Source organism: Phocoena phocoena, chromosome 1 (assembly GCF_963924675.1).
Source record: "Phocoena phocoena chromosome 1, mPhoPho1.1, whole genome shotgun sequence".
In the NCBI taxonomy this organism is placed as follows: Eukaryota; Metazoa; Chordata; class Mammalia; order Artiodactyla; family Phocoenidae; genus Phocoena; species Phocoena phocoena.
In genome coordinates, this window is record NC_089219.1 from 30,415,121 (window position 1) to 30,545,236 (window position 130,116).

The 130,116-nt window shown below is 47.1% G+C and overlaps 5 protein-coding genes and 2 non-coding genes across 9 annotated transcripts; 3 read left to right on the forward strand and 4 right to left on the reverse strand.

Moving 5' to 3' along the window:
• Positions 1–17,089: 17,089 nt before the first annotated feature.
• Positions 17,090–22,095, forward strand: MANEAL (mannosidase endo-alpha like). Of its 2 annotated transcripts, XM_065885459.1 has the most exons (4): positions 17,090–17,642; positions 18,844–18,953; positions 20,269–20,345; positions 21,459–22,095. In XM_065885459.1, exons 1-4 carry the CDS (start codon positions 17,090–17,092, stop codon positions 22,093–22,095), a joined length of 1,377 nt encoding a protein of 458 aa, XP_065741531.1. The 2 variants fall into 2 exon arrangements, with proteins under 2 accessions (XP_065741531.1, XP_065741539.1); XM_065885467.1 differs by lacking the exons at positions 17,090–17,642; positions 20,269–20,345 and having other exon boundaries at positions 18,883–18,953.
• A 1,649-nt stretch (positions 22,096–23,744) lies between these two features.
• On the reverse strand, positions 23,745–27,734 carry YRDC (yrdC N6-threonylcarbamoyltransferase domain containing). The gene is made up of 5 exons (XM_065888113.1): positions 27,247–27,734; positions 26,584–26,698; positions 26,342–26,461; positions 24,972–25,114; positions 23,745–24,670 (listed from the first exon to the last, which is right to left on the reverse strand). Exons 1-5 carry the CDS (start codon positions 27,636–27,638, stop codon positions 24,601–24,603), a joined length of 840 nt encoding a protein of 279 aa, XP_065744185.1. The 5' UTR covers positions 27,639–27,734; the 3' UTR covers positions 23,745–24,600.
• A 28-nt stretch (positions 27,735–27,762) lies between these two features.
• On the forward strand, positions 27,763–28,910 carry C1H1orf122 (chromosome 1 C1orf122 homolog). Its single transcript, XM_065894932.1, has 3 exons — positions 27,763–27,898; positions 27,990–28,191; positions 28,441–28,910. Exons 1-3 carry the CDS (start codon positions 27,864–27,866, stop codon positions 28,534–28,536), a joined length of 333 nt encoding a protein of 110 aa, XP_065751004.1. The 5' UTR covers positions 27,763–27,863; the 3' UTR covers positions 28,537–28,910.
• Positions 28,911–33,262: 4,352 nt separating this feature from the next.
• Positions 33,263–72,045, reverse strand: MTF1 (metal regulatory transcription factor 1). Of its 2 annotated transcripts, XM_065883848.1 has the most exons (11): positions 71,978–72,045; positions 69,744–70,202; positions 54,359–54,597; positions 53,420–53,551; positions 50,993–51,066; positions 50,408–50,544; positions 46,878–46,955; positions 41,211–41,310; positions 39,886–40,481; positions 36,189–36,252; positions 33,263–34,819 (listed from the first exon to the last, which is right to left on the reverse strand). In XM_065883848.1, exons 2-11 carry the CDS (start codon positions 70,149–70,151, stop codon positions 34,392–34,394), a joined length of 2,256 nt encoding a protein of 751 aa, XP_065739920.1. In that variant the 5' UTR covers positions 70,152–70,202; positions 71,978–72,045; the 3' UTR covers positions 33,263–34,391. The 2 variants fall into 2 exon arrangements, with proteins under 2 accessions (XP_065739920.1, XP_065739911.1); XM_065883839.1 differs by lacking the exon at positions 71,978–72,045 and having other exon boundaries at positions 34,392–34,819; positions 46,872–46,955; positions 69,744–70,151.
• TRNAE-UUC (transfer RNA glutamic acid (anticodon UUC)) lies at positions 70,417–70,489 on the forward strand. Its single transcript has one exon. It is a non-coding gene; the product is annotated as a tRNA-Glu (tRNA).
• Positions 72,046–74,159: 2,114 nt separating the features above from the next.
• INPP5B (inositol polyphosphate-5-phosphatase B) lies at positions 74,160–120,693 on the reverse strand. The gene is given in 25 exon segments (XM_065879332.1): positions 74,160–74,275; positions 74,524–74,635; positions 75,855–75,982; positions 76,357–76,441; positions 78,211–78,324; positions 80,059–80,294; positions 81,588–81,750; positions 82,657–82,767; positions 84,344–84,479; positions 85,290–85,399; positions 88,112–88,223; positions 89,751–89,938; positions 90,602–90,718; positions 91,072–91,186; positions 91,985–92,086; positions 93,908–94,075; positions 95,684–95,780; positions 113,109–113,205; positions 113,208–113,305; positions 113,308–113,493; positions 117,619–117,729; positions 119,016–119,045; positions 119,180–119,277; positions 120,136–120,230; positions 120,622–120,693. Coding segments are annotated over 25 exon segments (2,997 nt in total).
• TRNAE-UUC (transfer RNA glutamic acid (anticodon UUC)) lies at positions 79,038–79,110 on the reverse strand. The gene has a single exon. It is a non-coding gene; the product is annotated as a tRNA-Glu (tRNA).
• Positions 120,694–130,116: the final 9,423 nt, after the last annotated feature.

Genomic DNA, 130,116 nt, shown 5'->3' on the forward strand with positions numbered 1-130,116 from the left:
TAATTGCTGAGGAAGCCCCAGTTTTGTCTGGATGTTCATGTACTGTAGTCCTTTGCTCAGAGAAGATGGTCCTCTCACCAAATTCAAGGATAAGCAAAGATTGCTACTGGCTAATCATTTTCATCCCATTCCAACGTGTCAGGGTCACCTTAGGCATGGACATGTGATACAACCCAGGTCTTCTGATTGGGGATTCTAGAAAGTGTTTTCCCTCCTAATAAAAAGAGATGCATGAGGCAACATCCCACTTCTTCTCTAAATCATGTCTGCATTTGACATCTGGAGCTGCTGCAACAATCTTGGCATCATGAAGAGAGATATCTCAACACTTTCAGCTAAGAATTTTCAGTTGTATGTAACTGGAAACCCAACTAAAACTGGCTTGAACAAAACTGAGATTTTTTTTTTCATTCATTTAACTGAATGAGGTAGATCTGTGTAGAACAACAAGATTTTGCATTGGGATTGTGGTAGAGTGCTAGGTAATCTCCAAACCTGGATATTCTACAAAGGAATGCAATTGCAATCCTAGGACTGAAAAATACAATAATGTATTTAACACAATAAATGGACCTAACATCAGATTAGACACGGCTCATTTTAGGATTAAGGAGCAGGAAGATAGATCAGTATATAATATCCATACTGAAAGAAAAGAATGAAAAATATAAAGAAGAGAGGGATAGACACATGGGACATGATGAAAATGCCTAAATACAAAAAATTAGAGTCCTAGAAAGATAGGAGAGAGAAAATGGGAAAGAAGTAATATTTGACAATAGAGTAGTTAAAAATTTTCTAAGACTGATGAAAGACATATACTCAATCCCAAGCAGGATAAATGCAAAGAAAATCACATCTAAGCACTTCATGGGAAAACTGATGAAAACGAAAAACAAAGAAAAAGTGTTAAAAGCAATTAGGAAAGAAAGATATATTACCTCCATAAGAGCAACATTAAGACTAACAACAGACTCAACAATATAAATGCTAAAATCCAGAAGATGATGGAATGTTATCTTTAAAGTGTGGAAAGAAAATAACTGTTAATCTAAAATTCTATACCCAGTGAAAATATCATTCAAAAATGAAAGAAAAATACATAAGTTTTCAGACAATCAAAATCTGAAAAAAGTTATTCATCCACAGACCCACACTAAAAGAAATATTAGAGGGAATTTTTCAAGCAGAATGAAAATAAGCTCAAAAGGAAGTATGAATATGAGGAAGGAATGAATAACAATGGAAAGAGTAACTATATAGGTAAAAATAAGTGAACAATAACTATATAAATCAACAGTGTCTAGTGGAGCTTTAGACATATAGAGAATTAAAACACACCACAAAAATGGCACACGGTGTGGGAGCAGATAAATGGAATTAAAATATTTTAAGATTCTTGTATTGTTCAGGAAGTTGTAAAATAATTAATTTATATTAAAATTTAACAAGTCAAGGATTCATGCTGTAATCACCATGACAGGGAAAAACAGTTTAAAAATATATATATATATAATTATATATATATATAATTTAAAACTATTTTTTGTTTATATATATGTAAAATAAGTGAATGCAGAGAAATATGGAATAATAAAAACAATCCAAAAAAGGTTTAAAAGAAGAGAGAAAAAAGGAACACAGAACCTGTGGGAGAAATAGAAAACAAATACTAGCATGATATTTTGAAACTCAAAAGTGTAAGTGCCTCTTTTAAATATAAATGGACTAAATACCTCTATTAAAAAACAAAGATTGTTAGATTGTTTATTTTTATTTATTTATTTTTAAAATAAATTTATTTTTCACTGCATTGGGTCTTCGTTCCTGCGCATGGGCTTTCTCTAGTTGTGGCGAGTGGGGGCTACTCTTTGTTGCAGTGCAGGCTTCTCATTGCAGTGGCTTCTCTTTGTTGCAGAGCACGGGCTCTAGGCTCGCGGGCTCTAGAGCACAGGCTCAGTAGTTGTGGTGCACGGGCTTAGTTGCTCTGTGGCATGTGGGATCTTCCCAGACCAGGGCTCAAACCCATGTCCCCTGCATTGGCAGGTGGATTTTAACCACTGCGCCACCAGAGAAGTCCCAGATTGGTTTGTTTGTTCGTTTGTTTTAATTTATTTATTTCTGGCTGTGTTGGGTCTTCATTGCTGCACACGGGCTCTCTAGTTGTGGCGAGCAGGGGCCACTATCTGTTACAGTGCACAGGCTTCTCATTGCGGTGGCTGCTCCTGTTGCAGAGCACGGGCTCTAGGTGCACAGGTTTCAGTAGTTGTGGCTCACAGGCTTAGTTGCTCCACAGCATGTGGGATCTTCCCAGACCAGGGCTCGAACCCGTGTCCCCTGCATTGGCAGGCAGATTCTTAACCACTGTACCACCAGGGAAGCCCCCCAGATTGGTTTTTAAAAAGCAACTCATTACTGCTTTTAAAAATCTGAAATATAAGGATACAGGTATGTTAAAGGCTGTAAAAGACATACTCTACAAACTAACTAAAAGAAAATTGGTGAAGCTAAACTAATATAATACAAAGTAGACTTTAAGGCAAGATGCATCCCCACATACTGCATAAAGAATGAAATGCCAATAAACTAGGAAGAAAAAATACTAAATTTGTATGTAACTGATAAAATAGCCTCTAAGCATGTAAAAGCACATCATACACACCACACCTCCAGGTCTGCAGTAAAAACGGCGCGAACCAAGAGTCCTGGGAATCAGGGAAAAGAGCATTTGTGCAGAGGAATGAATGTGCAAGACAGAGTACATCCAGGGATATGAACGCAGCCTGAGAGTATCCATGTAATTAGCTGCCGGCTGCTGCAACAAACAAACCTCCAAATGTCAGTGATTTAATTCCACAAATTTATTTCCAGCTTTCATTACATGTCTGGTAAGGTAGGGACCCTATTTATTCACAGTCCTCAAGGAAAGAGGCTGACAGAGGCTTTGACACCTTGACCATCGTGAACATGTGACAGAGAAAGAGGGGCATGGATGAGACACACAAACTCTTAACTACCTCAGCTCTGAAGTAACGCAAGTCATGTCTGCTCACAGATCATTGGCTAGATCCAGTCACAGAGCCCCATTCTAACTGCAAGTGTTACCCAGTCCAAGCTCACACTGCTCGCCACACAAAAGGCCAAGAAATTGTTGGGGCAAGGAATAGCAACTTTATTCAGAAAGCCAGCAGATTGAGAAGATGGGGGACTAGTGCCCCCAAAGAACCATCTTCCCCGAGTTAGAATTCAGGCTTCTTTTCTACTAAAAGGGTAAGGTGTAAAGTCCTGGTTCCGGCCAGACTCCAGAGCGGATGTGGTCATTTCGTCCTTCCTGCAGCCATACACAGGTGGGCCTGGTCAGGATGTTTCCTGTGAGCTAAACAAAGGTATTTTAGCTTAACGCTCATTACCTGGGAGGCAGGGCTCCCAGAGCTGGGCCATTAGGTGTAATTTAAGCTTATAGACAACATCCCTTTTAGTGATTAAGTTGTAGTACTCATTTATCTTATATTTAAAAGTTTGTACTTTTGACTGCCTTCATCCAATTCCCCCATCCCCTGACCTCTGCCTCTGGTAAACACGAATCTGATCTCTTTTTCTATGAGTTTGTCTGTTTGTTTTTGAAGTATAATTGACCTATAACATTCCATTAGTTCCCATTATACAACATGGTGAGTTGATATTTCTGTACATTTCAAAATGATCACCACAGTGATAAGTCTAGCTCTGACATGTCACCATCCAAAGCTATTACATAATTATTGACTCTTCCCCACATGCCTTTCATACCCGTGACTCATTTACTTTGTAACTGGAAGTTTGTACCTCTTAATCTCCCTCACCTATTTCTCTCCTCCCACTGCTCTCTCCTTAAAAAAAAAACAAAAAACTTTTGCTTGCTCTCTTTTCCTCTTTCCTCCTGGGGTCAAATGGTCTTTGTTCCTTCTTATTATAGCATAGTTGCTGCATTTTCCTCTTTTTAGACAGAAGGCTCACCTCAGCCTACTCATAGTATCTGCCCCTTACAATTCTGGTCCGCCCATGACATTGGCTTGCCATAGTGTCTACTGGCTTCTGCTGTGGCCCTGGCTCCACACTGACCTTTCAACTTACCTTCCCAGAGCTAGTTCTGGCAAATTCTTGGGGGAAGAATCTAATTGCCGGGCTTCCCTGGTGGCACAGTGGTTAAGAATCCGCCTGTCAATGCAGGGGACAAGGGTTTGAGCCCTGGTCCGGGAAGATCCCACATGCCGCGGAGCAACTAAGCCCGTGCTCCACAACTACTGAGCCTGCGCTCTAGAGCCCACGAGCCACAACTACTGAGCCCATGCACCACAATTAATGAAGCTCGTGCGCCTAGAGCCCGTGCTCCGCAACAAGAGAAGCCACAGCAGTAAGAAGACCGCGCACCACAACAAAGAGTAGCCCCCACTCACCACCAGCTAGAGAAAGCCTGCGCGCAGCAACGAAGACCCAACACAGCCAAATAATAATAATAAATAAAATAAATAAATTTTTTAAAAAAAGAATCTAATTGCCTAGCTTAGGTCAAATGTCTGTTACTGTGGTCCAAAAAGCTGTGGTCAGGGGAACAGGGTCATTTGGTATAAAGGTGGCCACTTAAGCAGGAGGGTGTGAGTGAGAAGGCACCCCAATTCATGTCTTTCAGTTCATTCCATTGCATCAAACTGGACAGCAGCAAGTGGAGGTGACTATCCTTGCCAGAAGCCTCCACTTGTCCTGGTAGCTGCTCCGGTCATGGCGGCATTATACAGAAACCCCATGAAGGCACGCAGCATTTGCCTTGGTCGTTGTTGTATCTTCAGTAGCTAGAGCTACGCCTGGCACATAGCATGCACTCAACAAATATGTATTGAATGAATGAATGGGACTTTAATAACATGATTCAGTATTGCCTCCAAACTCCCTTTCCTAGAAATTAAATATCGCAGGGAAGACACTTACTTTCCCTCTGAACTACAAAATCTGATTGTAGAGTTCACTGCTCCCTTTTCTCAGGGTTAAGGGTTGGGCTGAAGTGAAAGCATGAAGGGAGGAGGTATGTACGAGTGTGTGTGTGGAGAGGTTGGTGAGGATAATTATTGGGTGGATTGGGTTGAAATAAAAATCTGGAGGAAGGGGTGAGAAGTAGGAACAGAAAGGCCAGGGGAGAATGTACCATTTTTCTGTCTTGGTGGAAACCAGAGTGATCTCTAATTATCATAGCTTGTTCTTATGACGTCTCTCAAGTAAAATGAACCCATCCTGAACCTTGAGCCCAAGTCCTGCTTCATGTTATAATAATAATGCTTGCTGCTGGTTCTTTGCCAAGCATGTATTAAATGCCTTGTTCTGTTTAATCCTTACTACAAATGTATTAGATGGCTCTTGCCGTATATTTCCTTGTTCCCTTCCCATCCAAGATTATAAAAAGGTTATTTACATCTAGTTATCCATTTAATTTGTTTAAATTCACTTTCATTTTTAACCAAAATGATATTGTATGTAGTATTAAATGTCAAATAGTACTATAAGGCTTATTATAAAAATAGAAAGTCCTTGCCTTTCCCCTCGCCCCATCCCTGAGTTTCATCCCCCAGAGCCAACTGCTTTCAACACTTTTGGTTGTATCTCCTGGTATTACCTCACATTCACTGAAGATGGTACTGAGTCTGGCACAAGGTGGGCCCTTTGTACGCGGGGTTCTTTCTTGCTCTCACTCTGCTCTACAAGCCTAGGGGTATGGTCAGTTGGGGCGTGATGAGGTCACTAATATATACAAAGCAGTTCATGAACAACTAGCTAACATTTACTAGCTCAGGAGACAGTATTGCACAACGATTCAGAGCACAGGCAGACATAGGCTCAAATTCTAGCCCACTCTCTTTCTACCTCTCTAAGCCTTTGTTTCTTCACCTGTAAAATGGGGAAAGACAATACTCATGACACAAGATTGATACAAAGACAAGGGTGTGGGTGTGGAAAATCAAGTACCCTAAAACATGGCTTCTGATCCATTCCATCAGACAGAGAAACCATGTCTGGAAAAGGTCTTGAAAGATAGGTGAATTTGAACAAGAAGGAAAAAGAAAGGCTATTACAGAAAAGAGAAGAATTGAAGTGCAGACTTAAAGGCAGAGATGAAGATAGTGTGTTTGAGGAATAGTGAAAGTCGACTGATGTAAGTTGAATGTTGGGCTCTTTTTAGGTGTAAGAGGTCATGTCAGATAGGCAGCTGAGGAAAGCCCTGCCAGGGTAGACCCACAGAGTATTACTGTAGGGTGGGTAGGCAGGAATAAGTCAGCGTGCAAGGAGCACTTGTTGGTGAGCAGCAGGCAAAATGGAGTGGATTCAGGCAAGGGGCAGACTCAGGTATGATGTAACCAAGCTTTGCCTGTTACTCCAGAGACCTGATTGAGAGTTCTCAGAGAAGTAGCTTAATTTGAGCCTCATAAGATAGAGTTATACTAGATGGTCTTTAAGAGCTCTTTCAGTCCTAATGTTCTATAATTTCTATCTCATAGTATTTATAGAGTGACAGTGGAAATATAGAAAAAGAGAAAGAATTTAAGTGTTTTGCAAATAGTATCAATATGACTTCGTCACCATTTGGACACTGAGAATAAAAAAGTGTACCAAGAGTGACTAAAGTTTGAATATGTGTGCTTGAGACATTGGAGTGCCCTTCAGTGGGGAAGTGGGTAGTGGAAGTGACTGTAAAACACGCAAAGGAAAATTCTAGTAGATGTATGAAGAATAGACCAGGCATGTTCCTGTCTCTAGGACTTTGAACTTGATATTACCTCTGCCTGGAACTCTCTTCCTCCAAATGTCTGCATGGTTTCCTTTATGTCTCCCTTCAGGTCACCCTCACAGTGAGGTCTTCCCTGACCAACAAACTAAAAATTACAAACCTTCCCCACCCTGGCACTCCCTCTCCCCTAGCCCTGCTTTGCTTTTCTCTATAGCATTGATCATCACCTGGCCACTCCATTTTATTCATTGACTGCTAGACACCCTAATATGGAAACTCTGTAGAAACAGTATTCAAAGGATATCATTGCGTTGGAGAGTTTAGGGAAAACAAACAATAAAGATACAGAAAACAAATAAAATGGTGAAAAAAAAGGGAGAATTGTTAACTCCCGGAGGAAAGAAAATTGAACAAAAAAGGAAGTGTGATCATGGTTCACACTTGGCCCAATAGTGAAAAATATTATAGAAAATATCGTATCCACTAGGGATTTAACCTAAAATAATAATACTGCCACATGGGAGCATTGAAAGTGGAAACTTGTGAGAGGGGTATAAATCAGGATATCTATCAATTTCAGTCATTCCTAGAGATACCTGTCCTGGGTGTCTTCCTGCTCCTAGCGGGGGCAGACTGCCTGTTGGACTTCCACAGCTGTCATCCTGGGGCTCCCTGGAGCTTTTCTTCTGTTGGATTTCCTTTTTACCAGATCCCAAGTTTCCCCTCACTTTTTTTAGTTACCCCCTCATTATATCCTTTGGTGGCTTCCTCTCTTCTTTCTGATTTTGTTCGCCCTTCTCTGAATGGCCTTGGCAAGGGATTGGCTTAGGCACGAGCCTATGACACAATTTTGGTCAATGAGAAATAATGGGACATTGACTGGGAGCTTCTCAAAGAGTTTCTCTTACTCTTTAAAAGGGTTATAAGACAGCCATTTCCTCCTCTGCATCTGAATATTGTTACGTGGGTATGTGATGCTTGGAGCTGCTTCCATCCTTTTTCAACCATGAGGAGAAAGCCAAAGAAAACACAGACAGATGATCTGATGCCCCAATGTCTTTGAACCACTAGATTAACCATCCCTAAATCTTGCCTACCTAAAGACTCCTCAAGGGATTTCCTGGAAGCCCAGTGGTTAACTGCAGGGAGCTTCCACTGTAGGGCGCACGGGTTCAGTCTCTGGTCGTGGAACCAAGGATCCTGCATGCTGTGTGGCCAAAAAAAAAGTGGAGTAATAAGCCCACTATATTTTATTTTATTTATTTATTTATTTTGTGGTACGCGGGCCTTTCACTGTTGTGGCCTCTCCCGTTGCAGAGCACAGACTCCGGACATGCAGGCTCAGTGGCCATGGCTCACGGGCCTAGCTGCTCTGTGGCATGTGGGATCTTCCCAGACCAGGGCACGAACCCATATCCCCTGCATCGGCAGGCGGACTCTCAACCACTGCGCCACCAGGGAAGCCCAAGCCCACTATATTTCAAATCCCAAAATGTGGTCTGAGACCCTCAGAATCAGCACCACCTGAGATCCTGTTAGAAACGCAGAATCTCGGGCCTCACCCTTGACCCACTGAATCAGCATTTGTATTTTAAGCCTACTGAATCCAGAACCCAGAATCTGGATTGATATGTCCGTTAAAGTTTGTGAAGCACTGCTTTAAGCCATCTTTAGCTATTTCCCTTCTTATTTGCAGCCAAACACATTCTAACTGATAGAGTGGATGAAGCAGACATCTTTCAAGCCATGTGTCACACCTCCTCGGCCCACTTTGACTTCAGCAGGAGCTTCTGTGGTAGGCAGAATTCTAAACATGTCCCCATCCCCACGAACCCTGTCCTCTGGCTGTTCTAACACCAATCTAGTTAGTGCTGTGAAGGGATTTTGAAGATGGGATTAAGGTTACTATGCAGCTAACCTTAAAATAGGGAAATTATCCTGGAATATCCAACTGGGCCTAACGTGTCACTTGAGATCTTAAATTTTTTTAAAATTTTATTTATTTATTTTGGCTGTGTTGGGTCTTCGTTGCTGCGTGTGGGCTTTCTCTAGTTGTGGCGAGCGGGGGCTACTCTTTGTTGCGGTGCGCAGGCTTCTTCTTGCAGTGGCTTCTCTTGTTGCAGAGCATGGGCTCTAGGCACATGGGCTTCAGTAGTTGTTGCACACGGGCTTAGTTGTTCCGCAGCATGTGGGATCTTCCTGGACCAGGGATCGAACCCGTGTCCCCTGCATTGGCAGGCAGATTCTTAACCACTGAGCCACCATGGAAGTCCCTTGAGATCTTAAAAGTAGAAGAGGGAGGGCTTCCCTGGTGGCGCAGTGGTTGAGAGTCCGCCTGCCGATGCAGGGAACGCGGGTTTGTGCCCAGGTCCGGGAAGATCCCACATGCCGCAGAGCGGCTGGGCCCGTGAGCCATGACCGCTGAGCCTGTGCGTCCGGAGCCTGTGTTCCTCAACGGGAGAGGCTACAACAGTGAGAGGCCCGCGTACCGCAAAAAAAAAAAAGGAAAAAAAGTGGAAGAGGGAGGTGGGAGATGAGCCAGAAGAGGAGGTCTGAGAGATTCTAAGTGTGAGAAGGGCTGGACCTGAGATTGCTGGCTTTGAAGTTGGAGGAAGGGGGCCACAAGCCAAGACATGCAGGCAGCCTGTAGGTGAGAAAGATCCCCAACTGTTGGTCAACAAGAAAACAGGAACTTCAGTCCTACTGTTGCATAGAACTTGGATTCTGCCAATGATCTGGGACATGGATTCATTCCCAACGCTTCCACAAAGGAGCATAGTCCTGCCAACACTTTTGTTTTGGTCTTGTGTGACTCTAAGCAGAGAACCAGCTGAGTCACACTTGTGCCCAGAGTTTTGACTTCCAGCAACTGTGTGATAATATATTTCTGTGCTGTTTTAAGCTGCTAAATTTGTGGCAATTTTTTATAACAGCACAGTCAGGGTAGACAGTTCTGTGCAAGCCTAAACTTACTTCTCACTGGCAGCATCCCACTTCAATCATACAATGTGTCTTTCTGTCTTAATGCCTGCCTCAGGACCTCCTCTGATATCAGGGAGCCTACTTGGCACAAAGGAGACCAGAAGTATGAGGAAGTTAACAGCCCTAGAGAAAACACTCACCCAGAAGATCGGGGACCAGTAGATGATTGCCTTAGTCTTGAACCTCTTAATTCTAAATGGTATTTTATTTTGTTTTATTGCTTTCTTTTGGCTGCCCTGCACAGCACATGTGGGATCTTAGTTCCCCAACCAGGGAACGAACCCACGCCCCCTGCAGTGGAAGCACAGAGTCTTAACCACTGAACCACCAGGGAAGTTCCTTGAACCTCTTAATTCTGGGAGGCATTCGTACACTTCTCAGAAGTCCTGGTGAAACAAATGCCCCATTATCCACAGCAGTGATGCCGAAACCTGGTCTCTGTGCGCCAGCACTGAATTGAATCTGGGAGGCAGAGTTTTGGGTGAAGCAGGAAAAAAAAAAATAGCTTTATTGGCGAAGCTTTATTGCTTTGCCAGGCAAAGGGGGCCACAGCGGCCTAATGCCCTCAAAATTGTGCGTCCCGACCTGGAGAGAGTAGTGAGGAGTTTTATTGTGAATGGTTCAAAGAGGGGGGCATGACCAGCTCATGGACATTCTTCTGATTGCTTGGTGGTGAGGTAATTGGGAGTCAGTATCATCAGCCTTCTGGTTCCAACAGATCTGGGGTCTATGTGCTTGTGGGCAGCATACAGGTAACTTCTCCCACCTGATGGGGGCGTTCAGTTTCTGCAAAACAGCTCAAAGATAGTGTTATGCGTATCCCTTGAGGGGGAACCAAGACCCTGCCCCAAGGCTGCACTCTTGTTTTTTAAAAATATTTATCTATTTATCTGGCTGCACCGGGTCTTCGCTGGGGCATGTGGGATCTTCGTTGGGGCCTGTGGGATCTAGTTCCCTGACCAGGGATCGAACCCTGGTCCCCTGCATTGGGAGTGCGGAGTCTTAGCTACTGGGCCACGGGGAAGTCCTGCACTATTGTTTCCTGACTGTTCCTTCCTTGTCTCCGCATCCCCTCCTTTCCCTGATTAGGACCTGTTTGAACCTGCCCTTTGGAACTCAGGGAAGGTCGTGGGGGCTGAATGAAGCCTATTTCCTGCAAACAAGAAATGGGGGACACAGAAAAGCTTTTGTGCCCAGGAGCTCCACAGGGTCCTGCTCGGTTTCAGCAGTAACCCCCATCATGCACCATTAGTTTTTTTTTTTTGCGGTACGCGGGCCTCTCACTGTTGTAGCCTCTCCCGTTGCGGAACACAGGCTCCGGACGCGCAGGCTCAGCGGCCATGGCTCACGGGCCCAGCCGCTCCGCGACACGTGAGATCTTCCCGGACCGGGGCACGAACCCGCATCCCCTGCATCGTCAGACGGACTCTCAACCACTGCACCACCAGGGAAGCCCCGTGCATCATTAGTTTGGCTTTTCTTTCTTTCTTGTCTCATTCTTTTCAGATCCTCACTCTTGCTTCCTAGAATTACCTCTTAAAGGACCTCCCTGCTCCCAAGTCGTTTTCTCAATCTCTGCTTGACATTGACAGGTGTACAAGTTAATAAAGGGAAACCTAAGTAAAATGGAGTCAGAAGACCAGAAGGTGGAGCTCTCCTGCATGTACCACTTTGCATCAGTACAGATCCCAACAGGAAGAGAAGGTACCTTGCTTCTCCAATAGGAAGTGACACTACTTAATTATATTGCCAGCTGGAAGAATACAGATTTTTCTCCTTGCCTGGCAACAACTCAGCCAATAAGAGACTGGCGCAACTCAGCCAATGAAAAGCCACTATACTTCAAACTCACAGTATCCTCCAATAGATTTTTTTGCCCCTCCCAACTTTCCCCTCTCTATAAAGTTTCCTCTCCTTTGTTTTACCAGGACTTGCATGTGGTTCCCCAAATAGTTGTTTGTCCCAAATTGCAATTCTTTGCTGCTCCTGAATAAACCTGTTTTGCTGGTAAAACAACTGGCTGTTTCAGTGTTTTAGGTTAATATGTGCAACCGATAAAGTCTCCTCCGTGAGCTCATCTCACTTAGAATAAAATTGTAATTTACTAGATTATTTCAGGGTTTCACACTGAAACCAGGCCTCGAGGAAACCAAATCAGGAATTCCATACCAATAAGTTTTCCTTCTCTTTTAATGGCATTGCCTTTTGATAGAAAGATTGAATCTATCCTCAGCACCAGAGAGAAAAATCCCAAAGAATGATTGTAATCGAGGACTCTTGGGTCAGTGTCCATGATTGGTACAACGGGAAACAGAGCGCTATTGTCAGTTCACCTTGGGTCAGAGTTCTAGCCCTGGGTCAAACCATTAGGGATGGGTGGTAGTGTCAAGGACTCCAGGCATGGCCAGTGGGGACCACCACTGTGTTGCAGAGCAGTCCCAGAAATAGTGGAATAATTGAGAGCTGGGGAACCTTCCCACTAGTTATCTAAGACCACACTACCCACTCCCAATTCTCTTACTTCCTCTTTAATGATTCTTTCTCAGTTTACTTCACATGTTCTTCCTCTGCTCAACCCATAAATCCTGGTGTTCCTGAAAGTTCCATCCTTATTCTTTTTCTCTTATTCATTCCCAGAGTCGCTCACCACTATACCACCAATGCCTCTTAGGGCTTCTGGGAAAGGGAAATCAGTTTTACCGTTGTCTGTTTGTTGGCAAAAGGAAGCATGCTGCCTGTGGCAGTCATTTTGTGTTTTGAGTGGAGCCAGTTTTGGTGTGAAGTCAATGATGGGGACAGCAGAGCAGTGAGATGGAAGCATCCCAGGTCCCTAATGACATTGTTGAACCAGGGCATCTACCCACTCTGCCCTCCCATTGGATTTCCTGCGCTGTGAGATATGTTTCCACATTGTGTAAGCCAGTTTGAATCAGGTGTTTGCTATTGGAGCTGAAAGCATTCTACTTAATTCACACTTTTTTTTCTTTTTTATTTAAATTTATTTTTTATTGAAGTATGGTTGAATTACAATGTGTTAATTACTGCTGTATGGCAAAGTGATTCAGTTATACATATATATACATTCTTTTTCATATTCTTTTCCATTATGGTTTATCACAGGATATTGAATATAGTTCCCTGTGCTATACAGTAGGGCCTTGTTTATTCATTCTATATATATCAGTTTGTTTCTTCTAATCCCAAACTCCCAATCCAACCCTCTCCCACCCCCCTCCCCCTTGGCAACCACCAGTCTATTCTGTGTCCCTGATTATGTTTCTGTTTCATAGACTGGTTCCTTTGTAACATATTTTAGATTCCACATATAAGTGATATCATATGGTATTTGTCTTTCTCTTTCTGACTTACTTCACTTAGTATGATAATCTCTAGTTGTATCCGTGTTGCTGCAAATGGCATTATTTTGTTCTTATTTATAGCTGAGTAGTATTCCATTGTATATATGTAGCAATCTCCTTTTTAAAATTATTTATTTATTTAATTTTGGCTGTGTTGGGTCTTCGTTTCTGTGCGAGGGCTTTCTCTAGTTGTGGCGAGCGGGGGCCACTCTTCATCGCGGTGTGCGGGCCTCTCACTGTTGTGGCCTCTCTTGTTGCAGAGCACAAGCTCCAGATGCACAGGCTCAGTAGTTGTGGCACATGGGCCTAGTTGCTCCACGACACGTGGGATCTTCGCAGACCAGGGCTCGAACCCATGTCCCCTGCATTGGCAGGCAGATTCTCAACCACTGCACCACCAGGGAAGCCCCTGTAGCACATCTTTTTCATGCATTCATCTGTTGATGTACATTTAGGTGGTTTCTATGTCTTGGCTATTGTAAATAGTGCTGCTATGAACATAGGGGTACATGTATCTTCTTTTTTTAAAAAAAATATTTATTTATTTGGTTTGCGCTGGGTCTTAGTTGCAGCAGGAAGCCTCCTTAGTTGCGGCACACAGGCTCCTTAGTTGTGGCCTGCAAACTCTTAGTTGCGGCATGCCTGTGGGATCTAGTTCCCTAGGCAGGGATGGAACCCGGGCCCCCTGCATTGGGAGCACAGAGTCATAACCACTGTGCCACCAGGGAAGTCCCAGAGGGTACATGTATCTTCTTGAATTACAGTTTTGTCTGGATATATGCCCAGGAATGGGATTGCTGGATCATATGGTAATTCTATTTTTAGTTTTCTGAGGAAACGCCATACTGTTTTCCACAGTGGCTGCACCAACTTTAATTCCCACTAACAGTGTAGGAGGGTTCCCTTTTCTCCACACTCTCTTCAGAATCTGGTATTTGTAGACTTTTTAATGACAGCCATTCTGACTGGTGTGAGATGATACCTCATTGTAGTTTTTTTTTTTTTTTTTTTTTTTTGGTAGTTTTTTTTTTAATTAGGTTATTCTATTTTATTTATTTAAATTTATTTATTTATTTATTTTTGGCTGCATTGGGTCTTTGTTGCTGCACGTCGGCTTTCTCTAGTTGCTGCGAGCGGGGGCTACTCTTCGTTGTGGTGCGTAGGCTTCTCACTGCGGTGGCTTCTCTTGTTGCGGAGCACAGGCTTTAGGCGCACGAGCTCAGTAGTTGTGGCACGTGGGCTTCAGTAGTTGTGGCTCTCGGGCTCTAAAGCACAAGCTCAGTAGTTGTGGCGCATGGGCTTAGTTGCTCCACAGCATGTGGGATCTTCCTGGACCGGGGCACGAACCCTTGTCCCCTGCATTGGCAGGCGGACTCTCAACCACTACGCCACCAGGGAAGCCCCTCTCATTGTAGTTTTGATTTCCATTTCTCCAATATTAATTCACACTTAATGCTGTGAAATAAAATTCATATTTTATGGCAAGACCAGAAAAATTTAAACATAAAAAATTTCATGGATTTCCCTGGTGGCGCAGTGGTTGAGAGTCCGTCTGCCGATGCAGGGGACACGGGTTCGTGCCCCGGTCCAGGAAGATCCCACATGCCGCAGAGCGGCTGGGCCCGTGAGCCATGGCCGCTGAGCCTGCGCGTCTGGAGCCTGTGCTCCGCAACGGGAGAGGCAACAACAGTAAGAGGCTTGCGTACCAAAAAAAAAAAAAAAAAAAATTATGTGCCCTTTGGCCTCCTCTCTCCCCACACTGTGCATTGTATAACTGTTTCATGCATCGACCAAATCTTCCCCATCAGCAGAAATACCTGCTCAACTATAAAGAGCAACATTCTCCTAGCATCAATAAGACAACTCCTTAAAGATAACATTCTTATTTTTAAAAATTCTTTTCCACTATGGTTTATTTCAGGATATTGAATATAGTTCCCTGTGCTATACACTAGGACCTGTTGTTTATCTATTTTATATATAGTAGTTTGTACCTGCTAATCCCAAACTCCTAATTTATCTGCTACTCCCTTTGGTAACCATAAGTTTGTTTTCTATGTCTGTGAGTCTGTTTCTGTTTTGTAAATAAGTTCATTTGTATCATATTTTAGATTCCACATATAAGTGATATCATATGGTATGTGTCTTTCTCTGTCTGACTTACCTCACTTAGTAGGATAATCTCTAGGTCCAACCATGTGGCTGCAAATGGCATTTTTCAATCTCTTTTATGGCTGGGTAGTATTCTGTTTTCTATATACACCACATCTTCTTTATCCATTCATCTGTCAATGGACATTTAGGTTGCTTCCATGTCTTGACTATTGTAAATAATGCTGCTGTGAACATTGGGGTGCACGTGTCTTTTCGAATTAGAGTTTTCTCCAGATATATGCCCAGGAGTGGGATTGTAGGATAATATGGTAGTTCTATTTTCAGTTTTTTTAAGGAACCTCCATACTGTTTTCCATAGTGGCTGCACCAATTTACATTCCCACCAACAGTGCTAGTAGGGTTCTCCTCACTTCCTCCAGCATTTGGATAACATTCCTTCTTGCTAAGGGATCACATGGGGCTTTGATCTGGATTATGTAAACTGTCAGTAATACGTCATTTAATGTACAGCCCTCTGTCTCAAAAAAACTTATATAACTCTGCCTTGACTTTTAATGGGCGGAACAGCTCTCAGAGCTTTCTGAGATGCTCTTCCCAGGTTATAATCCTCAAATATGGCTCGAATAATATTTTCCATTTCTGTCTTAGATCGACTGGTTAATTTTTCGTCGACACTCCCATGAATTCTCCTGAATGTACTTTCCTGGGCTCCAAACCTACCCACATTTCCCACATTGCTCCTCTTCCTGAGTTTCCGACAATTCATTTACTTAAGAAATGAGAATCTGGCGCCTACCAGTGTGCCAAGCCCTGTTTTAGACACTGCAGATATAGTGGCTGATGAAACAGAATTGTTGTCTTCATGGACCAGAGAAGGAGGCAGACGATAAACAAAACTTTTTCTTAATGAGTCAAATAATGAGTAACGCAGAGTAGGAACTTAATCAGTGTTGAGTGAAAAGCTTAACATTGTCCCTAGAATATCACATCAGAGTCTGTTATTCACTCCACAAGCAACCCTGGGCACTGAGTGTCACATCCTGTTCTCCAAGCTCTTGGAATCAAAAAAGGTAAAGGTGACCCAGTGCCGGCTCTCTGGAGCTCAGAGTCCAGAAGGAACTTCGAGCAAGTGTTGAGTGCTAATTTTGTTAGGCCCCGTAAAAACTGCTTCATGGTAGCCATCTTATTTAGTCCTCACTGACTATAGGAGGTTGTCCAAGGACAGAGAGCTTGGGACAACTGGCCCGAGAGCAGGCAGGCTGGACAGTGACAAGAGCTCTGGCGAGGAGACAGTCCTGATCCTTGGACTTAGGCCCAGTCCATGTGACCTTGCGCAAGTCACGGTCTCCCTCATCCTCCCACTCTAGCCAGTGTCTGTAATGTCTGACTCCTAACGGGGAAGGAGGTCGTTGGAGAGAGGGACAGCCACAGACACTGCTTTCTTCCCCACCCTGCCCTATGCTCCCACGCCCTCCAGCGCCACCGCTTGGACCTTCTCCTGGGTTGCGGGAGGAGGGCATTCCCTTTCCCCCAGCGGGCTCCCTCGCCGCTGCCCCAGGCTGAAAGGCGACAGATCCTCCGCGAGCCACGCGCCTTGACTTTGGCCCCTGCTCCTTTGGCCCGGGATCTCGTAGCTCTCCCCGTCCACTCCCCCCGCGGCTCGCGACCAGTTGGTCTGCGCCGCCTGCACTCTCTGTGTGCCGGGCCCGCCCGCACTGCGGGGGAGAGGCAGGGAGCCGCCCACGCCGCGCTCGGCGCTCGGAGTCGCCGTCTCCCTGGGACGCGCGCGGGCTGCGCGACGCGCGGGAGCCGGGCGGGCAGCCATGGCGCGGCGCGCCGGGAGGTAGCCGGGCGGGACGCGGAGAGCGCGGGGGCCGCCATGGCCCGGCGGCGGCGCCGCGCCTGCATCGCGCTGTTCTTGGTGCTGCTCTTCGCTTTCGGCACTCTCATGGGCCTGCGCACGCTCAAGGCTCCGGACGGACTCCCGGCCCTGGGCCCCGGCCTGGAGCTGGCGCCCTTTGAGCGACGCCCCGAAGGGGGCCCCGCGCCGGCCGCCCGGGCCCCGGCCGCCCCCGCCGCGCCGCCGCCGCCGCCGCCGCCTCCGCCCCGCACCACGGGCCCGGGCAGCTCCCCGGGCCCGGCCCCAGCGGAGGCCGAGCCCGCCCCCGGGCAGAGTCTGCGCGTCTACTCGGACCTGCACGCCTTCTACTACTCGTGGTACGGGAGCCCGCGGCGCGAGGGCCACTACATTCACTGGGACCACGTCATGGTGCCGCACTGGGACCCCAAGATCTCGGCCAGCTACCCCCGCGGCCGCCACAGCCCCCCCGAAGACTTGGGCTCCAGCTTCTACCCGGAGCTGGGGCCCTACAGCTCCCGGGACCCCGACGTGCTGCGGGAGCACATGAACCAGCTGAAGGAAGCCGCCATCGGTGAGCTCCCCCTTCCCCGTCGCTGGGCCCCCAGCCTCGCCTTTCTTCGTTCCCACACCCCAACTTCCACTGCTCCTATCACGGGGCCGTTGGTCCCACTCAGCCTGGCTTCTACCTCTTCTCTTCTAGAACTCTCATCCCATGCTCACCAGGAGGCCCCGCCCCCATCTCCTAGTTTTCAGACTCCTCCACCTCTGCCTTCTGACCCCCTACCATTCCAGGGCCCTTTCCTAGAGCAGAGCTGCTGGGAGGGCCAGTGGAAGGCGTTTGCACCAGGGCTGTCCCAGGTAGGGAGAGCGAGTAGAGGAGGGCAGTCTATTGGGCTTCTCGGTTTGGGTTAAGTGAGGCCTGGGTGCCCTGGCCCCGCAGGAGTGTGGGGTTCAGAGCAGTAGTGCCTGGGATGGCCTCTGCTTTCACACTAGGCACAGGGTAGGGCAGCAGCCTTTCCTGAGTTTGCTGGTTGCAGAAAGGAAAGTTTGCCCACGTTGTATGATGGACCCTGCTCTATTTGCTGTAAGGGGCCTGGGAGCTTTTCAAGTACTCTGCTTGAAAAGAAGCCAGCCCCCCTGTAGGCAGGCTGGGGTGGGGAAGCTGACTTATTTCAGATTTTGTCACTGAATTCTGCTGGATTTTACAGTACATTTCAATTTCTCTGGAAATGGTTAATGTGTGGTGGGAAAATCGAATGCCAGAGACAGTGGTGGGAAGTATTCACAGATAAATAGCACAGAGGCCATCCCTCAAGATTCTACCATCTAGAGGGGCAGACAGTTGAGACAAATGTTATTTCCCACGGGAAGGGTAAAATGACCTCTGCTCAGGGCTCCTCTCCCTGAGGGACCTCAGAGGTGCTCCTCTCCCCCAGAGACAGGACTGTGCCTTCCAGGTGGGTGTGTCATTGTCCACCCGTTTCCCTTTGTTTAACTACTTGCTAATGCAGGCCAGAGGCTGCCGAGGCTCCCGGCTCCTTCCTGGCCTGGCACGTTAGGGTTCCTGCAGTCACTGAGCTTCAGCACCGAGAGCGTGGACAGCTCCAGGACTCACAGCTCAGGGATCTGATCTGCAAGAAGAGAACCTGGCAGGAGTCTCCCTCAAGGTTTCATTCAGAAACCATTCTGCAGTTGGAGATGGTTTGTGAGGAAGGAATTCTCTGTTGTGGGGTACTGTGTGTCTCTGAAGTAGCCTCTGTGTTGTGTCTCAGGCGTCCTGGTCCTGTCCTGGTACCCACCTGGCATGGCTGATGATAATGGGGAACCCTCAGATGACCTGGTGCCCGCCATTCTGGACACTGCCCATCAGTACAACATCCAGGTGAGTCTCCAAGAAGATGTCAAATGCTCTCTGGCTGATTCTGGAGATGTCCCCTCCTCCGCCCACAGGGATAGTGCCTCTACCAAAGTTCTTGGCGTTAGCCCAGGTATACAAATACGTAGCAAGTGTGGTGTTGGGGGTAGGGGTCTAATAAATAATGCCTATGTCACTTTTTTTTTTGAATTTTATTTTATTTTTTATAGAGCAGGTTCTTCTTAGTTATCTTTTTTTTTTTTTTTGTGGTACGCGGGCCTCTCACTGTTGTGGCCTCTCCCGTCGCGGAGCACAGGCTCCAGACGCGCAGGCTCGGCGGCCATGGCTCACGGGCCCAGCTGCTCCACGGCATGTGGGGATCTTCCCGGACCGGGGCACGAACCCGTGTCCCCTGCATCGGCAGGCGGACTCTCAACCACTGCGCCACCAGGGAAGCCCAGTTATCCATTTGATACATATTAGTGTATATATGTCAATCCCAATCTCCCAATTCATCCCACCACCACCACCCCGCCACTTTCCCCCCTTGGTGTCCATACGTTTGTTCTCTACATCTGTGTCTCTATTTCTGCCCTGCAAACCGGTTCATCTGTACCATTTCTCTAGGTGCCTATGTCACTCTTATTTTTTGAGTTCTGAAAAAAATTTTTGGGAAAAATATAGGATAAATGGGAGACTAAATTAATATCACGGTGATAAGAGGTTAGGTTGGAGACCCTGATCCTGGAGAGAGGGCAGGCAAGGGCCAAATAGGCCCACAGACTGAACTCCAGCCTCAACTCCCTAGGGGGAGGCAGTGCTGGGCCTCAAGGAGTAAAGCACAACACGTGCTCTCATCAGGCAGGCTCTTTCAAGAGGAAGGATGGAGCTGGCCAGTTACTTTTACCAATCAAGTAAGTCACTGCCCTTACCTGTGTGTGGCAAAAGAAGAAAAACGATGAAAACGAGCCCCACTGCTGTTCCTGAGCCCATCACTGGCACATTAAACAGATCATGGCACGTTTTCCTATGGACACGTCTTCCCACAGTTTCAGGCAGCTAGTGCCAACCACTGGGAGCTGGCCCATAAGTTGAAACCTATTGGCCAGCCTGCAACAGCCCATCAGAATGATTCCCAGAGGCCCTGCTGTGGGAGGTGGGAAAACTCACCCCTGTTTTTCGGGCCCTGAGGGCAGTGGTTGCTTTTATTTACACTGTGCCCGTGACTGCCAGGCCTCTCCTGAACTCAGCCTCTTCTCCAACCCGTAGTTGAAGCACGAGCCTTATGGCTTGTGGCCTCTGGACAGATACTCACCTGACCAATATCTCCTGTTTGTGGCAGGTGGCCTTCCACATCCAACCCTACAAGGGCCGAGATGACATCACTCTGCATGACAACATCAAGTATATCATTGACACGTAAGGCTGCTCTGGGACCTGGATTTTGGTGGGGATCTAAATGGGGGTAGGGCTAGAAGGCTTGGAGGCGCAGGTCAAGAGACAAAAGGGCAGAATGCCCGTGTCCCCAGCATCTAAAAAGAGTAAAAGAGTACTGGGCTTGGAGACGGCAACCTGGGTTTGAATCCTGGTTCTGCGGCCTCCATTCTGTGATCAGAGACTGGCAGTCCTCTTAACCTTTGAGTCTTGTGAGAGTTAACATGAGCTAATATATGTGGAAAGTGGCTTGCAAATGGCTTGCATATATCATTCATTCAAAAAATATTTATTGAGTGCCTTCAGGTGTCGAGGCACCGTCTGTCCTACGTCCCAGTTGTACAGCAGTGGGTAGGGCTACCAAAGTTTACATCCTCGGGCGGGTGTGCAGTGAGCAGATAGTGGTTATAGATGACAGATCAAATGGCGATCCATACTATGAAGAAGTAATAAGAGAATAAAGCAGGGTGTTAAGAGTGTGCCCAAGAAACAACTTCAGAATGGGTGGTCCGGTGAGCTTCTCTGAGGTGACATGTAAGCCAGCGCCTAAAGGAAGAGTCAGCTCTGCAGAGATCTGGGGCAGGCAGAAAACTCCAGGCAGAGGGCTGTCAGATCCAAAGGCCGTCTGATGGGACAAGCTTGACGGAAGCCAGTGTAGCCGGAGTGAAGCGACAGACGGGGTAATAGCAGGAATGGCGGTGGGCAGGGCCAGATCAAGTAGGTGGGGCCTTGCTGGTCTCAGTAAGGAGCAGTCAGATCTGATTTATGCTTTAAAAAGAGACTGGGTTATAGGGAGGTGGAAGTGGGAGCCTGGAGACCAGTTAGGTGGCTGTCGGTGCAGTCCAGATAGAAGATGGTGGTGGCTCGGCCTGGGGCAGGGAAGTGAGGCTTAAACAGAGGAATGACAAGGCTCGGGGAAGGGTGGGAGGGAACTGGGTTCTTGCTTAGAGGCATGATGAGTCCAACTGTGGAGTCCAACTGGATTCAAAATCGTGCTTGGACATCAGGAAAGATCTCACTCGTGGCCAGCCCTCCGGCTGTGCTGGCTTCTTTTCTCTTAGGCTGCTGGCTCAGCCTTTTCTTCCTCCTGCTCCTCAGGTATGGCTCCCATGGTGCATTTTACCGCTATAAGAACAGCATGGGTAAGAGCCTCCCACTCTTTTATATCTATGACTCCTACCTGACATCCCCTGAGGCCTGGGCCCACCTCCTGACACCGAACGGGCCCCACTCAATCCGCAACACCCCCTACGATGGGGTCTTCATAGCGCTGCTGGTGGAGGAGGGCCACACCCATGACATCCTGGCCGCCGGATTTGATGGCATGTACACCTACTTTGCCTCCAATGGTTTCTCCTTCGGCTCCTCCCATCAGAACTGGAAAGCTGTGAAGAACTTTTGCGATGCCAACAACCTCATGTTCATTCCCAGCGTGGGGCCCGGCTACATTGACACCAGCATCCGGCCCTGGAACAACCACAGTACGCGGAACAGGGTCAACGGCAAGTACTATGAGACGGCCCTGCAGGCAGCCCTGACCGTGAGGCCCGAGATCGTCTCCATCACCTCCTTCAACGAGTGGCACGAGGGCACCCAGATTGAGAAGGCCATTCCCAAGAAGACGCCGACTCGGCTGTATCTGGACTACCTGCCTCACCAGCCCAGCCTGTACCTAGAGCTGACGCGCCGCTGGGCGGAGCACTTCATCAAAGAGAAGGAGCAGTGGCTGATGTGAGGGGCCTGCAGGCAGGGGCGGGAGGTGCTGACGTCCCAGCCTCACTGGAAGATGTCACCACGTGGGGCTCGGCTGAGGTTGTGGGCACTCGCTCCCAAGTCAGCGGCTGAGTGCTTCTGAGGCAGGTGGGTGCCAGAGTGCCCTGCAGGAACAGGAAACTAGGTGGTGTTCCAGAGAGGGAACCCCAGGGGCTGGCCGGTGGCTGGGCTTAGCCCAAGGCAGCTCCACATCCTCAGTCAGAACACTTTAAGACAAGCCCTTCTAGCTTGGAACTCAGCTGGTTCGTGTTCTGGAGTCACCAAGTCACTGGTCTTAGAAGGGTGTCAGGGCTCTGGGCTAGCATGCACCCTGCTCTCTGCCAACCTGCGTCCTCTCCAGGCCTCCTTCCCACGTCATCTGTCTTCCCCAAGTTAGGGAACCACATTTAAGACTTTCTAAAAGGGAACATTCTCAGTTTAAGCTCTTCCCAGTAGATTCCCGAACCCAGTTATCAGGAAATAATCCTGAGCATTCACACGTTCATTCAACACGTACTCTGCGAGCACCTTACCGCGTGCCAGGTGCTGGGGGAAAACTTGACCAGGAATGGCTCCTGTCTTCCGAAGCGTACAGGAGCCTGTTTTCCTAATTTGGTGTGGCCTTGTAGCTAGTGCCTAAGCACAGCTATAAGTTTTTCCTTTTTGCTGTTTTGCCCAGTGCTGGGAGTTCAGTTCTTTTTCCTCGAAAATACCTCTGCGCTCCAGAGCCTCCGTTTTCCTAGGTAAACATTTAGCTCCAGGGGGAGGACTAGGACACCCCCCTCCCTTTAGCTGCCTGAACTGAATGAGGCCCACTCACTAGAGCCATTTTCAGTGCGACTGTGATTTGTATTAAAAATGACTTGTTGTTCCTATTCTCAAATCAGCTTTCCTTTTGATCCCTTCAGGACCACAAACTCTTAACTCCTCAGATTCTGTGACAAATTGACACATGGGATGGGCTGGCTACAGTGTTAGCACAACGAAGAGTCGAGTTTGCTTAAGAAATGAGTTTCAACAAGATTTCTAGAGGGAATATTTAACAAACCAGTGCTTATTTACAAATAAACAAATATGCTAATTGCAGGGACCCTCAAAGCAGGCCCTGGGATACCCTCTTGGCAAAATTCTTAGGATCTACTTGAAAATATGTGCATTGGAAACGACAGTATTAAGAAGTTTATGGGCTCAGACTGAATCCTAGTTCTGAGAACTGGGGTGTGAGGGGAGAGGGGAGGACGTGAGCCCTACTGGTCACAAGGACTCCCAGCTCTAGTTAGGTTAACAGGTACTAAATCCCACCAACGGATGGGGCAGGCCTGGTCCCCTTGCTGTGACGCAGTTGAGGAAACCAAGGCAGGCAGGGACAGGTGAAAAGGGCTAAATGATGACCTGGAATAATTTACAAGGGAGTGACACTGAGGCTTCAGTTCACATATGCGTATTTTTAAAAGTAGTAAAAGTATGGCCAGACCCGGGGGGCAGGGGCAGTAATTCTCACACACTGCTGATGGCAATGCAACTTGATTCAGTTCTTTTGAAGGCTAACCTCTATCTAGAGCCAAGAAAATGGCCATACACTTGGACCCAGTAATCCTACCCCAAGGAAATAATTCAAAAGAAGGAAAATAAAACCTTCACAAAGATGTTTAACAGCATTTTTTCTATTAAAGAAAAAACAAAGTTCAAATGCCCAACAGTAAGTATGTTTTTAACACTTGTATACGTATGAATAAAGATAAAGGCTGCTGAGTAGACACTGCATTTAAATAAAGGTGTTGCAGGTATAATTCATTCTAATTTGTATTACGAATAAATAAGAAAAAAGTGGCTGGACAGGACAGTAGAGATTTATTTTCCAATATTCCTTAATTTGGACCCCACCCCCAACCCCTATGCCAGCTGAGCTTACTTCCCACCATTAGACCAAAATGGTGACTCTCCGCCAGGCAATTACAGCAAAGAACCAGCCCCCTGGTTCAGAGGAAGCAGTGTTTGGTCGATGGCTCTACAGTTTTTATTTTTATCCCAAACTGGTTCCAGCTTCAGCAGCATAAAACTCATGCACTTGGTCACTTGAGACTTTTGAAAAGCACCAACCAATGTGTTAGTTGATTTGGACCTTAAGTGCCACTACCCACCAGAGAAGCTCTCACTAGATTCCAAATCTGTTATTTATTTTTCAAAGATCAAAAAAAGAAAAAACTTATCAGAACAAGGCCATCCTCGGAATACTCTTAAAACCTCTATTCAGCTTTTGGCTCATATATGAAATTATAAATAAATATAACCTCCCCAACCAGGTGTGAGGCTTAGCCAGCAGCTTCTGAGGCCTGGTCTGTAGTGTTCAGAAAGAAACTTTGCCTTAAAAGGTCAGACTAGTAACACTGTAGCCCCAGCGGCCTCTGCCAATGAGGCCTTGCCAGCCACCAGCAGTCGGACACATAGTGTCCAGCACCAGTCCTTGGGCCCTCCCTCCTCCGGAGTTTCACAAGCAGGATCCACGTAAGGGGAGCAGCCCATACTTCTGGAGGATGGCCGAAGTACTTTCTAGGGCACTGGGGAGGAAATGGAGGACAGTTAGGGTTTGACTTCTCAAAGCCCCGAGCCCACCAGATTCTGGAGATCAGGGACCTCTAAACTCTTCGATCATACTATGCTCTGTTCATCAAACCCTTGATGAATCCTTTTGAATCCTGAAAAAGCCAGCAAACACTAGCAAACTGAGTTCCACTCCACCCACCACATCGCCAAACCTGCCCGCTCCCCTCAGGGCAAGACAGGAGTGACCACCTTTTTTTGTTTGCATCTCCCAACCTCCCTCAAATCCTATCCCTGTGCCACAGCAAAGAGACTCACCAACCCGGACGAATGATGCCAAACTCTCCAGGCACAGACAAGTCAACCACAGTTGAGCCTAGTCGACACTCAGGGCTCTGGTCGTCCCCAATTGGTCCCCCATCAATGACCAAGGACAAGCGAGGCCAGAGGTCCTGAAATTCCTGAGAAGAGGGAGAGGAAGAGCATGGACACCACCTCTGGCATCTGCAATGATGTCATACCGCACACAGGGCACCTAAGACAGAGATCACACAGCTCTAAACCAGCAGGCATCTTCCTCTAAGCAGGGTAAGGAACCTCATTTAAACTCTGGATCAGGGCAGGAGAGATGGGGGGGACTCTGCAACTGCACGCCATTGGCACTCAATCCTTGGGCTATGGAAAGGAGTTCCCCCTCAGAACTGTGGCCTGAATTGTTACCTGAGCCAGAGCACCACTCTCCACCCTCACCCCACATGAAGGCACTGCAGTGGCAGTTAGGCCTGGGAATTTGCGATGGGGGATCATAAACACCAGTTACTGTGCTGGATAGGTAAGCTGCTTGCCAAAAAGGTAAGAATCCCCATCACCAATGCCTAGGATATAGCCACCAGGATCAAGTAAAGCCTGAGAATAAGAAGGGGTGCTGGGATCTCACTTTCCAAAGCCCCTGAACCCACTCTCTACGTCTGGGCATGGAAACACTTTACTATGAAAGTAAAATCACTTTGCTATGGTCTGCATTTAAGACCAGAAAGGAGAAAAGAAGTATGCTCAGTCAGATTTCCTTGTGTCCTCATTTGTTCTAAGCTACTCAGCCGAGACAGGATTAGGACGATCCTTCCTGTCTTTTTTTTTTTTTTTTTGGCCACACTGTGCGGCTTCCAGGATCTTAGTTCCCCGACTAGGGATTGAACCTGGGCCCTCGGCAATGAAAGCGCGGAATCCTAACCACTGGATGGCCAGGGAATTCCCGTGGGTGATCCCTTCTTTGACCTGGCTTGTGACAGAGGTAAGAGAACAGGACCAGGAGTCCCTGGGATAAGTGATTTAACTTTTCAGAGTCTTAACTTTCTTTACAGTAAGTTGTAAAGATTTATCACCCAACTGTATTCTCCAACGACTGCTATCCCAACAGAATGAGAAAAACATGTACTTATGATGTCTCTTACTGTTAAAAAGACAGCAGGAAAACAACACCAATTCTCCCCCTCGCCTCTCAAACTTTAAAATAAACCTTTTCCGAGATCATTCTGTATTCCCCCACCCCGGCCACCTAGGCAGACTTCCCACCGTCAGACCAAAAGGGCAGCTCCCCTGCCAGGCAATTCCAGTGAACCATCAGCCCCTCTGGTTCAGAGGAAACTGTGGCCTGGTGACATTTCCGGGGGGAGGACTGGGTAACTCACCTCAACATTCAGAGAGCTGGTCTGGGAGCTGAGGTTGGCGCTGGTGAGCGCAAGCGGTCCCCCGAACACCTGGGCCAAGTCCTGAATGAAGGCGTGGTCAGGAATCCGGATGCCTACAAGCTATGAGGCAAAGAGAAAGGGGATCATCAGGAAGGTTGAAGGGGTGGGAGATGGCTCTGGCCTGGATCCTAGCGAAAGCCAAACGGCGGAAGTCTGGGGACACAAGAGAAAATCTGACTCACAGGAGTGAAGGGGTTCAGGTCCTTGTTGAGCTCCTCCGAGCGTTCCATCACCAGGGTCACTGGTCCTGGCAGCAAGTCGTTCAGGAGCCCCTCAGGTACTCTCACACGGCAGTACCTGGGAAACAGAGGGGACACAAATCCAACCAAATGAAAGGCACCGCTGGTCCTATTCCAGACTCTAGGCAGACTTAGGAAAGGTGACCCGAGGGACTACAATGGGATCCGCCTGTCTTCCCTGTTCACCCCCAAGAGCTTGAGCAGAAAGCAGGGCTCCAGAGGACCGCCCCAGGCTTGGACCCGCAGGCTACAACAGCTGCACCGCTTTCACGCTCCACGTTTTACTTTCTTCAAAGCACTCCCTACTAACTTAAGCTACCGTGGTCCCCCCCCTTTTCTCTTAAACCGTGGGCGTGCCCACCCCCCGCCCATTATCACAAAAACGCCAGAAGAATAGGGACCCCGCCTGCCTCGTTCATCGCTGCGCCCCCCATCTCGTTCAAGGCCTGGCTGACGCTAAGCGCTCCATACACGTTTCCAGTTCCGGATTCCCGGGTGAGCCTGGACAAGCCCCTCCCGCTCTCCGCGCCTCAGTCTCCCAAGCCTGTCACCGGAAACCCCTCCCGCGGTGCCGCCCCCAACAGGGCCGGGTCGGGGCGTCCTCACCTGTAGACGTCGGCCACGCGGCCCAGGCACACGGCCAGCGGCTTGGTCTCGCTGCGGCCCTTGACGCGGTACACGACGCCCAGTGCCTCCGAGCAGCTCGCCGAGCAGGCCAGGCCGTACAACGTATCGGTGGGGACGGCCACCACGGCGCCGGCGCGCAGCTCGGCCACGGCGGCCCGCAGCGCCTCGGTCCAGCCGGCGCGCTCCGGGTTTGCGGCCCGCACGGCCCCGCTCCCCGGGAGCCGGAACAGCCGGGCCCCCGGCGCCGCCGGAGCGGGGCTCGGCGGACGGAGAAGGCGTCCGCTCCGGGCGGAGCCCGCCGGCCCCTCGCTCAACCCTATGCTGGCAGCCACCGCGGCCCTCAGCCCCGTGCACGGACCCGCCGGAGACATCCGCCCAGGCCTGCTTCCGGGAGGAAGTGACGCGCCCAGTCATCTTCCGGTCTGGGAGGCTCCGCCCCACCACCGTGCTGGGCAACTTAAAGGGACCGCGACCCCCAGGAGGATTGAAGGAGACCGGTGGGGACGGGGCGGGGCGCAGCTTTGCGGAGCCTTAGCGCAGGGCTGGGGAGGGGGGGCGGCCGAAAGGGGGGCGGTGGTCGGGCCGCGCAGGCGGAGATGGAATGGGGCCCGGGCTCAGACTGGTCACGGGGGTGAGAGGGGGCCCGTTGGGGCGGGGGGAAAGGGGCTCTGACCCCGCGCAAGCGCCGGCCCTGACCGTCTGTCTCGCTCTCTCCCGGGCAGGGAGGCTGCCGGCGTGGACCGTGGGAAGGCGGGGCTGGGGCTCGGCGGGAGGCCACCCCCGCAGCCGCCCCGGGATGAGCGCGCCCAGCAGCTGCTGGATGCGGTGGAGCAGCGGCAGCGGCAGCTCCTGGACACCATCGCCGCCTGCGAGGAGATGCTGCGGCAGCTGGGCCGCCGGCGCCCGGAGCCGGCTGGTGGCGGGGTCAGTGCCCACCCCGGGCTGGGCCTGGGAGGTGGGGACTGCCCACTGGCCGCACTTGCTAAGTTCTGGCTTCCCCTGGAGGGTGGAAGAGTGTCCCCACCGCTTTATCCCCCACTGCCTTTCAGTTGGGCGAGAGGCTTTGAAAAAGTTAAGTGCTATCCAGATGCCAAGTGGCCATCTCTTGCAGGGCCTAATCGAAGGCCTTTCCTCCCAGCCTCACTTTTTTTTTCTTTCTTCTGTTCCAATCAGAACGTCTCAGCCAAACCTGGAGCACCCTCCCAGACAGCTGTCTCCGCCAGAGGTGGCTTTCCAAAGGATGCCGGCGATGGAGCTATGGAGCCCTGACCATCCCCGAGCCGGGCGCCCTGACTTCTCTCCCTCCCCAGGGCTGGTAGCTGGACTGTGAACAACTCCCTTTCAATAAAGGGGCCAGTCTTCACTGGCAGTGGCTGGTACTTGGCTCTCAGCCGGGGTGGCAGCTCTGCTAGCAGCTGGGTTCACTCCCACTTCATCCTGGCTGAAGGCAGTGCTGAGCTCTGAAATGTAGCCAACGAATACCGTCTGATTACCCAGATTTGGGCAGACCAGCAGTGCTCGCCAGAGTGGTTTGGCCTGCTTTGGGGGATCCAGGTCGTGTTACATGTCCATTTCATGCTTTGGGGGCTCCTAGCCCCACAGAACACTTTTAGCAGAGCCTTGATTAAAAGGAAACCTGCAGACTCTCCTGGTGACCGACCTTTCCTTTCTGTCCCCTCTCTAAAACTCTGATGGCTGGGGAGGGGTGAAGTGGTTGAAAATTGTCAACCATGGGTAGGGTTGGGAAGAAATGCCACAGATACTACCAGATTTAAATAAGCATTTAATTAGGATTTCATTAGTATTTAATATTGCTTTTTCAATTCCAAAAAGTTAAATTTTCACTTCTTAGCAGATATTTTAAAGTACAATATTAAGTTTATACAAAATGAGCAATTAAGCAAACACCATTATTTCACATTCTTCAAAAATACAAATTCATATTTATTCTTTTTTGGGTTTGGAGGTTTCTTCCTTTGGAAGTACTGAACCTGTAACGTTTTCATATCGCTCAGTGGAAGTCTGTTGTTCCCATGTTTCACACTTAAATAAATTTGATAGGCTTTTACATAATCCAAATAAAACTATTTGGGATTTAACCAAGACCTCTGGCCAATGACTAGTGTGTGTCAAAAAAAAGAAGGCTCTCGTGGGTCTTGCTTCTCCTGGCCAGAAGATCTGAGCCAGAGAGTCAGCAAAAACCTGTTTCCAGCCACCTTCCCCAAACAGGGACTAGGAGTTTACGGGGAAAGAGAACAGCTACCTTGAACTCTGACCCCTCCCCACCCGCACATTCTCCAAAACACAACAAAGGATGTAGACTGTTGAGTCAAAGAGCGCCCTGGGGAGGCCTGAGGACACGGGGGAAAAGGGCAAGAGAGGCCTCTCTGACTTGGCACCAGTATAAGGATAATAAGAATATTGCAGAAAACACCCCTGGGTTTTGGTAAAAAAAAAAAAAAAAAAGGTTTTATGAAAAATTTCCCCGTAAGAAAAAGTAGAACCTGCATTGAGCTGAGAAAGTGACACGACATCATCACCCAATTTGGGGCCCAGCAGGCACACCACCAAAAGGGCAGTGTGTGGTTTTAAACTTTGCTTCCAGTAAAAAAAGCTTTTACTATGTACACACAGACATAAAGATCCAGTTTAATTTGCATTTCTCAGTGCAGACTGAGAAGCCCTCTCTTGAACAGGAGTAACAATGAGAAATGCCCAAACAGTGATCATCAGCTTCCCCAAAGGGTGTGAGAAGAGACAGGGGACCCTTTCTCTAGCCTCGCCCCCAACGTATGCCAGAGGAAACGGGCTAAACTGACTACCAATCAGAAATACGCATGATTCAGTTTTGTTGCCTCTCCCTCCCCAATATTTAGGAATGGTCAATTTCGGATCTATGTCACAGCAGAACCATTTGCATATTGGATCTATGGAAATCTTTCTGCTTTGGCTGAAGTATATTTTAAAACTCAGTTCTTCAGTAGCCTGAGAATTGGAGATAAAATGGGGAGGGGGAGAGGGGAGTGAGGGTCAAGGAAGAAAGTTGATAAAGCAGATTATTAACAGCTTATTGTTAATTGTTTACTGGATTCAATGAGGGCTGGAGGCTTTTGCTTAAAGAGCCAACAGGGGCGGTAGGGGGAGCAGTATGGAAATGGCTCATGTTGTCCCCGCCCCCCTCCGGCCCCACCCACGACTGCCACAACCTTCCCCAAACATATTTCTGATTGGTGGTATAGGAAAATTGTAAACTCGTTAGCAATACTGCTGCAGTTCCACAAATCAATGGTTTCAGTGACTCTGGAGAAGTCTTTAGGATTAAGGACAATGAACGTGATTACAAATATAAAAGTCTAGAAGGTGCCAGGTGTCTACCTAGGAACAACCAGTTTCTTCCTTTCAGGCATCACTTTGTAATGGTGAAGAAGGGGGAAAAGATGGCAAGGGACCAAGAAGAAGTGATGAAAAAGGGCCTCAACAGCAGAAAACAGGACCCGCAGCAGTTCTTCAGAGAGCCTGAGGGGGCGCCCTTGGGCACACAGGGAAGGCTTGCATAGATTGAGCAGTTGCTGAGAATGCATAATAGTGTTTCCCTATGGACAGCCTCACGGCACAGGGCTGATGGAGTGGAAAAACGCAGCCAGGCCAGGGCCACATGGGACAACAACCATCAAGCTACACATATTGCACCAAGGTAAGTGCTTTTCTTTTCACACCTCAATTTAACTTTTTTTCTGAGCAAAAAATAAAACTTTGTGGAAAGTATGTGTGTGTGTGTGTGTGTGTGTGTGTGTGTGTGTGTGTATACACACACACACGAAAGAAATTGCAGCAATTGGGTTAAAGATAAAATAACGTAAAGTGCTTTTTTATTATTTCTTTAATATACCAATATGAGGTTCTGCAAACTTGTCCCTCTGGACACATTCAGCACGTTATACGAAGTCTCTCAGGAAAACCCACCCACCCGTTATCCCCATCAGTCCGCTGCCTTGACCCTGAAAGTAAACTCTCCAATCTACTGACTCTCCCAGAGGTGGTGAAGAGAAGTCCCTTGCTTCTGCCCAGAGAAGCCTTCACACCTTAAGCCCCTCCTGGACTTTGTACCACGATCTCCTTCTGCGAGGGCGGAGGGGTAGGGGTGGAATTCAATGAATGACACCAATTCCTGTCATCAAACTAGTGATACCCCCACGAAGTTGGCCATACTGCCAGGAAAGGCAGGGCCACTTTCCCTCAATGCCTCACCCACCTGCCTGGGAAGGACCAAATTCCCTAAGGCAGTTTGGCGGTGCCAGCCAAAGTTTCCTGCCACCTGCCAGGCCCGTGAACTCCACAATTCCCTAGGCTGACTAGCATTCTGTAAAGGGGCAGTATAACTGGAGATGCTAGTGGGAGCTGGAAGTCTCAATCTACAGGGTGAAAATGATTAAGGTTACCATGGGAAGAAAAAAGGCGTGATTTTACCTGAAGTCTGCACACCTTCCCTAGCCTCACCCTAGGTTCATTCGTGGGTTTGAAAACCACTCTCCGTGAAGGCTCTTTGTGGCTCCACTTTAGCCAGCGCCCTCTCTTCTCCAAGATCCTTGACACTAGGGGCCAGGCTGATAGAAGGGACAGGGGCGGGGAAGAGTGCTAGAAGAAGAAGGAAAGGAGAGACTGCCTATCCTGTGGAGTAAACGTACTCTTCACAACCACTCACTAGCATTTTAAGCACATTCTTGATGTTTTCAAAAGCTGATTGGATCTGATGGTCCCCCTTGTAATCTCTAGTACCCTCAAAAGGCAGATACTTCAACTAGGAAAATCTGTCAGCCCAAACACAGTTTCTTCATCACCCCTGATCTTTGGAGCAGAAAAGCCACTGACCTGGGTGGACCCCCAACACAAGCACAGCCCGGGCTGGCCGGAGGGAAGCAATATTTCAACCACGGCACTTCCGACGGCCTTCCCTAGGCTCCTGCTTTCCACCTCAGCTCCCAGGGAACCGAATCTCAAGTGAGCCTAGGACGGGCACGTGGGGAGGTCATTTGGGACCCACATGCTGCTCTCTATCTCGGAAGGTGTGGAGAAAACAGCCAGGGTCCTACCGCAAACCTTCCTATGGGTGCAAGGCCCGGAGACGGCCAAGAACAACCCATGCTCAGCAGCTGGTTTTCCAGGAAGATGAACCACTGTGGTAACAGAAGGTTCCTCCTGCCTTATCAACTTCTGCTGAGGCCAGTGGCCGCCAGAACCCACCAGCCTTTTGGACAGGAGAGTGCAGAGGGTCAAAAAAACCCCGATTCTCGTGACTAGACTCCTGCAATGAGAAACCACCAGCTGCCTGCAGATAAGCCCATTTCTCCTCATGGCAGTAACATTTACCACCACTGCCCTCTTCTCCAAATCTGCCCCTGAACATCCTGTTAAAGGCAGGGCCTCTGGCTCCCAGGTAGATGATCTGCTCTGGATACTGTCTTGGCTGGCCCTGAGTAATGGCGCAGAGAACAGGAGAGTGACAGATCTCTCCACCTTAGGGACTGCAAAAGGAAGGCAAGTTACGGCTGCTTTCTGCCCGACATCGTTGACTCAGAAGGGCAGCCCTGTTTGTGGCACCCTGCCCCTCGCTCAAGGCAGGGAAGGGGCCCTTGGGAGGCAGAGGCCCAGTCTTGACATTGGGCCATGCCTAGTTTCTGAGCTCAGTGAGTGGGGGGAGCACTCATGACTACACTGACATAGGCAGTTAAGAGAAACTTTCCATTTTAGTATGGATTGTATTTTATGTTTTATTTTAAGAGGCAATGACTGACTCAGAGCCAAAGGCAGAGAAATGGATATAATTCTATACACAAATCAAAAAAAATTTTTTTCCTATAATACAACTTAATGCAACATTCCAAATGAGATAACTTATTGCAACATTTCAGGCTTTTTGGTGGAAGGGGAATTTTTTTGTTTTACCCTGAGTAGAAGATCATCGCTTTGTGTTTTTTTTTTTTCTTTTTTTGTTTTTTGTTTAGAAATCATATGACTAAGCTGAGCAAGTCACATCCTTCTTTGCACTGTACTAGGCTGTATGCAAAATCCAGAGGGGTGAGAGGCGGAGATGGGAGGGGCAACCAAAGGCCTGGCTGGAACCCGGAACCAGGACACCCGGCCTGCCGATGACACGCCACCTGAACAGAACTCCTGTAAAGCTGCACCTTCTGATCGGCAAAATGCAGCTCTTCTGCTCTGAGGAAGAAGATGCCCTTCAAGGAAGGCAGACCACCAGCCAGCGACTGGCCATAAACCACATGTCCACTCTAGGACAACGCAGGGATGTTCCCCGAGAAAAGTTCACTGTGATCTGCAAGCCCTGGCAACCAACGGAGAAAGAGAGAACCCGAAGGCAAAGACTGTGATCACATCACTAGAGCCTGTTCTGCACATGTGTCATGGACAGAGAGCAGTCAACAACTTGCCTGGGGTCCCTGCGGAAGCGGACCGTCCCCGCGGCCTCGGGCCAGGCTTTCAGCTGCCCCTTTGGGCTGCAGGATGACACCTGCCATAGTCACCCTGAGCTCCACCAACACCAAGCGCAGACAATGAAACCGTCTCACGTGATCCCTGTGAAGCTCACGGCTGTCTGACCTGCCTTTGCCACTTCCCTCTCTGATGGAGTGAGGGTCTGGCCTTCCAAGCAAGGTTCAGCCTCAGACTCAAAAGACACAGGAGCGGCAACACCCGACACACTGAACGCTACTGCCCGGACTACAAAGACCCCAGTGCAAGTGATGGGCAGCATCAGATTGATGGAAACCACACCCTTTCGTTCAGAATCTTTATGCATACGAGTAACCTTAATTTCCAAGTTCACATGACAATAAGCGAAAGTGACATACAGTGCAGCCAACAGTTCATTTATAACTTAGCTTTTTTTTTTTGTTTTGTTCCGTTTTTGTCTGTTTTTCTCCAAAGATCAGTTCCTTAAAAATGGATGCTCCTGGGATATGAATAAAGAAAATATGTCTGAAAGGTGAGGATTTCAAACAGTAGATTTCTTCCTCCTTCACACTGCTGACCCCACGATGGTAGGCATCGCACCTTCTGCCTCCTGTTCGGCCTCTGTTCCCGGAGGTGAGCACATCCGGCCGGGCCTTTCACTTAGAGAAGCTGCTGGTCAGGCCCATCTCCTCCTCCTCCTGCAGTAGTGCTTCAATGGGAATCAGATTAGACGGCGTGTCCAGGTTCTGGAGGGACAGAAACTCTGACATATCCATGGCACGTAACGTTTCTGTCTGAGGGTCTGAAGGAGTCACTGCTTGTCTGCTTCGCTCACAGGAAGAGGAGGCGGCGGAGGACGACAGGGGGATCGGGGGCGGGGAAAAAGTCTGCGGTGGTAGCTTCAGGCTGGGCTCATCAGGAGGCTGGGCGCTCAGCGCTGGAGCGGGAGGGGAAGGACAGCCCTTCCTCCTGCCGGCCGCCCGCTCCTTGGCGGAGTCCCGGCACGCACACTGACACTGACAGGCCTCCTCTTGTTTGATGATGATCACAGGGACGCTGAGGCCAATCTGCTGTACTGCGCTCCCTGCGAGAGGGCGAGAAAGACTGCTCTTCAAGTAGCCGCAGGGCAAGGGCAAGAAGGACAGAAGGGTGTAGGACTAGCTCAGCACCACGGAGGCGGGAACGACGGAAAGGGTGGATGCCGTGCCATGCTCCAGGGTTGGTTCTGCTTTAAACTGGACCACGTTCCTCCTCAAGTTAAGAAGGCTCTGACACTCCCCATCCCCTCCAAGACAGAAAAGCCACACACCATCTAGATGCACCCTGTATTTCCAGCTTCATTTCCGGCCCCTCTCGCAGGCACCCTCCACGCCAGCCACGGTGGATGCCTCCCTTTTCCTGCACGTTCTTCATAGCTCTGGGCTCAGGGGCTCTTCTTCCTCCCTAAACTCTTCTGGAGAACTTACTCTTACTTCTGAGCACCCAGCTCACCGCCCTCCTCTCCTAGCGTCTCCAGGCAGTGTTTGCGCACGTTTGTGCCTCAGGGCTGGCCCAAGGGGAGCTGCTGTGTGCAGAGCTATTCCACACTGTACCGGGCCATTTGGTCCCGCCTGCCCCAGAGGCTCCGACCTCCTTTGGGACACCCTGCGCGCCTTCGCAGCCCCGCCTCAGACACACGGCCAGCCTTGCGCACGCGCATCCCTTCTCTTTTGCGTGTGTGTGCTGTACAGATGCACACTCTGAATTCACACAGGCTTTGTGTGTCTCAGAAGAGCTAGAGACCAAGGGGCTAAGAGAACAGAATAGGAGGGAGTCAGGAGGCCCAAGAACCAGTGCTTTGGCTTTGCCACAAACTCACTTATGAATTTGGGGGACTCATTTAACCTTTCAGGGCCTGAGTTTCTTAATCTATAAAACAAAGAGCTTGAGAGAAAGGACCCTTTAGCCCTATAAGAGTCTCTGACCCAGATGCTGTTTCTTCATTACTGTAATTAGAAGAGTCCAGTGAATTAACAGCTGCTCTCTTTAGCATTAACTATGATGCACACTTTTTTCCGGCTACATTAAAGCCTATATCTGTTTTTTTTTATTATTTTATTTTTTTGGCCGTGCAGTGTGGCTTGCAGGATCTTAGATCCCCGGCCAGCGATGGATCCCAGGCCCCCTGCAGTGGAAGCACAGAGTCCTAACCACTGGACCACCAGGGAATTCCCTAAAGGCTATCTCTGAAAGGGAAAGAACCATTACTAGTTAAAGAATGTTAAATGTGGTATTTATGCTATAAGTCCAGTAACTTTCAATAGTTGTAAGAATATTAAATACTCTAATAATACAAATGTGATCAATTTAATTTAAAAAATGTCTGAATCCCGGGCAAAGCAACAATTAACTAACTGTGCCTCAAGGGGCCCAGAGAGTTGCCATCCTTTTAAAGCTAACACAGAATCTCATACCTGTGCTACTGGCTACTGGTACTGCCGTGGTAAAGTACACCTTCTCAACTTTAGATGCTTGCTGCTGGAAAAAAAAAAAAAAAAAATCACATTTATGGCTACTCAGATATGGCAGATCTCCAAGGGCCTAAAGCCTCCCCAGTTGTAATGGTCATCCAAGAGGACAGAAACCCCTCCGTGTTCAGGGATTTTTGTACTGAGCGATGTTTTTGTTTGTGCTCTGACATGAGGTCACTGCACTGTTTGACATTCAGTGCTGAAAATGTAGCCGGCTTTGTCCTCTCCCTACTCCTTGGCTGTCTCCCAGCTGCCTAATCCAGTAGGTTCTGTGCACCCAAAGGCTCCTCCAAGGTTGCTTTTCTCACGTGGATGGTCTTCTCAGACGGAGCCCCAGGGCTAGCTTCCCCTCTAAGCCCTCCACTCCCTGCCAGCCCCCAATACTTCCATGAGACTGGAAAGTTCTTTTTTCCCCTCAAGGACTAAGCTGCATGCTAAGAACAGGCTAAGACTCCCTCTCACAGGCAGAAGACCTCCTGTGAAGGCCCTGGGCAGTGTGCTGTAAGCTGCATGGGTCACGTGCTCAGGGTAGGCCCTGGACTCAGTCACACATGGATTCAAGTCCAAGCTCGGCCACTTAGTTGTTGAGGTCACGCAAGTAATTTAACCTCTTAGAGTCGCAGTTTCCTCATCTGTAAAAACAGGGACGCCAACCAAAGACTCTCCCAAAGGCCCCCAAAAGGATGAAATGAGATGATGTGTGTGGAGCCCGGGGCACACCGTGAGCATTCAGCAAACACTAGCTATTTATATGATTACCAAGTAGGACTATCGGGTCATGCCCAGAAATCACCCCTCACTTTATTACACTTCCGATTCAACTGGCTATAGGGTTTCTGCTTTCTTCAAGTCTTATATTAAGAAGGGCTTTATCTTTCATCCTTTCAAGGAACAAAAAGTGCCTCTAAGATGAGTCTAGGAGGAACGTGAAAGCCTCTGGCTAAGTTATAGGAGAGGACACTATAAAATAATGATGGAGAAATGAGACCCATGCTTAAATACATGAAAATGAATTGGGTGGAAAAGGAATGAGCTGTTCCATGCAGTTCCCCAGGGCAGACCCAGGAAAAGAAGATTAGAAACTACATGGAGGCATGTGGTTGCCAGAGGGGAGGAGGGAAACAGGTGAAGCGGAGTAAGAAGTGCAAAAACCCAGTTGCAAAATAAATGAGTCATGGGTAGGAAATGTACAGCGCGGGGAATACAGTCAATAAGTATGTAGATCTTAGGAGGGTGACATATCGTAACTAGACTTAACGTGGTGATCATTTTGAAATGTACAGAAATATCACTATGTCGTGTAGCAGGAACTAACAGAGGTAGGTCAATCATACTTCAAAACAAACAAACAAATTCATTGAAAAAGAGATCAGATATGTGGTTAGCAGAGGCAGGGGTAGGGTGGGGAGAGGGGGAATTGGATGAGGGCAGTCGAAAGATCCAAATTTCCAGTTATAAGATAAAGAAATACTAGGGATGTAATGAGCAATGTGATAAACATGATTAACACTGCTGTAGGTTAATATGAAAGTTGTTAGAAGAGTAAATCCTAAAAGTTCTCATCACACACACACATTTTTTTCTATTTCTTTAATTCTGTGTCTGTATGAGATGATGGATGCTCACAAAACTTGTGTCATTGTGCTGTACACCTTAAACTTATACACTGCTGTATGTCAATTATATCTCAATAAAACTGGAAGAAAAAAGAAAAAAATACCACTATCATAAATGAGAAAGTACGATCACTTTCTGTACATAGCCATCAGCAAATATATGAACAATAAAAATAATGAAAATAATTTTCTTTCGTTTTTTTTTTGGCCTCGCCGCACAGCATGCGGGATCTTAGCTCCCCGACCAGGGACTGAACCCGCGCCCCCTGCAGCGGAAGCACGGAGTCTTCACCACTGGACCGCCGGGGAAGTCCCTGAAAATAATTTTGAATAATGAAAACAACAGTACCAACCAGAAAACCCAAATACATGGAGGCAGATTGATTGGGTCATAATGCCGAAAAGACCCTTCCAGTGACTCTGGCCACCTGAGACTGGAACTAGGCTGCCTGCAGAGGTGGTTGGCACCCACCCCATTTATGGAATTTGAGTACTCACTATTTAGCTCTAACCTACCTTTCCAGTTTGTTTGATTGCATCATACATCCACCCAGACTTTCTCCCACTTAGTATATCCTTTTATCCATCTAAATCCTACTCATACTTCAAGGCTCACCTGACCTGTATGCCCAACTAACAAGCCTTTAGTCTCTAAACCCCTCATCTGGCAGCACGATGTAGCAGTCAAGAGCATGGGCTCTGGGAATGGTCTGTCTGTAAGCTGTGCCACTTGTAAGCTGTGTGACCTTGGGCTAGTCAATTAACTTCTCTGGGCCTCAGCTCTGCACTGGTAAAATCATTACCTACTTCCTAGGCCTGTGGTGATTAAATCATTAAAAAGTACTTAGCATGGTGAGTGACATCTAGAGATACAGACATATAGAGACAATAAAAAGATCAGTGGCTGCTCAGGGAGAGGGGGAGAGGGAGATGGGATGAAGAAGTGAAGCAGAGGAGATTTTTAGGGTGGTGAAGCTATTCTGGATACTGTAATGGTAGATATATGACATCATGCATTTGTCAAAACCCACAGAACCATACTATACCAAGAGTGAACCCTAAGGTAAGCTATGAGCTTTAGTTAATAGTAATGCATCGATATTAATTCACCAATTATAACAAATGTACCACACTGATGCAAGATGTTAGTAAAAGGGAAAACTAGGCTGGCGGGGGCAGGGAGCAGGAAGTGTATGGAAATTCTCTGTCCTACCTGTTCAATAAAACCTAAAAGAACCATAATCTAAAAATAAGGTACCTAAGGTAATGACTGGCACGTTAGACCCTCGATTTTAAAAAGTGCTTAGTTAGCACACTAAGCCTATACACATTAGTAAGGGCCCAATAAATTACAGCTATTGTTATTTTTTATTACCATTATTTTTATTTGACACTTTACCTACTGGTAGTGTTAACTTTCTTTTAGGCATTTTAGCCTTTTTAACAAGAATATAGGTTTTTATGAAAAAGAGATCGTGGTTTTTTCACTTTTCCATATCCCCAAGAGTATCCTGTGTGGTATCTGATAAATAGCAGGCCCTCAAAATATATTCAATTGAACGACCAAGTCATTTCCTTAGTCATCAAGACCAACACTTTGGTAGAAAATGGCACTACGGTTTGCTCCGGGAGCACAGATCACTTCTCTGACTTGGCTACTGCTGTCTGCTTCCATCTGATGGGGTCACATCAGTCCCTCATCCCAGTCTGGACTCTGCCTTGGATAAAAACCCGCTTTCCTGAAATGTTCTCAGGCTCCCCTGTCCTAGCTGACAGGATTAGACCACAGCTGAAATATCCAGGTAAACTTGAAGGCTGTTTCTCTGCCCCGACCCCTCCACTGCAGGTACTGACTGCAGCATTCCTGGGTTTATACTTGATTATGGGGAAATGACTAAGTGTTAGAATGACATGTTTCAGGGTGGATGTGACAGCCATTTTCCTTTTTGAAGTCAAAGCCTCTGAACATGTCACCCATGGAAATACACTTCACCCCACGGGATCCATTTCCACATAATACTTACAATTTGTTCTTGGGTGTGTGGTGAGCTGGTGGCACCATTCAGTATCCACTGTAAGTTCTGTTCTCCCATGACGAGGCTGGGCTGCAGGAGAGCCGTGCTGGGAGTCGGGGTGATGGTTATAGTGGGATTACTAGTCAGGACGGAGTTGGCATCCAGGGGCAGAGTCTGGACCATGGCCGGCAGGGGCTCAGTAGTACTCTGTGGTTGAGGCGGTGCTGCCATGGCTGACGCCACTGCCGCTGCTGACGCCAAAGCCCCAGCGACAACAGAAAGTCCCGGCACGATGGGCTGCGGTGCCTGGGGGTGCGGAAGAAACTCTTGATGATTAGCAGCGAACTGTGTGCTGTGGGGAACAGGCACTTCTGGAGGTTGTAAGAGAGCAGGGGGGTTGCCAAATGCAGCTTGCTGGGAACCAGTTCCTAGGGAGGGAGCAGGCAGAGGAGCAGACGGTGCTGAGGCTGGTAGTAGAGGCTGGGGTGGCTCGGAGATGCCAGGCTGCAGTATAAGTGGAAGAGATAAAGATGCTGAATGTCTTGTGGATGGCGGAACATCACTGACTGACTCTGCATCACCATTAAAGTTTTCAATCAAGGCAGCTGGCAAGAAAAAGAAATAGAAATATATATACATATTCCAAGACTTATATGAGCCACAAAAACACAGTCATTATGGGCTACACCAAAGACAGCTGAAGTCTGTTACAGTTGATTCCTCCAAGGCTGGCAGGCTGGCTTTCTGCTTTTCATTTAACAACCCCTCTGCTCAAAGCACCAGGCTTCACGATCAACCTCACTTTCTAAACGTGAAGACCTAGTATGGGTCTAACCGTAAAAAAATGTGTCCTACAGCTTTTCTGGAAAAGAGCTTAGACATCCTTTTCTTGGCATATGATCAGTGAACACACTTTCTGACTACTGAAAGTGAAGCTTCACGGACAGATTTTCATTCAAACACAATCTGATCTACACATCTGAAGTTTGGTTTGTGGATCCTGCCCACTCATGAACGGAGGTGTCACATCAGGAGAAAGAGCTCACAACTCCTCTCACTTTTTAAAGCCAACAAGAGCTTTTGGAAAAGGGGACCCTCTTCTTTTGAGGGTCCAGGAAAAGTAGATCCTCAAGTAGACCCTTGATGAGGGAAGTAGGGGAAAAAAAGATGGAATTGAACTGAAAAGCCCATCCTTTTCTGACCCCTCACTGAAAGTACACTTCATTAAAGGAACTGAAATATTTCACTGTGCTTGACATCTACACTGTGTCAACAGTGTGAATTCCCATTCCCAGTGCAGAGATTTGGGCAGGAAGAGAGTCTGTATCACAAACCTGTCTGTTGAGGATCTTCCTGAATTGCTGGATCATCTGACTTCTGGAACATTGGTTCAAAGATGATTGCTGGTGAAAGTGTGCTGAAAGTGTTCTGGCCCTGTGTCAGAGACAGAGACAAAGGTGTAAGGCTCGCCATCCGAAAGCAGGTCTTCACCACGAGAGCACACAGAGCAGCAGAACTAGAATAATCTCTGGGGCTTCCCTGGTGGCGCAGTGGTTAAGAATCCGACTGCCAATGCAGGGGACATGGGTTCGAGCCCTGGTCCAGGAAGATCCCACATGCCGCGGAGCAACTAAGCCTGTGCGCCACAACTACTGAGCCTGCGCTCTAGAACCCGTGCGCCACAACTACTGAGACTGTGTGCCACAACTACTGAAGCTTGCGCACCTATAGTCCGTGCTCTGCAAGGAGAAGCCACCGCAATGAGAAGCCCGCGCACCGCAACGAAGAGTAGCCCCCGCTTGCCGCAACTAGAGAAAGCCTGCGCGCAGCAACAAAGACCCAACACAGCCAAAAATAAATAAATAAAAAAATCTATTTAAAAAAAAAACTAAATTACGAGAATGATCTCTGGATATGCTTCTTGTTTCTAACTTCTTTCCCAAGGTGACATTTATTTCCCTAAGCCTCAGATGCTGAAGATCTGGGTCCTCAAACACTCTAAAGCAGGAGTCGGCAAACTGACTTGCTGGCTGAACGTCTGTTTCTGTAAATAAAGTTGTATTGGAACAGGTACTTTCTGTTCCTTTCTGGATTGTCTAGGTTGCTTTTGCACTGCAGTGGCAGATTTGAGGAGTTGTGACAGGGGATGTATGGGCCACAAAGCCGAAAATATCTGGCGCTTTACAAAAATTTTGTTGACCCCTGCTCTAAAAGACCAAATTCTACATAAAAATGGGGTTGTATAACATTTATTACTTGGAACTTGCTTTTCTCATGTAATAACATAATAATAACACAATAATAACATATTGTGAATATCTTCCAAGGATACTACACAATGTCTATGCTATTCTAATATGTACACATGGTAGTGAATCAAACAATATAAGGAAACTTACAATGACAGACAATAGCATGGCCTTAGACTCACTACTGTTTGTCATTGCAAGTTTCTTTGTAACTTACAACTAAGAAAAGGTCAGAGGCATTTATGAAAAAGTAAGACATGAGAAAACAAAAGAGAGCACCTAGTGACCCGAGGGCCTGACTGCTGACAGGCACCACCTCCAGGCTTACCTTCAGCTAAGGGAAGGGGGAAAACAGCAATTCTTTTCTCTGCAGCCCACCACCACTTCGCATTTTGTGCCGCAAGGGTGGCAAAGGCGACTACGTTCAAGAGCCCAGGGAGCAACAGAAAGAAGTGAAGCAGAGGGCAGGGGCTGTGGCAAAGCCTCGGCCGCACTTGCGGGCTCAGCTGAGGGCGGCCACGGGCCACACACACGGGGCCACCAGAGCTCGCGGCCAGTTCAAAACCTGGACTTTTACATGAAACCTACTGATTTATAATTGAAAACAAGCAACGGAAACAATTTCAAAGCACGGTACAGACCGCACAAAACCTGTCTTCAGGCTAGACTCTGACGTGGTGCCAGCCTGAGCTTTAAGGGCATTTTGCATCAGCTTTGCTTCTGGGAGGGGGAAGGATCTCTTTGGGGCTGGGCAGAAGCACGGCGAGTGGAGCTGTCCACCAATCTAGAGGGCCTCTGAGATGAACTGCCCACTTGAGCCAAGAGGCTCCACCATGACTCCACAACCGGCAGAATGAGAGGGGTAGTTCAGTGAAGCTGATGGCCAGCATGGTAGAAGCTGAAGGCAGAAACCTATGTAAGGCTTCCAGCTTCTAGTCCAGAGGGAGTTAAGAATCACAGGCCAAAACAGTGCCTTCAAACTTTTCATCATGACACAAAGTAGGAAATATATTTTATATATATATATATATATATTTCATGTTACATACATATCTGTATGTACGACTGAAACAAAACCCTGTGAAACAGAACCTATCCTTACTACGTGCAATGTCTTCTGATATTTTCTATTCTACTGATGTCCTTAAAGTGTTGATTATAAGCCACTATTTTATAACCCAATAAAGATGTGCCACCCACTTTGAAAAATGGTGAGCTAATGACTACCACTAAGCTATAATTACAGCTTTGCAACTCCTTTACGGTTGTTTTTTTTGTTCTACCTGTTTACGAATCATTATCAGGAACAACACTGTTAAAAAAAGGAATGAGTCCGTGTGACTTCAAAAGATTATGCGCAAGAATGTTTACAGCAGCACTCTCAGTGGCTCCAAACTAGAAACTATCCAAATGCCCAAGGGCAGTCGACCAAACGAACTCTATTATATTCATTTAGTGTAATACTGTTCAACAATGAGAATGAATGATCTATTACTAAACGCAACAACGTGGATTAATTTCTCAAACAAAACGTTGCAAGAAAGAAGCCAGCACCAACGAGTATATACCACATGACTCCGATTATACAAATCACAAAAACAGAGCAAACTCATCTTAGGTTGTGAGAGGTATGACAGTCGTTATCCTTAGGGAGAGGTAATGGCTGTTAGGGGGACTGAGGGGGGTCTTCTGGGGTGCTGGGAATGTTCTGTTTCTTGATTTGGGTGCTGGTTACCTGGATATGATGAACTGTGATGATTCATCAAGGTGTACCTGATAGGTGTACTTTTCAGCATGTATATTATACCTCAATAAAAAGTTTTTCTTACTTAAAGGAAAAAAGGAAGGTGCTGAGGGGACTGTGACTCAGCCACTACCAGGCTTTAGGGCAACAACCCTGGGGGCAGAGTGGGAACTGCCCCCCAAAGTAGAGGAGACAGAACAGGCTAAGCCTCTGGGGCCTGGAGCAAAGAGACACAAGAACACTGAGCCGTCTGCGAACAGGATGGGCCGCTCCCCAGCACTTCAGCCCAAGTTCACTCCTAGGACACAAGCACGTGGCTGCCCAGGAAGCTGTAAAATGATGATCTCATAAAAATATATCATTTGATTTTAACAATTCATCATCTTTTTTTTTTTTTTAAGCAAGCAGAGCAAAATTAATCCTATTACTTCAAGGAACTGTGGTCTTAGTTGAAAGACTAAAAATGAGCCTATTTCCAATTCTGGGATAAATGCTGGGTGACAAGGAGACAACATATAATTTGATTCCAAGGAAGAAGAGCAGGCCTCTCTCTTGCTGCTGTAAATTATGGCAGAAAAAGCTTTCCTTTTTTTTTTTTTTTTTTAACAAGTACTCAATGTCCCCTCATATGATTCCTCACCTGGTGACCCCAGCGCTTCAGAAAGCTCCTCAGTCATATGTCACAGCCCCAGCCAGGGAGTGGATGCCTAAACCATTTCATATGATCTCTTGAAATTAAGGAGATATTATACCCAGAAATTTTAGGTTGTGTGGCTTAGAGGGCAATCCTGGCCACACAGTGCATCAGTTTCATTTAGAGCATTAGCTCTGAAATGTGAATATGTCAAACAATCATATGAAGTGCTCCTTTAACGTTTTTCTTTGTTCTTCAGATTGGCTAATTTCTACTGATCTCTCTTCCAACTTAACTGATTCTTTCTTCTGTCATTTCCAACCTGCTGTTGAGTCCATCCGGTGAATTTTAAAATTTCAATATATTTTCAGTTCCAGAATTTCCATTTGGAACATATTTTTTTTTATAGTTTCTATTTCTCTGCTGAGATTTCCTATTTATTAAATCATTACAGGCATATTCCTTTATGTGCTTGAGTGTTTAAGAGCTACTTAGAAATGTCTGCCCACTAATTCTAATTTCTAGCTCATCTTGGGGTCAGTCTCCATAGATTACCTTTTCTCTTGAGTGGGGGTAATGTTTTCCCATGTCTTTTTTTTTTTTTTTTTTTTAGTATTTATTTATTTATTTGGCTGCACCAGGTCTTAGTTGCAGCACGTGGGATCTTCGCTGTGGCATGTGGGATTTAGTTCCCTGACCAGGGATCGAACCTGGGCCCCCTGCACTGGGAGGGTGGAGTCTTAGCCACTGGACCACCAGGGAAGTCCCTTCCCGTGTCTTCTTATGTTCACAAATTTTGCATAACCCTGGACACTGCAAATGATATGTTGTAGAGACTAAGGATTCTGTTATACTTCTTGGAAGAGTATTTGGTGTTTGCTTTAACATTCCGGTGACTTGGCTATGCTCCAACTCCAAGCTCTGTCTTCCCTGCAGTGGATGGCAGCTGTAATCTTTGTCCAGCTCTTTAGCCTCAGCTGGGCTGCTTAAGTGTCTGCCCCACACACCCACAGTTCAGGGGTCAACTAGAGATTTGGACACAGCTTATACACAGAACTCAGGACGCCCCCCGTTGTGGCTCTCTCCTTTCCAGGCCAACCCCCCGACTTTCCAGGTGCTGTGGTAGCCCTGAACTCTGTCCTCTGGTTAGTCAAGCCAGTAAGAGGGAGTGTTTACTGAGCCTGGGCCATCTTGCTTGGTATCAACCAGGACTTGCCCTGAGATGGATAAACCATAAAGCCTGAAGACCCATCCAGTGCCTTTGCTGTCTTCCCAGTGGCCCCTTCTTCCAAGCGTTACCTCTGCCTGTTTGGGTTGCTCTCTGGTGCCTTCAAGTAGTTGTTTTTATATTTTGTCCAGCATGTACAGTTGTTTTCTGTGGGAGGGCAGGTCTGATAAGAGCAGTTCTGCCATTACCGGGAGAACCCAGGCCTTGGTGTGCTAATATAAAATTGCAGTGTCGGGTGCCCCTTCCAGAGGATACTCAGTTGGTTTGGGAGAGGCCCAAGAACCTACGTCGCAGAAGAGGCGCAGAGGACTCCATCATTCACAATTTGAGAAATACTTTTTCACAGCATTCCTGAGTCACTCAGTCTCTGTTCAAATCCTTCCTATCACATGGATTCCTCCTTATTTATTGTGCATATACTCACAGAAAATCTGACCTAAGCTATATTTACTTACCAGAGAGAAACAACAAAAAATGCACACTTAACCACCAGTGTCGGTGACCCAGTAAAGCTCACAGATCCTCTTGAAGGAGCATAAGCTCAGGACTGATGCGGCAGTTTGCAAGATACATCGTGGAGTCACGGCAATGGCAGAGGGAACCAAAGCAGGCAGATCAAGAAACACTGGTGTGGTCCCCTAGCAGAGGGCCTGTAGAGGAGGTCCTCCGCAGAACCCCCGTGCAGTGAGCTCAAAGAAAGGAAAAAACTGACTTCGGTCAGACTGGCAGGGCTTGAGAAAAGTCTGGAAACGGAATCCTGGCTCCCCCTTACAGTGGATGAATTTTAAGCTCCTCAAGGACAGACCACAGCTACTTCACCACCACCACAAGCTCAGCACCAGCACTCTGCCCGACGGAGTGGCCACTCAAGAAATATTTGCTAGATGAATAAAGACAGACATTTTCTGGGGCAGGAGGTTATCAAGTGAGTGATCTAGGTCAAAAGGCACTACACGTCAGAGAGAACAACCTCTCCAATGAGAGCTCCTACCAGGAAACAAGAGCAAAACACCCTGAACGGTTAGTAACTGAACACAACTCAATCTGAAGGACTTCAAAGACTGGCCCTCCTCAATTTTCCCACCAAAGGGAGGGCTCAATTCTTGCACTTATTTTAATGGCACCCATAATCACAGGTACACTTACTGTATTGGAATTTTCTTGAAATTCGGAATCTGTGGACAGAAGGCTTAAATTCCTCAGACAAAGTGAGTGATTTGTATCCTGTGAAAGAAAAAAAAAAATCTAATTAAGTAACAAAAAAAATCAGGATTTATAGTAGCCTATCAGGTAATAAAACACTTGATTAGAGTGTCCCTAAGGTTCCAAATGTCTAGAGAGTAAAAAACCATTCAAAGCAAGGGCTGTGTGAATTATTTCCATTTTTAAAATCCTGATATTCTTAAGAAGAAATCTCTTACACTCTTAAAGATAGTTAATAGAGTTTAAGAATTATCTCATGACTCAGGCTCCAGAGTAACAAAAGCTATAATAACATGAAATGGATAGTATTTGTATAATTGGTCCTACCACTGATAGAGCAACTTCACATGACCTCATTTACTATTCATATAAACCTTCGAAGTATTACTTCACATTCCCATTTTAAGTATGAGAAAATTAATGCTAAGACTAGCAGTGAACTGTCCAAAATCACACAGCTAATTAGCATAACACAAACCCAGTGCTTCTGACTGAAAGTCCATCTTCCTTCCATTACATCACTGTGTCCCCAACATGGGCATCTCGGGGACCCTTACTCAGAGTGGTACTGAGGGGTTATTATTCATATATGGCTGTCTGGGCTAACTCTGAATTCTGGATTCCTAGACAGTTGGAATTCACATACTTCATGTGGTAACCCTGCTTTACCTCATGGATCAGCTGTTCCCATCCACGCGTGCATTCAACAAATACTCACTGAGCATCTACTATGTATTAGGCACTGTTCCAGGCCCAGGGATACAATAATAAAGAAAACAAAGTCCCCGCCACCAGAGAGCTTACATTCTAGTGTGGGGAGGGGGTACAGACAAAAAAACCAAATACATATACAGTACACAAGATGATGATACGTGCTACGGAGGGTAAGCGGAGTAGGGAAGGCCAGGGTTAAGAGCTGCCCTTTTATTAGATTAGGGAAGGCCTCATAGATAAGGTGGCCTCTGATCAGATACTGAAGGAAAGAGGGCATGGGCCATGCACATACGTGGGAGAAGTGTTTCACACAGAGTATAGCAAGTACAAAGGCTTGGAGGCAAGAGTGGGCTTCCCTTGTTCAAGGAACCACAAGGTGGACGGTACGGCTAAAGTGAAAGGAAGTGATGTAAATGAGGTGAGAGAAGTGACCAGGACAGAGTGTCTAGGGCCTTCTGGACCACTGTAAAGATTCTTTTACTTTAAGTGATACAAGAAGCTACTGAAGGGTTACGAGCAGAGGACAGACATGGACAGAGTAGCAGTGGGGAGAAGAGTGGGAAACGTGCTAAGAAAACCACTTAGCAGGTGACTGCAACAATCAGGCCAAAAAATGACAGTGGTTTGAATGAAGTAATCACATCAGATTCTAGATATATTCTCAAGGTAGGGTTGATAGACTTTGCTGGTGGGTAGGGGGTATGAGGGAAGAAAAGGAGTCAAGAATGACTCTAAGATTTTTGGCCTGCTCCACTAGAAAAACAGAGGTGCCATTTACTAAGATGGGATAGACTGCACCATTTACTAAGATGGGGTAGACTACAGGAGGAAGGCTTGACATGGGACATGTCAAGACTGGGAAATCTAGGTGACAGCTGGGTGGAGACATCAAGTGGAAGGTTAATCTGGGCTAGAGATACAAACTTAGGACTCAAAGGCAATCTCGATGACATTGAAAGACTGAGACTAGAGGAGATTCCCTCCCCTGGGGAGCGAACAGCCATCCAGAGTAGGTGAGGTCTGGGCGATGTGCACTAGGGTCCTCCAATGCATAGAGACTGTGGCAAGAAACTGTCCTCAGATTGTTACAAAAACGAGAAAATTGATCGTGACTTCATAAATGCAGCTTTGTACACAAAGACTCTCAAATCTTAGTATTTTCATCTGGTTTTACAGAGGAAGAGACTGAGGCGCAAAGAAGTCATTTGCCTAAGGTCATGTGACTAGTTGTGGAGCCTGGATGTGAGTTCACACTCTTCACAACCAGTGCTGGGGTTTTTTTTGTTTGTTGGTTTTTTTGTTGTACGCTGGCCTCTCACTGTTGTGGCCTCTCCCATTGCGGAGCACAGGCTCCGGACGCGCAGGCTCAGCGGCCATGGCTCACGGGCCCAGCCGCTCCGCGGCATGTGGAATCTTCCCGGACCGGGGCATGAACCCGTGTCCCCTGCATCGGCAGGCGGACTCTCAACCACTGCACCACCAGGGAAGCCCAACCAGTGCTGTTTTGCCTCTTACGACATAGGGGTCAAGGACCAGGCTCTGGAATCAGCCTGCCTGCCTAAAGGGAACTAATTACAAGCTTTGGATATTTAGACAAGTTATTTAATTTTTCTCCTTGCCTCAGGTTTCTTTATCAGTGATATGGGAATAGTAACAATACTGGCCTCTTGTGAGTGAGATAATTCCCATAAAAACAGCACAGTGCTTGGTATATAGTAAAAATTCAGTAAATATTAGTTATTGTTACTAATAAAACATAGGGGGAGTTATTACTAATAAAACACATTCAAATCACAGTCCTTATAAAGGGATCCTTTGTTCTTTAAATATTAGAAACCACAGAATTAAATTATGCTGCCTTTCCCCAAATCAAAACTGTATTACATACTTTAACTGTATTACATACTTTAACTGTATTACATACTTTAACTGTATTACATACTTTAACTGTATTACATACTTTAACTGTATTACATACTTTAACTGTATTACATACTTTAACTGTATTACATACTTTAAGAACCGCATTATTCAAAAGAGGGTCGGTGTGCTTCTGTTTATCTATGAAATAGCAAAATAATAACAGTTCTCAGTTCCTGGGTTCAAAAGACATAAGGTAAGTTACCCAATACCATATCAGAAGTAATAACAGTAAAGTTATCCCAGGACCTCTCTGGAAAGAAGCTGTAGAGGAGAGGGAAATGTGGTGGAAGGGCTTGGTAAAGAACAGACAAAACCACCTAAAACTCTGCAGAGTCTTGTTCTGTGGTTCAGTGCCTTAAGGCGGTGGCTCTCAAACCTTTCGGTCTGCAGACAATTCAAAAGGGCAGGGGACCCCCCCAGACTCCGCCTGGTTCTCCAATGATGGATTAATGAATGTGTGAAGCAAATCATTAACTCATGTCCCAAACTCAAGTGCAGATGTACCATTTTATAGACATGAATGGGAAAATAACACCCTTTGAGAGCACCTGGCTGACACTTTGGAAGCCATTCGGAGACCTCTGGGTCCAAGACATCTCTTCCACCATACCTGACGGAGGGGAGGTGGAGCTGAATCAGGGGCTGAAGCACAGGGAGCCTGGTGAAATTTCTGGCTTCCACCACCTCATCACAAAGACATAAGATCTCGACACTGATTTCTTCTCTCTCACTAACAGATTTAGAGAGAAGGCATTTTAACCTTTTATTTTGATATGCAAACAACGGTTGCTGTTCTATGGTGCCCAGATCAAAACGAGAGACAAAACACTGCACACCTCGGATCCACTGTGACTTAGAAGTGCACTGTATGAATTTCCTTTGTTGTCGTGACCTTTCATGTGACTTTTGAGACTGTATTGAGTGCTGAATGTTTTCTCACAGCCATTACTGGGGCAGAAAAAGGGTCTTTCACCTGCAAGAATGACAAGAGGTATTAATTTTACCATAAAATCATTTCACTGGATTAAGACATGTACTTTCCCCTAACAGAGGGAAGTAAATATTCTAATAAGGGTTCAAGTAATAAGTTGGATAAATTACAAGTTAATCATTCCAGTCCTAAAATTTAATGTAGAGCAAAGCACTGAGAATGGCCTGCTCCTGGGAAGTTAAAAGAGAAGATTCGTTTTTTTCCCCCCAGATTCTTTTCTGAGAATCTCTGCATTGGTTTTATTTCTTAAGGTTGGACCCCTGAGTCCAATCTTTAGATCCTTTTTAACCTCTGAAAGAAACTCAAACATTATAGGTGAAGGCCAAATGATGAGGCTTGCTCTCTCCACAAAGCTCTACAGGTCTCAATGGAAGTACAGATATTTACTGACTCAATGAAGGTTAAAAAATAAAAATTAGCCTAAACTCACCAGTATGTGTACGGACGTGAGTTTTAAGGTGGTGGCTTGCTGCAAATGCTTTTCCACAGCCATCATGATCACACCTAAGTAAGTTGTTTAAGCAGAGAGGATAGCAGTCATTAGCTAACAGACCTTTACCTTCAATATCTCTTGTAAATACAAACTTACATTAAAACAACTGCTTAGAACACTAAGATCAGCTCAATGAAACTGGTTTTACAGATGGGAATGATGACAGGTCCCTGGAAAAGTAAGGTGACAAATCTCGGATCAGAGGGAGAGGTACGCCCAGGATAAGTATTTCTTGTCCTACAAGTAAGGCACATGTTGAGAGCCCTAACAATACAAGCCTTCTGATGAATTACACAACAGAATTCTATTGACAATGAGAACACATATGGAAAATCTACTGCAAATGGAATATAAGGAACATCAGTGGTGGGTACAGAGGCTCTCACATGGGCATGGGGACTGAAATACAACACTAGAACAAAATCAGTCAGAACATACTGGCTGTAATGTAATTATCTATAATCTTCAGAGAGCTTCTCTCTTTTACTTTCTTGATAACCAAAGCTAGAGGTAATATTTCCCTCCTTAGAACTCCTAGGGCATTTTTCTATATGCTGCTTTTATGGCACCTGTCATTCCCAACCTTACTTTAGCTCTACATGTATACATTTGTTATCTGTTCTCCTAGATTATAATTCTTTTGAGGGAAGGGTCCATGTAGTTCTTTACATCTGCTGTAGTCTTGCACATAGCAGGCATTCAGTAACTATTTACGTGAAAATGAATGCATTTTCTTATAAGCCAACATATTTTATTTCTTTAAATAGAAAGCTTCTCTAAAGCATTTTACCTTTTAAGTACATAAAATCATCGTGTCTAAAGCCCCATCTAGCATTCAAGAAAAATTAGCAGTTTTAATCATGACAAGAATGCGTGTGACTGAACAGAAATCAGAGTCCCCTTGACAGCCCTACGGGGAAAAAAGTAACCCACGCTTCACAGCAGCTGGAGAGTAACCAACTAGAATCTAAATACTCTTGCTTTTAGAGGGGCCATGACTCAGGAATGCATCTGTAATTTTTGAAACACATTTCCATTTAACTGGTGTTTAAGAGTTGACTGTCCCTGAAGACGTTTCAATTTCTAGGTATCCTAATGAGATGAGTGCTTTGAGAACAGAAAGGTAGCATATTTAATGCCATGCACGTAAGAGCAATCCCTCCTGTCAAATCAAAGACACTGTTTATGGGCCATTTTCAGTAACATATCTATATTACATTTAGGGGGAAATCCTTACAAACTGATTACCTTGTTAAAAATGTCATATAATCATCCCAAAGTTGTTCTTCAATCCCTGCTGAATGCCCAGAACCACGCTAAATGCTATGAGCAGAGGAGAAAGTAGATGATACAACTCCTTCCTTCAACCTTACATTTATACATGCATCAATTAAATATACATGTGTGTGTCCATATATATATATATATATAAATTGAAATCTACAGATAAAAATGGATGCTCCTATATGTTTGTATGTACACATGACATATTACAAAGCAACAACCGAACAAGTGATAAAAGAAAAAAATACCTGAACCAGTAGCCTAAGCATCCCTACCCCTCATTTCCCCTCATTTCCCCCTTCCCTCCTCACCTCTTCTTAGGTACGTATCCCTGCCTCTGTGCTCAAAGCTCTTTCAGCATCTCAAGTCTCAGATACTGTCTGGTTACTTGTGATTCTTTTCTCAAAAGGAGAGCTGGTATCTTAGTATTTCTCTAGCACTGATAAAAGTACCCACCACGTAAGTGAGTTTCAACAAACGTTTCTTGAAAATAAAGGGGTGGGGAGGCTCCCCTGGTGGCACAGTGCTTAAGAATCCACCTGCTGATGCAGGGGACATGGGTTCGAGCCCTGGTCCGGGAAGATCCCACATGCTGCGGAGCAACTAAGCCCACGCGCCAAAACTACTGAGCCTGTGCTCTAGGGCCGGCGAGCCACAACTACTGCACCTGCGTGCCACAGTTATTGAAGCCCACGTGCTCTGCAACAAGAGAAGCCACCACGATGAGAAGCCCGCACAGCGCAACTAGAGAAAGCCCGTGTGCAGTAACAAAGACCCAATGCAGCCAAAAATAAAAAGTAAATAAATAAAATAAATACATTTATTTTTTAAAAAAAGGAAGAAAAGAAAGGGAAAGAATGAGGCAGAGAGGCCACCACCCGCAGAGTAGGTAGGGATGCTCCTGGAATCCATCGCCACTCCTCCAGTCTGCAGTAGTTGGTTACAACTATCCTGGGGAAAGCAAACACTGCCCAAAGAACCAGCGAAGGGAATTTCCTTTCCACTTTGACAAATTTTAGAGGACATCAAAACACTCAGCTGAAACCTCGTCAGTGACAAATAGAAAACAGCAAGACCCACCGAAATGGCTTTTCTCCTGTATGGGTTCGAATGTGCTTCCTCAGATCACTGAGCGTGGTGAAGTACTTGCTGCAGCCTTCAGATTCACAGTTAAACGTCTTCCCTGTGTGAAGCCTCTGATGTGCTTTCAGCCTGCAAGGTATCCCAGAGAAATCCCCTTTGTCATAATGTACTACAGAGCCTTCCCACGTCAGCTTAATGTGCATCAGGGTCAAGTGCATAAGAATTCTATAGCCATAATACATTAGTATCCAACATTTTGTGCTCAAAGAGAAATTCAGAGAAGTATATGGCGTAGTGGTGTGAGTGTGACCCTGGAGCCAGGCTGCCTGGGACTCAAATTCTGTTCTCCTCTACCAGAAGGGGGACCTTGAGCCAGTTACAAAACCTCTCCGTGCTTCCATTTCCTGAGCAGTGGCTGTGAGGGCCAGCACTCAGAACACTTCCTAGCACACAATGGGTGCTTTTTAAGTGTCAGCTAGTATTTATCATGTGTGCTATTTTATACGCAATGTTGAACACTAATATAAGTCTCTTGACACAAACGGTGGAAAAGGGAAATGGCTGAGTGGACCACTCCCCATTTCTTGCGGGTAGAAAAAGTTAATCTTTAAGGTGAGGCAGGGAAGGAAGTGAAAGAAACCTTGGTTCCAAGCTCCTGAGCCAACAGGAGATATTATTCTATGCTAAATACTAAAATCCTGAGGCCAGGATGGCATTCCAGGAGATATGAATCTGGACACAAATGGACTCTGATTTTTAACCAACCCAGTATGTGTCAATCTTTAAGTTACAAGTTCCTCTAATGAACTGTCAACAGTTGAGCATTCCTGTCCTCTTTAAAGCCCTGAAAGTGAACGTCTGTACTGTACAGGGAGAGCTCTGCAGTCAGAGCTGGGGTCAGAGGCTGGTGGTGCAGGGAGGGAGGAATGGGCTGACCTGTATAGCGTGTTGAACGCCTTCTCACAGCCCTGCACGTCGCACTCAAACGGCTTCTCCTTCGTGTGCACCCGCACGTGGATCCTGAGACTGTAGGAGGTGAGGAAGGCCTTGCCGCAGCCCTCCTGATTACAGACAAAGGTGTACTCTCCCCGGTGGGTCTTCTGGTGGGTGCGCAGGTTGCCTGCTGTGCTGTAGGTGCGGGGACAGCCCTCAAAGGTGCACTGGTACCGCTTTACCTGGCAGACAGAAGACACCTTGTCAGTGGGACAGAAGAGCTGCTCAGGGCCTAACTCCCCGCAGGGCTTGGCTCTCAGGAGATGCAGATGAAACACACAGGTTTTTATCATCAACACAGAAAACACCCTCTAACAGAAGTGGGGAAAATCTTCCCGTTGACCAAATTATACCCGGACGACAAATGATGCGAGTAATGCCCAAGAGACAAGCTCGTAGGTAGGTAAACACTCTAAAAGAATATAAGAACAGTGTTTTCGGACTTGTAAAAGTCTACTCCCATAGGTGGGCACATACTACTACACTTACCCATATTAAAATACAATTTGACTTTAAGGCTTGATTGAACATCCTGCCCTCTGGCACTATATCTTGACTGGAATTGACCAATGTTAAATTGACTTTAAAACACTCTGAAATTTATATACTCAGTCATAGGTATACTAGCACAGTTTTGTACTAGCATAATTTCCACTGCATTATTTTCAGGTCTACAGAATGAAAAAAATGTACCATGAATTTCTGGGAGTATTTGGTAGTACAACGTTTCTCCAAGCTTCCAGCCTATTGGTCTCCTTCCCACCATCACACCCTTCTGGAAAGGGTGCTATCCACAGGTGCCTCCACCTCCCTCAATGCCCGTGGAACCACTTGGCCAGGTGGGCTTCACCGGACAAAACCATTCTCTTGAGCTTCCCGGTGGTAAAACTCTTTCCTCCTTCCCAATTTTCCTTTAGTATTTGAAAAAAAAATCTCATCAACAATGCCTTCTCCTTCTGAAAACTTGTCTTTCACCACACAGTCATTCTCTGGGGCTCTTTATCGTCTTCCCTGAGCCACTCACTCCTTTTCTTTAACCTCTAAATGTAGGTTTAGCCCAAAACTTCTCTCTCATCTCCCAAACCTTCCCCATCTCGCCACTGGTTCAGAGGAAGCATCGTAGCCTTGGCTGGAGAAGACTGAATTCTGGCACTTAGGTTCAGGACTTTGGGTGGGTCTTTTCACGTCTCTGAACTAAAGATTCTTCATTTCTAAAAGGCAAAACTGAATGCCTGCCCTGCCTGTCTGACGGTGCTTCTGAGCAGAACAAAATGAGATAAAGCATCTGTGGAAAGACTTTGTCATTGATCTGACGCTATACGTATCAGGGTGCTAGTTCTGCCTATTCTTCAGCTTTAGCGAACATCTTCATCCTTTAATCCTCATCTTTCTCTAAAGCTTCAGTCCATAGCTCTCACCACACTATTGGTATTCATTCAACAGTTAATGAACTACTATGTCCCAGGCAACAAGCTAGATACCACAGATAAAAAGGCGACCAAGACATAAAGCTCTGTCTTCAAAGAGTACCATTTTAATGAGGAAGACGCGCACAAATTATCATACACTGTGCTGAGTCGGACAACAGATACACACCCGCGGTGCTGGGGAAGCATGAAGAAGGGAAACCTAACCCCTCTAAGAAAGACTGGAAACGGTGAAGGCTCAGAAGCTGAGGCACTCTCTCTGAACTGAGGGTGTTTTCTGGTTTGCCTATTTGTCCATTTTTTAGGGATTAAACTGAAAAAGTGTTCCTCAGACAAACTGGAAGAGATGGGCATTCCAGAAAGAAGTAACACCTTGAGAACTACACTGGAGAGATAAATGAGTACGCCGGTACAGGGGACCACAAACACACCTGAGTAGGTAAGAGACTGGAAAAAGAATCCAGAAAAATAAGGTGAAGCCTCCTTAGTTAAGCTATGGAGTAGAGGAATAGGACAATGGGAGCCATCAGTAGGTTTTAACCAATATCGCAACACAATCAGATGTGGGGTTTAGAAAAGATCATTCTGGAAGCTATGGAAGACAGACTGGAAGGCTAATAGAAAAAGGGGTAGAGATTAAGAGAAGAGAGACAATAGTCCAAGATAGAGATGAGAAGAATCTGAACTAGGGAAGTGACAGTGGACATCATGAGAGATGAATTGCAGAGAAATTAAAAGGGGAGAAATGAGTGGCTGTAGTGACAACTGGGTGCATGGCAGTGGTCGGGGAGAGGCAAAGTCAAGATCAACTCCCGTGATTGGGGCCTGGACGACCAAAGAGATGGTCACATACCAATTTTGGACTGGATGGGGGCTGGGGAGAGACGATAAGTTGGGTTTGAGGTGCTGCCAGGTAGAAATGTCTAGTAGACAGACATATAGGCTGGAAGCTAAAAAGAAAGTCTACAGCAGGAGCCCCTGGTACACAGATAATAGATGACTTTACTATACACTAAAGCAGGCTGGCTCAAGCCCCAGCTCTGCCACTTACTGTGTAACCTTTGGAAAATTACTTAAGCTGAGTCTCAATTTCCTGTTTATAACAAGGAAACAAAATCGATCTTTTTGGGGTTGTTGTAATAATTAGGAATAATCTGCGTAAAGTATTTCAGTAACACGGACTGACATATAGTAGATGCTCAGTAAAATCTTGGCTACGAGGACAAAGGACGGGCTCCTAAATGTCACCAGTGTTTAAGGAACTGGTCAAAGAAGAGAAGCCATTGATGGATGAGATGGATGAGTGGGAGACAGGGCTGGGGAATTAGGAAGAGAAGCAAAGGAGACGGATGTCACAGAAGCCAGAAGATAAAGAGTCTCAAGGAAAAGAGAATGATCGAAATGTTAAATGTCAGAGAAAACAAGGAAGATAGGACTGGGAAAACTACTGGATCCAGCAGCTAGGAGTTCACCAATGACTCAGCAAGGCTAGTTTTAATGGACTGATGAGGTCAGAAGTCTGGACGAAGGTGAATAAGGAAAGGCAGGGATAGAGACTGGAGATGGAGAGCAGTAGCACAAGTGGACTTCTGAGTTGATAAAGTGTTGTTTGTCTGTTTGAAGTAAGATAGGTCTTGAGCGTTATCTGGAAGGAGAAAGGTCCTGGAAAAAAGAAGCTGAGGATCTGGGAGGAACATAAAGACCACAAGGATATTTAAAAGCCTGGGTGGAGGGAAAAGCCTCAGGTAGGGGGAAGGACATTCAGTTTCAGAGAAGGAGGATCTGAGGTGAGGGTGCGTATGATTCAAGGGCCTTGTGAGCCATGCGGTCTCTCTCACAGCCACTCAACTCTGCTGCTGTATGTGACAGTAACCATAGACAATATATAAATGGACAAGCAAGGCTGTGCACCAAAAAACCTTTATTTATGGGCAATGAAATCTGAATTTCATATCATTTTCATATATCATGAAATAATGTTCTTTTGATTTTAAAAATAATTTAAAAATGTGAAAACCATTCTACAAAAACCGGCGTCTGTATGGACTTGGCCTGTGGACCACAGTTTGCCAAACCCTGAAAACCTGTGGGCGTGGGGAAGGGAGGGGCCCATCTCCCCTCTGGCTCCTTGCCCTTCTCTCAAAAGCCCATCTCCCAGGTGTGGAGAAAAGGGAACCCTCTTGCACAGTTGGTGGGAATGCAAACTGATACAGCCACTATGGAGAACGGTATGGAGGTTCCTTAAAAAACTAAAAATAGAACTACCATACAACCCAGCAATCCCACTACTGGGCATGTACCCTGAGAAAACCATAATTCAAAAAGAGTCCTGTACCACAATGTCCACTGCAGCTCTATTTACAATAGCCAGGCCATGGAAGCAACCTAAGTGTCCATCGACAGATGCATGGATAAAGAAGATGTGGCACATATATACAATGGAATATTACTCAGCCATAAAAAGAAACGAAATTGAGTTATTTGTAGAGAGGTGGATGGACCTCGAGTCTGTCATACAGAGTGAAGTCAGAAAGAGAAAAACAAACACAGTATGCTAACACATATATATGGAATCTTAAAAAAAAAATGGTTATGAAGAACCCAGGGGCAGGAGAGGAATAAAGATGCAGATGTAGAGAATGGACTTGAGGACACGGGAGCGGGAAGGGTAAGCTGGGACGAAGTGAGAGAGTGGCATGGACATGTATACACTACCAAATGTAAAACAGATAGCTAGTGAGAAGCAGCCATATAGCACAGGGAGATCAGCTCGGTGCTTTGTGACCACCTAGAGGGGTGGGATAGGGAGGGTGGGAGGGAGATGCAAGAGGGAGGAGATACGGGATATACGTATGTGTATAGCTGATTCACTTTGTTATAAAGCAGAAACTAACACACCACTGTAAAGCAATTATACTCCAATAAAGATGTTAAAAAAAAAAAAAAAAGCCCATCTAGCCTCTGGCTCCTTGTCCTTCTCTCAAAAGCCCAACCACCGATAGGATCTTGCACATGTCTTTAGGTTCCCCAGGCAAGTGCTCTCTCGCTCATTCATCCCTTTCCCTTCCCCATGCCACACAGGACATGCTCCATAAACATCTGCTGAACTGAACTACTGACCAGGCATTCTCATATCTCAGTGCCTAGCTTTGAAGCCAATCACTGCCAGATTTATTCTAAAACAGTGTCCCACATGTACCACCTCTCTGCTCAAATGATTAAGTCCCAATTCCCTAGCCTTGTACTCAAAGTCCTTCCAGGTCCTCTTCTGTCACCAGGCCAAAAGCAGGCTCTGTTGAGGCCTACAGGGGACGGTAACCCCTTCCCTAACTGCAACACTGAATTCCCACTCGTGTGCCTTTGTTCTCTCTCTTTTCTCTCTACTGGAAATGCCTGGTTCCTTTCTTCTCTGCTTTTCTGTGTCTCTCTCTTCCATTCAAGCCTCACTACCTCTGATGCCCGCCACTATCACTCCATATCTATGTGACAGTGCCCTTCTCTGAATTCTAATAATATTTAACTATGCCACTCAGTGTACATGGTTAATTATCCTCTCACACACATGTCCTGATTTTTCATCAAGACTAAAAACAAACCTCTTTGGTGCTGCAAGATAGAGATTTCAAAATGATCACTGACCAGGAAGGAGAACCGATAAAGAAGTCTGCATGTCTCCATCGTAGAGCTTACGACGACAGTGAATGACAAGAGCAGAATTTCATTCTTAAGACGCTACAGCAATTGATAACTTTGTAAGTAACAAGCACAACTAACTATCCCTCCCTGTCTCCCAGCCCTACCAACCCCTGCTCCCATCTAGGTTTTCTTACTTGGCCAGTTCAAGCTTCCATTAAGTGTTCCTTCCTCAAAGACCTCTTCCCTGACCGATCCCTACCCCCTCCCCAAACTAGAAGAGGTACCCTTATTACAGGTTCTCATAGCATCCTGTATTTCTTTAAAGCACGTAGATAATTTACATGATTATCTATTTGGAATCTAGGCACAGCAGTAGCTGGAAAGCAGGAGGCACTAAGTAGATATTTGTGGAGTTAAATGAATAAACGGCTACTCTCCAGCTGGACTGTAGGCTCCATGAGAGCAAGGACCACATCCGTCTTGTTCACTGCCAACAGCCTCAGGAACTAGCCTTGTGGAGAAGTAACTCAGATTTGTTGAGTGAAGGAATGGATGACTAAACGAACAAACAAAACCAAACCAACAGGACTTAGTGTTGAGGAAAGTAGTGGCAAGGACTATAAGTGACAAAGCAACAGAGTTTCAAGGAGGATGGTCAACCAGGTCAAATGTAGCAGAGGTGACTGAGGGAGCATTTCTTGGACTCAGCCAATTCACAAGGTCAGAACTGCCCCAGCAAGACTAGCTTCACTGGAGGGGTAGAAGCAGAAGCCAGGACGTAACAGGCTGAAAAGTCAGGGAAAAGCGAGGAGCTAGAGACAATGAATGTACCTACTCTTTCACGGAACGGCTGAGGAGAGAGAGGGGAAAGTTAGGAGAGAGGACGAAGAGTGGGGAAGGTATTTATATTTAACGGGGGGACAGATGACCGTCAAAGCAAATGCTCCCCAACAGTATGCTGAATAAACGCACAACCTCACCCCATCTGGAGGAAGGCAGTAAATGGAAGTCTCTATACTGTGTCTTTCAGAATCGTTTCTAAACAGCACCACATTTCACAAAAAGGGAAAACTAAACCTCCTCAAACTGGATCAGAGGAGGAAGTTGCAAAAAACACGTTACACAGAGGAGGTGTTGCAACATTTGGTACATTTAAATACAATTTATTTTTTTTTGAATGCGTACATGCATGATAAACCTTATGTTCCAGGGATTATATTCTCCCAGGTGCTAGGGATAGAGAAAAAAATGGCCCCTGCTCTCAAGGAGCTCAAAGTCAAGAGGCAATTCAAACAGACAAGAACAATATGGTATGAGAAGTTGTATGGATACTAGAATATAGAGAAAAACTTAGGAAAAAAAAACTACAAAAAACTTAAACTTGGGGATGACTAAGAAAAGCTTCTCGAAGGAGGTGATACCCAAGCTAAATTTAAAGAACTTGAGGGAGAGGTGACACATAATAAATTGGCCTATCGAAATTAACTAAAGTATCTGTAATATGAACATAATGTCACCAAAGATTCCATTGGAAAACACGTTTCTCCAAAAGAGTTTGAGCACTGCATCACTTAAATGGCTGTCGATTACAAAGTTAAGGAGCTCAGAGACAGCACAGTTTGGGCTCACTGAGGACGGACCAGGTCTAATGCTAGGAATGGGCAGGAGGCATGAGCTTTCAGAGAACTAATGTTGATTCATAAAGTGTTCTGAGTAGTTCTAGAATAGAGAAGTATTTAACAAGGATGACTGCCCTGTTAACAGGATCAGAGGAGGAAAGATGAATGAGATAGGCAAAAATGAGAAAAACACTGGAACTCTAGGAGACAAAAGCTTTAAAAAATTCAGAAGAGAAGAAAGGCTGGGTTTCTGCTGGAGGAAAAAGAAATGAGTCCGAGAGAACTAGATCCTACACACATTAACAGCGCCATTCTCAATAAGGAAAGGGAGCCTCTGATTGTGAGCACCCAGCATCTGAACATTCTTATAAATAAATGATTGGCTTGGCCGTTACAGCTGTAGGAGCTGCCCTTTCCTTCCCATCACTAGGGACTTCCCATCCCTCTGCCCAGTACCAACTCTGTTTCCACACTGGCAGTGATCTCCTTTCTCCCACTCCATAATGTGCAACCAAAGAGCTCGAAGCAGGAATGGAAGAGCTCTGCAGTGACCTCCACTGCCCATCTCAGAGCTGAATTTACATAGCTGCTCCCACACCTAAATCCTTTACCCTTACAGAACTAATGCCATCCTGTTGCCCCTCATTTCTCAGCCCTTTTCATAGCTAACGGGTTTCAGTGCCTGATTCTCCTCTCTGTCTTCACAAAGGTGGTGTGTATGATAGGAAAGCACAAAGTCCTCAGTTCAAATCTCAACTCTACCACTTGCCAGTTGTATGTCTCTAAGCCTCCGTTTTCTCATCTGTAAAATGAGAGCTAACAGTACCTATTTTATAAGATTGTCATGAAAATAGCAAACGATCAGAGTCCCTAACACAGTGCCTAGTACACAGCAGGCACTCAGCAGGATGCTAACCATCGAATCCTCTTGCCACTGTCACTGCCAGCATAACAGGAATCCTCATTCTTTAGCTGTAAGAGTCCTCAGCTTATGAAGTAAGTCAGTCATGGGAATGTAATGTACAGCATGGTAACTATAGTTAATAATACTGTATTGTATATTTGAAAGTTGCTGAGAGAGTAGATCTTAAAAGTTCTCATCACGAGAAAAAAAAGGGCTTCCCTGGTGGTGCAGTGGTTGGGAGTCCGCCTGCCGATGCAGGGGACACGGGTTCGTGCCCCGGTCTGGGAAGATCCCACATGCCGCGGAGCGGCTGGGCCCGTGAGCCATGGCCGCTAAGCCTGCGCGTCCGGAGCCTGTGCTCCGCAACGGGAGAGGCCACAACAGTGAGGGGCCCGCGTACCGCAAAAAAAAAAAGATTGTAACTATGCGTGGGGATGGATGATAACTAGACTTACAGTGGTGATCATTTGGCAATATATACAATTACTGAATCATTATGTTATATAATGTTATATGTCAATTTTATCTCAATTGTAAAAAATTATGAATAATATTTAAAAAGAGCCCCCAGCTTTGCTTCATGCCCCAACTGCCCACCATGGAAGTAACTTTCGGGAGCCTGCTGCTATGGAAGGCCAAGAAGTCCAAGGGAGCAGAGCATGAGCATGGAAGGTTACCTGTGGCAAGGGCTGCACCTAGAACCCCTCCAGCGGGACTACCAACATGTTCCCCTTGCAAAACACGGTTCTAAGTGGTGGGTCACATTCCATAGCTGTATTAATATGACAGTTCAGCAAATTAGGGGTCACTGGGTTCCAGGGAACCCAAACACAATTTATAACCCAGTTTTAGGAGAAAATGCTTCCCAAAGGGTTTCTAACAAAGACAATTTTAACCTTTTCTTTAACAGAATACCTCCTTCCGTACCTCCTTCAAGAACTATGTGGGCCTACGAGGAAGAGAAAGTAAATGAACATTCACCAAACAACCACCTTGCACCAGACACTATGCTAAATGTTTTATTTACCCCGTTATATATTTATAAATGAATAAATCTCATTTCACCGTCACAAAACGCAACGGGGTATTTTCATTTCAGTTTTACAAAAGAGGAAACAGAGCAGCTTACCCAAGGCCACACAGTATATGCCAGAACAAAGACGGAACCTAGGTCTAAATTATCCCTGTGCACATCACAGAAGAAACAATTTTAAGGCTAAGCTTGATTTAAATAAGAGAAAAACATTAACATTCGGATTCTTTCTCCAATGTCCTACCACAGCAAAATTTTAGCAATACTCAACAGGTACAGCCTATGTAAAATGTAAATCCGAGAACTGTTATTCCTGCAGCATTATGCTGGAAAACTAGAATGAACATAAAACCACCCTTGTCCCTTTTCCAAGCCAGTGGGCCTCAGTGATGGAAATGCTGAATGCTGCACAGAGGTATGTGACACACATGCAGGCATGCAGGGGACAGCGCTCAAATGGCTTCGTCTGCTGGTAAACAGAAAATGCTTCCAGCCCTGGTTTCCTACCAAACCTCGCACATACAGCCTCTAGCAGTCTCCCTTCTAGACTCCCCTAGAGTCCCTCAGGGCAGGGATTATTTCTTTGTTCTTCCTGGTATTTGACAAATGTAGATACTCAATAAGCAAAAGCTTGTGGAAAGAATGAATGGATCCTTAACACTAGCTTTTCAAGCAGAAACAGTCTCTGTCCTAGTTCTGAAGGGCAATTCCGTGGGTATTCAGAAGGGAACCTGTAAAGGAATGTAATCACTGTGTGCAAAGACTAAAAGTGGGTGGGTCCCCTTTGCAGAGTCAGCAACAACCTGGTTTGTCTGAGTGGATCCTTCCACTGCCTGTGGGATTGATAATGAGGAATGAGATTGGAACTGGGTCTCCCAAGGTAAAGGGCATGTTGCAAAAAGGCTCTGAAACACTGGAGTCAAATTTTCCCCCTTATTTTTATACTTAAAATTTGTCACACTGAAAAAACCAGACCCCTTGGAATGTCACTGACCAACGCAGCAAGCAGCCTAATTCATAAAGCATCACTGTAGCTGTGCTTCTTGGTAGAAAAAGCTATTCTCTCCTAGTCAATACACTGGAATACTCTGATGCATCATGAAGAGCATATTTGGTATGTGATTCCTGGGCTTCTTCATGCTTCTTGGCCAACCATGCAGCAGAAAAGTGCAAGATCAGTTGGTGAAGCGGTGGCAGGCGGGGGGGGGGCGGGAATGTTATGTTCACCGATGTGGTTCAGACAGAGGTAGATGAACAGATAACCCAACAGTCCTGGAAAGGTCTCAGGAAGGGCACAGACGCAAGAAAGTTTGGGAAACCATCGACTGCATGAACTGACTAAAGGAAATACAGCTCCTTAGAAATACAGCTGAGTAGAAAGGTTTTAAAAGAGCAACGCTTAAGAATGCTGATCCTGGACTTTCCTGGTGGCACAGTGGTTAAGAATCCTCCTGCCAAGGCAGAGGACATGGGTTCGAGCCCTGGTCCGGGAAGATCCCACATGCCACGGAGCAACTAAGACCACAAGCCACAACTACTGAAGCCCGAGTGCCACAACTACTGAAGCCCACACGCCTAGAGCCTGTGTTGCACAACAAGAAGCTACCGCAGTGAGAAGCCCCTGCACTGCAATGAAGAGTAGCCCCTGCTCGCCGCAACTAGGGAAAGCCCGCGTGCAGCAACCAAGACCCAACGCAGCCATAAATAAATTAATTTTTTAAAAAAAGAATGCTGATCCTCAGCAAAATGACAATGTTTTGGGGTTTTTTTTTGCGGTACGCGGGCCTCTCACTGTTGTGGCCTCTCCCGTTGCGGAGCACAGGCTCACGGGCCCAGCCGCTCCGCGGCATGTGGGATCTTCCCAGACCGGGGCACGAACCCGTGTCCCCTGCATCGGCAGGTGGACTCTCAACCACTGCGCCACCAGGGAAGCCCAAAATGACAATGTTTTGATCTGAGAGTTTTCAAAGCTACCAAATCAACAGGCAGACAGTAGTAAAGTAGCAAGTTCGAGAATAAGACATGTGCAATTTGAATGGGAATGACCAATGGCCCTGCGGAAGGAGAAGACAGCACCTGTAGCAAGGTTCTGGTTGGTTTATTTTTGCACAAGACAAGCACGAGGGGAAAAAAATGAAGTAATAGGTAAGCCAACCACACACTATAGGAAACAATGGAACAATCAAGGGTAAACAGGAAAATCAAGCAAAAATCTGACTCTGAAAATAAGCTGCTTCGGAAGCCAAGAAGACTAACTAGTTATCAAATGATCTGATTTCTCAAGAGTAACACCTGGGTGTAGAGATGGAGAAAAGACCAAGTTTTTTGTTTTTCGGTTTTTTTTAAAGGTGGGGGTGGGGGAATGTAAAGAAATCATGAAGAGTGTTATCAAATAGTCATAAACACTGGCCTCTTCAGGGCAATTAAATGGATTTAAATGCCAAAAAATAAAATAAAATAACACCTCTGTTAAAACAAAAGCTAGGGTTAAGATGGTGCTTCAGGAAGGCGAGTCTCCTGAATGCCTGGTCATTTAGCAAAATTTTCAAAGGCTGAAAGCCACTGCTGCTTCTCCCTCAGTCCCCAACCAACCCTGCAACTAATGATTTCAAAAATAGTTTCTAGAACCTTCCGTGTAGGTCTCATGGATAGAATGGGAAAATGTGGTGAGAGGGAAGTAGAATGAGCTAAATCCACGGCAGACTGAACAAGGTGCTTACAGTGCCCTTGACCTTGTCCTATTACATGATTATCAAGGATCAGAAGACATGAGTGGTAAACCAGGCTTGCAAGTAGGAGGAAGTGGGAAAAGTGACAGCTCATATCACTGACTGCATAATCATTCCTTCTCTACCCTCTCCTCCTTTTCTGCCTAGATCAGCATTTCCCAAAATGTGTTCCACAAAACACTGACTGTGGAAATAAGGCCCGAAACATGGTTTCCCAAGTTCAAAATATTTGGAGAATTCTGCATGTCCTTCCTTCTTAGTTATTATCAAAAGCTCTTGAGAAATCCCACACTAATAAGCAAATCTCTGTCTTGATTTAACTTTATGTTTCCCAAACATCTGCTCTTGAAACACTCTCACATAGTAATCATTAACTGAGGATGGCCCAAAGTTTAGGCCCTAAGCCATGTTCAAATTTTCTCTGCTAAAAAAATGATCCAGTCCCCTTGACTTACTACCGCCTCATCACTCTTCTTCCTCCAACTACCCTATTAGAAAAAGAAAAGAAAAAGCTGATGCTTCCTGCCTCCTGTTTCCTCACCGCCCACTCACTGCTCCATAGCTTGACATCTGCCTTCAGCCTCCAGCGCTCTAGCACAAGTCTTCCCATGAGGTGATCAATTGCACAAGCAGAAGAACTAATGGCTCCTCTTCGGCCCCTCAATCCCTCTGCAGGGTCACTTCTTAAACCTCTCTTCCCTCAGCTTCCACAGCACTGCGTTCCACCCATCCCTGGGACCAAGGGAACTCTGGTTCCTCTTTCTCTTTCCAACCCTTAAATTCTCAGAACAATTCCTACTTCTCCCTTGGGTTGTTTGCCCACAGTTTGAACTACTGCTCCTTCATGGATCCGCAATTCTATTCCCCAGCCACTTCCTCAACTTCAGGTCCACATTTCCAAAGGGCTTCTCAACTTGTTCACTTTGCTTTTCTCCAAGGACTATACATTCATTATACTCCAACCATCTCATCAATTTCCTCACCAAACATTCTCCTCTTCCTGTCTTCTTGATTCCTGTTATGGAATCAACATTCATGGAGGGCAAGGGGGACAGCAGAGTCGGCCGCTTTCTCCTCAGCATACACAGAGCACTCTGAATGAGCCTCAAAGTACCTATCACAGTGGACTCGAACTACTTAACTCACTACTGAGATCTGAAGCTCCATCAGTCACCCATGTGGCCCCTGTGCTAAGAGACAGAAGAAACTCAACACACTTGGAAAAACGGATGAATCCTTTGAGTCAGACTCAATTCATGGCTCATTCTTCAAACTCCAATAATATGCCAAGTTCTCTTATACTTCAACAAAAGCCCTGGATTCTTTCCACACCATCCTTCATCAGACTCAAAGGAAACCCCAAACCTAAACTGCAACTATCTCCTAAGCAGGCAATCAAGCTGCCACAGCGACCAGAGCAACCTTTCTAAAACACCACTCCAACCACGACACTTCCTGGCTCAAACACCTTCAGGGTATTTCCAGGATACAGTCCAGATTCCTCTGCATGCTATCACTGCCTTCCATGTCTGAATCTCTGCTGTACTTCCATCCTTCTCTGCTACGACTCCCTATGTTCTAGACTAAGGGTAGTCAGGGTAGCCTACTATTGGAATTATTGGAATACAGCTAACTGACATTTGGGGCCAGACAATTATTTATGTGTTGTAGGGAGCTGTCCCGTGCACTGTTGATGTTTACAGACCTTTGGGCTCTACCCACTAGATTCCAGTAGCACTTCCCCAGTGCGACAACCGAAAAACGTCTTCAGATATTGCCAAATGTGTCTCCTGGGGGACAAAACTACCCCCAGCTAAGAAACACCATTCTAGAGATTTCCAAGTGCCAGCTAACAGTAGGATGTTGTTGCTAATAAAATACAGACCATATCACAATTGTAGTACAGCGTCCAGATGAAGAGATAAAGAGTCGCACAGTATTCAGTACCAGTTGACTCACACTTGTGAGACTGTGCTCAATTACAAATTTTAAGGACTTTGGAAAACCGGAACTTGTGCAATCAAAGGTGACCAGGCTGATGAGAAACTAGAGGAAAATGTCGTAAGAGGAACATTTAAGTAAATGGAGATGTCGAGCCTGCACAGGAAAAGATGTAGAGAAACCCATGATCTTCAATTACCTGAGGGGTTGTCGGGTGGGAGGAAGATTTAGCTTGCTGCTCAGAAAGGAAGCACTGGAGGCTTCCCTGGTGGCACGGTGGTTAAGAATCTGCCTGCTAATGCAGGGGACACGGGTTCGAGCCCTGGTCCGGGAAGATCCCACATGCCATGGAGCAACTAAGCCCGCGTGCCACAACTGCTGAGCCTGCGCTCTGGAGCCTGTGAGCCACAACTGCTGAGCCTGCGTGCCACAACTACTGAAGCCCACGCACCTAGAGCCCGTGCTCCGCAAAAAGAGAAGCCACTGCAATGAGAAGCCCACGCGCCACAACGAAGAATAACCCCCGCTCGCCACAACTAGAGAAAGCCTGCGCACAACAACGAAGACCCAACACAGTCAAAAATAAAATAAATAAATTTTTTAAAAAAAGAAGAAAGGAAGCACTGGGACCAGCGGGCAGCAGCTGCAGGAAAGCAGATTTTGGCTCCATACGAGCAAAAGCTTTCTAACAATCAGATCTGGCCAACAAACTTTGTATTAGGCTGAACTGTGAAACACTGTGCTCTCGTCATTCTGTAAGTGTTCAAGCAGAGACCAGAGGAATTGGTGTCAGAGATGCTGCAGAGAGATCCCTACATGAGGTGGGAGGTAAGACAAGATGGTCTCACTAGGGTTCCTTCCAGCTCTGAGGTTCTAAGGCTAGCAAAGGAAAACCAAATGCCACGAAAAAAAAAGATTCTCCAGTTTCAAGACCTGAATTACAGCAAAAGAGAAAAATATCCTGCTAAACAATTTACCCAATGGCTGTTTGGTAACATCTTACATTTAGTCCCTGGCATTGCAACTACCAGGGATCGTTTTTTTTCCTAGTTGACCTGCAATTAGTACCCAGATAATGTATATCACTACCTTTAAACCACATCTTTTACTCTGCTAATTATCACCCCTAGTACAATTTGTACAATGCTTTACAGTTTTCGAAGCATTGTAATATGTGTTACCTTCCGCACATTAGCTAAATATGAGACGAAAACTTCTTTTAGATAACCTGCTCTCATTTACTGCCTCCTGCCCGAGTTTCTTACAAAAGAAAGCTAGCCTTGGGCTTCCCTGGTAGCACAGTGGTTAAGAATCCGTCTGCCAGTGCAGGGGACACGTTCGAGCCCTGGTCTGGGAAGATCCCACATGCCGCGGAGCAACTAAGCCCGTGAGCCACAACTTCTGAGCCTGCGCTCTACAGCCCGCAAGCCACAACTACTGAAACCGCGTGCCACAACTACTGAAGCCTGTGTGCCTAGAGCCCGTGCTCCACAATAAGAGAAGCCACCGCAATGAGAAGCCCGTGCACCGCAACGAAGAGTAGCCCCCGCTCGCCACAACTAGAGAAAGCAGGCGCGCAGCCCACACGCAGCAACAAAGACCCAACTCAGCCAAAAATAAAAATAAATTAATCAATTAAAAAAAAAGAAAGCTAGCCTTTATTATCCATTAAACTTTCACTAATATAGTCCAGCAAATACTTATCTCTCCAAAACAAGTCATTTTTACACAACTCAGAGATAAGCCAAATCCAGTTATTTCCACATTAGAGACACGGATTTACCTCAGTGAAATGTCTATTTTATTTATGATCTGGGGAAGATATTTGCAATTTAGTTTTCCCAGATTTCAATGCAGCCATACACACCAAAAGTTCCAGAAAGCAGTCACAACAAAAAACATGAAGCATATACAGTAAGGAAAGCCATTGTAGGTCCTAATTCCAGGGGCTCCTATACTCCCTGGCTGAAACTGCTGATAAGAGTTGTGTAAGGACTTCCCCAAAGCCAAACTGGGCCCTCACCCACTGCTTTACTTACTTCTTTACGTTTCGTTTCTGGACATTCCGACTGCAGTGTGAGGGTTGCACCTTCGATATTTCTTGGCATGGGCGTGGAACCAGGGTTTATTGTTAAATGAATCTGATCTGGTGAGATAATGTGTTGCACATAACCCTGGGACATTGCTTCATGATCTATTAGATGAAAGCCCTCTTCACCCCCTACTAGAAAAGGCAAGTGTTCTCCACACTGTCCATCGTCATCGTCATCTTCCAAAGTGCCAGGATCCTGCTCGATAAGAACAGTTGTCCTATCATAAACAGTTCCAGATGAGGAAGGCACCAGTCCATTCTTATCCACAAACCTGAGCATCTTGTCATCGGGGGTCAGCTCATCTTCCTCTACCTCAAAGTAGCTGATGCTGTCGTCTGGACTGTGTTCCCCCATGGTTCAGTCGTGCTCAGCCCAATTGTGAGAAATGGAAAGGTAGTGACCTGTCTGCAACAGAACAAAGCCAGAGTCAGAGCCATACCATAGGACCCAGGGACCTCCTCAGCAACCACAGGGCTCTTTTATCCTCTTCTTTCAAGAGCAGGACAAAGTAAATGAAAAACATCTTCCTTGCGACTTTTTTTTTTTTTTAGGTTTAAAACCATCAAGTCATTTTGAAGGAAAAACAATATCTTTTTTAATAAATTGAAGTAATGGGAATTCCCTGGCGGTCCAGTGGTTAGGACTCCACACTTTCACTGTTGAGGGCCCAGGTTCAATCCCTGGTCAGGGAACTAAGATGCCGAAAGCCGCTTAGCGCGGCCAAAAAGATTTTTAATCAAAATGAAAATAAAAAATGGAAGTAATAAGCAGCAGCTTATAAGACCTTCCAAATGTGCCTTACTGCCAAACACTGTGAAGGCTGGTCAAAACACTTAAGGGGAAATAGGGGCAAACTGTTTCAAAGCTGAGTTGCTACACATCTTAAAGCAAGGGAACTCCACCTAAATATCCCCCAAATCAGACCGTGAGGCAGTAAGTCTATGCTGGAAGGAGTAGGGCTTTGGAGGCAGGTTCACCTACCCACAAATCCCGGCTTTACTACATACTACTTGGGTTGCTTTCTGTGCCTCACTTTTCTCATATGTAAGGTGGAACTGGTAATTCCTGTTCTCAGGAAATTGTTATGCAGAGTAAAAGACACAATGTATGTTAAAGCACAATGTAAGACAACAGTAGAGAAATCAAGTGTGAATCTGTTCCCTCCTTCCGAGAACAGATGTTTCAGCTTCTGGGTAGTGGGGCTAATCTCTTATCAGGTATATGTAATGAAGATCACTTTATCTATTTATCTCCTAAAGCAATCTGGTGTCCACTAGAAGCTATGCTTTATAGCGTGCTCTCTGCAATGAGGAAATGATGAGTCTTATTTTTGTTTCTACTGCCCCTAGCACAGTACACTGACACGAGTTCAGGATATGTCAGTTAAATGAATGAAAGGCCTGCGGATATACTCTCTTGGAAAGATAAACTCTCTTGGGAAAAATACCAAATTTGAAGTTTTCCTGTTCTGGAATAGTGATTCTTCTTCTACCTGTAAACACACAGGTTCTACAAACGCGGGTTTGGCAGACATAACAGAGAATTTAAAAATAATCACTTTTAGCTTTCAGTCTGGCTTTGCACTTTATCTTTCTCTTCTGCTCCGGATTAGAAAGTGAACCCTTACTCGGTAGGGCGGTTAGAGTGGTAGTTACCAGAGACAGGCCAAGGGATCTGAGCCGGGAGGAACCGGCCCGACCCCTTGCTCTGGCTTACGCAACCCGGTAGATGCACATTTCGCTGCATCTGAGAGGAGAGATAAGAGCACCGGGGGCCCCATTGGGCTGCCCCAGCACCACAGGCGGCAACGCGGAGACCAACTGTCCGGAACAAACAAGACCAGGAGGTTTGAGGGTGGCAAACGAGAAATACAAACAGAGCACCCTTGAGAGGAGGCTGGTAAAAGGAACCTGTCTGGGACAGTCCCCAGTCCAGGGCTACACGGAAAAACCCGAAGTCAGGCTGGGGGGCTCCAAGCCGGGCGAAGAGGGGCAGGGTCCGGATCTCCATGGAAACAGGGGAGGGGGGCTGGATACCCATCCCCATGGAAACGGAGGAGGGGTGGGGTCCCTATGGTGACCGGTCTAGGGTCCCTACTGGAAAATGCTTCAGGAGGGAGCCTAAGTCCCGCGCCCCCCGGGAAGTCCCCAGCCCAGGCCGCGTCTGGTTTCGCCTTTTACCTCCGCGGCTCCCGGCAACGGCGGCGGCGGCAGCAGCTTCTCCCCTCCCCAGCGGCACCATGATTGCCCCCACCTTCCCTCGAACGTCACTTCCGCTTCCGCTTTCCGGAGGAAGGAGGAGATAGTGGCTCCGCCTCTCCCTGACGCTTCTGGTTGGTTTAGTCGGTGTGGGGGCTGAGCTCGAGCCTCCAATTGGCGAGCGGAAGGGGGGGCGGGGTGGGCACCACGGAGACCTCGCGGGGCCACGAGTTCGTCCCGCGCAGGGCAGCGCCCGCCTTGTCCTCCACCTGGGGGGGGGCGGGGGGGGGGCGGGGGTTGCCTGCGGGGAGTCGGGGCTCGGCTCAAGAGGCACCAGACGCAAGGAAGAGTGATCAGACCCCCGGCCACTAATCCGAAGTAGCCCCAGCCCGGCTTGCGCTCCCCTCACCTTAGCAGCCACAACCGCAGCGGGAAGGACCCCAGTTAGCCGCCGAATTCGTACCCGGACCGCAAGGGGGAAGCCTGGAAGGCTGTGACATTCCGGGTTTCTCCTTGTGGCCCCAGCTTCCCCTTCTCACCTAACAAAGTTAATATGGGGAAGAGGGTCCCAGAAAGGAAGACTGGACCCAAATGGCAGAAATGGGGAGTATTCCAAGCCTGGCCAGAGGACGCCACCACCTCTTCCCCACTTCACAGCCTCGCTTAAGACGCTCAACTCCCTTCCTCCTCACACCCCTGCCCAGGCCGTCTCTCCCGGCTTTTTCCCCTGCAGAGGACTGTCGGCTTCCATGGAACTCGTGCCCGGGCCAGGCAACGCCACCTACTGGCCATTCTTTCTTTAACCGTTCACATTGTCATCGTACCGGCCGGTATCTAAATCACTTACACTGCCAAGGAGTAGTGGTGATCCAAGAAGCGATTTTGCATGTGCCTTTACTCTGCTCCTGACCTGTAAATATCTAGCTGTCAGAACCTCTTAGCAGCCGCTGCCATTTTCCCCATAAGCTACTTCTCTAGAATATTAAAAGTGGAACAACCCTCAGAAACTAGATCAGGGGTCAAGGGGTTGGGGCCATGCCTGTACTATCTCTTGCTTGAAAAAGGTAAATAGTGGCTGTTATCACCAGACTGCCAGGCAAATATCTCTCTGGCCCCTGACCAGCTGCCCCAGTGCTTTTTTATTTTATTTTATTTTATTTTATTTATTTATTTATTTGGCTGCGTCGGGCCTTAATTGCGGCGCATGGGATCTTTGTTGTGACGAGCAGGCTCTTCGTTGCGGTGCGCGGGCTTCTCTCTAGTTGCCGCATGTGGGACTTTAGTTCCTCGACTAGGGATTGAACCCGCATTCCCTGCGTTGGAAGGCGGATTCTTAACCACTGGACCACCAGGGACCACCCCGCCCCAGTGCTTAAGCCACAAATGTCCAGCTGCTGAGAGCTGCCATTTCTTAAAAAATAAAAGCAATCAACCACTGTTAAAAATACATTTATCATTAAAATATATTACACATATAAGAGAGGGGATGCATTATATACAGTTTGGAGGATTTGTTGGCCCAGAAAATTCCACTTGTGTCACCAGAACACCAATTTCTTCAATATTTTCATTTTCAAGCCACTACATTGCCCTCGGAAGCTGAGTGGCCAGCTCCAGAGTTGTTGAGCCATATCTGAGTGGGAAGTGGGGTAGGGTTTGCAATATGTGTACACACATGTCCTCAGAGAACTGGAAGCATCTGGGGTGGCTGTGGGCTCTTTATCCAGCAGCTTCCATTTGCATTCTTGCCGTCCAACTCATCCATCCTTCAGGACTCCAAAGTTTGTTCAAATATCTGATCATGGGGAGCCCGGCCCAAGCTACAGGGAAGGCACTATATGCCCTGGAGGCAGGTTGAGTGAGCACAAGAAGTACAGTCGTTTAAACATTAAAAAAAAAAAAAAAAAGATCTATCTGTTAAGTAACTAAATTTGAACGTTGAATGTCAGTTTTATTGTGGTGGATTTCCCCTCATGTCTTCACGGCTCGCAGCAGCACTGAGTGTGGCAGTCATGGTGGGGAGGGCAGTCTGGGCTCAGGAAACAGGCAGCTGCCACTGTGGCATCCCAGTGGGCTCACGTGCTCTTAGGGAAGCTTTGGAGCTGAGACAGGTGGGGCTGGTAATTGGCTGCCTCAGGCAGAGTAGGAGAGGAGATGGACAGGCTCAGGGTGAGTTGCAGAGGAACTGGTGAATAAATTCTTGAGCCTTCTTCTTCTCTGCCACTTCAAGCTTTTGGTGACCAGCTGGGTTTCGAAGCAGTAAGCTACCAAATATGCTAGCTGTATGAAAAACCCAGAGAACATATGATTCAGCATAAGAAGTACTACTTATTCTCGTGTTCTTAGGAGTGGGGAGGGGTGCCCCAAAGCAGTATTTTCTGCTTTAAAATAACGATTCGAGAGTAAACTTTGCTCAGAGCTTGAGATTTTAGTTCTACTGCAGTGGACTTGGGACATTCCTCAACCACATTTCTCTTATTAATGAGTCAGTCTGCAGAGATGCTTTCCACACACACTTGGTGGCTTACCTAGAATATTACCATCCAAATGATTTTTTGCTGAATTTTTCAGCAGTTCTTGCAAAAACGCCATCAAGTAGATGAAGACATTTCTGTGGCATGCGGGAAGGGTAGCAATGACCTGAAAGAGGGAGAACTGGGATTTGTCTTTTCGTTCATTCAATCGTTTCCCAAGTGCCTGCTATACTCCAGGAACTGAGTACATGATCCGGGTACATGAGTAGTAAGACTGTACACTGAAAACCTTGATCACCTGCCACAGGTGCCCAAACAGAAGCATAGATCAAGCGTTACATGAATTTAGAGGTCAAACTTCTAACTGCACGTTCTCAAAAGACTTAAGAGAACCGAAAACATTTTGGTTGCGTCTTGAATATAAGAGAAGATTGCACTTGCAGAGGTAAGGACTAGGGCATTTAGGGCAAAAGAAAGTGTAGAAAAGGCGAGGTAAGGAAAACAGTGAGATAAGAAGAAAGAACACATCGTGAGAAGTCAATTTTGGCAGGAGCACTACTGTTTGAACAGGCCCTGAGCTTGGAAGGGCTGATCAGGCTAGAATTCAATGAGTACTCTGGCTATCTGCATTTCAGAATCGGTTGGGAAGCCTGTACAAAATATATCCCAAAAGAGATTTTGAGGGACCTCCCTGGCAGTCCAGTGGTTAAGACTCCACGCTTCCACTGCAGGGGGCATGGGTTCAATCCCTGGTCAGGGAACTAAGATCTCGCATACCAAGTGGTACAGCCAAAAAAAAAAAAAAAAAAAAGAAGAGAGAGATTTTGATTTAGTGGAGGTGGGGGGTAAGGCTCTGGATCATGTATTGTTAGCATGTTTTTTAGATTCTTCTTCTATGGCAGGTTACATATGTGAATGACTAGACTAGATCATAAAAAGTCCCTAACATTTGTTTAAGAAAATCCTTAATTGGCAATGGAGAGCGTTTCTGACCAACAGCAACATGACAAGAGCTTTAGAACCCCAAATCTAATGGCAGTACGCAAAACAAATCAGCAGAGGGAAAGCATGAATGCAGGGTCCTGAACCAAGGAAAGTGGAACTAGTACGGAAGACAAATGACAGAGCAAGGGGACTGAGCGTGTGGGAGGTGAGGAGAGGGGGAGTCAGAAATGACTCAGGTTTCTGGGTTGAGTCACTGGAATTAAGGTGATGCCATTAAAAGGAAAAGGGACATGAAGGGAAGAGCGGGTTTGGGAAGGAAAGACTTGGAGTTGAGTTTCTAAGACACTGAATTTGGGGGATGGTGCCCACTTTGTTCCCTCAGGCGCAATGAGACCCGGGGCTGCAACATGAACGCGCTGATGCTCCACGCTTCCCCTCACCTGTTTACTTGCTGTGAGGTTGCCAGAACATTCCAAGCAGTTGTGGTAGACGCTGTAACAGATGACGGGCTCTGGCAGGCTCTCCAGGAAAAGCAGCAGGGCTTCGGCTATGGAGTGATTGCTAGCAGCTTTGGGCCCATCGTTAAGGAATAGAGGATGCTGCTGCCATGGTCATGGTTAGGAAAAGCCCCAGGAGCCAGCATGTGCCAGAGTGCTGCCTGCCCAGCCAGGCTCTCTGCCTGGAGCTAGGATGCCGGGCTGACATCTTGAAGGGGCCAAGCTGCCTGTCAGCTTCGCCGGGCCCTCCTGAATTCCTGCTATATATTGGTTGCTTAAAGTTGTAAAGTCTTCTCTATACAAACTTTAAGTAAGAAAAACATAACAGCTGAGGACACAATATCTGATTTTGAGCCTTAAAATATCATCCTTTCCTTTTGCTCACCTCTCTTTCTCATATTCACACACACATACACGCGTGCGCGCATGAACGTCTGAAGGATACAGAGGGTATCAATCATTCCAGTATCCAAACAGTCCCTGATATGCTCAAATTCCAACCTCAGGCCTGGCTGCTGAAACAGATCTTCCTGAAAAAGGGAAGAAAGTCACAAAATAATTCTATTTTCAGAAAAGCAGCAATGATTTCCTGACCTAGAAATATAATCACCAGCAGGGTACGAAAGGGGGCAGCATGGTGAAGCCTTTGAATCACCCCACTAGACAATGTGATGTAGGCTGATATGGCTAATTCATCTTGCAGGCCTTCCCAGCCACGCTCCCACAATAGGTCTTCAGCACAAGACATCTATTAGAAGAGAATTCCCTGGCGGTCCAGTGGTTAGGACGCCGTGTTTCCACTGCAGGGGGTGTGGGTTTGATCTCTGGTGATCCAACCGAAGGGAAAACTTTAAAGTAGCTACGTTTCCTGCAGTGTTATGGAGGTATTGACCAGAAAGAGAAAAAACTGAAGAAAATATATCATTTATAAGATGGAGAAAGTTAACAAGGCACCTCAGTGCTTTGAGAAAATGAGATTATGGCAATAAAGTATTTCTATGAGTCCTAGGATCCCTTATATTTGTTTTATAAAATAACTTAATGTCCTATAACCGTGAACAATAACAAGATTATATGTATTGCTCAAAAGTTACACCTGAAAGGAGCTCTGTAGAGAAGGTAGACTAGCATAGTTCTTAAGAATGTGACTTTGGGCTTCCCCAGGTGGCGCGCAGTGGTTAAGAATCCGCCTGCCAATGCAGGGAACACGGGTTACAGCCCTGGTCTGGGAAGATCCCACACGCGGCGGAGCAACTAAGCCTGTGCGCCACAACTACTGAGCCTGCGCTCTAGAGCCCACTAGCCACAATTACTGAAGCCTGCGCACCACAACTACTGAAGCCTATGCACCTAGAGCCCGTGCTTCACAACAAGAGAAGCCACCATCATGAGAAGCCCGCACACCACAACAAAGAGTAGCCCCCGCTTGCCGCAACTAGAGAAAGCCCAAGCTCAGCAACGAAGACCCAACGCAGCCAAAAATAAATAAATAAGTAAAAAAAAAAAAAAAAAAAGAAAAAAAAGAATGTGACTTCTATAGACTCTCTGGGTTCAAATCCCAATCCTGCCCATCTGTTAGCTTTGGGACCCTGATCAAGTTACTTAACATTTCTGGGAATCTGTTTCCTCATCTGAGTACTACTGTGAGAACTAAATGAGGTAGTGCTGTAAAACACTTAGAACAGTGTTTGGGACATTGTAACGCTCAATAAATCTGAGGGGAAAAGTGGAGAGAGAGTATCCTAAGAATGTATGTTGCTCCGAAGTGGCAGAGCTGTGGTAGATCAGAGTTTCTATTTATCTCCCTGGGACCCAGATAAGTGAGTCAGTGAAACTGACCAATCTGGGCTCAGAAAGCTCTAGAAATCAGGCTTCCTGAGTCCTGGCCCCGGAAGTTCCACCGGTCCCCTGCCTGTCTGGCTTGTCAACAAGTTAGCTGCCCCTCCCATTCCTAGAAGCTGGCAAGAGTTTCCACAGAGGAGAGCAACCGGACATCCTGAGAAGGCTCCAGAGGGCTTTCCATCTGGGGGACCCCAGAGGACCAGGGAGGGAACATGCTGTGCTGGGAAGGCCCTGCTACGTGAGGCTGCCTCCCCTGGGAGGAATCAAGTGCTGTATGTAATAGCTGGGCCTCACAGCGGTATGGAACGTGAACCTACTGACCTTCACTCCCCGGGGTAAGAACAGCTTTCCACAGGTTCTGCAGGGGAAAAGCTTTTTGTGCCCGAAGTTCTCAGGGCTGATGGTTTTTCTTAAGGCAGCATGGCCTCTGCCAGGTGTGCCTGCTTCATCCACCTACCTGCTGGATGGCATTTCGGTACAGGTAATCAACCATCATCAAGAGCTCTTTGGGGATGTCCATGGGTCTTTCCAACTGGCTCCCATCATCTTCAGTCTGAAGTTGCATCAGAGTCTGAGAAGAAATAAAAAGCATGATCAGAAGGGCCACCAATAGACCTTCTGCCAGGCTGGCTTCAGGAGAACGCAGGACATGGAGACAGCAAACCCATGGAAGAACTTGGAAGCGTTTTGACGTCCCTAAGCAAACATTCAGCAGGCAAAAATGAAATCAGGTGACATGATCAAGGTACAAAGGGTGACTTTTGAGAACTGGGAGTGGCTTACGGCAAGCAGTTTCAATCAGGTGAAATATGCATCATCTTAGGAAAACATCCTGCCTATAGCACTTCACTGTCCGAACCAGAGAAATGGTGTGGTCTGGTGAGAAAAGAACACAGGCGTGGGAATACAAAAACCCAAAAGCAAGGTCCAGGTCCAGGGTTAACTCGCCAGGGACCCGTGACAAATCACGCCCCTCACTGGGCCTCTGTTTTCATCTATATAATGGAGAGGACAGAGTTCAAGAGTCCCTGAATTTAAAAAAATGCAATGGAGGAAAAAGGAAAGCATACCTATTGCCAAAAATCTGCTCCAAACTAGCTCCCTTGTATTAGAATTGTCTCCAGAGGAGCCTTTTATTTATTTATTTTTAAAATTTTATTGGAGTATAGTTGATTTACAATGTTGTGTTAGTTTCTGGTGTAGAGCAAAGTAGTTCAGTTATACATATACACATACCCATTCTTTTTTTTTTTTGGCCACACCATGCAGCCTGTGGGATCTCAGTTCCCCCACCAGGGATCGAACCTGGGCCCTCAGCAGTGAAAGTGCTGAGTCCTAACCACTGGACCACCAGGGAATTGCCGATATGTTCATTCTTTTTCAGATTCTTTTCTCATATAGGTTACCACAGAATATTGAGTAGAGTTCCCTGTGTTATACAGTAGGTCCTTGTTGGTTATCTATCTTATATATAGTAGTGCGTGTATGTTAATCCCAAGCTCCTGATTTATCCCTCCCCGCCACGTTTCCCCTTTGGTAACCATAAGTTTGTGTTCAATATCTGTAAGTCTGCATAGGAGCCTTTTAGATCTCAGAAAATTTAGTTTAGGATGATAAACCAAGTGATGATTAAAACAGAAAAAGGAATAATACCATGGGCCAGGGACATTCCACCATCTTAGTATCTATGGCTGAGTTTCTCTAATATGTTATTATGAAAGACCGAAAAACATGGCAATAACATTTTGCAGCTTTTCCCATCAAGAGGTAGAGTCTTTCCCCATCCGGAATCTGGGCTGACCTCACAACTTGTTCCAACAAATAAAACGTGGCAGAAGTGGTACCATGCGAGTTTTGGAGCCTGGGCCACAAGGAGCCTTACACCTTCTGCTCTCAAACTCTTGCTACCACTTAGGGAAGCCCGGGCCAACCTACTGAATGACGAGAGCCCATGTTGAGGGAGAGGCCCAGTGAGCAGCCAACACCAAGAAAGTCAAGGAGGCCTCGTTGAACCCTCTGGCCATCACAGCTGCCGTCTGACTGCAACCCCACAAATGAGCCTGGGCGAGACCAGCAGAAGAGCCACACCGGAAACTCACAGTCATGAGAAGCGATAAGTTGCTGCAGTTTCAAACCACTGAAAATGTCAGGGAGTCTGTTAAACGGCAGTACACAACTCTACAGTAAGCAAACTACGGAGGCTGAAGAATCCTCAGGTCCCTGGGAAGGTAGGCACGCGAGTATCCTGTTTGATTGGCTTGGCTGCTACACAGTTCTGGATGTTTCCTTGTGGCAGGTAACTCACCAGCTCTCTAATACTTTCTAGCGGCAGGTCCAAGATTGGCTCCTTCATGTAGCACAACGTGTGAATGGGCGATCCAAAACAGCTGGGCAGGTAGTTCCCAGACACAGACAAAAAGTAATCCTTTCCCCTGTCCAAGTGTAAAACCAGAATGTCCTCGATTTTGTCTTCACCCGAGTTGAGCTTCGTAGCTGTGGTCTTATTTACAAAGAGCTCCAATTCAATCTCAATGGCAGAATCTGAAAAAAAACGTAAACGGTAACGCTGGTTGGCAGAAGGCCAAGAGTAAAGGGGAGAGAAGACGAGCGGTAAGAGGGTGAGGCATACAGGGTTAGGGGAGAAAATAAGAGGCATCAGCCAACCAACAAGAATTTACATGCTCAGCACTCAAAAGACACGTGAACAAGGAGTTTACAGTCCAAGAGGGAATATGAAAACAGTAAACCAGAACATGAATAGGTAGCTGCTATAAAACTCGTGTTCTAAGTAGCACAGCTCAAGCTAGAAATGATTACTACAATAAGAAGGCATGGCTCAAAGAGCTTGCCCTGAGCCAGCTCATATGAAGACACCCTATCCAGTAGAAAATACAGCACATTATCAGACTGTGAACTGTCCACAAGACAGGCTTAACTCCTCTGCCTCACGGCACTACGGAGAGCGCCAAGGAGAAGTTGGGGGCAAGACACGGGTGGTACATCCTAGGGCCAGACATAATTTTTCTGGATGACCACCCTATTACCTTTGCCCACAAGAGCGGACAGTTGGGAGTTGATTATAGTGAGACAGGTGAAAACGGCTCCTTTAACAGCAACACCTGCTTTACAGCACTCCTGTGCCTTCTCTCCCTGCGAAACTGTGGAACATCCACGCGACTGAGAATGCTTTTGAAACTGAACTCATGCTCCTTACTATTTTTTTTTTTTTTTTTTTGCTGTACGCAAGCCTCTCACTGTTGTGGCCTCTCCCACTGCGGAGCACAGGCTCCGGACGCGCAGGCTCAGTGGCCATGGCTCACGGGCCCAGCCGCTCCGCGGCATGTGGGATCCTCCCGGACCGGGGCACGAACCCGTGTCCCCTGCATCGGCAGGCGGACTCTCAACCACTGCCCCACCAGGGAAGCCCCCTCTTTACTATTTTTTTTTTTTTTTTTTTTTTTTTTTTTTATGCGTTACGCGGGCCTCTCACTGTTGTGGCCTCTCCCGTTGCGGAGGACAGGCTCCGGACGCGCAGGCTCAGCGGCCATGGCTCACGGGCCCAGCCGCTCCGCGGCATGTGGGATCCTCCCAGACCGGGGCACGAACCCGCGTCCCCTGCATCGGCAGGCGGACTCTCAACCACTGCGCCACCAGGGAAGCCCTCTTTACTATTTTATATTTTATTTATGGATGGTTCATCCACAGGGCTTTGAAAAATGTTCAAGCAGACAACAAAACACTCAGACACAAAAAGCTTATTCCAGGAGAATGAGCAAAGATAGGGTAGGGTGTTCCCCAAACCAGCAACCAGGAACCTGGGAACGGAGGCCTTACCTGGCAGGAGGAACCCTCGGCTGGGGTTGGCGCTCAGCCACTGCTTACAGTAAGACTCTTCGTCAGGCTTGTTGATGAATTCAAACTGACATGGTACTTGTCCATTCCGAATGGTAAAGGACTCTATCTGCAGCTGCATGTACTTCACGTTCTGAAAACAGAACTGGGAACAAGCCCAGGACCAGTCAGACCAGTGCCCTCTCCTTGGCAACCTGCCTAGCCACCCCAAATGGGCAATCCTTGCCCTTTCTGGAAAGAAAACAAAGGACCATCTCTTTCAAATCATGTTTCTGCTTTTAAGTATTTACCTGGGAGGTCACAGCTACCATGAAAGACCAGCTGTCTGTGTTTAACTCAGAAATCCTAAACTCAAAAAACTCATGTTGTTTTATAAATAATTTCCTAACAGAATCCAAGTTTAAATCTTCTATACGCAAAGACCACATCCAAAACACCCTTCACACATTCCACTCCCAAAATCAAGCTCCTCCTTCCAAGTAGCTGGACATCTAGGGCATTAAAAATACCCTCACCGTAAGTCCTCACTTAACTGACTTTTTGGTACAGTGAATTCTGAACGATCTATGCTATGGCACGTCTATGAAACATCTTTAGCCCTAACTGGACTTCTCCCAACGCCCATTACCTTTCCGTACTGCCATCCTTCCCATCAACTCATACGTACCCAAAATTTTGGACTCAATTTACTCTCAAAGCCAAGCATCAGTAGGAAGACAAACCCAGTGCAAGAATACACACTAGCTATACTAAGATCAAATGAAACACATTTTGGATCCTCTGTGCCTTATTTAACTCATGGATGGCCCACGTATGGGTAAAATATATGAGCCACAAAAGGTTACAGGCTTTTCTGGTTAAGAAGATCAGGAGGTGAACCAACAACCCCTCTCTTGTCAGCTGGCATCATCAGCCTCACTTTATCTAGAAGCAGCCGATCAAGACTACAGTCCAGTAGTCTGACAGGTGTCTCTTGGAATTCTGAACCCCAGCAGGTGAGATTTACGTTCTGTGAAGAGAAGAGCCTGATGCCTTAGCACGTCCTTCCTACCTCTCGCTTGGAGAGGGACACAGAAGGAATGCTGTCATTTTCCATCTTATCCAGGGAGCGAACAATCTCCTCCAGAGTCTTCCGATAAAGCTCTTCATTTACGACCCTCACCTGGAAGGGAAACAGCAGAGACTGAGTGCTTTGGCTTCTGCCCATGTCCTCTTTTTCAGTTTAGAGGACATTCACGGCCTTGGGAAAGAGCAGTTGATAGCAACACGAAAGTGAATACTAAATAGATTTAATTTAACGAACAAAGAACCCAATTAACAATAGATGTAGAAGGGTGCCCCAGAGGCAAAGCTTCTGGTAAAATCAACTGCTTCCTGATTAGCAGAAAACAGATGCGGGAGTGAAAGCTTGGCTGGCAGTTCTGCTGGGTCTTATGCCCGGGGCAGAAAGATGCCCAGTGCCTGGCTCTGCTAGGCTTGCTGCTGCCGGCAGGTCTGCAGTGAGGAGCTTCTCCAGGGCTTTGATTTAAAGCAGCATTTCTCAGGCTTTTTTAAACATGTACTCCATCAGCCAAGAAGATTTCGTCAGGCCTTCCCTTCCTTATTTTGAATTACAATTTTTGTCATTTTCCAGTAATAAAACCTTACCTATAACATTCATTAGGCTTTTTGCAAACCACCCCCACCCTCGTAGATTCTGATGTGCCTCTACCCGCATCCTTGAGAATTGGTAATATAAAGAAACACATAAGTCACTGAAGAAGAGATACAAATGGAGAATACATAAATAAAAAGATGTTTACTGTAAATCAACTATACTTTGATTAAAAAAAAAGAAAAAATAGATTACAGAAACAGAAAAAAAAAGATGCTCAGCTTCACTAGTAATTAGGGAAGTGTAATCTAAAATAATGGAGTATCTTTCTCTTTTGGCTCACTGGGTTGGCAGGATTTAAAAGATTGATAAAACCCAATATTAGCCAGGCTGTGGGAACACTAGCTCATCCAGAGTTGGTAGAAGTGTAAAATGGTAAGGGCTGTCGGGAGGATAATTTAGCAGACTCAAATAAATTTAGAATACATTTTTCTTTGAACCACGAATTTCACCTCTAGGAATTTCACTCTACAGAAATATTCACAATGGTACACAAAGATATATGTGAAGGGTGATCACTATAGCAATGAAGACAATAGCAACATTCTGGAAACAACTTAAACGATCAATATATATTGGGGTTGGCCAAAAAGTTCCTTCAGGGTTTTCCATAATATTTTATGAAAACTCCGAAGGAACTTTTTGGCCAACCCCAATATATTACGGTTCATCCATACTATGAAATATTTTGCAGCCCTTAAAAATAATGAGGAGGGAGCTCTCCCTTTACTGACATGGAAAGATCTCTTAAAACATAGCCAGCGGGGAAAAAAGATGTTCTCAGAACAATATGCATGATATATCTCTCTTACAAAAAGGGAAAAACTTCCTCTATGCTATACATAGAATACTGACACACATTTGCATAGAAAAAGATCTAGAAAGACACAGTCCAAAGAGCAAAGGGGAACCTCCACGTATGTAGAAACATATAGTAGAAGTCTACAAAACAATTATGAATTAAATTTAAACAGCTTCCTCACACTCAAGGTAGGAGGAGGAGACCAGAAAGACAAAAGTGGTCTCAGCTGTGGGAACCAATTCCCTAGAGGATGATGACCAGAGGCACCAGCTGCCCACCTACCCCGATGTCAAACACTGAGCTGACGGGCTTGTGGTCACTGGTCTTCAGGGCCATGTGGCTCTGGTAGCTCAGCTGAGTGATGTTCTTCCCTTTCCAGAGGACCCGGTCACACCAGGCGGGAGCACGACACTTGTCGCTGAAACGCAAAGTCCACACTGGGAGCCCTCCCAGGCACAGCAGCGCCCTCACCTGGTGAGCTCCCTGGCTCAGCTAGGGGTGACGGGGCAGTCTCCCAGTCCATGCAGCCGGAGATCTGAGAGGGCAGGGGCGATTTGGGCCCACTGAGGGGTAATGTGTATCCTGCGGGTATCACGCCAAACAACTGCGAAAGCTCAGAGCCAAAACGCCATTCAGAATGATTCTCTGCACTCTACTGTCCTATGGGGATCAGGCAAGAGTCACAGCCATCTGAGGGTGAAGGACTCTGTGGTCCTCAAAAGATGGTGGTTAAAACAGGTCGTGAATTCCTACTGCCTGGGTTCAAATCCTGCTTCTATGCTTGCCTGCCTGGGAGGCTCTTGAATTTTGGGGGTTTCAGTTCCCCGATCTATAAAATGAGGATAGTAAATCATACCTACTTCAATGAGGTGCAAGTAAAGTGTATTGAACAGTGCGTGGCATCCCACAGGCACTAATAAAAATATGAACTACTAGGTGAAGGCCAAGTACAAGCTCGGTTTGCTGCAATCATCACCCTAAGCGTAGCTGGAAGGTAAACGAGTCTCAAGAATTCTTATGAAGCAAAGGCTAAGGCAGTCAACAAGATGACGTGCAGGAAGGCAGGCTGCTTAATGAACAGATACTCAGAGAATGTTTGACCTGAGTACAAAACATGGGGAAGAAGTGACAGGAAACCTATCTTTTTCTTTAGGTCAGTGAGAGCAAGTGCTTCCATAACTTTCTGAGTTTCCATCTGCTCAGCCCCCTGAAGCAACCTCTGACCTACCTGGTATCCCAATCGTCAGAGCCAGTGTCATACTTGTAGGTGGGCTGGAACGTGAGCTCACCCTCGTTGAAGCCTTCGAAGACAGCCTTTGCAGCGACCTGAGCTCTCAGCTACACGAAAGTACGGATAGAAAAAAAAAAAAAAAATCTCAGGATAACTGCTATTTGATGCATTTTCCCCTCTAACCTGCCTTCCTACGTGATAAAAGTGCATTCCCAGGACTTTGATAACACTAAAAAAAAAAAAAAAAAATCTCAGGATAAAAAGGTCAAACCTTGGGCTTCCCTGGTGGCGCAGTGGTTAAGAATCCACCTGCCAAAAAAAAAAAAAAAAGAATCCACCTGCCAATGCAGGGGACACGGGTTTGAGCCCTGGTCCGGGAAGATCCCACGTGCCGTGGAGCAACTAAGCCCATGCGCTACAACTACTAAAGCCCGAGCGCCTAGGGCCCGTGTTCCGCAACAAGAGAAGCCACCGCAATGAGAAGCCCGTGCGCAGCAACGAAGACCCAATGCAGCAAACAATAAATATAAGTACAATAAATTTAAAGAAAAAAAAAAAAGGTCAAACCTTGAATTAGCAGAGGAAAGGAAATCAATCTAGAATCCAAACTCTAACCCCAAAGGAAAGGCCCATGAGAAAGCTATTCTGCAAGATCTTGAGTTAATTAACTCCTAGGAAGAGGAGCATGCTAACCATCCCTCCACCTGTTATACAGTTTTTAAGGCTCTTTTATAAAAGTATACCCACATCCGAGGGGCCTGAGTACCACCTTACTGAGATGTCCCTAGGAGGATTAGGTACCAAAGGACATAGAGATTTTTCTCTTCCAGGTATCAACTGTGCTTCATCTGTGTAGCACAGTTGTTCCAATTATACAGAGGGATAGAACTGCATAGAACAAGGTCTGGAAAGAAACAATCCAAAAAGCAAAGGGGAACTTCCATGTATGCAGAAATATATAGTAGAGGTATACACAAACCATTATGAATTAAGTTTAAATTTAAATAATTTTTAAAGGAGTTTGTCAAATCAGTTATATGAACTGGGGGAAGCTCTATGCTTTGGTTTCCCCATCTGTAAAATTTGGATTTATAATAGAATCTGCCTCACAGGATTGTTGCAGAGATAAGCTGTCAGCTTAGAACACTGCCTGACACGTTACGATAGTAACTAGCACCCTTGTCACTGCAGTGATTCTAAGAGCTCCTTCTCAGCAAGACAGAAACCATAGGTGTTCCTGCCTCCTCCCTGGAGCACCGAGCTCGGCACTGTGTGGACTGGTGAAGAGCTGTCAGCTCCAACTTTGAGACAGAGTCAGCTATCCAGGGGACAGCAGCTGACAAACCCCAAAACGTGAATTCCTAAAAAAAACTATTAAGAAAAAAACAACAGGAAACTTAAAAAATTTAGGTATTAGTGCAAGATGATTCTTAAATGGGTAAATATAGACCGTAAAACCGTCTAGAAAGCAGAGAAACACACAGACTGGGTACCATTACTTAAGGAAAGACCAGAAAAGAAGGCAAGAGGAGGGACTTCCCTGGTGGTGCCATGGTTAAGAATCTGCCTGCCAATGCAGGGGACACGGGTTCAAGCCCTGGTCCAGGAAGATCCCACATGCCGCGGAGCAACTAAGCCCGTGAGCCACAACTACTGAGCCTGCGCTCTAGAGCCCACAAGCCACAACTACTGAAGCCCGTGTGCCACAATTACTGAAGCCCATGAGCCTAGAGCCCATGCTCCGCAACAAGAGAAGCCACCACGATGAGAAGCCCACACACTGCAACGAAGAGTAACCCCCGCTCGCCGCAACTGGAGAAAGCCTGCACACAGCAACCAAGACCCAACGCAGCCATAAATAAATTAATTAATTAAAATAAAAAAGGCAAGAGGAGATGGTACTGAACTACCAGGGAAATGAGAATGCCGCAGTCCAGAAAACAGTGGCAAGAAATAGATAGTTACAGAACAGACTGGGTTAAGGCTGAAATGGGAATTAAAGAGAATAGTTTACTAAGGAAAAGAGTGAGAGAGAAAAATGGATCGATAAAGAGATTCCATAAAGAAAGACATAACAGACTCGAGATTTTCTTTTTCCCCCTTCAACTGATCTGCACTGGGGGAAAAATAAAGGAAACAGAAAGATTTAGACTAATGATAATACAAAGAAGATTGAAAGGGAGATACAGGCTAAAAAGAAAAAGGGCTGTAACATTCTGAACAACTCTGACCACTTGAACAGTTTCGAAATCTATTGAGAGCAGTAGCCTGAAGAAGGTCAGAGAGAAACAGATTTCTCTTGTCCTGGGAAATGGCCAGTGCTTTGAGAAAGGAACGCTAACCCAAACAATGGTGGAGGAGAGCACGATACAGAACTGCTTCCTGTCGGAAGTGAAGACAGCCATTCCGAAAAAGAGTGGTCACGCACACTGGACAGACCTGGTGAGGGGCAGGGGGAGCGGGAGGCCCATCCAAACCGTCAGTAAATCATCTTAAAAATACCAAGTATCTTCATTATGAGACGCTTGGTTCCCTTTGGGCCCCATCTTGAATGACCGAATGAATGGGCACGCCTGCGAGAGAAAGAGATCGGCTCTTGCCCCGGGGGAGATAAGCCTCAAGGGAACAGCCAGGTGGCAGACAACTGTGGGAGAGGGGAACGCAGATGGAAGGAAGGAAGGAAGGAATGATGGGACACCAGTTCCTCAGGGAAACCTCCCCAGATGAGCAAGAAGAGGCTGGAGTTGGGCAGCCAGGCTTTTCTGTGCCCTCCTGTGGAGGGACGGCTGCCTGAAGAGGGCCTAGGTGGCCATCGGTACCTGGTCATTCGCATACAGGGTTTGAAAGGCCTTCTCTTCGATGAGCTTTTTCACTTTTTCCACATCCAGCTCTTCTATTCTGTAGTTGAGGTCCCCCAGCCACAAGATCACACTGCGAGAACAGAGCACAAAGGTCACAGGGTTTAGGAGGGACTTCACCGGCTCCAGCCGGTATGCTCCTGACAGAAGGGCCCCGAGGCTCAGCCTCTGGGGAGCTGGGCGGGGAAGGGACTCGGCTACTCAGGGTCTCTTTTCCTCACACCATCCCATTTAACACCGTGTCTAGCATGCTGCTTACTCAATCATCTTGGTCCAAGTTCACTGTACACAGTCTTGAGTTCTCCTTGACTATTTTATTCTTGTACGGCTGGAAAGATAGTCTAATAAGATCTAAAAGCAAGACAATAATTTACCTCTCTCCCGGGAAGAGGCAAAAAAGGTCAAGTACTGGGAGTCCTGTCAGTCACTCAGGGACCCCGGACCAGATGATGCCATGATGCCGCCTCTTGCCTCTACCCACCCTCCAGTCCACAAAACACACTCGCAGCCTTTGTTTCTGGAGCTGAGGTCCTCTGAAACAAAGCTCAACCCTTCCAGTGGAGTCTGGCTTTAATCACCACCGTATCATTGGTTGGCTCTTTCTGCAGAGTGTGACAGGTATTTTATCACACCTGCTGCTTTGGGAAAATGATGACTGGATGCTCCCAGGTGACATCGCACATCCCATGAAGACCAATACCGCTTTATTTGAAGCCAAGAACCAGGTCTTGAGAGAAACCACGCGGCAGCATACACACACCAAAATGAATGCATCCACAAGCTAAAAGCAGACAAACTGACATGCAAGCTGCAACCTCACAAACTAGGACGCTTCAGGGTCAGCGGAACGGGAGACACAGTCCCTGCTGGGTTCCCTGGAGAAAGGAAGCCATCCTGGCAGCTTTCCAGAACACCAATCAAGACAGGTCTACCACCACAGCAGGTGGACGAGAGGCTGGGCTCTGTGTACTCCCTGGCAGACACCACAGCCCCAGTGGCTTCTTCCTTGTCATAAAAGAAGGGGCACATGCTCCAGGTGGTACTGTAAAGTCTGAAATTCCAGTATGCCTTGAATTTAGACAGAGAGCAAGTATTGGAGATAAAGGAAATACAGAGAACAGACAAAAATCAGTGCCAGATGCTCCAAGCAGCTGCAACCACGGCTCTGTAAAGTTGAATCAAGAGGCAAAAAAGACTAAGTGAAGACAGAGAAATGCAGCCCAATTCTCAATTACACATGCTTCTGGAGAGAACAGGCAGACAGAATCCTGAAACATACTACCAAACCTGAGCTTGAGATGCTCACTCTGGGGTGGCTTTCCTCATGACACTGCATCCAGGCGGACCCATGTTAAAAATAAATCTTACACATTTTCCAGGAACAGATGGTGTCTGGGAAAGATTCTAGAGGTCTGCCAGATGGCAGGTTGGGAAACGAAAAATTTCCAAGAGAGGTAATCCCTGTGTAACTGAGAGTTGGCTGGAGCTCCCACTCGGGCAGTGGGAAGCCTCCCCCGGCCCCCTGCCTAATGAAACAGAGAGCCCGCAACTTGGCCCGTGGGGCCCGGTGCACCTTGTCGGGGTGGAAGGCCAGACTCACTCGTGCTTGCTGATGGTGAGAGGGGGGAGGCTTGGGTCAACCTGACGAAACTGCATTCGAGAACAAATGTCTTTGTAGTCTTGGTTCCTCCTCTCATACTCCTCCGTGTGGGCTGCCAGGTGGGAATTGACAACGCAGATGCTGGTGTTGTGAAACTGGAACCGGATTGCCACACCTCCTTTGTTACCCTGTGAAAAGAGTCCAAAAAAAGACCAGTAGTTGTTTAAACCCGAGAGGTTGCAAGATGTTTTCTCTTCATTAGTCCGCATCATAATCCTGGGAGGTAAGTAAAGCAGTGTTACAGTCCACATATTACAGGTAGGAAAACACATCCGAGAAGGTAGAACGACTAGCTGGCCAGTGGCAAAGGTGAGTCCACTTTTCAGTAAATCACAGGCAAACCACATGCCTCTCCCTTCCCCACGGGAAGCTACGCTCTCGCAGTAGAACCTAAAAGGATTTAACAGATTCTAGAAGAAGAGAAAATCGCAAACCTATTATTAGCATTCTTTCTTTCTTTTTCCTTTCTAAGCATTCTTTCTTTTCCTTGGTGACCCAGCATAATTTCTGCAACATATGTCATGCATCAAATGGGAGGACCCACTGGAGGCTCTGGTGTGAAGTGAACACGAGGATTTGGCTAGTCGGGCAAATCAGCCAGCAAGTCACTAATATACAATTTCTGAATGGTCTGCTCCATCTAGCCCTGCTCGATCACGAGGGTACAGTTCACCTCGTACCGCCAGCACCCTCAAACTGGGACGTGTGCAGTCACAGTATCACGAGAAGTGGGGTCCAAATCTTAGGGACCAAGGCCCTCCATGTGCCAGACGTACCAACCAGGAACTCACCATCCTCCCCATGATTCCTGTCCCCACCGTCTCAGCTTCCACTTCTGAGATGTACGCTGCATGCTCTTGTTTGACATATAACAGCAGCATAATCCCAACCAGTCGGATGAGCTTTACCTGGAAGAGAGACAAGCATTCAAGTCATGGCATTAACTAGGAGTCAAAAGGAAAAGTAGTCCGGAAGCTGGCTGAGAGTATTACGGATCTCCTCCTCCACACCAGGACACAGGGTAATCACCCGAGTGACTCCGTGATAACCTCAACAGCCTACAAGTGCCAAGATCTGCCTCTTTCACACCCAGAGACGCCTCTTCCACACCCAGAGACGCCTCTTCCAGAGGGCCTGGAACTGAAAATCTCAGAATCATTAGGGCTGGCTTTTGATGAAAGTCGCAGAAGAAGTGAAAAGTTATCTTAGCATTTCCCTGCATTGCAACAAAAAATTAGAAGGTCCCCAACTCCTCTCTTACCTTTGCATATTTGGCATCTGGATGAAGACCCTCTGATACAGCTTTAAACCACTCTTCCTCCTTTGGGGTATCATGGAAGAAAAAGGCTTCTTTACTCAAATCAAGCTCCTGGAACCTATTAGGAGAAGCAACCAGAGAGTAGAGAAGGGTAATGTGTGAGATGGCACGTTCGCACGTTGGTTTGGGTGTGTAAGGCCTAGCTTTCTAGCTAAACTGCAGGACCCTCAAGAGGGAAGAAGAATAAACACTTCGCGACAAGGGACCAAGTTCCTCAGCCAAGGAACTTACCAGGTGCTTTCACAAGCAGCAGCCCATTTCCTCTTCATAATGAACCTGAAGTAGTTAGAAGAGTCTCCATTTTATATCCAAGATCACTAGCTCGCCCAAGCACCAAGTGGCAAATGGGTTCAAACCTAGGTCTACATAAATTCCAAATTCTAGGCCCTTTCCACTCCTGTACAGGCTTCTTTGCTGTCCCCTCCCCACCAATAGTACCCAGTGCAGTGGTGACAAGACAGCAGGTGTGAAAAAAAAAAAGACTGATGGATGGGGCCTTTTTTTTCTTTTAAGCTAACCTTCCTTCCCTGGCAAAAGATATTTTTGCTTTGTGACCAACAAAGTGTTGAATGTCTAAGTAATTAAATTCAGTTCAAGGTGTACCGATCTTAACAGAGGGCTGCACTCAAAATTAAATGTTAGCATTCAAATGCCAAGCACATCACTTGAATAGTGCCAGAAATTTGTTTACTGTGAGGAAGCACACCAACAGGGGAACAGCTGTTACTAAGCATATGCTCATTTTTCAATCCCTTCACCCGCTGTGAATTCTCAGTTATAGATCCATGCCCCCATCCCTTCAACCGCAGCTACACGTTCTGGAAAATGCAGAGGCAACTAGAAGAAAAGCACTCACCCCACACAGTATACATCTGGGGCCTGGATACCATGGCTGAGCCAGGGCTGGAGGCACTCCTTAGGGGACTGTCCATTCACATTGTATGTTCCCACAAAAAACCTGTTGCCAAAGACAATCAATGAGTCACTTGGGAGGACTATGGACATGACAGGGAAAGCACTGGATGCTGATTCTGCTCGGTGTCAGTCTCTCTGGACTGGAATTTGAAGCCTTAAGAAATGTCACATCTATCCTAGACCAGTGCAAATGGCACCAAGGGGTGACGTGCAGTCTGCCATGATATTTGTTGCTTTTGTGATAACTTCAAACAGTAGAGGCCCACTCCGAACATTCCTACTTAGCTTTAACAGCCATTAGAGAGCCGTAATCCACGAAATGACTGTTTACTGTGTGTACCAGTGAAATGAAAAAAGGAAAGTACCCTGGTAACTACTTTCCGAAAGAAAGCAACACCAGTGTTCAGACAATTCACTGTTTATATTCCTAGAAGCAACGTTACTTTGTGTTATAGTCCCAATGCAATGATTTTAAAAGATGTGACAGTCATAAAAAGGAACAAAATTGGGTCATTTGTAGAGACGTGGATGGATCTAGAGACTGTCATACAGAGTGAAGTAAGTCAGAAAGAGAAAAACAAATATCGTATATTAACGCATATATGTGGAACCTAGAAGAATAGTACAGATGAACCGGTTTGCAGGGCAGAAATAGAGACACAGACGTAGAGAACAAACGTATGGACACCAAGGGGGGAAAGTGGGGGTGGTGGGATGAATTGGGAGAGTGGGATTGACATATATACACTAATATGTATAAAATAGATAACCAATAAGAACCTGCTGTATAAGAAAATAAATAAAATTCAAAACTAACTAAATAAATAAATAATAAAAAGATCTGACAGAATCCTGCACCCTTTATTCATGTAACTTTCGCTTACCTTACCTAAGAAGATTACCAAACACTAACTTCCTCTGACTAATTTCAATTCAAATGACTTTCTTCAAAGGCCCCAAAAGGGGCTTCCCTGGTGGTGCAGTGGTTGAGAGTCCGCCTGCCGATGCAGGGGACACAGGTTCATGTCCCGGTCCGGGAAGATCCCACATGCCACGGAGCGGCTGGGCCCATGATGGCCACTGAGCCTGCGTGTCTGGAGCCTGTGCTCCACAACAGGAGAGGCCCGCGTACCGCAAAAAAAAAAAAAAAAAAAAAGGCCCCAAATGACCAAGGGATACACAGAGGGATAAGCAAAAATCAGGATCTCTCTCCTTCTTCTGCACATGTGTATCTCTTTAAATATTTCTGCAACCATTTGCAAGTTGTGTCACTCCCACTACACCACACCTCCCACAGTGCCTGGCCAGAAAAGGCACAGAATAAATGCCTGCTAAGGAAGAGTGAAAGGAATCACTCATTTAGAAAATGATGGCAGGGACTTCCCTGGTGGCGCAGTGGTTAAGAATCCGCCTGCCAATGCAGGGGACACAGGTTCAATCCCTGGTCTGGGGAGATCCCACGTGCCGTGGAGCAACTAAGCCTGTGAGCCACAACTACTGAGCCTGTGCTCTAGAGCACATGAGCCACAACTACCGAGCCTGCGCGCGCTGCAGCTACTGAGCCCACGTGCTGCGACTACCGAAGCCCGCGCGGCTAGAGCCCGTGCTCCGCAACACGAGAAGTCACCACAGAGAAGCCCGCGCACCGCAATGAAGAGTAGCCCCCGCTCACCGCAACTAGAGAAAGCCTGCGCACAGCAATGAAGACCCAAGGCAGCCAGAAAAAGAAAAAGAAAAAAGAAAATGATGGGAGGGACTCTGTACAGGATTTGCTTTCAAATCCAGGGTATGGGGGAATTGCTTAAATTTCAGAGAGGTGAGTGATCATTTTGCTGCGGAAACAGTCTAAGACCCAGTGAGCTACCTGAAGTTCTGGATATAGGTATAATCCTCTTCTTTCTGCATTAGATGTGATTTCACGATTGTATCTCGCAGTCCAAACTTCTGCATGGATAAAATATGAGCCTTGTCTGATACTGTGATAGTGGAGGAGCGAACCATGTCAGTTATTTCAGATTTGGACTTATTCTGTCTAGAAAAACAAAAAAAAAATTTTTATTAAAAAAAGTTTTTATCATATTTTGATGAGTCCTCCTTGACAAAGTACATGAATATAAAGCTAGACGTTTCCACACATCAGCATCTGAATTTCAGAAGACTTAAAAGGCTAAAGTAAAACTTATTTCCTAAAACAACACTATTTCTATGTAGAACAAAGTAAACTTATATGTTGTTGATTGTGTAGTACATTGGTCCAGAGATAATAGGTTTGTAGAATCTCGGACCAGAAGGAGACCTGGAAGATAATCTAATCTGATCCCTTCATTTTTCAAATGAGAAAAATGAGACCAGCATCGTCAATGACTCATGCGGCTGGGTGGTAGCAGAGTGTGAATCAGAACTGGGTTTAAACAGTGCTCTTTCTGGACCCTGGGCCTCACGTAACAAGACTATAGAACTATCTAGATCTTTTGACTTGATAATCCCCCTGAATCTCTAATCCACAGGAATACCTGAAATAAAAAGAAAGGCAATGAAAATTTATATTTTATTATTATTTGTGTAGTTTTCATAGTCATATTAAAAATTATTCAAATGCCAACATTTAAAGTTAAGCAAAATTTGGCATATGTACATAACAGAATCCTAATAAATGCTCAGAAAACTTTTGTTGAAGATTACTTAATGAATTAAGATACATAAAACACTTGAAACAATTTCTGACATTGAATAAATGCCACTAAAGTGCTTAATTTTAGATTGTCATGTACATGCTAATTAAAACTATGTAAAATGCATCTATGTATATCAGGAAGGCTCAAAAGTGAATTGAGAATGATAGATTTAGCTACGTTTCAAGTCCAGCGATTGTTCATTACTGTTTAAGTGTGTAATTTAAATACTGACACAAATAAGTTTTTATCTTGACCAGATGATTCCAGCTATGACCAGTAGGGGGCACTGGAGCACACACTAAATACAACCGCATCAGAAAAAAGAAAGGAGTAAATGAAAACGGGGAAAAAGAAGTATCTTCAGAGTCAGGAAACTCCTAAAAGAATGGGAGGGAGAGGGCTTCCCTGGTGGCGCAGTGGTTGAGTCCGCCTGCCAATGCAGGGGACACGGGTTCATGCCCCGGTCTGGGAATATCCCACATGCCGCGGAGCGGCTGGGCCCGTGAGCCATGGCCGCTGAGCCTGCGTGTCCGGAGCCTGTGCTCCGCAACGGGAGAGGCCACAGCAGTGAGAGGCCTGCGTACCGCAAAAAAAAAAAGAATGGGAGGGAGAAATCAAATGTTTCTAATCTACATTTCCGTGGTAGGGTTAGACTGCCAGTTTCAAATCCTAGATCTGCCACTTGCTAGCTCTGGATCTTGGGTGAGTTATATAACATCTCTTCTTCACCTTGTTTCCTTAGCTGTGAAACAGAGAAAATAATGGTATCTACCTCTTAGGTTAAAGGAAGATAATCCATGTAAGTGTATGATGCCTGGCACACATAGTAAATGCTCAATAAAAGCCTAACATTTCCTAGGCCAGCGACTGTGGGACAATGGACATCGTGCACAGCAATGGCCTCAGTTCTACAGTCAGGAAAACCTCAGCCCTAAGAGGCATAAGTGAAGGGAGAGCTGCATTACCTTGGGAGCAAGTTTTCTTGTTTATCCTGACCCCAGGAGCTTTGGTCCACAAGCAGACCTTTCCCATCCGGTCTTGACTCAGCAAAGGAAGAACCACCTAAGGGGAGGAGGAAGGAATTAAAACATACTTACATATGCTTTACCATACAGACCACAGCTTCTCAAACTGTAGTCTGGGAATGACTGGTGGTTTACATATTGCTTGAAACCATAGGAAAGGCCTAGGCTGGTGTCTGGATGAAGCTCCCAGAGAGCAGGATAGAGAGGAGAAAAAAAATTATTTCATCCAGATGTCTGTACTACTGAAAACATAACTGTCCCAGCTAGCTTGAACCCCTTTTCTTGGAGACGGAGTGCATTGTAGAAGGAACAAAAAGCTAAGAAATCTGCAGACCTAAGTTCTATCACCAGCTCTGCTATTTATTAACCTTTTGACTTTGCGCAAACCATCTAGCCTCTCCTGATCTCAGTAACTTGATCTGTCCTGCCTTCCTCTCAGGCTTATCGTAGGGATTGAATAGTTGACACGAGTAAGCACTTTGAAAGCCACGCAACATATTATAAAATATAACGTAGCGATGTTATTACCATTTACTGCAAGTGAGACTTAAATTCCGAGGAGGAAAAAGGCAAGGGTCAGAGAAGTAAAATTGGGAAGGCCCTAAGTGCTTGCCATTGTCAACGCAGCGCCTTGAAAACCAAGGAGCCCAAGGACCTGCAACAAAGAAATATTTGGGGAAAGTTGTTAAATCAAGACAAACTGGAAAAGGAAAATCAATCTGCCAATTTACTGCTTCTTTGCTCCTTAAAAGCCAGATCCCTTGTCAACAGGGAACAGCATGAAGAGGCCACAGAAAGATGCTGCTTTGATCCACAAGGTACAAGGAGCACCAGGGGCATGAAACATCACTAAGGAATTCTGCTCTGAAGACTATTACTAAACATGGATTTGTCAACCATGCATTCACAAGAACGAGAAAAAACAAACAAAACACTGGAGTTGAAAAAGAAAACACAATCATTTGAAACATGAAAATAGTTACATTTCAATGCCTCCAATCAATCAACAAGGGCTTTCAATTTTGCTTCCTAAATTGCCTCTCAAATCAATCAATATACTCCTATCCCCAATATCACTATACTAGCCTAGGGTTACCAACAATTCCCTGGAACTAGTTGAGGGAGACCTCAACTAGTCTCCCTGCTTCCTCTTTCACCCCACCCTCTCTAATCCAATCTCTACACTGTGGCCAGAGGAGTTTTTGAAAAAATGACAACATGGCTTAAAACCTTTTAAAAGCTCCCCATTGGATAAATCCAAGCCCCTTAATACAGCTGCCAAGCCTCTTCCCAGTCTGGATCCTGCCCACCTCTCCAGACACATCACTCACCACAGCCCCCTACCTCCTTGAATGCCATACTCCAAGTATAGTAAAGTTACTGCAGTTATACAAAGATCCCATCAGAAACCGACTTCCTTCTTCCTCACTCTGCTTTCCATGGCTAACTCCTACCCATCCTGTGGCCAGGAGTCAGCAAACTTTTTCTATAAAGGGCCAGAGGGTAAATGTCCTAAGCTTTGCAGGCCACATAGTCTCTGCAACTATTCAACTCTGCCATTATAGTGTAAAAGCAGCTATAAGCATCAGTATGCCAATAAAACTGTATGGTCACAGATGTTTACATATTATATAATTTCCACGTCACGAAATGTTATTCTCTTTTAATTCTTTTCAAACATTTAAAAAATGTAGAAACTATTCTTAGCTCATGGGCTGTACCAAAGCAGGCAGCAGGCTGGATCTGGCCCAGGGGAATGTAGTTAGCCAACCCCTGGTATAGGTACATCTTAGAGGCCATTTCTTCTAAGAAGCCTTCTCTGATTCCTCCCAAACTGGTCAGATGCCCTGACACAGATGTTCCCATAGCTCCCTGTACTTCTCCCACAATAGGCTTGATTGCTGTGTGTTGTAACTGTCTCTCCAGTTAGCCAGTAAGCCTACTGAGGACAAGACTATGCCTTAATACTAAACCACTTGATATTAAATCTTATATATATTCATCGGTTTACTGCATGCTATTTCTGCTAAAGTGTAAGCCCCATGAGGTGGGGACTTTGTCATCTTTATGCTATTTCCCAGGGACCTGGAGCAGCACAGGTGCATAGCAGGTACTCAAGGCGTCAAATGCAAGTATCAGGAAACTTAAGTTGAAGTCTAGCTCTACTATCATCTTCCTGTATGACAAGTTACTTCCTTTCTTCGGGTCTTACTTTCTTCATCTACAAAGCAGGTACTTAAAAAATATCTCATAGGGCTTTACAACGTGCAAAGGCAAACTTAGGAATAATGCTTAGGTGTTGTTTCCGCATGTCAGTGCTTTCTGAGGACTCCGTCAGGCCATCTCCTGGGGACAAGTGGTTTGTCCTGTGGACTGGGCTTCCTTCCAGGAGTGGGCAGTGTACTGACAGGAAAACCACCTTGCTGACCTGTGTCTCGTTGATGCCCTGACCCCATATCTCTCTCTGGACTCCGTCCAGCAAGAACTAGAACATCTTCATTCATGACTTCATGTAAGGAAACGTTAAGGCATGGATGGGGGGATTTCCAGCCACAGGGCAGTCTTCTTGGAATCTCTTCCCTCCTGAATCTGATACGGAAGCTGGCTGTCAGCAGCTCTTTACCAAGTTCACCATCGCACAGCCCCACAGTCCCCTCTCCGGCCACAGCTTCCTGCCCTTCCTCCTCTTCTGCTTCCCTACTGCAACGCTGCCCTTTTTCCAACCTCAGACCTGCAGTCCCTTGTCACCCAATCGAAGAGGCGACATCAGGGATTTTTTTCCCTTTCTTCCCATGTTCGGTCATCACGTCCTACAAATCGTCTCTCCTAAGTATTTTTATACCTGAACTTCTCTCCTATCCCTACCGCCATGCCTTAGTTTGGGCCCTTAATATTTCTGGAGAGCACACTCAGTGATTTCCCTGCCACCATTCTCACCCCCTCCAGTGCATACTGACAACCTCTAGAAGGAAACACAAATCTCAGCAGGTCTTTCCTGTGTGTAAAATCCCTTAATAACTTCTAACACGTTTGTAGTAAAACTCAAACCTCTAAGTATTACATACAGGGACCTTTATAATCAGCCCCAGACTACCTCTCCAGGCTCATCTTCCACCCAGCACTCAAACCACTCCTCTCTCGCCCGCAATCCAGTCACATCAAAACCATTTATTTTTTTAAGGGAATTCCCTGGCAGTCCACTGGTTAGGACTCTGGTTAGGTGCTTTCACTTTCACTGCCGAGGGCACGGTTTCGATCCCTGGTTGGGGAACTAAGATCCCACAAGCCACGCAGCGACTGGGGCGGGGGGCAACCATTTATCTTTTTAAATGTTGCCTCTTCACCACCACCCCCGCCCCGATGCTGGGCATAGTCTAACCACCCTCAAACCCACCTGCATGTATCAAACTTCAAACTCACCCTTCAAGACTCAGGTCAGGAGTCATCTCCTTCGAAAAGCCCTCTCTGGCCCTCTCCTTCTACTCTTCCATACCCAGTGCTTACTTCTATCAAGGCATTTATCATAATTGTAACCAGGCTTATTTAATTTTATTTGGCCGAGCTGCACAGCATGTGGGATCTTGGTTCCCCAACCAGGGATCAGACCCGGCCCCGGCAGTGAGAGCACCGAGTCCTAACCACTGGACCGCCAGGGAATTCCCTGTAACCGTGTTTAACTCTTTTTATCAATCTTTCCTCTTTAGCTAGACCACAGGCTTCTGGGAGCAGGGGCTAATGTTCTTCTTCTGTGGCCCCTGGCTTACGGCAACATGAAATATAGCAGGCAGTCAGTAAACACACACTGAGCAAACAACCTCAGGGCAGCGGTTAAGCTCACAGTCATTTCTGGGTGCTTTCTGATGACCACCTTTCACACCTACAACTGAAACCATTTCTGAGTAAGAGTCTACCTAATAGGGCAACCAGACCGACAACTGCAACCTTGATCTGGATGTACAGGAGTAGAGAGTGTTCCATTTCTCTTGTGAATTCTGTGCATTGCACTGCGCACATTACAGAACCCAATCCCCTCTCACATGCCTGGTTAAATAGATAACACTGACCCTGGAGGCTCCTTCCTTCGCCCAGGCAGCACTATAACCTAATACAGACCCACAATCCCTTATCTGAAACCCTTGAAGCCAAGTGTATTTTGGAATTCAAAATTTGGGACATTTTAGAAAGATAATACATAACCTGTACAGTGTTCTACAGCACCCCAGCAGTCAGAGGCAACATCCAGAAACCAGTAACGTTAGGAGTTCCTCAGCGCAACTTATGAGTGGTAACACTTAGTGGGATAAATAAAGCTTGTAAATAGTCTCCTGTCAGTTCAAGCAAATCTTACTGCCAAAGTGAGCTTGGGCCAAATTTACAAAATTTATTTTCCACCTTCAGAGCTTTTAGGACTTCAGAAATGCTGATAAGGAATTAAAGAGTGGTAGTTAAGAGTGTGGCCTATAGGCATCAGAAAGGATTGACATATGTGTCTATGTACATATATACCACATGTTCATAAATATATAAATTTAGACAAATACATATACAGATGGGAAAGTCTGGAAACTATACACTGAACGTCAACAGTAGTCATTTCTCGGTGATAGGATTGCTTTTTCTTTTTGCTTATAGGTACTTTCAAAGTTAGCTAAAATAAGATGTATTTGTATATATGTATATATAAATGTACTATAATTATGTAAAGATATATATGTAGTATATATATAAGATATATATATATATATTATAAAGATATATATATCAATATATACAGGCTTTGGAGTCAGACTTAGATTCCATTTCTGGCCCTACTTACTAGCTGTATGACCCCGAACAAGTTATCTCACTTCTCTAAGCTTCTGCTTCCTGAACTGAACAAAGATAACAGTATCCATCTCCTGTGGCTGCTGTCTTCTTTTCTATGGTTAATCGAGGCCACCCCTTACTGCATGGCCAACAGGTCCTCTAGAAGCCAAACCAGACCTGTTGAAGGCCCAGATCTACAAAACAAAGACAGGAGGCATGGCCTCCATTTCAATGTTTTATAGCCAGGCCTGCCACTGACTTGGGGTCTGGGCTTTTCCAAAAACATGACATCACACAAGGAGAAAAAGCAAATTCACACCAAAATCCAAGTACTCTATTTCTTTTGAGAATTGCCCAAGAGGCAGCAACATTATTTCTTAATTCAATGGCTCCTTCTGTCTCCTCCTCCTGCTCTGCTTCCCCGCTGCAGGTCCCCCAGTTATTTACAGGTACTCCCCAAGATCCAGACCAGTGCTACCCGATCGATGATGGAAACGTTCTACAACTGCACTGCCCAAAACAGTAGCCACTAGCTACACTTGAACAGTTAAAATGTGGCAAGAGTGAATGAGAAACTGAATTTTTTATTTACCTAGAGTAAATTTAAATAGCCACATGTGGCTAGAGGCTACAATACTGGCCAGTGCAGCTCCAGATCTTGTTCTTCTCTAATACAAGAACCATCAGCCATCACAGCCAATTCTAAACAGAGCTATCCAGCTGTGCCTGAGTTCAGGCCCTGCACTGTCCACTGGGTACTTCTACAAGATGCTCTGTGCACGGGTGGCTCCCAGGTAAAGCTGTGCTTTGACTTCTGGGCCTGCCCCTGAGCTCCCCTGCTGTCACCAGCACCATCATCACCCTGTCGGCCCGGTTTGCCATCCTGCCCTTTGCTCACCCCTCTCCTTAGGCCCCCAGAGCCAGTCAGCCAACCATCTCTTCGTTCTCACAGCTGCCTTCCTCCAGGCCATCCTCTCTCCTCACCTGTTACCTCAAGAGCCTCCCAACTAAGAGATCTTCCTGCTTCTCCCTACCCGATTTACCAATTTTGTCTTTGGACTTGGCCAGATTAGACACTGATTTCATCTCTCCTTGCTCTAACACTTTCAGTATTACACCACTACTTGCAGGTGAAGGTCCAAACTGGTTGAACACAAGAGGCCCTTTGCAAACTGGTCCTGCTCTCTCTCACCATCCACCACCCAAAGACAGCCAATTCTAAACAGACAGGTTCCCCATGCACACCGCCCTCACTCTTTCTGGCCCCTCTGCTTCAAAGTCCAGCCTCAATTCCTCCATCCTCCATCACCAAGCCCTCCTCAACCACACTAAAGCTCAGCAGTCATTTCTCCGAATTCTGAATGCCTTCCTGTCTACATGACTTGTCTGGGACTTTAAGGGAAATTAGAGTGTTTTTGGAAAAGCCCTGTGGCTTTGGAATAAAATGACCTAGATATTTCACTGGCTCCATCCATAACCTCATAGGAAACCTCAAGGAAATTACTTAATTTGTTTAGTCATTTGTAAAATGAGGATAACACCACTGAACTTACATAGAAGCCGAAAGGATAAACAAATGAAATTCTTTTTTTTTTTTGCGTTACGCGGGCCTCTCACTGTTGTGGCCTCTCCCGTTGCAGAGCACAGGCTCTGGACGTGCAGGCTCAGTGACCATGGCTCATGGGCCTAGCTGCTCCGCGGCATGTGGGATTTTCCCGGACCGGGGCACGAACCCATATCCCCTGCATCGGCAGGCGGACTCTCAACCACTGCGCCACCAGGGAAGCCCAAATGAAATTCTTAATGGGTCAAGAGCCATGCACAATGCCTGGTACACAGCACCATATGCAGAAACGGTTAGTTCTCTTCCCTCTGCTCTACTTCTCCTCACCCCCACTGCTTTGATAATAATGACTGCCATTTATCAAGTCCCCTCGAATAGCTAGGCTTGTGCTAAGTACTTCACGTGTTATTTCTGATTACTGGCCCCCTTTTACAAATAAAGCCATTGAGGCCCAGAGCAGGTAGCACACATGCCCAAGGACACAGAGCCAGGCCAGTAAATGGCGCAGCTGATATTAAAAGCCAGATTTGCTAGACTCCACAGCCTCCCCTTTTGCCAACATGAGCACAACATCTTCAATAAAACTATAAACTCTTAGGGGTAAGTACTATATGGAGAGAAGGATTAAGTCCGTTTGGATAATAAAGTCAAAGTACCACCATGGTCTCCACGGGCTGTGTAAGTGTGTGGCTGTCACTACTAGGTGGAGATCATGTCCTGCCCTTCCTGAGCATCTACTAGACGGGTCTCGGAGGCAGTGACCCTGCTTATCTCCTCAGTCACGGGCCTTGGCGTCCCATTTCCAGCACACTAGAAGAACTTGCAAAACCATGTGAGCTGTCTGTTCATATTTTATATTTCTTCCTGGTTCAGTCTTGGAAGGTAATACCTTTCTAAGAATTTGTCCATGTCTTCCAGGTTGTCCATTTTATTGGCATAGAGTTGCTTGTAGTAATCTCTCATGATCTTTTGTATTTCTACACTGTCAGTTGTTACTTCTCCTTTTTCATTTCTAATTCTATTGATTTGAGTCTTCTCCCTTTTTTTCTTGATGAGTCTGGCTAATGGTTTATCAATTTTGTTTATCTTCTCAAAGAACCAGCTTTTAGTTTTATTGATCTTTGCTATCGTTTCCTTCATTTCTTTTTCATTTATTTCTGATCTGATTTTTATGATTTCTTTCCTTCTGCTAACTTTGGGGGGGGGTTGTTCTTCTTTCTCTAATTGCTTTAGGTGCAAGGTTAGGTTGCTTATTCGAGATGTTACCTGTTTCTTAAGGTAGGATTTTATTGCTATAAACTTCCCGCTTTTGCTGCATCCCACAGGTTTTGGGTCGTCGTGTCTCCATTGTCATTTGTTTCTAGGTATTTTTTTATTTCCTCTTTGATTTCTGACCAATCACAAGCACTGAAATTGAAACTGTAATTAAAAATCTTCCAACAAACAAAAGCCCAGGACCAGATGGCTTCGCAGGCGAATTCTATCAAACATTTAGAGAAGAGCTAACACCTATCCTTCTCAAACTCTTCCAAAATATAGCAGGCGGAGGACCACTCCCAAACTCGTTCTACGAGGCCACCATCACCTTGATACCAAAACCAGGCAAGGATGTAACAAAGACAGAAAACTACAGGCCAATATCACTGATGAACATAGATGCAAAAATCCTCAACAAAATACTAGCAAACAGAATCCAACAGCACATTAGAAGGATCATACACCACAATCAAGTGGGGTTTATCCCAGGAATGCAAGGATTCTTTAATATACGCAAATCAATCAACGTGATAAACCATATTAACAAATTGAAGGAGAAAAACCATATGACCATCTCAATAGATGTAGAGAAAGCTTTCGACAAAATTCAACACCCATTTATGATAAAAACCCTGCAGAAAGTAGGCATAGAGGGAACTTTCCTCAACATAATAAAGGCCATATATGACAAACCCACAGCCAACATCGTCCTCAGTGGTGAAAAACTGAAAGCATTTCCACTAAGATCAGGAACAAGACAAGGCTGTGCACTCTCACCACTCTTATTCAACATAGTTTTGGAAGTTCTAGCCACAGCAATCAGAGAAGAAAAGGAAATAAAAGGAATCCAAATCAGAAAAGAAGAAGTAAAACTGTCACTGTTTGCAAATGACATGATACTATACATAGAGAATCCTAAAGATGCTACCAGAAAACTACTAGAGCTAATCAATGAATGTGGTAAAGTAGCAGGATACAAAATTAATGCACAGAAATCTCTGGCATTCCTATACACTAATGATGAAAAATCTGAAAGTGAAATCAAGAAAACACTCCCCCCCAAAAAAAAAAAAGAAAAAGAAAACACTCCCATTTACCATCGCAACAAAAAGAATAAAATATCTAGGAATAAACCTACCTAAGGAGACAAAAGACCTGTATGCAGAAAATTATAAGACACTGATGAAAGAAATTAAAGATGATACAAATAGATGGAGAGATATACCATGTTCTTGGATTGGAAGACTCAACATTGTGAAAATGACTCTACTACCCAAAGCAATCTACAGATTCAATGTAATCCCTATCAAACTACCACTGGCAGAATTAGAACAAAAAATTTCACAATTTGTATGGAAATACAAAAGACCCCAAATAGCCAAAGCAATCTTGAGAATGAAAAACGGAACTGGAGGAATCAGGCTCCCTGACTTCAGACTATACTACAAAGCTACAGTAATCAAAACAGTATGGTACTGGCACAAAAACAAAAATATAGATCAGTGGAACAGGACAGAAAGCCCAGAGATAAACCCACGCACATACAGTCACCTTATCTTTGATAAAGGAGGCAGGAATGTACAGTGGAGAAAGGACAGCCTCTTCAATAAGTGGTGCTGGGAAAACTGGACAGGTACATGTAAAAGTATGAGATTAGATCACTCCCTAACACCATACACAAAAATAAGCTCAAAATGGATTAAAGACCTAAATGTAAGGCCAGAAACTATCAAACTCTTAGAGGAAAACATAGGCAGAACACTCTCTGACATAAATCACAGCAAGATCCTTTTTGACCCACTTCCTAGAGAAATGGAAATAAAAACAAAAATAAACAAATGGGACCTAATGAAACTTAAAAGCTTTTGCACAGCAAAGGAAACCACAAACAAGACCAAAAGACAACCCTCAGAATGGGAGAAAATATTTGCAAATGAAGCAACTGACAAAGGATTAATCTCCAAAATTTATAAGCAGCTCATTCAGCTCAATAACAAAAAAACAAACGACCCAATCCAAAAATGGGCAGAAGACCTAAATAGACATTTCTCCAAAGAAGATATACAGACTGCCAACAAACACATGAAAGAATGCTCAACATCATTAATCATTAGAGAAATGCAAATCAAAACTACAGTGAGATATCATCTCATACCAGTCAGAATGGCCATCATCAAAAAATCTAGAAACAATAAATGCTGGAGAGGGTGTGGAGAAAAGGGAACCCTCTTGCACTGCTGGTGGGAACGTGAATTGGTACAGCCACTATGGAGAACAGTATGGAGGTTCCTTAAAAATCTACAAAGAGAACTACCATATGACCCAGCAATCCCACTACTGGGCATATACCCTGAGAAAACCATAATTCAAAAAGAGTCATGTAGCAAAATGCTCATTGCAGCTCTATTTACAATAACCTGGAGATGGAAACAACCTAAGTGTCCATCATCAGATGAATGGATAAAGAAGATGTGGCACATATATACAATGGAATATTACTCAGCCATAAAAAGAAACAAAACTGAGCTATTTGTAATGAGGTGGATAGACCTAGAATCTGTCATACAGAGTGAAGTAAGTCAGAAGGAGAAAGACAAATACCATATGCTAACACATACATATTGAATTTAAGAAAAAAAAAATGTCATGAAGAACCTAGGGGTAAGACAGGAATAAAGACACAGACCTACTAGAGAACAGACTTGAGGATATGGGGAGTGGGAAGGGTAAGCTGTGACAAAGCGAGAGAGAGGCATGGACATATATACACTATCAAACGTAAAACAGATAGCTAACGGGAAGCAGCCAGCCGCATAGCACAGGGAAATCAGCTAGGTGCTTTGTGACCCCCTGGAGGGGTGGGATAGGGAGGGTGGGAGGGAGGGAGATGCAAAAGGGAAGAGATATGGGAACATATGTATATGTATAACTGATTCACTTTGCTATGAAGCAGAAACTAACACACCATTGTAAAGCAATTATACTCCAATAAAGATGTAAAGAAAAAAAAAAACCATGTGAGCAAATTAGCCGGCAGTTCAAATGAGCAGGATTAACGCTTCTCAATGCTGTGTACACACCACCAGGGGGCCGTCCCATGGCCTGTCCAAGACAGGGCAACACACACCAGTAAGAGATTCATTCACTTTACAAGGAGATAAACAGATCCCGATTCAGCTACCCAGAATCCAAGTCAGGCTGCGTTAATGATAACAATGATAGTAATATTACCATGAATAATATTAATAGCAAATACTTAAGGCTTACTGCATGCCAGGCATGGTTTTAACCTCTGTACGTATATTTAATCTTCACAACTCCTCCATGAGGTATGTTGCATTATTATCACCACTTTACAGACTGAGATAAACACAGAGAGGTTAAGTGACCTGCCCAAGAACACACAGCTAACAAATGGTACAGCCAGGATTCAAACCCAGGGAATCTGGGTGAAGGGTCTGTGCTCTTAATCAAAAACTATATTAACTAACAGAAAAATGTGGGGTTCAGAAAGCATTTCTGGCAGAGGAAATAATTTCAGCACAAAGAGACAGCATTATGATGTGCTCAGAAATAAGTAACAAAAAGCAGTATAAATAAGTAGAAATGAAAAGTTTTGTTTGAGGAGCATCAGGGGATACAAAAGAAGAGTGCTGGGGTTAGGGCTCAAGCATCAGATTCAAACAGACGACCTGAGTTCTATTCTGTCACTGACCTGGTGAGTGATCACAAGCATGTCACCTCCTCTCACCAAGCCTCAGTCTCTCCATCTGAAAAATGGACATCCTCTTACTGAACTTTTGTGCTCAGGTTGAGGCCCACAGACCCACAGTAAGTGCTTAATAAATATTAACTGCTAATGATAATAGTCGTAACAGTAACCAATTTTCATTTAAAAATACAATTTAAAAAAAAATAAAAATACAATTTTATTTTTTTAATTTATTAGAAATAGATTTTTATTATATGTAAGGCCAAACTGTGAGACTTTGAATGCCACGTGGAGTTTGGATTTGACTCCAAAGGAGAGCTAAGTACATAGCACACACAGGGCAGGGATCTCTTGAGAGAAGCCCATACCATGGGGCACCCAGCATTAAAAAGAATGGAAAGAGGGCTTCCCTGGTGGCGCAGTGGTTGAGAATCCGCCTGCCAATGCAGGGGACACGGGTTCGATCCCTGGTCCGGGAAGATCCCACATGCCGTGGAGCAACTAAGCCCGTGCGCCACAACTGCTGAGCCCGCGTGCCGCAACTACTGAAGCCCGCGCGCCTAGAGCCCATGCTCCGCAACAAGAGAAGCCACCACAATGAGAAGCCCCCGCTCGCCACAACTGGAGAAAGCCAGCGCGCAGCAACAAAGACCCAACGCAGCCAAAAATAAATAAATAAATTTATTAAAAAAAGAATGGAAACAGCCAATGATTCCTGTTTCAGCCTGGCTACCACCCCAAATAGTTCTGTTACTTTCATAACTCAAATAACCGGGGGCTTCCCTGGTGGCGCAGTGGTTAAGAATCTGCCTGCCAATGCAGGGGACACGGGTTCAAGCCCTGGTCCGGGAAGATCCCACATGCTGCGGAGCAACTAAGCCTGTGAGCCACAACTACTGAGCCTGTGATCTAGAGCCCGTGAGCCACAACTACTGAGCCCATGCGCCATAACTACTGAAGCCCGTGCACCTAGAGCCTGTGTTTCACAAAAGAGAAGGCACCACAATGAGAAGCCTGCACACCGAAAGAGTAGCCCCCGCTCACCGCAACTAAAAAAGAAAGCCCACGTGCAGCAGCAAAGTCCCAACACAGCCATAAATAAGTAAATTTTAAACATCAAATAACCATGCTTCTTAGTCCCTTTCTTCCTTCCCTCCTTCCCTCCCTGCCTCCCTTTTCTTTCTCTCTTCCTCACTTTCTTTTCATTTCAAACATTTCCCATAATCTCATGGCTTTAAAAAAAAGTACCACAGATTTTAACAATTAACATGGGCAGAGACATCTCTAAAAACACATCCCATGCCCTGCAAACTTGTTAAGCCCTGGACTCAGAATCCAAGTTGTCCCCTGTGCAAATCCAATTTAGGTTAGCAAGGACTAAATATCACTAGTTTAGCTCAAGGAGAAAGACGACGACTGTGCAATTACTTTTCAGCCACAGGCTGCAGTGGTCACAGGCTACTGGAGAGATGATTTTTTCCTCCAGGCTCTCTCTTCACTGGGCCTTCTGTGAACTGTCTGTGGTCTGGTGATAAAGCTGAAAGAGAAGTGGCAAGAGCAAACCAGGAAGGGTTGGGGGTAGAAAGAAGTACAGAGCCCGCTTAAAGAGGAAGGGGGCAGGTGTCCTTCAGGCGACAAAGCACTCGGGCTAGGACATGTATGGGTCTAGAGGGTTCGAAAGACAACAGATTTTTGAACACCTACTGATGTACGAGGCATTAGGCTGGCATTTGGGGAGGAGAGAGGACGCAAAATACTAAAAGCAGCAAGTTCGAGCCTGTAAAAATGTAGCTGAATGAACAGCCAACAAAGAGATGAAAAAGCAGAGGGTTTTACCCGGAAATAATAAGCAGTCGGGTTTGAAGTAAGAGGAAATGAAGGTGAGCTGGGGAAGATAAGACTCGAGAAGGGGGGCTGAGGCCAGACCACGCAGGACTTGAATGCAGTGCTGAAGAATCTGAACCTCATTCCTCAGGCTACAAGGATTGGCGCAGCATTCAAGTTCACAAAACAAAACAGTAGGGCATGATAAAAGTCGTTCTAAGGCAAGCCCCAAGGGAGGAGGAGACAGGGGAGGAAGACTTGTAAGGACACCACTGCACTAGTTCAAGTAAGAGCATACCGACGTGAACCATGGGGATTTAATTTTCAAAAAAATTTTTAATTGCAGAAAAAGAATGGACAGAATTTGGTTATTAGACATAGGAGAGGGAAGAGTCAAGGATGACTGAGGTTTTTAGTGATTATATTGACAGAAAAGAAACTGGAGGGAGGAAAGGAGTGAGGAAGAGAATGAACGTAGTGATTTGGAAGAAACCAGCCTAGGAAAGGCCCTGAAGAGGGCAGCCAGTTTCTAAGCTCTTAGAGGTGGGCATTTGCAATTCCTAAATGTGCTTCCCAGAGGAAACCACCCCTAAATTAGCATTCCTTCGGTCCTGTGAGACCTTCTAGAAGGCAAACATTCACTCCCATTTTACAGACGGAAGAGAGGAAAGTCAAGAGACATGTCCAGTATGATACCAAGGTGCAGTAACAAAAATAAATATTAAAGTATCCAGCCACGTAGACATACACTTTGTTCAAATCCTCATCATTCACATTTGGAGCTTTAGTTCACATATGCACCACTTGTAAAATCTACAAGTTTGTTACAGTAGATTTTAAGCCGCAAAGAAAACAAGCGAGCCAGTGAGCTTCTATGTCCCAAAACTGTCTTTCTGCTAATAAATATTGATGTCTCCCTCTTCCTGAACCTTCTGTCCCCGAGGACTTTTCTGTGCAAAGCACCCCTTCTAAGTGAACGTTTGTGGGTCACCTCGCTTGCTCTAGGCTCCCACTGTAGAATTCCACAACAAACTGTTTTCTGAGGGCAAGAAAAGTCTTCAGGGGGTTCTCCTGTTCTAGAAACAAACAAAAGGTTAGATGCCACGAAGAGGGAAACGGAGAAGGGAACAACAGGAGGAGGAAGAAAAAGGAACACAGTTCTCTTTTGTTTAACGGAACCAAGTGGGCCAAATTAATTTGCTTAGGAGCCCGCAGAGCTTCCCAAAAAGGTGGAGATGATGGGCAAGATTTCCACGTGTAGGATAAACATCTAGGAAAATTCATTTTCTCTGTGCTAAAAGGGTACGTCGGTCACACAGATTTTACTTATTAAGAGACGGGGGAGCAAGGAGACTGACTAACCCAGGGGCTGTTTTTCCGACATTCTCACTGGCTTCTGCCCTGGTAATCTAGGTTACCCTTTATGCTACCCTGAGTTATAAATAGCATTCATTTCCTTTCTCAGGCCAGACAGACTTTAATGCTTTATTTCTTGGGTCCAAGGGAAAAAATACTCATAGCACATCTCATTCTGAATTTGAGTTACTACCAAGCTACCTCGCTTTGAATCAACCATGGAATAAGAAAACCACTTCAAAACATCAAAATTTGTTTGTTGTTTCCATGTTGTTAAATTAGCCCAGAAAAGCCCAAAGGGACTTCTGAGTAGCTGTTTCCTTTCTAGTACATAGCTCAGAATCCTCCAGAACACAGCTCCAGGTCTTTGCATGTGTCTGGGATGAGGCAGGTGAATATTTTACACAATGACATGGGTGAGTACTGAGCCCGGTGAAGGATTCCCCAAGGGATAAGAGCACCTTCAGTTGTTAGAGAGAAACAGGAAGGCATTTCTCCTTATTTCTTTTTAAGGAAAGAAAAAGCTACACCAAGAAGAGCAGTTAAATAAGTGAAGAAGCAGAAAAGCCCCTACTTGTCTGAGACCCATGCAAGGTCTAGGAGTCTGAAGAGGCCAAGAGAATCGGATGGAACAGCCTGCCACTCGACCAGGAGCTTTACATCTCACTTCAACATCACAACTTAGCTCAAATATCCCGGTTTGAACCTGAAATGACACCAACCCCAATCTAAAGCTTCTGCATTTCACTTTTCTGCAATTCCTACCAAGCTTGGCTTGACACTCCTGAATGCAGGAGAGACAAATCAAGGAAAAGAATGGACATTTTTGGAGAGATGCATCCAAGTGAGATCTTTCCTTTCTCTACCAAGACAAAGGCAAGGACTGAAAGCCAGCTTCACTTTGCCCCCCAAATACCTAGGCCTTTGAGGGGCTCTTACCCTTGGCTCACCTCACAAGGTCCCCCCGTCCTGCTGAGCCGACCCCACACTCTCTTACCTCTATGAATCACCAGATCCCTCTCTGTCAGACCGTCAGCTCCTCGCAGAAGCCCTGTTTCTCCTGACGTGCGTCACAAACAGCATTTTAAAGAAGTCTTTGGGTTGGTTCCCTGGGCTATCAGGAAGTGGGAATTTTGATCATATGCATATAGGAAGCATCAAATTCGCTGTTTCCCTTGGGGTTCAGGGACATCCAGAGGAGGCCCAAAGGGTTCCCCCAACCTGTTGTAGATGATGTGACTCTCCTCTGAGGCCAAAGCAACTCTGGAAACAGAGCTGACCGAAACAGAACTGAGGGCTTGGTGCCATTTCTTACCAATTTTAACATGAGCAACTTAGCATTTAGTAGTGTAACCCCACTTATTGTAGGTATTACGATGGGGACAAATCATTTCAAATTAAAAATGAAACCAAAACCTTGACAGTAACTCCTCACCAGCAACTGGCTAGTTTCGGATTTTTGAAAGGTCACAGAAGATTCTGAGATCACTTTGCATTTATCACCCAGCAGCAGATAACTGCTTCGGAGCTGCCCCAACTTCTCACAGAAGACCTCCCTCTACTTAGGAGATGAAGCGCTCCCAAAGGCTCTGGCGTGCTGGCTGAGAAAACAGAACCCACCTCTTTCTGCTGCCATCGGGCCTGTCCTCTGCCAACTGTCTGGATGCTGCCCTTTCGAAGGGGCAAGGGGAAGATATGTACTTCATCTTAAGCTCTCACCTGTCCCAGTACCAGAGCCCAGAATGTCATGGAAACTGATGCAACAGCTCCCTCAAGATCAGCCCTTCAAGTGAGCTAAGCCCACGAGAGAAGCAAACTATCAGCACCGTCGTGTGCTGTGACTGTATCTTGCAGAGGCTGCAACGGAAGAAAAGAACGAGCACGGAGGAAGTCCTCTGCTCGCTTAGTTTCCTCCCATTTTACAAACTTGTGCAACGTGCTATTCCCCCAGCCTCTCACAGTTTCCAAGTCTTTTAAGAGCAAGTGGAGCGCCGGCCCACACTTACACGGCTACTTGACAGTTCCCTAGCAAACGGCTGAGAAAAGGGGCACAAGTGGGTACTAGTGGTCATGCCAAAGCTCAGACGTAACAGGAGCTGCATGGGCACACCCAGGAGAAAAAAAATACCAGGGAGCCCCGGGCAGAAAACCTAGGAGCTAGACAGAAAACAGAGGTCTGCAGGTCCTCCCAAAGCACCAGCCTGACCCAAATTTCAGCCCTGGGCCTCTCACTCTCCAGAAGACAACCTCCTGCTCAACAACTGGTCTTTTGTGCTGCACAACGTTATCCACCAAGGGCTGGGTGGAAAAAAAACCTAATCCCCTTCACCTGTAACCTCATTGTGGCCTCCAGGCCCAGGGTGGACAGGGCTCTCCTGGACTCCGGGTCTGCGCACAGCCCAATCTCTCACAGGGGCTGAGGACCGGCAGGAGAGCCAGGCAGCCCCAGTACACACACCAGTCCTCACCCAAAGGAAGGCTCTGTCATGGGGAGTGCACCTCCACAGACAAACTCGAAGGTCAGGATGGAGAAACTGAGGCTCAGAGAGGGGCAGCCACCCGCCCCAGGTCACACAGCGAAGTCAGGAACGGAGCTTTACTACTACCAAAACCCCGGCCTCGGGATTCCTGAGTACCTCACTGGCCCCCGCCTGCCCTCATCACGCCCGGCTAAGAATAACTAACATCCCCACAGCACCTCAGCCCCAATGTCTCCGCCTCCGTAGGGACAGGACCTTGGTCTTTGCCCCGAGCGTCCGCCAGCCAACCCACAGACCCTGCCCGCCCGAGGGTCTGGCCCGCCACCGCCCCGGAGCCCCAGCCCAGCGTCCCACCGCCCGCCGGACCTGCAGATTCGCGCTCCCGAGAGCCGGCGGCGGCGGACATTTCCCTGCCTGCTTCCTCAAGCTCTTCATCACGCCGCCCGGAGCCCCGCCCCCGTTCCACCACCAGAGGGGCCCGCCCCCGCGTGCCACCCTCGCCAATCAGAGGCCGGTCTGCTCCACAGCTCCGCCCCCAAAGAGAACGGGGCCCGCCCCTGAAGCCTGGCCTCCTCCAATCCCCTTCGCGCCTTCCGAGATCGATACCTGCCTCCGCCAATTCCAGAGCGCCCGGGCCGGGTGCCCTGGGCTGAGTTCCAGCCGCGCGGCGTGGGCGGCTCGGGCTCCGGCTCTTTGCGCCTGTAGCGAGACAGCCACAGAAACTTAGGGTCCAGGGCCGTGGGGTTGAAGGCTGTGGAAGGAAAAAGGAGGGAATACTGAGCCACGGACTTGAAGAGCCGGTTGCACCTCCGCAAGGTTGTCTGTCCGTGAGCAAATCGCTCAGCCTCTCCGGGGAGGCTCCAAGCCTGTTTCCCTGGCGCACAGTGTGGGCCTGAGATTCAAATACAGTAATAAACATGAAAACGAAAGTGCTGTACCAAGATAGACAAGCACCACTCCTGCGACCTGGTGGTAACTACGAGGTCTATGCTCCTTAATTCTCACAACTAACTTTAGGAGCAAGGGAACGATTATCCGGTGGCAACTATTATCCCATGGCAACTGAGCTCAGAGAGGTGAAGTCTGAGGTCGCAGAGTGAGTGGCAGAGTGGGAACTCAAATACATGTTAGTACTAGGGAGCGGGTTGGGGGCGTTAACTACCCATAATCTCCATCAGCAACTCGCAAGCCTCCCAAAAATACACACTCTAAGTAAAAGCAGCGTGCCTGCTATGAAATATGCCTTCAAGACGAGTCCTCTGGTTCTCTCTGAACCAGATTGCCACTCCTCCTTCCTAGAAATTCTTGGGTCTTCTCTGCCTCTCACTCAACCCAGGTCTGCCTGACTCCTAAACACTTGCTGTTTTCTATGCTATCCTGCCTGTTCTCCTTGTAGAACGGCATGAACCTGACCGAACTGAATTGGATTTGCAAGGGCATCGTAAATGAAGAGACTTGCGTCGTAGGACTCACTATGGCACTGCCAGACACAGCTTTTAAATTATTTTCAGCAGTTACATGCCATTAATCCATCTGATCCTCACAAAACTCTTGGAGTAGTAAGGCAAGTTCATATTTCCACTGTACAAATAATAAAGCCAAGGCTCATAGAAATAAAATATATTGTTCACATTCACAACTAGGAAGTGGCAGAGCTGGGACCGGAACTGAAATGTCTGGACTCCATGCGCTTTGGAGTTATAACCTGGGGTTCCAAACCTGGTCCTATTAACTTCAATTAATGAATGACCTCGGGTAAGTTACTAAAATGTCAGTTTTCTCTCTTGTCAGTTTACTCATCTGTAAAACAGGATACTCTTTAGTATCGCTCAAAAGACTAAACAGAAAAACATGGTTGTCGTGTGTTGTCTAGCTGTCTAGAAAAATATATGGCACACGGTAGGTACTCAATTAATGTTGGCTAATTCTTTCCTCTAACTGTGATCTTTTGACCAAGTCACTTCCACTCCCTGACCTTTTGTGCTGTACATTACCCACCAAGGACTGGGTGGGGAAAAACTAGTTCCTCTCACCTGTAACCTCATCCCGGACTCTGGTCCTTTTATCTGTAAAATGCAAGGGTTGGGCAGGTGGATTCCCAAGAGTCTGTCAGCTCTGAGAGACCCCTCTCACCCAGACCCCTCCCGGAGGAAGTCCACATCATGATAGCTGCTCAAAGAAGCTGAGTTAGTGCAGTTTCCCTGCTGGTTACCCCAGGTGTGGACCCCGGAAGGAAGAGCAGGGAAGGGAACCGACAGACAGATACCCAAGCCTAAAAGAGGGGAATCATCCTCAACTACTCCCTCTCTTTCATTCTCACAGCCGGGCACCAAGCTCTGTTCATCCATTCAACAAATACGTGTTAAGTGCCTACTACACGCCAGGCACTGTTGTAACCACAGAGAGTAAAGCTGTGAACACAACCCAAACTCAGGGTTCCCATGGTGCCTTCATTCTCATCGGTTTGATCTCTCCAGTCCATCCTCTCCTCCCCATCCCCATGACTGGGCCCTGGTCCAAGCCTCATTTTTTATGCCTGAACCACTGCAATACATTCCCATTGATCTCCCTGCTCTAGGTTCTCCCGCTCTGCACCAGTTGCCAGAGGAGCTTTCCTAAAGTGCAAATCCTGCCTCGTTATTCCTCAGTTTAAAGCTCCATCAGCTCCCCACAAGCTACAGGGCAAAATCCAAGCTCTTTGATGGTTATTTAAGACCCTTCATGCGCTGTCTCTGCTGGCCTGTCCTGGTTCAGCTCATTCCACAGCCTCCTCCCACCCCAATTTCAATCCCACCCAGTGCTCTGCTCTTAACTCCAACTGTCTTTCTTCCCATGTTGGCTGCCTGGGAAAAAACCTCACTCATCCTTCAAGTTTCAGCTTAAACATCACCTCCTACACGAAGTCTTCCCTGAGCAGTGTAGATGGGATGGGTTGGCATGAGCTTAGGATGCATTAGCGCAAAACTCAAGAGCTCAGGCTCCGGAGGAGACTCTCTAATCCTGTCTAATCCTGGCTCTATTATTTACCAGCTCTGTACTCAGGTAAGGCATTTAACCTCCCTGAGCCTCAGTTCCCTCACCTGTAAAATGGACACACTGATAATACCTACCTTGAACGGCTGTGGTAAGAAAAATGAGATAATGTGCTGAGAAGTCCTCAGAACAGTGTCTAACACACAATAAGTCCACAATGAATGTTAGCTAAGGAAATATTTTTCTGAGCTCCTACTATGTGCTGGGCACTTTCACATGTATTACCTCATTTAATTCTCACAATTCCATGAGGAAGATATTCTTTACATATAGAAGTCTACAAACAAGCAAACTCATAGAAAAAGAGATCAGATTTGTGGTTACCAGAGGGAGGGATGAAGTGGGGGAAAAGGGGATTGGGTGAAGGCAGTCAAAGGTCCAAACTTCCTGTTATAAGATAAATAGGGAGTTCTCTGGTGGCCTAGTGGTTAGGATCCCAGGCTTTCACTGCCGTGGCCTGGGTTCAATCCCTGGTCGGGGAATTGAGATCCCGCAAACCGCATGCTACGCACCCCCCCCCAAAAAAAGAAAAAGAAATAAGTACTAGGGGTGCAACAACATGATACATATATTTAATACTGCTGTGTTATATGAAAGAAGGTTTTTAAGAGTGTAAATCATGAGTTCTCACCTCAAGGAAAAAATTTTTTTTCTATGTCTTTAATTGTATATCTGTATGAGATGATGGATGTTCACTAAACTTATCGTGGAAATCACTTCATGATGTATGTAAGTGAAATCATTATGCTGTACACCTTAAACCTACACAATGCTGTATGTCAATTAGAGCTCAGTAAAACTGGGAGAAAAAAAAACTCTACAAAACCAAGGTTCAGAGAGGTGAGGTGGTTTGCCCAAAGTCACATAGCTAAAGACCAGCAAAGATAGGCTTCAAATGCGAGAGGTTGTATAGCTTCAAAGTCCATTCTCTTTGCTGTTACTACTGTTATTACTTCTACAACTACCAGTAATAATCATAAAACAGGTTATCCTCATTAGTTGAAGGTTTGGAGATAAATTTCCCCTGCTTTATAGAATCAACTCTTTAACTCGGCATTCAAGGCTGTATAATCTTGTTTCCTTTTCCCACATTGCCCAGTTTGCATCAACAGTCAGTACCCTTCCTGCACACCAGGCAAACTAAGTTGGAGCCCCCAGACATTCAGGCTCCATGAGGAGACCACGATAGAAGGGGAGCCCACCCCCGATTCCTGCAGAGCCAGGATGTTAGCTAGAAAGGAAATAAGTGACAGTGTTGGGTAAACAGCTAAGCCCCAGCGCCTGGTGGCTAGAATTTGCATGTTCTCTGGCTGATTCTCTGCTCTGAACAAACTCTCCTTTACCTGCCTGGCTGATCGCCCAGTCTAAACAAATTCCGCCTTAGAGGCCACTAACTTCTCACTGTTAAGTTAAAGCTAGACCATCTTCTCAGCTGTGGTGGGGGACAGAGCAGGGTACAAGGGCAGGAGAGCTCTTATGACAGACTTCCCTTGGTTCTAGCTGTGGTTGTCAGGGAGAGGGAAGGTGGGCCTCTAGAAGCTGCTGACCCTGCTAACTTGTAAAAGATTCTGCATGAGAAACACAACTCACCCCATGCAGCCCTGCCCAGAGCAGGGAGGGCAAAGGGGCCCTGCTGGAGTTCAAACTCAGGTCCAGAAATGGGAAAACAGAAATGCAAACACCATGGCTGGCTGGTGGCCTGCGGGCACGGTGGCCTCGTGCCAGCAGCTTTGAGAGGGCACAGAAACTGTAGAGTGTAAGTCCAAAGGGTGCAAAGTCAACTGGTGGTGGGGAGGTCAGTGCCCAGCCTCCCCTTCCCCCGGGAGCCTGTGGTCTTACCTACCTGGACAGGCCCTGGCGACTTCCTGGAGAAACGTTCTGGTTTGTGAACCAAAGGGGAGCTGGAATACGAGGCTGAGCTCCGCTGTGTCCAGCTGGACGGTGACATCTGAGCCTGCACAGGGGAGGCAGGAAATGAGCCCTTGGCCTCCAGGATGCTTAGGTGCATCTTTAGGCTGGAGCCCCCAGCATGGAACATCAGCAGCCCAAGCTCCCAAAGCCCCTTTGACCCTTAAGCTGGGGCAATAAGGGAGCCCTCTGTACCCCCAGCTTCAAATTAACATCACCCTCAGTCTACAAAGGGGGTGGACCTCAGCTCTGAAAATTCAGTAAGCCTCACCGTAGCCTTCTGGACGGAGCCAGAAGAGACCAACTTCTCAACCTGTAGTCTACCCCCGCCCCACCAATGGAATGAAAAGCACACAGAGGCAGACAGGGGGGCCGTCCGTCAGTCAGTCTCCCTGACTGTGCCAGACACACGCTAGTCACAGGGAACACCACGCTGAAGACATCAGACATGGCCTTGTCTTCAGGGAGCTAGAGTGTGGATGGTGTCTGGCTCATAGGGTAACCTCAGCACCCAGCAGGCACATGGCGAGCACCCAAAACATGTGCTGAGCTAATGAATGAGTAGGAGCAATGCCGCAGACTGATCAAGAGCGTGGGCTCCAGAGACTGGATTCCGAGTCTGAATCCTTGTCCCACCACTTGCTAAATTACTTAATTTCTCTGGGCTTCCATTACCTCGTCCATAAAATGGGAATGAAAGCAGTGATGACCTCACAGCATTGTGAGGAAAGCACCATGTGATGTGTGTAAAGCTCGCTAGCATCGTGCCTGCATCGTGCCTGGCGTGAGGTCATCATTGATTAAATATTCATTTCTATGATTATTATTACTACCTCTGCTATTACGACTGCAGTCTAGCAAAGAACACCGACATTAGATAGGCCATTATAAATAATTAAATCACTGTAGGCGACAGAGAGGTGGTAAGGATGAGACAAAGGAATGTGTATGAGTGAAATGCAAACACTTTCGGGATACAAACACTCTCAGGAGTTCAACAAAGGCTTCCCGAGGAAAGTCAGTGTGAACTGAAGCCCTGGAGGATGACTGGCTATGCGAAAAGAGGAGTGAGGGCTTTCAAGAGGAGGAAGTAGCGTGTGCAGGGGCTCCGTGGCGAAAACGCGTCACGTTTGAGGTGCTTGGAATGCAGAGGGTTCCAAGTGCAGCAAGCAGGGAAAGGCGTGACTGGAGAGATGACCGGGGCCTGATCCTGCAGGGTCCTGCGTGCCACAGTAAGCCGATCAGAAAGCGCTCTTACTTCACACCACTCTCCTCTCTGCAGATTCTGTTCCCCCTGCCCCAACTGGGACTCAGACTGAAAGGACCACTCACCAAGAAAGTAGACTTCACCATCCAGGGACACTGCGGGCAGGGAAACGAAAGGGCCCTTAGTAACTGAGCATCATCCTTCCTCCCAACGCCCCACCCCCAACAAGGGCAGAAATGACCCGGGAGCCCAGAGGAGAGGGATCACCCTGTCCAGCCCCCTGTGGCACCTTCTTCCAGAGCGAAATCCCGAGAGATCGGCACAATCTGGTCCAAGGAGACATCGTCCCCGGTAACGGCCATCCTCCGGTGTGTGTACAGGAAGAGACTGAGGGCAGGAGGCAGAGTGAGGACGGGGGCCTGTCGTCTAGTCGTCCCTCAGGCCCATCGGGGAAGCCTCGGGGTGCTCGCACTCTCTCCTTGGTTCCTGGGGCTGTGCTCATGCCTCTCTGCTCATGGCGCCCACCAGAGACTGTTGGGTCATCAAAGCTGAACTTGCCTCACTTCGGGGAGCCCCTGCCTTGTTAGTAAAACCCACGTTTGATCTCCCCCTTGTGCGTTCTAGCACTGCAAGTGACAAGAACGGGGCAATCTTAGCCTCCCCCATTCCCTCCCTGAACCTCAGCTTTTCCATCTCTAAGGTGAGGGTGGTAGGTTCAAAAATGTCTAAGGCTCCTCCTTCCCAGCTCCGAGACCCCGAGGTTCACTTTCTGGCTGTGAGACCGTTGATAAATATTAATTATTCTCTCTCTGCTTCTGTGTAATATGTGGGTATTACTAGCAACATTTATGGAGCCCTTTCTGTGTGCTTCACGGCATTTTAAACACTTTACATGTAGTAACTCATTTTAATCTTCAGTCCAGACACACTGAGGTTTGCTCAGGATGACATGGCTCGGAAGTAACAAAGCCTGAATTTGAGCCCGAGACAGGCCACGGGGCTCAAGATCTGGAGCAGTATGTTCAACCATCTTCTTGAGAAGTTTTCTCATCAAATTTTGAGGATTATATGAGCTAAGAATACAGAGGGCTTGGCCTATAGTGGTCAAAAACTATTAATTATCATTATTACAATTATTCTAGAAGCCTCAGACTCTGCCCTAGAGGGCATGAGGTCCAGCTGGAGGGACAGTGGAGAATAATCAAACCCAGGGCCAGAGAGGCAAGGACTGAACCAGTCACTGACGCATGTTCCTGGCCACCACGTTCCGGGCGGTAACACACGAGTCCCAGGAGGCGGCTCTGCCTGCTCTCTCCCTCACACAGCGCTCCTTGCACCGCCTGCAGCTCAGTGTCAAGGCAAACCAAAAGGGAGCCGGGCCCCAGGCCTCACCCAACCCAGCCCACCCCACCTGCCCTGCCCTGCCCTGCCCTGCCCTGCCCTGCCCCGCCCCGCCCTCACCCACACAGATTCACTCTGTGGTTTCACCTCTCCCACCCTTCCTCATCTGTGAAATGGGGAGAGTAACCCCCAACGTCACAGGGGGTGGGAGGATAACTGAGTATTTAAAGCACCCGGCAGAGAGTCCAGGACTAACTGCTTAGTATGTACAGGTTTCCATCTCCCCCTGAAGGCACAGAGAGAGGGAGGCAAGCAGACAGACACGTAGACACCTGCCATTCCACTTCCCAAGGCCAGGCAGGGCAGGCCCTGGGGCTGGGAGCTCGGCACCCGCGGGAAGGATATGATGATGCAGTACTCCCCCTCAGCCAGGGTCTCCTGGATCGCCACAGACTGGTCCATGCTGGCCCCTGCTGAGCAGACACGCCCCGGGGGAGGGCAGATGGGAGCCCCTTAGGTCAACAAGTCACTCAGGAGGTTATGGAGCTGCCTGAGGGAGGGCTGGGGGCAGGGAGGAGGGGCTCTGTGCTGGGAGAAGGCGGAGGAGGCCCCATCCGCTCCCTCCTCCTCCCCCTCCCCCTTCCCCTGAGAATGAGCCTTTTAGTTTCTAGGGAGAGGGGCCATCCCTTTGCCCCCGGTGAGAGGTACAATTTGCTGTACCGCCCTTTGTCTTGAAGGGCATCCAGTCGCTTCTAAGTGGGGTCCAGTCTATTTGTTGGACGTGGGGTGCCTTGTCCCATTACTGGAGAGGAGGACAAGTCCTATTGCTCCTGGGATGGGGCTCTGCCTTCCTTTTTGGGGAGCAGTATTAGTCCTGCTGGCACCTCTCTGGGCAGTGTCAGGGGTGTATCTGCACGTATCTCAGGAAGGGAGCTCTCATCCTAAACAAGGACCCCAGTTCTGTCCCTTTTTCCCTGGAGATGGGAAAGTGTCCCGTTACTCCTTGGCCCTCCCCCAGCCCAGCAGGCCCCATTGCGTCAGCCGAAGGCCGAGGGTGTCCGGATCTGACAGCATCAGGACAGGGGTCCCAGCTCTTAGCTTGCCCAGCCCCTCCTGCCCAGTCCCGCCCTGGTTTCCCTGCTCCGCACCTGCTCCCACACCCCTGCCATCGCCGCCTACCTCCTGAGCTGTCACCGCTGCTGGGCGTGCGGAACACCGCGGCCCCGGGGCCCAGCCAGAGACTACATTTCCCAGAAGCCCCCACGCCACACGACGGTCAGCCAGTCTGCAAGGCCCAGCCTGCCCACGCCAGTGCGGGGGTGGGGTGGGGGGGGTGTCCTCCCTGCCCCCGTTAACTCCTTAGGTCTTGGGCTACCCTGGGCTCCCTATTCCGGAAAGCTTTTCCTGAGTACTTGCCCTCGGCTCACCCTCGGTCCTGGAAGTCGTGGGGCCAGAGCTCCCCTCCCAGGGCCTGGAAGGAAGATGGTCCCTTTAAGGAAAAACACTTTCTCAGTTTCATCCTCAACTCCTCTCACTCCAGGCAGGCCAACACTGGCCTCTACTGGAACGCTTCCTCCCCAGCTAACGACCCCATCCTACCTTAAAGGAGAACAACGCTGTGAAGAACCACTACACCATTTTCCAGGTGTAGAAACTGAGGCTCAGAGACATTAAGCAATTTGACCAAGGCCACGCACCTAGCAAAGTGGCAAAATTAGGCCTCAACTGAAAGTGTGACTCCAACTTCTGTGCGATGGACACTGCCACGTGCCTCCCTTTCCCCCACTAAGCCTCAGCACTGTGTGTGTGAGGTGTGTGTGACAGGAGCACCTGGTCCCGCCTGCCTCATGGGGCTGTTTGGGGGTAAAGGATGAGAATGCACACCGTAAAGGGTGTGATCCTGTTCACATGCAGTGCCGTGCCGAGGCTCTATCCTCTCTCCTCAGGGAGGAAAGAGTCCAGGGGCGGCGGGGGGCCACTCAGCTCTCAGGACAGCCTGAGGCTGTACTTTGCTATTCTCCGGCCCCTTCCCCCAATTCACTGGCCACAGGCACCTGGGCAAGGTCTTCCTCCTTTGGGGCCTCGATTTCCCACCTAAGGTAAGCGGGCTGCTCCAGATGGACAGAAAGGGCCAGCTCAGAGCAGGGAGTCCGGGGCCGGTCTCTTCCAGCCTATTGGCCATTTCACTAAGCTGTAAGCTCCCCGAGGACAGGCTGTATCTTTTCCTCATCACCCCAGGGTAGTTTCTGGGACACAGTGGACCCTCAGAACATGTTTATTGAATCAGTGAATTATCTTAATGAATACTCTTTCTCTCAAGCTTTGACCCAAACTAAAGGGTAAGTGCAGGGGCAAGAGTGAGCATGTGACTTCTAAGCCATCCTCACTCCTTTTTCCCTAAGCTTAGAGTGGCCGCCTTAGTGACCAGTTCAAGTTTGTATACGCAGACCTCTTCCAGAAACAGACATCACCTTCTTCCCAATCTTCTTCTTTTCCTGGCAATACCCACAGCATAAATGGAGCTCAAGTTCATCTGAATTTGGTTTCAAAGCTGTGTGGGGGATGAGGAGAAAGGGGATTGATTTAGACCCTTAGAGATAAAGGGGGCGGTGGTCATTGCAGGAAAGCAGGGGAACCCCAATTCCAGCCCCCCTCTTTGTGTCAAAGTCTGGGGAGGATCTGGGAAAAGTAGACGGGACCGGGCATTTTTATAGATGAAGAAACTGTCCCTGCAGGACTTTGGGGTCCTCCTACTTGATGGGGGTCAGACAGGAGACTGTTCTGTTTTTCCAGACAAATCCCAGCCTCTCCTTGGGAATGGGGCTAAGGCCCTGCCCCCTTGGAGAGCATCGTGTTCAGGCCTAGGCCCTGGGAGCCTCTAGCACAGAGTTGTGGACTTGATAAATCCCCTTCACTAAAGATACAGCTACAAGGACTTCCCTGGTGGCACAATGGTTAAGAATCCGCCTGCCAATGCAGGGGACATGGGTTAGAGCCCTGGTCCGGGAAGATCCCACGTGCCGCGGAGCAACTAAGCCCGTGCGCCGCAACTACTGAGCCTGCGCTCTAGAGCCTGCGAGCCACAACTACTGAAGCCCACGTGCCTAGAGCCCGTGCTCCACAACGAAGAGTAGCCTCCGCTCGCCACAACTAGAGAAAAGCCCACGCACAGCAACGAAGACCCAATGCAGCCAAAAATAAATAAATTAAAATAAATAAATATGTATTTTTTTTAATTAAAAAAAAAAGATACAGCTACAGGAATCAGAGCTGGGGGTGGGCCTGGGGACTTGCAGGGCCTATGGGACCTTCCTGCCTGCCGCTCCCTGACTGCTGAGCGAAGGAACCAGCAGCAGAGCGCCAGCCAGGGTCCAGGGCAGGGGGCTCCTTGTGGCCCCTGGTGCGGCCCCGTTGAAGTGGAGGTTCTCATCCAGCTGGAGGCAGCTGCCTGAGGCCGAGGCTTGGCAGCACTCCTGGTAGCAGGGCTGAGCCACAGCCCTGTGACACCTGGGCGTCCCTGTCACGCAGGCCTGGCTGCGCCCTGCAGTGTAGCCTCAGCTGGACCGTTTCAGCTGCAAGAAGAGATGAGACCATTCATCCTCCCCGTGCCTTCGTCCCCCATTCACAGAGACAAAAAATGTTAAGTTGGGTTGTGGGCTGAGCTGAACTTCCTTGGACCCCTCTCTCCACCCCCATGAGGCCAGCCAGCCAGTCCCCAGAGAACATACAGGGTGATCAGAAACAAGGGGGCATGTCACAGAGACGTGGAAGATTCCAGCCGCTGCCCTGGATTTCAGCGTAATGTGGAGCTCGGAGGGTCGAGCAGCCTGGCCCTCAGCAGGTCTAGCTCCAGCCCGATTTGGCTGCTGGCCCATTAGTCGAGCGGGGGAGAAGAGAGGCCTGCAGTTCTGAGGGAGGGCAGCACCCAACCTCGGAGCACTGCAGGGGCCCACCTCACAGAAGTCCAAGCCCTCGGGGCACTCGGCCACAGCTTTCTGCCTTGGCAGGAGATTTTCCCCTTGAAGAGAGAGTGAAGGGAAGGGTAAGGGGTGTGGAGCCCTGTGAGCTCCAGACAGAGGCGGGGCTGGAGCCCCATCCTGCCTGTCCCACTGGCCCCAGCCACAGCCACCCCTCGCTGTCCATTCCTGCTTCCACTTCCCAGAGCAGGCAGATGTGGACAGACACTCATGTTTCTCTTGGGGGCTGGAAGGGTGGTGGTCACCAGTGGTGGAGTGGGAAGTGTCTTTTCCTCTGGGATGCAGGTGGCCTAGGCCTGGGAGCAGAGCAGAGCTGTCTGGGGAAGGGCTATGACACGTCTGCTGGGAGACAATTCCTCTGCAAAGCCCCAGGCCGCCCCCCAGGGGAGGGCATCTTGTGTGTGGACTTCACAACCTGAAACTCTCCCATCTCTGCCACCTGGAGACGCACAGGAACTTGCTCTGGCTTCCTTGGAGCTTGTGGGGAGGAGAGCACTGGCCCAGCTGGGCGGGGAAAGGTGGCAAGTCGGAAGGGGAAAATCCAGAAGGGGTGGGGCACTGAGGAGGAGGGTAGACCTCAAAGCTAAGGGTCAGCCCGACAAGGTTTAGAGGTTGGGGTGTTGATAGAGGCTGGGGAGGTTGGGGAGAACAGCTCAGGTGTTGGGGGCCTGTCAGAGGGTGGGCTCAGAGCTGGGCGCTAGTGGGTGGGCAAGGCTCAGGGCTGGGGACAGGTGGGGCGGGGCTCAGAACTTATGGGGCCAATGGGAGGAAGAGTCAGAGTGGAGGGCAATGGAGGAGGGGCTTGGAGTTGGAGGACCACGGAGGAGAGGTTCAGAGCTGGGGGCTAGGGGGATTGTCTCACCCGAGGCCGACTGGTTGAGCTCCAGGCAGAGTGGGCCGCCACTGCAGCGCTGCAGAGAGCCGGGTCCGGGGCTAGAGGCCTGCAGGTAAGGGCTGGGGCTGGTTTCATTTCTCCCCTCACAACTGAGGCTGCACCAGGCCATATAGTGGGAAGCGTTGAGTCGGATCAGCTGGGTAAAGAGAGTGCCTGCGAGTCCAGGGGGATGGGGGGTGGCCAGCCAGTCCTGGGCCATATCTCAACTCTCAGGGCAACCCAAACACCGACTCCTCTCTCTTCCGCTTCAGCACCTCCCTCCCAGCACCTTACTGGAGGTACCTGAATGTCACACCCCTTCCAACCCTGCAGCAGCCCCTCCTGGCAGCACCCTGCCGGGTCCCCCACAGCAGCCCTACCCCTGCACTCGCAGTAGCTCTCCCCTGCACTGCACTCTGCTCTTTGCTTGAAAGGCTCTGCTTCCCAGTTTGCACGCCTCTCCATAGCAGTGGAAGCTATGGAACATCTGCGGGAGGGTTTGAACGCTGTGGCCCTCTTCCCACGGGTGAAGGCATCCAGGAGGCTCTCTCCTCCTTCACAGACTGCTTTGCCTCTTATCTGGACAGGAGCGGGGGTCAGCTGGCTTCTCACCAGGTTCTGGGCTACCAGAAGGACCTGCAGGAGGACTGGTAGGAGGAAAAGGAGAGAGGAGACCACTGCAGGAAGCAACCAGCTCAAGAGTCAAGGTTAAGGAAAGGTCATGCAGTGGTTAAGTAGAAGGGGCCATGACACAGGTGAAAAGAAGGCATAGCCTCAGGGCCCAGGAGCAGTCACAGGTTAGGGTTGGTCACCTGGATCAGGAAAGGCTGGGGTCCCTGGGCTTAGGACAGCTACCTCTGAGCAAAGCAGCCTGATGGCTACTACCGGTCACAGACATCTTCTGAGAGGTAGGCCAGGAGCCCGAGAGAGTGAGGGACTGGTCCTGGGCAGCCCAGGGGAGGGCTGCAAACAGAGATTCCCATCACTACACTATGCAAAGGAGTAAACTAAGGCTGGGAGCAGGGGGGTCAACTTGTATGGAATAAGGGGTCCCAGGGGCTGGGCTTTTGCTTCCCGCAAGTCATACTTTCAGAGTGACATTGAGGCAGGCACAAAGGGGCCTGCAGCCTGGTAACGGCCCCTTTGAGGGTAAATGTTGTTGTTGGCATGGCAACAGCAGCATCCCAGGCCCGAGGGGAGACAGAGCTGGAGCAGGTGCAGTGACAGGAAATAGACATCCGGTGCTTCTGATGTGGCCTCATTTGCCTCTGACATCAGAAGGTGCTGGGGGTGGGGAGCGGCGGGTGATGGACTTCCTCAGAACCCAGGGCAGGGAAATGCTGGGTCACAGAGAGGGTCAGAAGTCAGGGCTCCCCTTGTCCAGATTCTTCAGGGTTCAGACCCAACCCTGTTTCTAAATCAGAGGTGAGCTAAGGGCAGGAGGTACCTCTCAGACCCTGGATAGCTGGATGCCAGCTCTGGTTCCCCCAGGATGAAGGGATCAGATCTGTAAGGGTCTGCTAAGCCCAGGTTCAAGTTTTTCCATGCAAGGCAGAAAACTGCTGGAGATGGGAGAGGGGGACCTTATTCCCATCTTCCCGCCCAACCCTGGGAGGCTGAGCACAACCCAGCCCCCAGATTTCCCAGGGCTAACAGGGCATGTTTCCCTGCCATCAAGGGTTGGCCCTCCATCAGCACTTGGATCTCACAGGTGATGGCTGCCAGGGTGATGTGATACAGAGAGCCTGGACCCTGTCTGGGCTGGGCCCCTTCTGGCCATGGTCTTTAATGCATGAGTGGGGCTGTGCTCAGAATCCTGGGTGCAGAGGTGAGGCTGGGTAGGACCCCTTGGCAATAGGGGCCACCTCTCTCTCCACCCTCACCCCTCCTTACTACCAGGAGCCTCAGCCCCTCCACTGCTCCCTCCCCTCCAACGCTACACTCAAGAAGTGTTCTCATCCAGTTAACACCTCTCAAGGGGACTTCAGTCTCCAAAGGCAAATAGGTCAAGAGGGGGGCCCAAAGGTTCTCCCCAGCCCCTGTGTCCTTGTGAAAGGAAGGACCCAAGCCTCCCACACAGCCCCTTTCCCGCTTCCTGGCTGGGACAGCTGAGGCTGGAGGGACAGCTCAGGAGTGTGAGGGAAGCAGACAATCAGTCAAATCAGAAAGCCGGGCGAAGCTTAGACGGTTACTTGGTATCTGTGCTAGTTCTGGGCCATCTACTTTAGTCTGTGCATGTCTCCATAAATAGAACATTCCCAGTATTCCCTGAGCCCCACCCCATCCCAGCTGTAGACCTACCTGCGCACCCGAAGGTGTGGAGGGCAACCAGCGTGTGTGCCTGAGTCAGGGAGGCTGCAAGCGCAGCCCCTGGAAGCCGGTCGCTGCCCCTCCTCCCCTCCAGTCATCTGTTAGCTCTGGTAGTTCCCTCTGACGCTGCTGCCACCGGGGACACAGGCACAAGAAGGAAGCACAGCTGATGTCCAGACTGAAGCCACAGGGAGAAAATAAAGTCAACTGGCAGATAGAAGGACCCCACTGGAACGTGTCTTATCTGTGTAGATGAGAAACCCAGCAGGTGGAGCAGGCTCTCAGAAGAGAAGAGAGGGATGGGAGGCCAGGGTCCTCCCTGGGCCCACCTGCAACGGGAGAACTCTGTCTGTCTGATAGTGGAAAGGGGAGTGGGTGGGGAGAGGTCACAGGCCCATTCCTCCCAAGAGAACTTAGAGGCGAGGCTGCCAGCAGGGCAGGATGGAAGGATGAAGGGAGAGGTAGTTATCATCCCAAGGATAAAAAAATGTAAAAACAATGCAGAGGGAAGACAAAAACCTCACCTTTGTCTGACGCTCACTTCCCAACACATGGGTTACTTTTAGGGTGCTCCCTTTGTAGAGCCTTCCAGCACAAGCTGACCCAGCGAGGGGAACAGAAGGGAAGTGGAGGAAAGGGATGACAGTTGAGGCTGGACACAGATTTACTGGCTTTCCTCTCAGAGGTAGGGAGAGAGGAGACTCCCGCTTCTGGGAGGTTCATCCCAAGATCAGCCTCTGGGTTCAGCAGGGCCAATCTGGGGTTCAAGCCCAGATTCCTGCCTGGGCTGGGAGGGGCAGGCAGAGTCCTGCATTTGCTCTGATGGAGCAGCTTTCCTCCTTGAAAAGTGAGCTGAATCATCTGTTCCTGGCAGGCAGTGCCCTGGCAGAGGTTCAGATGCCAGGTCTAAAGGAGGGATTCTCATAAGACTCAGGAACCAAGGATGCACTTCTGGGGATTCATGAGCCCCTGAAATTGTGTGCAAGAATGTATATGCAGGGACTTCCCTGGCAGTCCAGTGGTTAACACTCCCCGCTTCCACTGCAGTGGGCGCAAGTTTGATCCCCGGTGGGGAAACTAAGATCCCGCATGCCATGCAGCACTGCCAAAAAAAAAAAAAAAGTATATGCAAACATACTTTTCTAAGGAGAAAGTCCACAGTTATCTTTGTATTTCCAAAGGAATCTATGATCCTTAAAAAAGATTGAGAACTACTGACCTAAACCCAGGAAGAGCACCACTCCGCTCTCCGTAGCCTAGTCAGGGGGCTCAGCTGTAATCCTGTTCTTCTTATAGCAGACCCCTGAAGGCCAGACTTCAGGGAGCCATCTCTGGGGAGAATCACTGCTTATTTATTTTAAAATATTTATTTATTTATAAAAATTATTTTGGCTGTGCCGGGTCTTAGTTGCAGCATGCGGACTTCTTGCGGCATGTGGGATCTAGTTCCCGGACCAGGGATCAAACCCAGGCCCCCTGCCTTGGGAGCGGGGAGTCTTACCCGCTGGACCACCAGGGAAGTGCCGAGAACCACTTCTGACTGATGCAAGTTTGCAGGCACCTCCTGAGTAACTCTGTGCCCCTCAGGGCTGGGTGGAGCTGGCCACACAACTCTTCCAGCTGGCCCAGGTGTTACTGCACCTCCTTACCTCTGGGTCTGCTCCCACCATCTCACATCCACTTAATTCTCAAGATTTGCAAACCTAGCTGTGCCTGGCACGTGGAAGGCACTAAAAAATATTTGGATGAATGTAACAAATGAACAAAAGGAGTCTCCGCCCCCGCAAGGGGCTTATTTCCTCCCAGGCACCTCTGGCTCAGTTCACAGGATGACTAGTTATCTGGGCAAGGATGATGGCAGGACTCCACAGAACCTGGTCCCACCGCCCCTCCACACTGTAAAGAAAAAAAACGGGCTCTTGGAACGCTCCATTGATTGACCTTGCCGTCCCAGGTACCCACTCCTGAAGAGGGGGCTCAGAGGAATGTGACGGTGGGAAAGCATCAGGTGTGTCCCTGCGGAGGCCTGATGCTGCTACTGCCCCAGCTGGAAGGCTGGAGAGACATCCCCTCCCATCTTTACCATTTCCCAGGCTTTAACTCTCTTCTCAAATGGCAATGTCTCCTTGCACTTCGGGCCTATTTTCAGTTATCAATGTTTTTAGTTGGCTCAATTAGGTTTTATTATTCATTCGCTCTGCTTTAGAAACTCAGGCTCTGGCGAGGTTGTCCAACTGGGATTTTAAGCAACTGGAGGAGCCAAAGTACAAATGAACATGTGAGGAGTCGCCCAAGGGATGGGTTGAACCGGTAAGGAAAATCCCAACCTGGTGGTGAAACCCTACTCATGGAGATAACTAGGGCAATAGATGAGTGTGAGGGAAAGGCCAGCTCTGGAGCTGGGATCTTTCCAAGCAGACGTATAAGTAGATATATTACAAACAAACTGAAGGTCTGGGTGCTGAGGGGCAAAGGGGCCCTCTGGGGAATCCTGTTCTGGACCCGGCCCTGGCCTTCAGATGACTGTGCCCTGGGCAGATCAGGGCCCCCTGGCTCCCCTAGTTCTTTCCCTTTGGGATCTGAATCCCTCAGATTCAGATCCTGAGGCAGCTGTTCAACTCCACCCAAATCTTGGCTATGTGGGCTTGGAGAACACAAGAATATTAGCCACTTCTCAGTCAAGTAAGGATCCCATGGAAGACAAAGGTAGACCAAAGCCTCTTG

Excerpts from the sequence above, each read along its gene's own strand:
- MANEAL (XM_065885459.1), top strand. The coding sequence starts at position 17,090 with ATGGCCCGGCGGCGGCGCCGCGCCTGCATCGCGCTGTTCTTGGTGCTG. Across the intron at positions 18,954-20,268 it reads CCCATCAGTACAACATCCAG|GTGGCCTTCCACATCCAACC; the intron begins GTGAGTCTCCAA and ends TGTTTGTGGCAG. Across the intron at positions 20,346-21,458 it reads ATCAAGTATATCATTGACAC|GTATGGCTCCCATGGTGCAT; the intron begins GTAAGGCTGCTC and ends CCTGCTCCTCAG.
- YRDC (XM_065888113.1), bottom strand. The coding sequence starts at position 27,638 with ATGTCTCCGGCGGGTCCGTGCACGGGGCTGAGGGCCGCGGTGGCTGCC. Across the intron at positions 26,462-26,583 it reads ACCTGAACCCCTTCACTCCT|CTTGTAGGCATCCGGATTCC; the intron begins GTGAGTCAGATT and ends TTTGCCTCATAG. Across the intron at positions 25,115-26,341 it reads CCAGCTCTCTGAATGTTGAG|GAATTTCAGGACCTCTGGCC; the intron begins GTGAGTTACCCA and ends CCCTCTTCTCAG.
- C1H1orf122 (XM_065894932.1), top strand. The coding sequence starts at position 27,864 with ATGGAATGGGGCCCGGGCTCAGACTGGTCACGGGG. Across the intron at positions 27,899-27,989 it reads GGCTCAGACTGGTCACGGGG|GGAGGCTGCCGGCGTGGACC; the intron begins GTGAGAGGGGGC and ends TCTCCCGGGCAG. Across the intron at positions 28,192-28,440 it reads CGGAGCCGGCTGGTGGCGGG|AACGTCTCAGCCAAACCTGG; the intron begins GTCAGTGCCCAC and ends TGTTCCAATCAG.
- MTF1 (XM_065883839.1), bottom strand. The coding sequence starts at position 70,151 with ATGGGGGAACACAGTCCAGACGACAGCATCAGCTACTTTGAGGTAGAG. Across the intron at positions 46,956-50,407 it reads TAAGTCACAGTGGATCCGAG|GATACAAATCACTCACTTTG; the intron begins GTGTGCAGTGTT and ends TTTCTTTCACAG. Across the intron at positions 40,482-41,210 it reads GGAAGATCCTCAACAGACAG|CTGCCTTGATTGAAAACTTT; the intron begins GTTTGTGATACA and ends TTTTCTTGCCAG.